Source organism: Eleutherodactylus coqui, chromosome 1, assembly GCF_035609145.1.
Source record: "Eleutherodactylus coqui strain aEleCoq1 chromosome 1, aEleCoq1.hap1, whole genome shotgun sequence".
NCBI classification, from domain to species: Eukaryota; Metazoa; Chordata; class Amphibia; order Anura; family Eleutherodactylidae; genus Eleutherodactylus; species Eleutherodactylus coqui.
The window spans coordinates 87,980,665-88,124,843 of NC_089837.1; the positions used below are offsets into that span (position 1 = coordinate 87,980,665).

Consider the following 144,179-nt stretch of genomic DNA (forward strand, 5'->3'; position numbering starts at 1 on the left):
GGAAACACTTGCCGATTCTCGAGTGACGGAGGATCTCAATTTCACTTAGGTGATGTGAGGCGTTTTTGCATGCCCCGGGTAAATCGCACATTGACAAGTGTGAGAAACCCAGTCCGACATCATGCTTGCCCGTGTGAATGTAGCCAAACAAGTAGATTTTGATGCAGAATTGCAAATGGCTTAATCCTGCTGGTAATTCTGTATTTTGCTAGTCAGGCATGCAGATTTTAATGCAGATTTCCGCAGCGGCAAATTCCACTGCGTGTTCCGTAACAATTCGGTCCCGTCATAAAGGACCTCTATTAAATGTTTTTCTTTCAAGTCCGGCTATCTTTAGAACAGTTGCTCAGCTGCTTGGTCATAGTGAGTTATAGAGCCAGCATTGTAACCCACTCAGATAAAGGCACACTTTAGGTCACACTAGATCACTCAATGCAGCATTTATTTCAGACTTTTGACACTTTTGTGTACTTAAAAGGTTTACAAGATGTTTTATGCTTGCGGATGTACAGCTTAAGGCCGGCGTTACACGACCGGATTCCTATTGCAGAATCCGCGATTGGCGTCTGCTCGGAGGATCCGCAGCAAATCACACCCACAGGAATGCGGCTTCACGGCCGGCTTGACCCAATCGTGTGAAGCCAGCCTAAAGGTCCTACGACTAATGCAAAATATGATCCCTCCCTCTTCAAAGTGTCAGTTGTAGTATAACTATTTTTTGGTCCCCTGCTCAGGAGGAACTGCAATCTTATCTCCCCTATAACTGCGCCACAGTACACAGCACCTTTTAAAGGGATCCTGTCACCTGCCTAAAGCCCCATGAACTAACTTATGCTGTTATTAGGCAAGGTGACAGGGAGTCGGTGATGTATTTTTTATACCTGCCCACTCCCTGGATCCCACATATTCACCGCTGAGGTCTGCGTGCCGGACGAAAATCAGGCTTTTTTACACAGTCTTGTACTCATGCTCTCCTACGGAAGAGCGCGCTCGCAGGACTTTGAATAGAGTCAGATTTTTATGTGCCACGTGGACTTCATCAGCGAACATGTGGGATCTGGGGAATGGGGAGGTATAAAAAAATACATCACCGGCTCCCTGTCACCTCGCCTAATAACACCATAAGTTAGTTCATTGTGCCTTAGGGCTCTTTCACATGGGCATATTTGCCTCAGTGCAAAGTATTTGCGCATTCAATGAGGATTTTTTTGCGCATATATTTTACTGTACTCGTTACGCTCGCAGGGCATGAATTTTTGTGCATGGGACACAACCACGCAACAATTTAAATGGCTATTTAGCCTAATGATTTCCACGTGTTCTTTTTCATGTGCGAATGCGCACAAAAGTAGAGCGTGCAAAAAAAGGAAATGTTGGCAAACCCACTGAAATCAATGGGGTCTGTTCCTGAGGCATAACGTGAAGCTCCTAGGCCCCAATACAAAATCTGTAACAAGACCCCCAAATATAGTGCTTTATTCATAGTACTGGGCTCCCTATATGGAGAAGAGAGGCCTTATGGGCCCCCTAAGGCTCAAAGGCCCGGGTGCAACCGCATCCCCTGCATCCTCTATAGTTACACCAGTGGTCTGTTCTTTGCACATCACACACGCAAATTTTGTGGCCTCAAATACCCCTGTGTGAAGGAGCCCTTAGGCAGGCGACAGGTTCACTTTAACAAGTCTTATGTTGAAAGTATCAGAACAAGAAAATGTCTTTAAAAGGCCTCTATGCATATAGTACAAGCTTACGCACTTAAGAAAAAAAATATATATATCTACATTTTCCATTCATGAGCGCCAATAATTCCTCAAGAAAGTCTTGCTAGAGAACCTGTGTATAGTCTGAGATAGAATGGCACACTGGCAGGATACAATCATCCTGCAGCCAAAAGTCCAAGGCAATTTGTGCCAATTACTGGACTATAGCTCTCCATAGAGTCTCATATAGGGATAATACATAATGCGACATCTGATGCAAGATAGCACAAGATCTTATGTTTGCTACAGGTGTGGTATCATGGTTAGAACTTGGTTACAACTCAATACTTGCACAGACCTGTAACAGGATGACAGATGCAATGCTTTAAGTGTATCTGTGTCCGTTGGACAACATGCACCATCCACAGTGGAATGGCCAAGTGTGGTAGCTGCCTGCACAATAGATGACCAGGAGAGTCGCTGACAGAGAAGGGAGATGCAACGCATACGGTAGCTATTGCAGAAGCCTATTTATTCTAAGAAACCCCTTCATGAAGTAACAATTGCAGATAAACTTTCGGTAGGATAGTGTATAATGCAAATGGCCCCTGGACTGGCATCAGGTTCCATTTCTCTTCTTGTACACATGTCAGATACCAATTCACCATGTAGTATAATACAGTCCAAACAGTCAGGCAGTCCTTAGCCCTTTCTCAGATTCCCATTTTACTTAGGCCTCATGTCCACGGGGACAGATCCGCAGCGGGTGTCCCGCACGCGTGATCCGCGCCCCATAGGATTGCATTGGACACCCGCAGGTAGTTAAATACCTGCGGATGTCATTTTCCCCTGAGGCGCGGATTGCGTGTGCAGGAAAACACCCGCAGCATGCTCCATTTTGGTGCCGGTCCCCCCGCGGGGATGGCTCCCGCAGGCTTCTATCGAAGCCTATGGAAGCCGTCCGGATCCACGGCACACCGGCACCTGAATTTCTGCTCTCTGGTGCGGGAGAGCAGGAGTTCAAAAAAAGAATGGAGTGCGCGCACATGCGTGCGGCACGCTGTCGGCATGCCGAGCACATCCGCCGGGCCGAAGAAAGAAGATCCGGCCGCGGCGAAGGGCAGATCCGCAGCGTCCGGACAGGTAAGTAAATCTTCTTTTTAGGCCTCATGTCCTAGGGAAAGGAGGGACCCGCTGTGGGATTCTGCATGGAGAATCTGCGGCGGGCTTGATTTTCCCCGTGGACCTGAGGCCTTATGCAAAAAATATGATCTTTGCTCTAAAAAGATAATACAGCAAGTCTTTTTAAAATAGGTTTAATTGGAGAACTTGTGTCCACAATCATGTTCCTGAATCTATCTGAAACAGAATGTGCAAGGGTGCAAGGCCAGTGAGAGGGGGTCAGATAGGAAGCACAAATCATCAGTTTGGGAGATGTTTATGGGGAGCAACCAGCACTATTTCTGCAATAAGGGTATGACCCTACATCGCTGAGTAAATCCACACCAAAATCTGTCTGCCGATTTTCACCACAGAATTCACTCATTGCAGCGGAAAATTTATGGAATTTCCGCAATAAGCAAGAGTGTGTGGATCTGAAAATTGACAGCATGATCTACCTATTATTGATTGTCTGCAAAATCCTTTAAGTGCATCGCCAGTATCCTGGCATTGAAGATCCACATTGTTCTGTATTTGAAATGCTTAACACAATAATTCAAATGACCTGTCATTAGCGGCCTGCTGTTCAGATACAGCAGCATGGGGCAGGTGAGCAAATACATTGGAAATCACATGACATGTCTCTGCCCACCTGCTCCATTTACTAGACTGCTGAGTTTGGGTGGTATCTGGGACCCCACATCTGCCAGAAACTGCTTTACTGCCTGATCACGAATAAGGCTTTGTTCTTCCTAGTGTCATATCCTCCAATCTTAACAGAGCCAGGACTCCTTTGGGGGATTACTTTTCAAAGGATCTCAATGGCCTCAACGAGTTATAGTGTTGTCCGTCATGTCTCAATGGGAGTTCCAATACTTTTTACAGACATAGTCTTGCTATCGAAAATGTGGAAAGCTTAAAAAATGGAAGAACAGCAATGTGAACCGAGCCTTATTATAACATGCTGACAAAATATGTGCCAAAAAGGTGGACTTTGTGTCAATGAATATGTGTACATATGACTTTAATTGATGTACTATTAACATTTTTGAAAAAAATTAGACTGGAGTCTTCTCAATGTGGTATAACAACTTAAAAAAAAAATCATACTTACCTCACCCGATCCCTCTTTACTCCCGACCCAATTGCGTTCATTCCCTCTGTACTTCCTGCTGCAGCGTTGATGCCCTAAAATATGCCAATTTGACCATTGCAGCCAACTGCTGGCTCATGCTAAGTTACATGCAACCTGCAACTGGCGGCAGGAACCACAGGTCACTTTGCCGCTACATCGCAGTATGAGAAAGTAAAGAGCAGCAGGGCTCCAGGCACCATTGGAAATGGAGATGCGGAGGATATGGTCCCCATAGAGGAAGTTCCCTGCATAGGTACTGGCTCCGATTCTGCTTGACCGCACCATTACATGCATTTATATGGATGACCATTCTTGAGACATCCCCTTGAAAAGCCATCACCATAAGACCGGACACACACTTGCCATATGTGCGAGGCGCGTCTGAGAGGTTCAGACACCACATGGGTAACTATCCGTGTGCTGTTCAACACATGCACATAAGAAACATGGAACAATACCTCTGCAGTGCCACCTATTGGATATCAGCATTTCTGCAATTCAATGTCCGACCCTTCATACAGGTCTTTGTTACAATGATTGGAATGCCAATCATTGTAACAAAGACCTGTATAAAGGGTCAGACATTGATTTGCAAGAATGCTGATATCCAATAGGTGGCGCTGAAGAGGTATTGTTCCATCTTCCTTATTTGCATATACTTCCCAGAGGAGCATACCTGGCCTTATAAGTCTCCTCACTCACCTTCTAGATGCTCTCCTTAAGGAGTAATGATACCCCTCCCAACTCAATGTCCGATACACGGATGGCACGCACATTCAGCTCATTCTGTAATATTCTGACATACTTCTTTGATAACGATAGCCTACAGCCAGGATCACGTATTTAGAGTTATCTAATCCGACATGAACCAAGTACTGGATACCTATGCCAAAACAAGACTCCCATCAGGTCATTTTGTATCAGAATGTGGGGTGATACAAGGTGAACTTGTTACAGCCGAATCATGTCCATAATTTACATTGCTCTACTGGTAATATAAAACGAATGCGCATTTATGTTTTATTCTATTTAGCTTTAGACTTTGCGGTCTCTTGGTTTTACCCAGCGCTCCCTCCAAGCAATGCACTCTTGAAATGGAAGAGTTAATAATTAACATTCATGGAAAATCCATACTAGTAGTCTGCCCTGGGAATGGGTCCAGCGCTGAGCACAGTGCTGCATTTTTCATGGAGAGTCTTGCTTTGAACATTTTCCATTTGAGTGCACAGCGTTGGGGAAGCTTCCTCATGTCCCTATGCCGTAGTGTTGGTAGTGGGATAACAAGACCTAGCTCAACGAAGACACCCAGCTCACTGCCATGTTAGAGAAGGTACATCCTGCCAACGTATTTTTGTATTGTTCTGGTGAATGAGTGCCATGTTTTTGTCTCTGAGTGTCAATTGCACAATAAAAAGTCAACAACATTTTGTGTACTCGCCGAGTGATGAATTTGTGTGAAATAGTTTATGGCTCTCGATACAGTAACTGTATGTCTACACCCGAAAAATGCAAGTCCAAGATTTAAGCTGGCTATACATATGCAATAACTGTCAGCCAACAGCTATACTATACATGCTTGGCCGAGTGTGCATGAGTATTTTAGAGGCTTACCTTCCTTAGGGGAAGGGGGGGGGGGGGAATTTGCATGTTGACATCCAACAAGCTCAATTCTTCTTTCAACTGGCAGTTGGGAGACCCCAATACACATATGATCATCTTTCGATCTCGCCAAACATTGGGTTTGGCTACCTATACCTAATGTGCATGGCAAGCTTAGGCTATGTTCACATCTTCTTCTTGGAGCACATTTGTGTATGCTGCAAGAATGCTCCATAGGCTTTAAAGCAACCATCCAAATTTGGGACAAAATTTTGTCTTGGGGCTGCAGGAGGTAGTTATATTACTTGCTGTTGGTCTTCTGTGCCAATGCTCCTTTGATCTGCTGGCTCGGGGTCCCGTTTTCACTTGTTCAAAATGGCCGATGCAATCTTCAGACTCATCCCCACAATGTATTGGTAATCTTAGACTACCAAACACTATAATTGCTTTTTTCATTGGCCAGTACTCCTCATGAGGTCAGCATTGGCCAACCAGATAGCAGTGCATAGAGTCAGGTAGCAAGAAAATACAAGTAGCCATCTTGAACGGATCACGAATCGGCAGATTGGAAGGACATTGCCAGAAAAAGAATGACCGTAGGTAATATACTCTCCAGATGTTGTCCTGGGATAGAATTTTGTCCCCGAAACTGGACAATCACTTTGACCACTGACCAGACATATGCCAAAAGAGTGTTGGCATAACTTTTTTTCCAAGTGTAGCCAACTAGGCTTTTCAATACAAATGGATCCCACAAAGACAAAATATATACAAGATAATATACTTTTTGAACAATGGGAGTTTCTAAGCCAATGTACGCCACTATAGGGGATATAGTGACACACGCCCGGGCTTTACTCTCCATGCACACATGTGGAATGTTTCCCAGCATATACGCCAAAAGTAATGAAAAATCAAGATGTGAACAGAGTTGTAGAATGATATATTATGCTTTAATTCCTTTGCTACTTTATAGCCAGAGCTCCAGAAACCTCACAGCATGAAGTACGAATGAATTATCATAGCTCAGAAGCAGAAAAACTAGGCTGGAGGATTGTATCTAAGCATTTTTATTACTACAAGACCTGGAGTTCCCACAGGAAGAAGTAAGATGAACCCTCAACCCTTAGGTAGCCTAACTTTGAGTCAGTGGAACTGCAGGAGGTTCGGGTGAAAGAAATGCTAAAATGTGGCCATAATATGCCTGTAAGAGGGCACATCCACACTCAGTATTCAAGTCAGTATTTGTAGGCCATACCCAGGAGTGTGTCCAATATACAGAAGAGATACAGTTCTTTCCATTATACTTTCTCTCTGTAGGTCCCACATTTAATTTTGGCTTACAAATAGTCGTGTGAAAGTAACCATACTGCGTGAAAGTCCACTATCTGTGTCATCAGTAAAGGTCATACCTAATCGAAACTTGCTCTTTCTCACTAGTGTTGCAAGAGGCACTTGATAGAACTCAATGACATAAGCAGGTAACTGCTTAATTAACCCCTTCTGAGCATCTGTGGTTTGCCTTTTGGTTACCATGGCAGCCTGGGGACTTGTGAAGAACCCTCAGGCATGCTATGGATTTCTGCCTATTAAGCCTTGCCTGCAAAAGTGGAATATACTGCAATATTGAAGTATGACTGCTGAGACAATTCACAGACAAAAACAAGTCAAAATAAAATCATTACATTAAAAAAAATAATAAGAAGGATGCAAAAGTTATTAAAAGTTAAAAAACACTCTTGTGGTTTTTCCAGGGGCAGACGTGCCACACGTGTACGGGCTGCTGGGTCAGGCATAGCAGTTGGGCCCCACTGTCTTTAACTTTTTGAAAGGGTATAATAAAATAAAAAACAATACATACTCACCTCCCCTGTTGCTCCCTGGCTGCTGTAGTTGGCCCCGTGGTCCACGGCTAACATCTGAGTTGTGTGATCATGTGACAAGCAAATGATTCCTGCTGACATTCCCAGCCTCACCAACGTTGAGACCGGGGACTGACAGCAATGGTCATATGTTTGTCCCGTGATTGCACAACTCAGAATTTAGTGGGGAATAGTGGCGCAGGCTCTAGCTTTGATTTTATCACATATTCATAAAGGCAATGTTTATATAAATGGGGGCAAAAATGTGGCATACCTAAGCAAATAGGGCGCAAAATGGTGGCATATAATAAAGGGGGTTAAAAAGTGACCCATTCAAGTAAAAGAGGGCAAAAAGCTCTCTCTCTCAGCTTCTCTCTCTCTCTCAGCTTCTCTCTCTGTCGCCGCTTCTCTCCATCTTTCTCGCCACGTCTGTCTCTCTCTCTCGCTGCCACTCTCTTTCTCTCTTGACGCTTTTCTCTCTCATTCTCCCTTTCATTGCTTCTGTCTCTCTCTTTCTCGCCACTTCTCTCTCTCTCACTGCTTCTCTCTACCCTCACCCCCTCCCATTGAAAGTGGGAGAGCTCCGCAATCCTCTGCCACGTCTGGGGAATCCTTTCATCCCCAGCGGGGGAACTCCTTCAGCCGCGGCTGGGCTAATTATTAATTCTCGCTGGGATGAAGGGATTCCTCTAATGATGCGAGGCTGTTTTCACATAAAAAACACCTCGCATCCACAGGGATTTCACACAATGGAAAGTGCGATATCGGGCCGCGAATCACAGCCTAATATCGCCCTTGCCTGTATGAAACCAGCCTCACTCTCTCCTCCTCGCGCTGCTTACTAACACTTCACTCTCCCTAGCGGCTCGTGCCCATAAACTTAACATTTCAACTTTGAGCTGCCCTTACAGGTCACTCCATGTATCAAACTCAAATTTTAGGATTTTACAGCGGTGGTGAGGATGTCACTAATGTAATGACACCAAAATCATCCACCAAAGGTCTGTGGTGCAAGAAAAAGCCTGCAGGCTTTTCTATATTAAATATATAAATATACAGTATAAGGATATACTGGAAGGAGGGGCAGTCCCGGCACTGTGTCAGCCCCTGCCTTTACACACTCATTGCATCAGAAAAGAAAAACAAAAGAAATTGGTATCACTGTGTCTGTAAAGGTCCAGTTTATTAAAATATTACATTATCTACAAAAAATGTAATACCAAAAAACTGCAATTTTAGTCTCTCTGTCTTCAAGGAAAAAACTGAATGAAACGTGATCAAAAAGTCATATGTACAGTACCCCAAAATGTTTTTAATGTAAGGCCTCCTGCACACGGGCGCATTCGCACTGCGGAGTCCGTGGCAGGAGTCCGCCTCCAGACTCCATAGCAAATACAGCCCATAATATTCAATGGCAAAACACCATTTCATCTCCACGAGCGGAAATCCATTGCGATTTTGTGCTGGTTACGGACGGACGGCTTCCATTGAAGTCAATGGAAGCCGTCCTTTTCCCCGGCACTTCAGCAGTGAGCACTGCGGAAGTATTGCGGGATACACATCATCCCCCAGCGCTGGCGGCTACTGCGCATGCACGACAGGACAGGCTGCTGGACAAGTAAGTTGGGCAACAGATCGAACCCCGCTGTGGGAATCCTGCATGCAGGGGTCCGACCTGCCCGTGTGCAGGAGGCCTAAGTACAGATCACCCCGCAAAAAATGATCCCTCACACAGCTGCATTGACAGAAAGATCAACAAAACAAATAGTGCAATAAAAAAGCATACAAATGTGGTATGGCTGTAATTGTACTGACCCGCAGAATAAGGATAACCCTGTTCTTGATTTTAGAAGTACATTTCATTGAAAGACTCTCTTAGAACTTCATCAGACTATGGGGCATATTTATTATGCCTTCTGCACCAAAATTCTAGTCTCAAAAAGTTGCAATTTACGCACAAGTTCCAAAAAAGGGAACTTTTTGAATGTTAAGCCTGGGGTCACACGGAATGGAATTTCGGCAGTATTCTCGTGGAATGGCCCTACCCAAAAAAACGTGAGAATTTTGCGGGGAAAAGCGCAGCTTCAAAACCCACGGGTTTTGGAGCAGTTTCGCCGTCGGCATTCCGCTGTGGCTTTCTCTCCCCATAGGAAAGAGAGAGGCCGCTGCGTAAATGAGAAAAGAATTGACATGCTGCAGAATTGAATTCATGTCAGTTTTCGTGCGGCTTGGCCGCAGCGTGTGGACGAGATTTTTGCAAAATCTCGTCCACTTTGCTAGCTAATCCCGGGATTAGAAGCTGCCGGCGAAATTCCGCCCCAAGTGAACCCAGCCTTACACTGGGCCTCATGACATTTTTAATAGTGGGCAGCAGGGCAGGGCCTAGTGTTGGGGGCCATGGCTGTGCACGGCCTGCCCCATTTACTATAAACTGGCGTAAATTATAGCACTGAAACCTGCGGCACCTCATAGCTGGCACAGGTTCAAGTATAGTACAAGGAGGCGACAAATGATTAATAAAAGCCTGGAGCCTCTTAATCTATTGGTTGCACTTATGCCACAGTATTCTTTACTAAGACCAGCGTATAAAAAGTCTGAAAAGCCGATCAACATCAATGCATGAAGAGGCGTACGCACCGCGCCGGGGAAAATTGTACTAAGCCTGGTGTCAGAAATGCCAGGCTTAGTCATTTCCCCCACGTCTCTGTCATGTTCATGCAATTGTAGTCTACTCTAGACAGTGACACTTAAAGGGGCAGATTTATGAAACGGTCTAAACGTAAAATTGTCTTTGTTGGCCTTAGCAACCAATCACAGTGCAGTTTTCCTTCTTTTGAAAGGGCGGTGCTGATTGGTTGCTCGGGGCAATAAGAAAGGTTTTTCTTTAAACCCTTTTGCCCAACAAGATGTCATTACGTCCTCCAGGTTCAGGATTTGTATAGACCAGGATTGATGGCTATTCCCATTGCATAAACAGCTGGTTTCAGGTGTCTTGGACAACTGACACCTGCCAGCAACAGCCATGATCAGCGCTTACACTGATCGCGGCTATTAACCCTTTGAATGCCGCTGTCAATTTGGCGTTCGTGATTCCTTCTGAAGGCCCCGAGGATTGCCATGAATGAATGTCTATCAAGGCGTGCTATAAACTGCCTATCAGAACACAGTATAATGCAATACTATGGTATTGCACTGTATAGTATGAGTGATCAAACAATCGCAAGTTCAAGTCCCCTAGGGAAACTGAAATAAAAATAAGTGACAAAAGTTTTTCGTATTATTGTAAAGAGTTTAGTATACTAAAAGTTAGGCTAGTTTCACACGGGTGATCACAATTTTGCCATTAGAAAATCGGGGAAAAACCATGTCTTTTTTACCATGATTTTTGAGCGCCAGTTCTGCTTTTTCTCGCGAGATCATTGCTGCCCGCTCGTGATTTTCTTGCACATTTATATCGTTCAATTTGCCGCTATTTGTTAGTCAAAGTCAATAGGACTTTCTAATGTTAAAATCGCATCACAACACAAGAAACTTGCGTTGTGATAAAAAGGAGGCTCCATAGGGAAACATGGGAGGTAAAAAAAAAAATCGCACATTGCAGAAAAGGAAGTATGCCACGATTTTTTGTTCTCTCAACATCGCATGAGTGAAAACATCGCAGATGGGAAGGAAACCGTTGTAAATCATTGGTTTCGTAAACCTGCTTTTTTACTGACTTTCGCATCACGCGAAAATTGCACGATTTTCTCACCCATGTGAAACCACCCTTAAAATACAAATCCTTGTCCCACATTCAAAACAAAAAAAACGAAAACATATTTGAAATCCCCGTATCCATAAAAGTCTAATCTATTAAAATAACGCAGGATGTACCCAGAATGGATAAATACACAATGACAGAATTGTGCTTTTTTTTGCTTACGCTCTCTCAGGCCGCCTTCACACAGGCGTAACCACACTTACGCAAACCTTAGTGCATCTTCTTTGCGCTATGAACAAGCCTTTTTTATGTGCGTATCGGCGTATTTCACTGTACTTTTTCTGCTCACAGGGCATGCTCATTTGCACACGGCGCTGATTAAAATGGCTAATTAGTTCCAAATGGCTTCTTTTTCTAGCGGCATCACGCAGTGTTTCCCGCATCTCTATGCGCATTGCACCTGCATTTTTGCACCCCCCCCCCATTGACTTCTATGGGGATTAGAGATGAGCGAGTATACTCGCTGAAGGCAATTGCTCGGGCGAGCATTGCCCTTAGCGAGTATCTCTACCGCTCGAGACGAAAGGTTCGGGTGCCGGCGGCGGGCAGGGAGCGGCGGGGGAGAGCGGGGCGGAACCGAGGGGAGATCTCTCTCTCCCTCTCCCCCCCCCCCCCCCCGGCTCTCTCCTGCTGACTGCAGCTACTCAGCGCTCCCCCGCGCCGGCACCCGAACCTTCTGTCTCGAGTGTGCAGGTACTCGCTAAAGGCAATGCTCGCTCGAGCAATCGCCTTTAGTGAGTATACTAGCTCATCTCTAATGGGGATCTTTGGTGCGCAAATGCGCAGAAAGAGCATATGCTGTCTTTTTGCGCGGCCGAAAATGCGCACCCAAAATGTACGCATGTGAACGAACCTATTAAAATCAAAGGGTTTTATTCACTGCATATTGTGTGCGCAAATTTTGCACGTGCAACTACAAATGTGCCCTTGTGAAGCCGCCCTAAGGCAAAGTTGAATAAAAAACAATTAAAAAGTCGTATGTACTTAAAAATGGTATCAATACACATCATACATACGCAAAACACTAGTCCTCACGCAACACCATCAACAGAAAGATTAAAAGGTAAATTATATATATTTATATATTTTCAAGATAATTTATTTTTTAACAATAATACAGCAAAAAAAAACCCCAAAAAAACTAAATTTAGTTTTGTCATAACTGTTCTGACCTACAGAATAACGTTAGGTCATTTTTACCACAATGTGTACGTTGGCGCTATACAAATAAAGCTTATTATTATAAAGTTTTTACCCCTCCCCCCCCCCAAATATGTCAACATTGTATTTTTTTCCCATTTCAATCCACTCCAAAAAATGTTTAAGTTCTATTAGTACATTATATGGTGCATTAAGGGACACTCAAAAATGCAACCTTTCCAGCTTTAAAAAAAAAAGCCATCAGACAGGTAAAATAAGAGTTAAGTTTCTTTGGAAGTTGAGAGGCGAAACCAAAAATCGGATAAACAAAGGGCCAAATCCTTAAGGGGTTAAAATAATGTCAATCAACTACTTTTTGACAATAGATTTGCTGCGCTACAAGAAATGAATGCTGCGCTCTGATTGGTTGCTATGGGATAACCCTTTAACACAGTTCCATGAATCTCCCTAGGTTGGCTGAAGCATGACGTTGTGTGACGTCAGCGGACTTCTGGGCGCAGCTCCCCACACACCAGCGCCAGCGTACGGTGCATTTTTGCGCATGCGCTCATCGCCGGCTGACGTCATCCAATCATTCATCCTTCATGCAGGAGGAAGCGGCTCCAGGGGGCGTGGTCATAGTCTGCTATGTCACCGAGGAGAGATGACTGACGTCTCCTACGTCCGCCCTAGGTGGAGAGCGGCTACTGGCCACGCCCAGTAACTCCTTCCCCAACCGCCGGGGTCTGCTGCGTCGCTCACTTCTGGGAGGCAGAGGGGTTAACAGGCTTTGTACCTTAGAGGAGGGGGTGGAGCGTCGGGTGGGCGTGGTTCCCCGGGAGGCGAGGTGGTACTACGTTGTCTGGGCGGGGTCGGGCTTGTTCCGCTGTCTGTAGTCGGCGGAGGTCGCTCTTGCAGGCGGTGGACTGTGTGTCCGGGTGTCGGGGCGCCCCAGAAGCCGGGGGACTGGTGTGCGGAGCCGCAGTGTGCAGGTGAGTGTGCGGCCGGCGCTGTGTGCTGCGGGGGGGCCATTGTCTGCAGTGTGCGGGGCTGCGGCGCGGAGTGTGCGGCCTGTGGAGCGGCTGACTGCTCGGGGTGTGCAGGGCTGCACTGATATGTGTGTATATGGGGCTCTGCATGAGTACAGCTACATACATGTGCAGTGCTATATATATATATATATATATATATATATATATATATATATATATATATATATATATATATATATATATATATATATATATATATATATGTGTGTGTGTGTATAGTGACATCTACAGTGTGTAGGGCTACATATATGTACAGACCTACACACTGCTATATATGTGTGTGCAGTGTATAGGGCTCCATGTGTATGTAAAGAGCTACATATATGTGTGGTGTGTATAGTTATTTAGGCCTTACACACATGTATGTGCAGCTGTGTTCTGTAGCCCGTGTGAATAAGGCCATGATGTACAGAGCGACACAATATAGAGATCTGTGTGTGTGTGTGCAGTTATACACATGTGCAGTGTACCGGACTACATGTATGTACCGAGCTCCTCATAGACATGTGCAGTGTACCGGACTACATGTATGTACCGAGCTCCTCATAGACATGTGCAGTGTACCGGACTACATGTATGTACCGAGCACCTCATAGACATGTGCAGTGTACCGGATTACATGTATGTACCGAGCTCCTCATAGACATGTGCAGTGTACCGGACTACATGTATGTACCGAGCTCCTCATAGACAGTGTACCGGACTACATATGTATGTACCGAGCTCCTCATAGACAGTGTACCGGACTACATATGTATGTACCGAGCTCCTCATAGACATGTGCAGTGTACCGGACTACATGTGTGTGGACCGAGCTCCTCATAGACATGTGCAGTGTACCGGACTACATGTGTGTGGACCGAGCTCCTCATAGACATGTGCAGTGTACCGGACTACATGTGTGTGGACCGAGCTCCTCATAGACATGTGCAGTGTACCGGACTACATGTGTGTGGACCGAGCTCCTCATAGACATGTGCAGTGTACCGGACTACATATGTGTGGACCGAGCTCCTCATAGACATGTGCCGTGTACCGGACTATATGTGTGTGGACCGAGCTCCTCATAGACATGTGCCGTGTACCGGACTACATGTGTGTGTACCGAGCTCCTCATAGACATGTGCAGTGTACCGGGCTACACGTGTGTACCGAGCTCCTCATAGACATGTGCCGTGTACCAGACTACATGTGTGGACCGAGCTCCTCATAGACATGTGCCGTGTACCAGACTACATGTGTGGACCGAGCTCCTCATAGACATGTGCAGTGTACCGGGCTACACGTGTGTACCGAGCTCCTCATAGACATGTGCAGTGTACCGGACTACACGTGTGGACCGAGCTCCTCATAGACATGTGCCGTGTACCAGACTACATGTGTGGGCCGAGCTCCTCATAGATGTGTGCAGTGTACCGGACTACATGTGTGTACCGAGCTCCTCATAGACGTGTGCAGTGTACCGGACTACATGTGTGGGCCGAGCTCCTCATAGACATGTGCAGTGTACCGGACTACACGTGTGGACCGAGCTCCTCATAGACGTGTGCAGTGTACCGGACTACACGTGTGGACCGCGCTCCTCATAGACGTGTGCAGTGTATGAAGCTGTATGTACTCCATAAGTTGGTGTCAGTACACATAAAGCTACTGGAGCAGCCCTGACTGTATACAGTATTTCTATATACATGCACTAGAGACCTCCCTGTAGTATGTGCTGTACCTGTGATCGGTGGGGGTCTCTCCTCTGCGGACCCCACTTATCTGGAGATCTGGGTAATCCTGATCACGCTTGCTTGGCTTTTTTTTGTAGCTTCTTGTCATTCTGTCTGATGTGAGAGTAACTTGGGCACCTGCCCCGGGGTACAGGGCAGCTCGCTCGCTGTCTTAGCAGGTTCCGTTTAATTATTTTTTTTGCTGTCTTTATACCCCCCTGCCAGTGCTCTGCTCCAATGTAGCCTTTTGTGGGCACCGTGCTGTCATTCCTGCTGCTCCCTGGTAGTCAGTACTTGCCACGTGCTCATCGGTGTGGTGCCATTCTTGGCCGCTGCCTCACCTCTGCGGAATGCTGCTTGGTTTCATCTTTTTTTGCTCCGGTGTCTTTGGTACCTACGGGTCAGTATGGGTACAGTGGGCGATGGGCTGGCCTGCAGGCTGGTTGTCGGGTACAGCGGGCGATGGGCTGGCCTGCAGGCTGGTTGTCGGGTACAGCGGGCGATGGGCTGGCCTGCAGGCTGGTTGTCGGGTACAGCGGGCGATGGGCTGGCCTGCAGGCTGGTTGTCGGGTACAGCGGGCGATGGGCTGGCCTGCAGGCTGGTTGTCGGGTACAGCGGGCGATGGGCTGGCCTGCAGGCTGGTTGTCGGGTACAGCGGGCGATGGGCTGGCCTGCAGGCTGGTTGTCGGGTTCAGCGGGCGATGGGCTGGCCTGCAGGCTGGTTGTCGGGTTCAGCGGGCGATGGGCTGGTATTTGACGGGGATCTACTAGAGCAGTCATACTGATCTCCGTGGCAGGGCGGTTGTACCGGTTTGGCTTGGGGCACTCGTCCAGTAATGACGCACAGTCATCTGATTGGAATTAATCTTCGTGCCCACGATGAGTTGGCGTCGCCCGCGGACATGTTCTTCCTTCTGATTACATCATAGATATGAGATTGTAATTACTGGTGGATCCCTCATTCTAGACTATGAGGACCCGTGGTCACTCCTGTTGGTGGCACACTTGTGGGGTCCAGGAGAGGGTTTCTAGAACTACACACGTGAGCGCCATATCTGGTCGTATAACTTGGCTCGGTATTGGCGCTTGTGAACGTTCAATGTACTCGCGGATTGGAGGCGGTTTTTGGTGAAGTTCCAATCCTCTCCCCACGATAGAGGATCGGAAGTGTTTGCCATTGATTTCAATAGGAAACCTCACATGCCCATCGCACAGCATAAAATGGGCATGTAAAAGAAAGCATGCAAATTAATATTTCTTTTTAAAGCTCCCATTGAAATCAATGGGCACGGCGCCCCAAGGAACGCGGAAAGTTAGAACATGCAGTGATTCTCACCCAAAAGAATGGGCTTCATATGTGCCTGTCTCGCAGCGCACACATCTCATGATGCGATGTGAAGAACTCAGCGGGACGCCCGCGATCCTTCGGTGTTCTCTGCCTGTCTAAACGCTCTGCACATGCGCTAATGACCATATCCGTGACGTCAGCACCTGTGGAGTCCTTTACACAATGGTCGGCCCGTCTAAATGGGACATTAGACAAGGGAAAAATAGGAAACCTCCCAGGTGGTATAACGAAGTGTTGGGCTCAGTGCTATAAAGTTGGTTTGGGGTAGAGCTTTTGTTTTTGGTATCCTGGGGTAGGTGAGGGGGGTTAATTGCAGCAGTCTTCCGTTAAACTGGATTCACACGGTCGGTTGTGTGCGAGTTGCACCCAAGAAGATTGGACGCAATGTGCGTTAGCCAGTACACTGACGCCCGTCTGTGCGCTGTCCAGTCTGCATGGAGAGCGGATATTACATGCCCTATTCTCATATGCGATATGGATGACAATAGGACATGCGGCAGATATTGCCCCATAGAACATCGCCAATTGTGTGGACAGTCCCGTAGGATATGCGTGTTGTCCCTGACGGCACACGGAACAATGATACTGGCATTTGAATGAACCCTTAATGTGTCTTCATGTTTGGCTATTGAAATAACTTGCAGTGATGGATGTAGACACTTAATTACATTTCCGCAATATGCGGAAGATGTGGAAAAATGGCCACGTATATATGTGGGTTATGGAACGGAAACTGGCAGATATAGAAGTGTGGAAATATTCCACGCGTGTGAAAGCATCTTAACACACGCGGCTCATGCTAAATTCACATACACACCGCCCTACTGTGCACACATGCAATTCACATACACGACTCTACTGTGCTCACAAAGTAGAGCTGTCTCCCTTCCCCAGGCATCGGACTGGTCACATGATCCAAAGGTCCTTCACTGCCGCTTCTTCCTTTGTGTTTTATGGCTCCAGGATCTTCTCAGAGGGAGGTCAGCACTTCTATCTCAGATCTGTGACTCGGTGCATGCTTGCTTAGGGTTCATTCATATATCGCTGATTTTCGCTGCAGCGTTATTTTGGCTTGTCAATTCCAGCAAACCCCGGGTTGCTTGCCAGAAAGTGAATGAATGGTCCCCGTTATGGTTAATGAGGGCTGTTTGTCGCAGCTCGGTTCGGTCATAAGACGGAACTGTTTGGCCATGGGGTGCTGAATGGAGCAAGAACGGAATCCCCTAAGGCTGATGTGAATGAGCCCTTAATCCGCTGCCCAGCATGGAGTACACAGATCACCATTAAGCAGGGAGGGAGAGAACAATGCAGACTCGCGTTATTCTTAGGGGCTCCGCAGAGTGCTTCATCAGCACTCTGAATGATTGTTGAGCAAGTGGTCAGGGGGCTCTGCCACTGCCAGAGCCTCCTGACTTCAGACTATTGCTCACACACATTTATTGACAAGGTTTTTTTCTTTCCTTTTTTGCTAAAAGTAGTCCAAAAAATTCAGTATGTCACAACATTAATGAGAACAATGAGCCAATGGAGCAGCATCTGAAAACATATCTACATTTTAAATCCATAACAAGTATTTAGAAAGTTTTGTGTATTTATATATACAGATCCTAAAGTCCTTCACTGCAGTTTGAGCGCTTAGATATCTTTTTTCTTTTTTCCTCAAATGTCATTTTGATAAAAAACAAAACCAGACCATGTAAGATTGTATCACGTATCTGGGATGTGGACGCACTTTAACATTAAAGGGATGTTTTTTTTTTCACGTTTTTCTGAGAATGGGGGTCTCGTTTCATTGGCCACATGGGTAAAATCCCTTAAAAGAACAGTGGTCCTGATCTCTGTGGCAGGACGGCTGTACTGATTTGGCTCGGGGCACGCGTCCAGTAATGATGTACAGTCATCTGATTGGAATTAGTCTTTGAGTCCGCGATGAGTTGGCGTCGCACGCGGACATCTCCTTCCTTCTGATTACATCATAGATATGATTGTGATTATCGGTGGATCCCTCATTCTAGACTATGAGGACCTGTAATCCCTCTTGTCCATGTCACACTTTCTAAAAGGGCTCTTTCATACGGTTGACAAAATCACACTATTTTGCCGCGACAACGCATGTATGTGAAGCCCATGGTGTCTGGTCCTTAAGGGGTTAAACGGTGTATATATTGCTGTTACATCTGATACAACAAATACAGACAATGTATCCAAACTGGGTTTGTCATGAATAATCGCAAAGCACAAGCATTGAAGCTCCAAAGAGTTAATGGACAATTTCAGCACTGCCACATCTGTAGTGACGTGTACATTACCGAGGCCACATGTGATGCCTTTTAGAGTACATGCGGCATTAAATATCCTATGTTACATGTGCTGCACACACTATAGACCTGGTACATATGATGCAGTGCTGCTCTTCCTGACTTCTATACAGTTTCTCAAAAGTACATATACTATAATCTAGAGAAGAGACTCCCCCGGAGGCAGGAAACCGCTCACGGCTTCACACATCTTCAAGGACTTCTTAAACTTTTTTTTTTTTTTTTAACAACTTGGTTGAAGATATTGTCTCACAAAGGGAACCCCTCCCATTCTGTGGGTAGGGCAGAATATCTGATTGGTGGAAGTCCCAATAAACGGAGCGGCGGTTAGGCATGCGCACTACCGCTCCATGCCGGAGAGGACAAGTGCTCAGCTGGCAGAACCATGATAGTGAATAGGATATAATGGTTTCAAATATACAGGTACGAGCCAAAAAAAAGCCTATGGGATCCACTTGATATTTGAGGACCCTTCACACTACATTTTGTGATCCGCCTTAGAATTAGTTGCTTAGCGTTGATATTTTTGGGGGAATGTAATGATTTACTAAAATGAGTAAATGTGGCGATACACCCTTAGTAGTCGTTGGCCAAATGGGGGTTCCGCCAATAGCTACTTCTCTCGGCTTTCCCATATACGTGACTTAGTGTGTTCGTTCATGTATACTCTGTATGGACAGTATGGAAAGGCCCAACGACGGCTTCAGCCGCAGCTTGTTTTTAGGGGGGAACAAAAAGTTCATGCTTTATCCTTCTTTCCCTCAACCTCATCTGTCAGGGGAGAAGGTGGGAGGCCTCAATGCGTATACATCAGTCTGTTGGCCCTGCCGAAATTGGCGGTTTCTGATAACTTTTACCCAATGTTTTGGGGACCTTTAGTTTACAAGGATGGTCGTTGGATTTATAACTTTTTGTTTGCTAAGCTGGAGGCGTCCAGAAGCTGTCTGATGGCCTGTGCATACGTGTGAGGATGGGTGTGATGGGTACTAGTGGAACTCTTTTTTTTTTTTTTGAACTTGGTCTTTGCTTTAGAAGAATGAAATCTGGCTTTAGATCTCAGCAGTTCTTCCGGCTTTACTAATTGTAGTTAAAGAAGCTTTTGGAAATCGGTGGCTATTGATGTAAATGCTGGGGTGGGGGTTGGATTTATATTATGAATTACATTAAAAAGTTGCATGTTTTTGTGCATTTAGCCACAGGATAGGTGATAAGACATTGATCGCTGAGGGTCTGACTGCTGGGGCACTCGGGGATCAGGAGAACGGTGCACCCTGATGAATGGAGCAGTGGTGCACATGTGCGTCCAGCTCTTCGTTCACTTCTAGGGTCCTGAGGGTGGTAGCTGAGCGCACTGCTCTATCGGCCCATACAGTGTGTGCAGCGGTGGCCCCGTATGCGCATCACCGCTCCATTCACCAGGGGGATTCAGGATTTGCCGTTCTCCTGATTAATTGATGTTTTTGGTGGGATAACCCCTTTTAAGAATGATGGCTGTTGCCTTTTCAGGTGAGTGGTGGAGTGGTCATCTATTTGATGGGTGGCTCTATTCCTACGTTGGTTGGGAGTATTCCTTCAGAACGGACCAAGCGGCAGCTATAAACATCCCAGATGGCAGTCGTTAAGGGCCCAGTGCTTTACTGGAGTATTTGGGTTCCCTCGCTGTTTACTGCTCGGGGAGTGTGAGAACTCTGCTCCTCACAGCGCTGGGATTACACAGCTGTAAAGTGCTCCCAGCCGGCTCGCTCTTGGCAAACACAGCGGGCCATGTGAATTTAGGAGGAATGTAATAGCACTGAGCTGACAGGCCCTCCTTGAGCGCATCCTGGGCACGTACTTCCATTGCTAAGTATCCTGGGAACTGTCTTATTATTTAACCCCCTTGACTGCCAAGCACTTAAATGACAGGTTTGGAGATTGCGGCAAGTTACGGTTTGTTACTTCGAGGTTTAATAGTGATACTTGTAACGATTCCCCACGGGAAGACTTGTAAGGTGTATTTAAAGGAAAGCTCCACCTTCAAGCAATGTTAGCAGACCACAGTTCCCTTATAGCATGATGGTATTTCACAGCAGGGAGCAATACTATAATAACCTGTGGGGCAACAGGAAATTGCCTGCATGCATTGGCAAGCAATTTGTAATGTCAGCAGAATAGAAGCTGCAGTCCGGCATGCAGTTGGAGCATCGGTAGTGGCCTATAAACTGACCCCAACGGCTCCCATATTGCAATTTTAGGGTGTTCCTCGCAGCACTCCAAGCTATTATCAATATTACATCATCCCAATTTGATACTATGGGCACAACCCTCAATCTATCAAATCAATGGGAGCTGTGCCTGCAGTACCAAACCAGGCCACTGCAATGTTGACAACGTTGTCTGCTTCCAGTACTGTCCACGCTGACAGCGAGCCTGGCGATCAGCAAGGATCCCGAGTGGCGAACCCTCAATGATCCATTGATGACCTATCGGGGTCATTAATAATGAAAAAAAAAACACCTTTAACGAGCACCAATCAACAATATAGCATTTTGGTGCTTTTGCAGGCAGCAGAGGAACGGGGAACATTAATAGGATCGTTTGCCCCCATATAGACTGCATTAGTCGGCAGAATATCCCCTGGAAATGTGCTGCCGATGAGTGATCATTTTTATGCTCGCCTAAAAGATTCGATCAGCCGCCGAATTGTTACTGGATTGTGGGTTATAGTCGCACCGGTCCAAGATTGGGGAAATGAACATTTGCACCTAATCATTGAACCTTGTTAAAGGGCCTTAAAGTGACCCTCCAGGGCTCACATGGGCAGCACTGGCCAATCAAAGCAGCTCGTAGTGTTATAGCCTAATGTATATTAATGCACAGTGTGCGTCCAGTAGTCGGCGAAAGCGGCCATCTTTGTTTGTCTTGACCGGTTGGGTCCTTTAAGAGATTTTTAGTCGGGGTTATTTTGGGAGATGCATTAGAACGAAGAAACAAAATGGCTTCAAAGCTGCGTGTGCCCGCTAACTTACTAAAGTGTCGGTACCTTCTAGTCATCGCTATTTGTGTGCGGTCTCTAATCCGTAATACGTCCCTTGTGGAAATCTGGTGGGCCGTTCTGTCGCTCCAGATGACTTCCCGTGTATACAGAGGCTTTTCTTAAGGATTTCTTGAGAAAGCAAAAAAATGGTCCCATCACTTGTCATACTACAGACGTTAATTACCTTTAAGGGAAGGCTCGTACAGGCGTAATTTAATAGCGTGTAACATGGTAAATGGAGTCAATGAAGGGGAACTGATTTTCATTGCCCGCTCATACTAGCGTTTTTTTTTAATTGCGTAAAAAAAAAAAAAAAAAAGCAGCATGTTCTAAGTTACCGCACGATAGTCCTATTGTTCTCTGAGTGCATAATAAACACTGTACATATGCAATTACATTGTGTTATGTGCGCCATTTATAGTTGCTAAGCGACAGCTGGAAGCTAAAAAATAAATACAAAAAATAAAATGCAAAATGCGCAATTCTGATTTGTCAAAACCATTGCCAAGCAGTGCAGGTAAAAAAAAAAATTTGGGGCCAGCTATTTTTTTTTTGGTATGGATGTGAATAACGGATGACATTATAGAAGGGGGGGGAGCTGGACCTATAGGAGAATCCGCTTAGGTATGGAGGCACCTTTGTAGTGACATGGGCTCCCTATGGCCATATGATGTGCAGCTGTGATGACTGTGTGCACCAGGGGTAACGTAGAGCTGCTGACAGTGTGCAGACAAGCCTCTACCGCAGCCGACGGGGTGGATGTGCTGCGCCGCCGCGCTCTTCTGCTTTCCTTCCAGCTGACTCTTGTCAGCATTCTTTTTTTATTGTGACCCCCGGGATCTGATTGCTCTTCCAGTGGGGGTTGTACAGCTCAAGCCCATGGAAAAGTCTTAAAGGGGCAGCACATCATCGCCTGTCAGAAGCCATAGATTAGCAGCAGATAACATCTGCTTTTCATTCCCCCCCTGACTGCGCTCTATACTGGTAAATCAGTCACTTCTGGAAACTTACTTCTAGGTATTGTAGCATGTGGGATTTCCCGCTGAAGCGTACATGTGTGATCTGGCGTGTCCTATTAAGGCTCTGTTCACATGTTATGGATTTTCCACAGCAGAAACCAGATGCTGATCGTTGGAAGGAGTGAGATCTGCCGCATAAAGTCACATCAGCAGTACAGGTCAGTTGTAGGGTACGTTCACATGGCCGAATCTGACGCAGCTAATTCCACTGTGGAAAAAAATCTTCAGTATTTCCGCCCAGTGTAAACGATACCCTAAAGGGGTTTTCTGGGGTCGGATAAGACTTCCATAAGGGCTCATTCACACAACTTTATATTTGAGCCATGGGCTGTGGTTGTGTTCCACAGACTGCACACGGCCCATAATAGTCAATATGGAGAAAATTAAATTTTTTTCAGACCAGAATGGGACATGCCATGTGCAAGGTCTGGGGAGATGGGATCACATGGGTGTCCATGTGCTGTCTGACACTCATAGGGCTGTGTGAATGCGACTTTTGGGGCAAATGAGATAAAATTAGAAGACCCAGTACTTGCCTGTTAAATTGCCCTGCCATACCAGCGCTGCAATCTCCTTCTCCCTAGGCTTGATTTCCCTGGTTCAGAGAGGACGACACACTTACAGCGCGTGAGCTTCAGTTTGTCACTCTACTCGGTGGCCCCAGAATGAGAATTTCATAGAAAGATATTTGGCACTAACAGAAAATTTCTAGGCACACTGACTATCTTGGGTTTGTCTATAGCGTTGATTATGTGCTGTTGGTGTTTCTGAGCTTGCCGAGGTATGCATATACTATACATGCAGAAGTTTACATTTCAGTATATTAAGTACCATAGTTAAAAGTGGCATCTTCCTCACTTTCTAGCAGTCTGTAGTTCTCCTTTGGCATGCGAAGAAAAGAAGCCAGCTCCATATCACGAGATAGGTATATGCATGCTGGGATTAATAATGTGCTCTACGTCCGAAATGCGTAAGTATGTTCATCTGCAATGTATTGTCTAGATAAACATTTTAATGGGTTCCAGTAAATCCTGAATGACGTTTACCCAAACTGCTGAAGGAATTCTTTTATCTGTCGTTCCCCATTCTCATCTCGGGCCCTTTTGTAAATGTTCAGGTTAACCAAAATATAAAGGTAAATGGATGATGAAGAGGAGGGGGATGCAGCTGCAGCCAGTGCAGCTTGAGAAAAACTATGAAATTTGTCTTTTCTCCAGAAAAGGAAAAAGTCTTGCTAGTAACCTCCATAAGTAACCAACGCCTAGCCCATTAGAGATGCCCATTTGTAGACCATGGTCTCGGTGTTCTTCTTCCTGGTCTCTACAGAGCAGGGGGACTGGTTGGTGTGAGATGCCTTAGATGCATCACATGGGCGCGGGGTAGTGGTTATCCTTGGGAAGATCCAGCTGGTGTAGCGAGGCTTCAGGTACCGTCAGAACGACTGTGGGGCGTATAAGTCCCCGACAGCTGTCCCACTGACTGTCCCCATTATCGCTCCTCTGCTTTACACAGGAGTGATAGTCATTCTGTGAAGAGAGGTGGAGCGGGTTGGGTATCGCTCTGGCACCCTCCTCCATTCAGCAGTCTTCATTGTTGAGCGACTCCCTTTTACGTGAACCGACGTCCTTTTATTTTTAGTTCTGCTAAAAACCAAGCGACTCTCACAAGGGCTCGATTTCTTGCTCAGTGCCCGGTCAGCGGCTGCGTCTACATTGGTTGAGTATCACCTGAATTTTTTTTTATTACCAGTGATAATCTGGGCAATAATTGCCCCATGTACGGGTACCTTTACACGCTCATAGAGTTGTTGAAAATGGTGAAAAAAATAAACCTTTTACAAAAAAACATTTCTGGACTAAATTATGTTGCATATGAACTGTGTTAAATATGAAACGTCGCTGAGAGGCGAGATACGCTGTCATGCACAGTAGAATATCACTGGGGTAGAGGAATCCAATCGATTCTTCACTGGTAGGATCCCTAAAACTTAACTTTTAATGATAATTAACTAAAACCTGTATGAGCTCAGGACAAACATACAGATGAATATCAAGCAAATACCACCCTAATCCGAATTCGGATTAGGGTGGTATTTGCTCGATATTTATCTGTATGTTTGTCATGAGCTTAATATGTTTAACATTAAAAGTTCAGTTTTCGGGATCCTACCAGTGAAGAAGCCCTGCTCAGTACACAATCTCTGCCCTACACTGCGATAGCTGGCTCATACAGTGTTTTACACAAGGCCGTGTGAATGAGCCCATAAACATGGCATGAGATCACCAGTTTAGATAACAAACTTCCATAAGTAACATAAAAATACAGGCAATTAGGCGCAATGTTTGTATATCATTTATTTATTTTATTTCTGTCCCCCAGTCTTCACCCTAGGAATATTCCAGCATTGCAGGCAGCCACTTTCCTTCATACCGTTTTTCAGTTATACATATATCCTGATGAAATCTTTAATCATGCTCATCTGATTAGTCGCTGCGTCTCTCCGGGAATTACTGTCAGGGCCTATTTACACGCAACGATAACTTGTTCAAATGAGTGCTAATTGTTGTGTAAACGCGGGTGGACGTGCACTAGTCGCTCACTTGTCGTTTATTGCCGAGTTTCAGCTTGCATAAAAATAGTCGTTAGTTGTTTGCTTTTGACTTTGTTTAAATGGCATTTGTTCAGTCTTTGACAGACTGAAAGACTTGCGGGGAGGGGTGATTGTTTGCCCTGCTAAACACAATGACTACTTGTTCGTGCCAGCAGATGACAATGACTTCTTCACAGGTATTAAAAACCTCCCGCCCCCCCTGAGCAAACCACATATACAGAGTTTACTTTAGCTAATGAGGGAAATGGAGAGGTTTTTCAAACTATTGTCTGTATGCAGAAAAGTTTGTCTGTTCCAACAATAACCGTTGGGTGTAAATGTGGCTTTAAACCGTTTAGATTAATGAGGCCGATGTTAACGGTCAATATACCACAACAAAAAGAATATTCAATATTGTACAATCTTATGATGTCTGACTTCATTATCTTCCCCCTTTCTCTGGATCAGTGGGCGTCTCAGTGGTCAGACTTCCACCGATTTTCAAATTGAGGCCCATTTACACCAGCAGATGATCATTCAAAGGACAGTTTGAGTGACAGCTTTGAGTGATCATTTTGCATAAATTAAGTAGCTACTCAGCTACTTAAGTACTAATTAGGTATGCAAATGAAGCCTTAACTAAATGAAGTTAATAGCCCCAGGCTATTATCTGAGCTCAGATCCTTTGTTCTCTATGGGGAAACAATGCTATCAGCATTTACCTGTGGAGAACTGCTGATAAGGCTGAACAAAGATTTTTAGGTTGCAGTGAATTTAACGATCAGCTGGCAGTGCCTGAAAAGCGCACAACGGGCACACATCTACGCGCACCGATTATTGCTAAAACGATCGCCGATTAGTGTTTTTTTTTAAAGCGGTCATCGGCTGGTGTACCTGCTAGCTTGCTAGTTTTGCTATATCTTTTGCTCTTTTCTTTTTTTTTTTTAAGTTTTTGATGTGGTTTTGAAGACTTTTTGAAAAGCGAGAAGTGGTCTACAAGGAAGACGTAGCTTAGTCAAACTTATTAAGAAAGCAACTCAGCGGGGCGTGCTACTACGCACCACTGTTATCCCTTCTGACCTCCCATTACAGATATTCTTAATCAAGACCCATAACAGATTGGAACGTAGCATATGATGTGTTTCCTGTATGTTACAATAGCGTTTCACATTCAACCATTGGAAATCTGGTGAAGCTGTTTGTGTGCCGTGGATTCTGCTAGGCAATGTCTCTAGAAATTGGTATTTTTGAAACGGTTCTTTAACCCCTCAGTGACCAGTGATGCACATGTACCTCATTGGTTTTTGAGGGGAGTATGAAGTGGGCTTAAGAGCTGAACCCACTTGCTACCCGGCTTTTGTACAGCTGACGGTAGCCATTTAACTCCTTAGATGCCATGGCCAGTGCTGACTGCCAAGCAGTTAGCCAGAGGTGCCCCTCCAAAAATGGCATGTGTGGTGTGGTGTGTGTCTTTTTTTTTTTCTCTCTCCATATCACCCCAATTACAAATTAAATGGTAAATTAAATAGTACCAATAAAAATGCATCTTGTACCACATAAAACAATCTCTCCTCTAGGCATGTCAATGAAAAAGTTGACAAAGTTAACGTCTTGGATCAGAGACAAAAAGTAACAGCAAAAAACTGAGAGATTGCTGTTCTTTAAGGGGTTAAAGGGGTTTGGAGTCATTTCCATAATACTGGGTAATAATCCTTTGGAGGTAAAAACGGGATAAATTAGTGGGGGTCCAACCGCTGAGAACACCACTGTTCCTGGGAACAGGGATCCCGTGTCCCCATCCTCCTCACTTCTGGGTTGCGTCTCCCACCCACAGTGACCTCATTGAATGGAGCTCGGGTTGTGCTTGTGAAGCCACCGCTGCTCCATTCATTTTGATGAGAACAAAGCACCTGGCTATTTCTATTTCCAGCAGTCATAAGTGTGACCTGTGCTCCGTTCCATCTTGTCAGTTTGAAGGTGCAACAAGGAGGATGGGGAAGGGGGGACAGGACCCCCGTTCTCAGTACTGGTTGAAGCTCCAGTGGTCAGACTCTTACTGATCTATCCATTTCCATGCATCCAGTGGATGGGTGAAAGCTCGGAATAAAGGTCCCATTCCCGGAATACACCTTTAAATGGTTTCTCTTGCCCGTAGGAACTGTTGGTAAAAGACAAGCGCTGCTTGTGGCAGTCTGTGTGTTGTGACTATTGTGAGGGATTAGCGTTTAGGATCGGTAGCAACCTGGGCATAAGCAGTCAGAGACAGTGACACATAGGATAAAGTCTTTAGTCCAGGCTTTGCCTGGGTTTATTTCCCAGCAAGCAAAAGCAAAATACAGGCCTTAACATCAGGCAAACATAACGTAAATCCTGCTCGTCTGAGCACTTACTATACCTGGAGCGTCCCTGTCTACACACTGGTAACACAAATGGCTCCTGCACACAGCCAGCCAGGACTCTCAGACCTGCAGAGGTCTCAGCTCTCCCTCTAGGCCCTGTAGGCCCAGGCTTTATAAGGCCTGGTACCAGCCCCACCTGGTACGTGGGAGTGGCCATCCCACCCTTCACTTTGGTCACTCCAGGAAAAGCCAGCCCAGATTATGCGGCTTGGAGCCACTTACTTGCTACAACGTGTCAGTAACTTAGTGTTACTGACACCATACTGCCGGCTTCCTCCACCGAGCCCAGGCTGCTCGGTGGCACGTATCTGCCCAAGTGCTCCCTAAAGCCGCATAGGAGAGCATCCTAGGCGAAATGTAACGGCCCTCCAGCACTTTGCCGGTCACTGTCTCACACTATTCACAATTGCTCATAATGCTGCGGCAGTGTATCTAAGCGCAGTGTGACTGCTGCAATCAGAGGTCTATTCACAGAACACAGACTGCCTGATGTGTGTTCTGACGGTTTTAGCGAGTTGACAGAAGTTTTCTATTTCATACAACTCTGTAGGGTTCTTATCACGTCAAACTTTCTTAGAGAGGAAGCCTCTCCGATGGTAGGAACTTGGAGTTGCCTAATCAGAGCTCCATCTTGAGTAATGTGAGTACACTTCGAGGGTTGTTTATATTGTCTTCTGGGATATAGCAAGCACGCTGGGGTTTCCAATAATAAAGCCTAAGGCCTCATGTCCACGGGGAAAATCGGGCCCGCTACGGATTCTACATGTAGAATCTGCAGCGGGTCCCTCCTGCCCCGCGGACATGAGCGCTGAAAATACGAATAAAAAGGAATTTACCTATCCGTAGCGGGCAGCGAAGCTCTGCTCTTCCTCACGGCTGGATCTTCTTTTTCGGCCGGCGGATGAATTCCTTACGCCGGCGGCACGTCGTCGACGTGCCGCGCGCATGCGCCGGGCACATCCGCCGAGCCGAAGCAAGGGAGATGCGGCCGTGAGGAAGAGAAGAGCTTCGCGGCCTGCTGCGGGTGAGTAAATCCTTGAAATTCCTATTTTAGGTCTCCCGCGGATCCGGACGGCTTCCATAGGCTTCAATAGAAGCCCGCGGGAGCCGACCCCGCGGGAGACCCGCACGAAAATGGAGCATGGTCCAGATTTTTTCATGCTCCTTTTTTTTTTTAAATCCCTTTTATTGACGATCCGCGGGTATTTATCTACCCGCGGGTGGTCAATGCATCCCTATGGGGTGCGGATCCGCGCGCGGGAGATCCGCTGCGGATTTTAAATCTCATTTTGCCCGTGGACATGAGCCCTAAAGCTTCTGCCCCCCCCCCCCCTGCATAAACTACCTCCTGTCATCGCATTTGTGTGTATTGTTTTAGCTGTGTAAGGATGCCTACGCTGCTAGGTCAGTCACCTTGTAAAAAGAAGCAGCTGTCACAGACCATTTAAATGTCCAGCTACTGTATGTGGAACCTCATGGCGGCCGAGTCACCAGAAGATGGCAACCCTGCTGTGCTCCTTCATCCAAGGCATCATCTAGTGGTGGAATGTCAATGTCTAGTGGACTTGTTGAACACTTCTAAACGGGTTGTCCAAGAAACAAACAATCCCCTATTTGTGGATGTATGCAAAACAAACAATGCCCTGTTGGTGGGTGTCTGACCACTGGGACGCATCATGGGGATCCCAGGTGTATCGGAATGAATGTAGAGATGGTCATGCCTGTGGACTACCATTCACTTCAGATGGACTTCCGGAGATGGTCAAGTGTAGAACTCCATCTGTGGCAATCCCATTTCTACTGGGGTAGCAGCCCATTCATTCAGAGACACGGACAGCCCCTGGCTCTTGGGATTGGTTGGACCCCCACGATCAGCAAATATTCTGTCATCTGGACAGGGAATAATTTGTGTCCATGTAACAACCCCTATAAAGCAGTTCCACCGCTCATCTGAGCTACTGTGCTTAGATGACCAAAGTGTGGGCTGCAGGTACCCCCGTAGATCTCCATGGCCTCTTCGTTTTGATGGCCATTGGGTTTCCCAGGGTTGGAGCCTTTGCTGGCCAAAGACTGGCTTAGATGAGCATTGGCAAACCTACTAATTTTATGGTGGTTAGATGACCACCTAATATGTTGGTGAGGTGTCTTGACTCTCACTTGCCGACAAATGTTGGATGAAAGAAGGATATTGGATTTCAGCATGCCCGATTTGTTCTCATGGGAGATGAGCAGCCACCAGATGTGTATAATAACTTACTCCTCTCTCCATATGGCTCAGCTTGGCTTGCGTATCAAAGAGGGCAGGAATATTGACAGGTGTCTAAGTAGTATGGTTGCCTTTTTTTTGGATGGGCCGTTTTAGTCCCAGAAAACCCCTTTTGATATTAGGGCTGCTTTCCAGGGATACAGACCTAGCGTGGCACTAAAACTTTTTTTTTTTTTTACTGTCTATTACGAGAACATTCCCAGTAAGACAGTAGGGCTATAATTTTTTTTTTTTTTCATAGAAAAGTTTATTTTTTTGCTAGGACATATCCTGCATTCTGCAAAGACAGATAAGAGAACTCATCCGATGACTCTAGATTAGTATTTGTAGAAGACAAGCGACGCTGATTCTGGTTGTGGTACATTGTATGTTTATGAGATGATGTGTTTCCGGCCCATAATGAACTCCAGATTGGGTGACGTCAGACGTCTTGCTGTGCTAGATCACCACATATCCGTGAGGACGAAGCGTATTTGTTTGCTCACTGCATATATGGCTTTTTTCCTCCGTGGAAGGATGAGCTGCTTGACTTCGTGTGAACACCGACTACTAAAATCATGTCCTATGAATTGACCTGGGCCTTAAAGGGGTTGTCCTATTAGTATGGCCTATTGTCTGTATGCTCTGTTACATTAGCTTTATGGTTGCCTCCTAAGCGCAGATTGTAATTGTATAGTAAAGGTTTGTTCACATGGAGGTATTTGCGCTGCATATTACGCGTCAAGTTTTTTGCGTGCGCAATATGCAGTGAATAGCACCCACTATTCAATGGGCTCATTCAAATGAGTTTTTTTTTATTTTTTATACGCAATGTACAGTTGTGTGAAAAATGTGGCATGACCTATTTTGGCACTTATTGCACACCAAAATAGACTGTTGAACTGAATGGGGGGTGGGGATAGAGAGGGATGGGGTGTTGGGGGGCGCAAATGGACAGTGACTATGCAGGAAACCTTTATATTCCCTGCATGTTTGTGCACCAGTTCAATGATCCTGTCTGCATTCTTTTTTGCATGTGCAAATATGCATGCCAGAGCGTCCAAAAAATGCATGTGTTACACTGTATTTGCATGAACAAAAATTGCTATTTTTACAACCAAAATGTGCTTACACTCGTGTGTGCGAGCCCTTATAGTCACCCCCATAGTAGTCCCAGGGATACTGCCTGCAATTACGATTACTGGCCACTACACAGGGTTCAGAGCAACGGCTTCTGCTATAACCCTGTGGTATCCTGGCGGGCGCTGCCTGAATAACCCCTTTAAGGTTTAATGCACGGAAAATGGGCCACATAAAACAAGGCGGAAAACCAGGTTCGACCCACGTACCTTGTGTTTGACATTTGTGTTCCGTTAGGATAAATGAATATTCCCAGTCATTGTTACAAGGCTTGTATGAAGAGTCTAACATTGACTTGCAGAAATGCTGCCTTCCAATAGGTGGTGCTGCAGAGGTATTGCTCCATCTCCCTTATTTGCATGTTACCCAGAAGAGCATAAATGATCGTTAGAAGTCTCCTCATTCATCTTCTCGGTACTCTCCCTAAGGAGAAAAGATAGACAACCGGTTTAATTGAACTTAGGGATTTGCAATAGATAGACAATTTTTCTTGGCTTGAAATATAAGCCTTACACCAAAAATAAGTCCTAGCTGCAGAAAAAACCCAAACAACATCACCTAAGCGCTATCCGCTCCGCCGCGACTCTTCAGGTCCGTAGCCCTTGTTTTCAGGCATCACTTCTTTGAAAATCTCCACCTCCAGGAAGCGTTGCCTCTGATTGGCCATTGAATGGCTGCAATTGGTTTGAGTGTTAGCATCAGTGATGCTTTTGTGTGTGAAAAAATCTCGCATTGCGTCGCTGTTACCCGCGATTTTATCGCAAGAAAGTTAATAGGACTTTCTAATGTTTAAAATTGCATTGCACGGAAATCGCAAGTGGATACACGGGAGATTCTGCGTGTACATTGTATACAATATCAGAGCAGTTTTATCACTCTGCAGCTAATCATTGTATGCGTTAACCTATTATTGTGCTCCTGGGCCTTTAAATAAGTAGAACCAGGAGGGCAGAGATACCTAAAAGCTGCCAGATTTTTTTTTTTTGTTTTTAGCAATGTTGATGTAATCCTGTAGTTTACGGGCAGTCAGCCGTACCAGATGATTTCCTGACATATATGCCACTTTATAGGCTTACATCACCCCAAGGTTCACGTGGTAAAAAGAACCAATACCATGTGGCATGCATCTTTCATCTTGCATGCTGTATTGCATTTTTTTAAATTTTTGCCTAAAAACTTTCTTTATTAGGAGTGAAAGATGGGTAATACAGATTTGCTGTTGTCACCAGATTGACTGATTCTAGAACATTTTTAGCCAACTGATATAAGGATGCCCCGAAAGCAATTGGTTATCTTAATTGCTACTAATGGTGACACCACAGGTCTTGCGAATAAACAGTAGGTGTACCCCTTTAAGAGAAAGTGAGGTGGCCAGACTTGTTTTGCTCAGGCCGTCTTCGTTAGATCTTTTTTCTCTATTCAGATGGTCTTCTCTCCACATGCTGCATGTTTTGTTCGTTCCAGTTGTTTTTTTATCACTTTGTGGTGTTTGTTTCAGATGTGGGCAATCTTGGGATTTGTTTCATCGCTGTCCTGAGAGCCCTTTGATGGCTGGAGAGGGCCGCCTCACTTGTTGCTGAGATCACTCACCATGAATGCCTGAAGTCAAGGACTTTCGGTTCTTCTAAGATCACACGCTCCTTCTCCACAGACATATGCAGTCTCTTATGACATCCGTTACGATTGCCTGTCAGTAGAAAGCGATCATCTGTGTGTACAGCTTGATCGCATGACTTGTGACGTGCGTAGAACATGTTGGGGACAAACAAGATGTTTCAAGGGTTGTCTTGAGTTGTAATTAAGTTAAACCCCATCCCCCATGCTGTAACATGACTAATTGGCGTATGCTCGCCCACTCCGTTGCCTGCTCCTTTGTTTCACAGGCTGCAGTCCCTTCCAGTTTATGGGACATCACAGGTGCTGCAGCCAATGACAGACCTCTACAATCCAGCACTGAGCTCTGTCATTGGCTGCCGCACCTGTGGCGTTCTGTAAACATGACATCAGAGGGGAGCACCCAACGGTTCCATATTCCCGAGATACAAATCTGCTTATTTAACAGTGGAACGTCGGTTGTGCCCGAACTGTTAAAACGGTTTTAACACGTGCGAGTTTTGTCCATTACGAGACTCTCAAATCTTGCGTGAATATGAACTTCTTTTGAATGGAGTCATATACATGAGCAATGTTTTGTAAACCATGGCAAGCTCTTGCCGATCTTTTGACGTGTCTGAAAGCCGCGCCGGAGGATCGCTACTTCACATAAGGGATGGGAGGCATTTTTGCCAGAAAAATTCCTCATCAGTGTGATAACGCGCGTGGGCGAGCGTGATATCTGGCATATTACTCAACGTCAGCACGCTAATGTGATCCAAACTGTATGAGGCAATGTAATTGCCTACGAGCTACTGCGTATAACACGGGCATACAGGTTGGTAAAACATATATGGTGGTGTGACCCAGCCCCATACAGTATATCGGTTGTGTCACTGGCGCCGGACACAACTGGTACCAGTTTGGTGCCCTTTTTGTACCGGGCTGGTGTCCACAGCCAGACAGACCGCATGCAGTATGTTTCTTTTTGGTACTGAGAGGCGTCAGGCATCAAAACTGACTTTCCGGATGCCGTGGATCATCCCATAGGTAAGTATGGCACCGGATGTATTAGTTTCCCTCCGGCATTTCACTACAATATTGGAGGGAAATATTGAAATCCGGCGAGATTTGTGGCCTGTGTTTTGCAGAAGTTGGTATTCGGTGCAGAGTAATATAATGGACCACCTCAATGAAACTTTTTGAGCATTTTGCAAATTGCCATCTCTGGTCAGATGTAGCGTAATAGTTTATATTCTGAGCGTTCACGCGTTTCTCGATGTTAGTTTGAAGGAAAAAAAGGGTTAACTGTGTAAATTGCTTCAGTGATTGTTTCAATGCTCAGTACTCTGAGAGAAGTAACCGCAGCAGACAGGAAATGAAAGCCGTACAAGCGCTCTGTGGTTGTTGTAATGCCACGTAACCCCACCGACCCCTTAATACTTGATGGGGTGTATTAGCCATTACCCATGTCCAGGATGTGCCCTATCCGGCATTTAAGTGATTTTTGTTTTCCCCCATGATGGAGCCAGAACCAAGGAAATCGGGAGTGGCGATGTGGACAGACCCTTAGGCTACCTGCACACCGGCGAGCGTGATATCAAGCCATGAAACTCGGCAAGATTTCACGCTCATGAAAAGTACAATCTACCTGCGGATGAGGGGCTATTTGTAGGCAAAAACGTTGCATCCGTGAAGTTCCAATCCTCTCGCGCAATATTGGATTGGAAGTGTTTTCCATTGATTTCAATGGAAAAGCTCACATCGCACTCGCGTGCGAAAGCCATGTGATACTTTAAAGGCCCCGTTGAAACCAATGGGCGATGTGTTCAGGGGGACGTGATAAGATCTCTCATGTATATGACTACATCCAGAAGAATGGGCTTCATATTCGTGTGCCTCGGAAGGGTGGAACAAACCTCAGGCTGCCTATTGCCTATGTCTGTGTTAATACATAAGTGTAAACACTAAGGCTAGCCTCACACGGACGTATGCGCAATTGTCTACGCCTTTTACATAACTTTTCTGTGCTATAAACAAAGCTTTTTTTTGTTTACTGTATTTTACCGTACTTTTTCTGCCCTCAGGCATTTTTTTTGGACATGGGCCCCCTCTTTACCCTTGATTAAAATGGCTAATAAGTCTAATGAATCCCAGACGAATTCTTTTTTTCCAGCGGAGTTATGCACTGTTTCAGACATTGCCTTCTGTAATGACCGCCTATTTGTCCACCCCCATTGACTCCTATGGGGATCTCTGGGGTGCAAATACGCAGAAAAATAAAACGTGTTTTTATTTTTTGTGCTATCGAAATGTGTGCGCCAAATTAAGGAAATGTTGACAAATCAATTAAAATCAATGGGTTCTAGTTCTGGTGTTTTGCTCAATTACGTCCGTGTGAAGCCGGCCTACGTATTGATGCCCTTTTTCTTGAGTATAATTTTTTTTCTTTTCTTCCCAGATTCTAAAAATGAAATGAAAGGGGTTTTCTAGGGCACCAAGGAACTAGACGGAAGTTCTTGGCTCGCTGGTTACATTCAGCCCTCACATGCTGCTGGAGTTATCAGCAATGCCATGTTGGGCTATAGACAATGCAGATGGAAGATCGGTACCAGAAGTATTGTTACAAACTTCTTACACTTCAGGATCTTTACCACTAATGTGACTGGTCCATTACTGAGCCTAACGAGGGGAGGGAGGCATTTGTCTTAAGTCTATAAAATAAGAGTTTACTTGGTCCTGTAATAACCGGTCAGACCATTATGAAAGGGCCTATTGAGAAATGCTTCCAAATCGTGATGTCAAATCATTTATACCGGCCCCAGGCAAAGGCCTTACATTTACACATTACAATTTGCCAAAATACATTGTAGTGTTGTAGATCTGCACAATGTGCTGGTATAGAGGCCCCAGTTACCATTTGTGTGCTCTGTGACTTAACCCTTTCCAATACATATTATAGTCTGGTTTTCCTAGGGGGCTTACTTTTTTTTTTTCTGCCATTATTCAATGGCGCTATCTCCTGGCTAAAGCCAGTACTGCATGAGGTGACATGTTAATTAGGCTCCGACAGCAGAGAGGCTGGCAATATACAGTAAGAGAACCCCGGCGGACGTCTTCCAACATCGGAGCTGTACAGCCTTAAATCATAATGTCTTCAGAGGTCAGACGGGATTGGAAAGGGTTAAGGCCGGTCACAGATATAGAGATGTGACCCTTTAATTAGGAAGTGATGTATATAATTTTTAGACAACTTTTTCTCCAAGTTTTGGCTTAACAGAACTTTATTTTATTTTTTCTTTTAGTCAGTAGACACCCAGTATATGAGCTAGTAGTATTTTAGTTTTTTCTTTAGTTTTTTTCTTTCTATCTAAAAACTTCAAATACCCCCCCCCCCCCCCCAACACTCCATTATATCATGTTGATCTTATTGTTACCACTGTGAATTACTTGTCTCTCTGTTCTCTTCAGGAGTCACTTATTTCACTCACCAGAACATCCTGTATGTGGAAATTGCATGGACTGTACCACACAGGCTTTTCACAGGAGGGACAGAAACCTGATCAGTTAGGCCGAATGCACACGGGCAGATTTTTGCTGCAGAATCTGCGTTGGGCGCCTTCCACTGGGTTCTGCAGCAATCTCCATCCATAGGATGCAATGCAAAAGTGATTGTTCCATGCACACGAGCAGGAATGAGCTGCAATTTCCACTGACAGAGGAAAATTGCAGCATGCTCTGTTTCGGAGCATTTTCTGCATGGATGGCTTCCATTGAAGTCAACGGAAGCAGTCCGATCTGCAGCATATCTGGAATAACCATTCCGGAAAATTTGCTGGAACCATGTCATTGCCTAGTGACGGCGCGGGGAAATCTGGACTGCGCATGTGCACCGGCCAGCACATCCACCGTACAAAAGAAAGGCGCAAACGGGTATGCAGGGTTGCCAGTCGTGGGCACGGGCGGATTCTGTGCGGGATGCCTCATGCGGAATCGGTGTGTGCAGTTGGCTTTTTTTGCTGTCACAGTTGTAGTGAAGTTGACAGGTCATCTTTTTGACTGTATCCGTATGGTCTTTAGCTTTTTCAGGTGAATATAGAGCATAATATTGATTACACTGTCCTTCCAGCAGGCAGAGATGGTACTGGGTCTGGCTGTTAATGTGATATCATGCGATTTTTGCTAGCTGACAGCATAGAGGAAGTAGGGGGAAATCTAAAACTGAAGTGTGTGTGTGTGTGTGTGTGTGTGTGTGTGTGTGTGTGTGTGTGTAATATACATTCTGAACGTCTACTATCACCCCCCCTGAGAGGTGTATGGATGGCCATTTATCTGAAAGGTAGCTAGTAGAGATGAGCGAACGTGCTCGGCCCCGCCCCTTTTTCGCCCGAATACCGCGATTTTCGAGTACTTCACTACTCGGGTGAGCCGGGGGGCGGGGGTAGCAGCGGGGAACAGGGGGGAGACCTCTCTCTCTCTCCTTCTCCCCCCCCCCCCCCCCCACTCCCCGCTGCAACCCCCCGCGCCGCCACGGCGACCCCCGAATTTTTCCGCCCGAGTACGGAAGTACTCGAAAATCGCGGTATTCGGGCGAAAAAGGGGCGGGGCCGAGCACATTCGCTCATCTCTAGTAGCTAGCTAAATGTCCATAGTAAAGGGGTTGTCTGGGATTGAAATAGACACTTTTTCCAATTCTTAAACATTTTTGTGTATAATTGAAGTCCGATGCAAAAGCATGCAGCTGTTTAAGAACCTTTTTCATACATTTGCATGTTTTTGACAGTCTCTTTGGTTTTATTCCTCTTGAGAGACGCTGTACTAAAATTAGCGACTTCAGAATGTACCTGTCATGTCGTTTGACAAATGTGATGTTAATTGGGTCAGGTTAAGCACAAGATAACATGTACTGTGCTCTTATTAATATTCATGCTCTAAATGGATTTAAAAGCTTGCCTCTCACTTCACTTCACCCCACAACGCGATTTTGTGTAGATTTTTCCTTGACATTTTTGAAATTGGAGTGATGGCTTAATCCTCGCTCCATGATCATAAATGAGATCTGATTTGGAATCCTACATTGTTGCTTGCATGTTTATGAGCACAATGAGTATAGATCAGACAGACTTGAGCCGTGAAACTCTGGAGCCTCAGAAATGGCGCTACTTGCAGCATAATGATGACGCCTCATGACCTATTCATATTGCCCAAAAATTGTTGTAGTAGCAAGTTGAACTTGCCTCAATATGACGGCTCTCCTTGCCTAAAACCATTGGTTGCACTATGTATGTTGCATCACGTTTTTTGTGCGTTGCTTTTCATGTGCTCCTTTAAAGAAAGGAAAAAACAGAGGAAATCTACTTCATGTTCACATTTTGTCTCTATTTTAACCCTTTTCAATCCACTGTCTGACCTCTGAAGACATTATGATTTAAGGCTGTACAGCTCTGATGTTGGAAGACGTCCGTCGGGGTTCTCTTACTGTATATTGCCAGCGTCTCTGTTGTCGGAGCCTATCCAATGTGTCACCTCATGCAGTACAGGCTTTAGCCAGCAGATAGCGTCATTGTATAACTGCAGAAAAAGAGTAAGCCCCCTAGGAAAACCAGGATACAAATTGGATTGGAAAGGGTTAAGATCCCTTCTACATGGGAGGTTATCTTCCAACAGCCATCCCATGCGCTGCCGCTTGGTGATGACTTGCCCTTTTATACAGGAATGGTGCAGTGCATGCTGGCGCAGCCGGTGGGGATCCTTCTGGCCGCCTGCCTCCATCCACAGTAAATGGGAATCACTCAATTATTGAGCGGCTCCTGTTTACAGAGCCCAACAATCACTTGGGTTTTTTCGTTATGCTAAAAACCAACCAACTGTGGCAGGTGAGCAAATATGTGGTACATACATTATCCTACGAAAGTACTTGGACACCCATATCAGTAGAATAGATTGTGTTATGAACATGTTGCGTGTCCTCAGCTATGCTACATAAGCTGTAGACCCTTGGAGGTGTCAGCCATAGTTTGTGATGGGAACTGCACACTTTTGGATGTACCGGTTATACAGCTGCACGCACACAAGCCAGCCGTCATGATGTACGATGCGTTGGCCCGTCTACAATGGTGCAGAGATCGTAGTCATTGGACAGTTGAGCAATGGAAGAATGCTCATGGAGCAATCGGTTGCACTACTACGTCTTCAAATCAGATGGAGGTACCCGGGTGTGGAGAACACTTTTTGCCTAATTGTGTTGTGTCAACCGTTAAATAAGGCGGAGCCTCTGCTATGGTCTGGGGATGTTGGTTGTATTGGCAAGAACCATGAACACGGAGGTGAACCCTGACATTCTAGACAATAATGTGCTGCTGGCAATGTGGTAATACTCTAGGAATGGTCAGCCATACTTCCAAGATAAAAATGTGTTGTGACAACGCTGTTTTAAGTTGAGGCTATGGATGTTCTACACCTGGACTGGCCTGTACAGAACCCGAACCCTATTAAACATCTTTGGGACAAACTGGTATGTTGGGTCAGGAAGCATGAACAGCGTTATCATCTTTGGGAGAACTCGCCAGACATTTGCAGGTTGATTTGAGGGAAATAATAGTTCAAGTATATTGAATGTTAGTAGAAAGCATGCCGCTGACAATATTGGAAGTATTAACATATGGGTCATTCCGTGTCAGTTCAACCAATGCTCCCGGTTGACCATCTCAGATTTCAATGAAACTTTGCACAAAGATAGACCCTGACCCTAAACTAAGATAGCCAGAATATTAGGCTTCAAAGTGCTTTGGTTCACGAGCTACAGGTCATGTGATTACAGCGCGCAACCTGAAAAAAGTGGCGATTTCAATCCATTGCCAAGCCAGTTCCAATGACTCTAGAGCAATGAAACTTCACACACTAGGAGAACTTTTGGTGCTGAATCCAGCTAAGCTCCTCAGACTGCCACTCTTATCATCATTCTGCCACCATTGCATGTTAAAACAGCTGAAAAATTCTATCGCGCAAAATAAAATTCATATTTTAAGCAGTAATAACTCATAATCAATGCAATCCAACTCAGCTATGAATTTATCAATGTGTACTCCATAGAAATGTTTCTCATTATTCACATTATGGACCCAAAAGGATGCATAGCTCTTAAGATACAATGAGTCAAAAATGGCAAAAACCACTTTTGCTAATTTTTCCCTTTTTCAAAGGTGAAAATCGGAATGTACTCCATTTTTTTTTTCTTTTCATTTTTGTTCTATTTGGAAGAGAATTTTTTGCTCTACAAGATTCGATGTTTTTCATTTTGTTCCCAGACCTTCTAGATGGGAAAATATCAATGCCTGTGAAGGTCCTATGCACTTGCGGACGTCAAATAATAAAATAAGTGTAAGTTTTGCATGGATGTATAATTAGTTTAGAAATCATGAGAAGGTAAATTATTTTTGGAATGAGACGACTTTTTGTGCTCAAGAAACGTATGTGATCAAAAATTGCATGGCGAGTTCAGGTGAGCCACAAGCTTTGGCCTAAGATGGTCAGAATATCATTGAGTGTTGCATAATGATTGTGGTATATTACAGTGATCACTGGGCTTATTTAGCACTCTATCCATATTGGATACTAAGATTAGCTAAGGCTAGCATTTGTGTAATAAATAACTAGTTTTTTTTTTTTTTGTCCTATAAATTTTAGTTTGCTTCAATTCTGTTAGGTTTCCATTCATTTTGACATCAATGCAAGGAAACAAGGAAAAGTCTAATTCAGTTTTTCTGCTCCAAAAACCGATGGAAAGCTCTAACTGAGCCGTAACGCTGATGCCAATGAGCCCTGATGTCAATAAATATATTGCGTCACTTGTACTAATCCTGAGTTACAGCTTGTATTATAGGCCAGAGCTGCGCTCACTATTCTGCTGTTTGCTCAGATTGTTCTTGGGTATGGTTTCCGTTTACAGGAGGTCTTAGGCCAGTGTAGCCATGTTGAGCAGGCTTCTACCCTCACAGACCTTTGGGTTTATAACACTGTTGTACAATGCAAAAAGTAGTAAAAAAAAAGTGCCCTCTTAAAGGGCACCTGCCAGTATGCAATTATGAAGCTGGCTGTAGCGTCTAAAGAGGTCTCAGTGAAAAACATCCATTTTGGGGTTAGTTAGGAAAAAAAGTGGATACTTGTGCAAATGAATGACAGGACAGTACGCTGTACTTCGCTGCACATGTTCCGGATGATACTGGAGATGACTTCCAGACTCTCCATAGCTAATGCTGATCTGGCCCGTTATCACATGATCATAACCCAGCTGCATTGGTCCAAAGCTGCTGATGGCTTCCTTTTTAAAGCGATCCTTAGAGCACATGGGGTGGGGTATTATGACCTGCTGAATTATTTGGATGTTCTCCCGATTCCTAGGCACCTTTTTAGTCTTCTAAGATGGCTGCAGCACTTCTCTGACTACCCATTGCATATACTGTGCATTGCTAGTCTGACACAACACCGACTTTCTGATTGGCCAGCTCTTCTCATACGACTCACTGGCCAAATGGAGAGCAGCATGTCTTAGACTACCTATGCACAGAGTAGTGATATGGGCACTGTAACCATCTTGGAAGAACAAGGAGCTGCCCTGATACTGGTGGATCTGTGGCAGGACGGAACAAATGGAGTACCCAGGATAAACCGGAAAGCCGCTTTCACTTTCCCCCAGCAGGATGAGCTCTGTTAATTCTACAGGAAAAATACATTTATAGTTTTGGACAAACAGAACTCGTTCTACCTGAAATGGCTGTAACTTCTGGTGCCGTCAGCACTACTGACATTAGGCCAATATTCTGCATGTTGGTAGCACTTACACACCCACAACTACAGCCACTTGAAGTGGGTCCGGGAATATTGAATTTACAGCCCACACTTTTCAGTGTGTTGAGAGGGAGGGGGAGGAGGGATGAGCAGATGGCATATAAGATTTGTGATTGTTCTATTTTCCCCTCTGTCCCAGAGGGTAACATGGACTTTTCTTCATGTTATCACTCCCCCCCCCCCCCCCCATTCCATCCCCAGAAAAGGAGTAAAAAGATGAAGACTTGATCATCCAATCACTCCTCTATACCATTTAACTCTGCAGATCCCGCAGTCATTGCTGACCGCAGCATGTAAGTGTTTTTATGCAAAAGTTTTTTTTTTCTTCTTACACAAGGCTTTAAATATTAAGAAAAGAACAAAAAAAAGCACATAATTGCTATTGCCACATCATTACAAAGCATACTATAAAATATTAATTATTTATGAATTCCATAAAGAGTTAAAAAAGAGTTAAAAAAGGCCAAACTAGCAGTTTTGTTAATCTTTTTTTTTTTTTTTCCTTTAAATGGCAATAAAAAATCAAAATATTGTGTAAATACCTCAAAATGGTACAAATAAATACAAGTTGTCCCACAAAAACAAGAACTCGCACAGCTCCATTGACGGTAAAATAAAAATGCTCCGACCTTGGAATGTGTGACGCAAAGTCTTTTTGTATTAATAGTTACACAATAGATTATATATACCCAAGAATGGTGCCATATCAAATATACAACTCGTCCCAAAGAAAACAAGCCCATACGGCTATGACCAGAAGTTATGGCTCTTGCTAAGTGGTGATGAAAATTGCTTAATGGTTAAGACACAAAAAAGGCTGGAGATAAAGGGGCTTATCTTCATCACAACGGAGCGCCTCCCTCTGTGTAGCGGTGGCAAATGGCTCCATGATAATCCCCGACCTCTATGATGTGTGAGGCATATAGAGAGGTGGAGTAGGGCCGATGTACCGCCGCAGTCTGGAGCCCTCCACCAGCTGTGGATGTGGTCTTACATCAGCTCCGTTGTCTCCATTGTTCCTCAGCGTTGTCTGAAGAATGTCCTTGGAGGGGAGATTCGGAATTGGAACTTGACTGACGTTCAAACGTTCGGCATTTCCTATTTACACGTTTCATGTTCTTGGAATTACAGTGAGAATATAAACAATGATTAGAGAACGTGAAATGTGTTTTAGTTTATTACTGGAGATGAGCGGTGACTCTCGCGGCTCCCAAGTGTCGTTATCCGCAGCAGCCTTCTCCGGAAGTGGCCTGTTTTTAATTAACTATTGGATTTTCGTTGAAGACCATGGATCTGCTTTCTGCAGGGTCGTCTAGTTTGTGCTCCTTTTATGGTAAAACTGACGAGCGCGATTGTATTTTCTAAATATTGCTAGTATTGCCTATAAAGAAGTTCAGCACAGTTGACCGTGGAAGAGGTGCCAATGTTGGTTTACGAGGGCGAGGTATTGGGCTTCCGCAATACCCGTCTGGGAATACTTTGTATTGCAGTCCACATTGCAACATCCGTCAGGCAATGCTGAAAGTGAATGTTACATTCTTTCAATTTCACTGAATTTGTCCTTGTTTTAGTTAAGGGTGCGCCTGCAGTTCTGAACTTATTCTAATGCTTTTTGATCACTTGGATTATCCCATTATATGGACGTCAATATAGGATCTGTTTCTGGGGTCCTTTTTGGACTGTATTGTGGTGATTAGTATTTTCTTTCCCGTGGCTGATCATATATGTGTTCTATCTACAGATGGATTTACAGTGCGCCTAGATAACGAAGTCTCATCATACCGTTCGCCTCGTCTTACCATTTAAGGTAATCTTTTATTAGTAGTTTTTAACATCTTGTGTTTTTAAACATGTTTTTGGGACTGCAATATTGACGATATATCAACTTCACCCAGTCAGCCTATACATGGTTTTCACCCTGTCACTGGGGAAGGAGATTAAGAATAGGGTGCAGGCAAAGCAATAAGCAAACAGCCATGATTTATGGGATTAGTACAATAAACTGCAGACTGTATACTTCCCCTCCTCGCTCTGTTGTTTTTCAGCCCTGCACACCACTGCACTGGGACCTGAAGGCGTCCGTTTCTACTTGTATTTGGAGGTGCATACAACATCCTGATGCTGAATGACGCCAGGGCACAATGCACGGTATCCCGAGCAGAGTGTGAGGGAGAAGTATAGAGTCTGGTCTACGGACTCAATATTTGTTTTGCCTTGTCTGGGACTTGAATAAAGGCCCATTTACACATGATTATTGCTCAAAATTCGCTCAAACCATCGTTTGAGCGATAATTGTGTGTAAATGCTTTCATCTTTCACTCTTCGGCTGATCGATGATTTTTAGGTGAGCTTAAAATCCATCATTAAGCTGGAGAGAAGATGACACTGACAGCATGCTGTTTGCCGTCCATGGTGGTGTATTCTCCACGGGAGCACTGATAACAATGTAATTATCTTTACAGGTAAATGGACACACACAAATTTTTGCTTACCTTGCCTGGCCAGAACTGATCGCCAGGCATGTCCCCTCCATCTGGCATCTTCTGTGGTTTCTAGAAGCAGAGCAGGAGCAGTCAAAATGACCGCTTCCTGCTCTGCTCCGCCCGTCAGCCACTTCTGGGGTGAACGGACGGGCCGCCCACAGCAAGCACGTCACAAGCAGTGCTTGCTGTGGGCGGCCCATCCGTCCTGGCTGAACGCCGAGATTCTGCGTGTGCGCAGTGGAGACGCGGCCCGTCCTGACTCATGTCAGAGGGCACCTCTCCACTGCGCATGCGCGGATTCCCCAAAGGGAGGGGGTGGGGGCTTGTCGGAGGAAGAAGAGGAGCCTGCTGGGAGATGACCCTGCTGCAGAACAACATCAGGAGCAAAGGTAAGTAAGATTTTTATGTTTTAGCAGCCATTAATCATGGGTTCCCATTAAACAGACCAAGGAACAATGGCTGCTAAAGCATAAAAATTGGATTCATGTCAGAACCCCTTTAGCTTTAGGGGTCTTGTATGTAAATATAAGGAGGGGGGTCCCAATTTTATAACTTCTGGGATCTAGCTACGTGTATATTTAGGAGGTCTCTTCTGGTATCTGAATACTGTATTTTGAAGGATCTGGATTGGTGATCTCAATTAAAGGGAACCTGTCACCCCCCCCCCCCCCTTAAACACCATAAACTAAACTATGGTGCTGTTAGGGGCTGTGGCAGTGAGTCGGGGCCTATATTTTTTTTTGTTCTCCAGTCAGCGGTAGGATATATAGAACTGCAGTCATAGAAGTAGAAAACCGGGTCCTCCAATTCATGCAGAAGAAAGACCAAGTGACCGGAAGCAATTTATGTTGATGTTTCAATAAAGACTCCATTCTTCTCCATGAATCGCAGCACCGCGGTTCCTATATCGGCAGGTAGCGGATGATGTCAGCGCGTTGGAATGTAGGGGTCTTCTTGGGTCACATTTTCAGAAACTCTTCTGTTCTCTCCGGTTGCTGCATACCTTACCCAAGTGTTGCTGGTAACTTCTGTAGGTGAGGGGCTGCTCACATCACGTATTAATGTATGTTTACCCTATACGTTTAAATGTACATAAAGTACATGTTATATAGAGAACTATATTTTCCATACAGAAGAGTATGAAAGCTTGGCATGCTACACTTTTATAGCCCACAAAAGTACACAAATGTAAGGGAGGTAACCAAAGACAAAAGTATTCTCTGTGGGTCTGCCTTGGGGGTCATTCACATGGCCATATGCGTAAAACAGTGCCTGCATTACAGCGTTTTTCCATAGGGCAGCGATTGTGCATTGCGTATGACAGCGTATGTCGTACACACCGTCATGCGAAGTGTGGCTATTTATTTTTTTTAATTCTCCGCTCTCTTAGCAGCGTTGTGTATTAACCCTTTCCAATCCAATTTGTATCCTGGTTTTCCTAGGGGGCTTACTCTTTTTCTGCCGTTGTACAACAGCGCTATCTGCTGGCTAAAGCCAGTACTGCATGAGATGACACATTGGATAGGCTCTGACAGCAGAGAGGCTGGCAATATACAGTAAGAGAACCCCAACGGATGTCTTCCAACATCAGAGCTGTACAGCCTTAAATCATAATGTCTTCAGACGTCAGACAGTGGATTGGAGAGGGTTAAACACAATGTATTGAGTATGTACAGCGTTTGGGTGCAGCCATAGAGAACAAAAAGGCTGTATGTGCCTTATAAGCAGTTAAATTGAACATGCTGTGCGTGCATATTACCAGTGTACGCAATTGAAGAAACGCTAGACTTGAGAGGAACATGCGGAAATAAATCTATTTGAATTGCCGCCATGTACTGCGTGTTATACGTGCGTACATTATGTACCTAGTACGCAATTCAAATACGTTTGTGTGATTGAGCCCTTAGTCTGTGGGTACATAAAAGCAATTTGTTCTAATGCGTTTCTTTTTTCCTAAACATGATGTGAACAGCCCCTTAGTTCAGTTTTTGGGTGTTTTTAAAAAAAATTTTTTTTTCCATGTTCTATGCATCACAATGTAATTACTACCCATGGTGAACCCACAGATTAATATCTAGACTGGCTTCTGCTGTGTTTTAAATGTAGCCACTATCATTCAAAAAATCGTTAAAACGAACGAAAGATGACATTAATCGTTCAGTTTAAACACGAGCCGACGGCCGAATGAGAATTGTTGATTCTTCAACATAAAAATCGTTGGCTTGTTCACTTATCGTAGCATTTAAATACGAATGTGAGACGCAGAACGGGAAGTGACCGGTTCTTAACGATGATCTTACTGGCTAAACGGGCTGCGCGACTGCGAGCGAGGTAGCCACAGCATCACTCATTTGCTAGTTCAAACAAGAATTGGCTCGTCTAAAAGGGACTTGAGTAAAGACGCTTCACCAGTTCATGTCCCATTTGTAGGTGGAAGTAATGGAATGAATTGTAAGCTTGCATGACAGTGGAGGCATCCGCCATGTGGCTGTCTTGTGATCCGTCAGCAGAGCGCAAGGCTTTGGAGAAGTGGTTTTTGGCTACAGATGCAGTGGATCCGTACAGAGTAGGCCTTCAATGGGGCAAATCTGTTGATTTCCTGACATTCTGCACAGAATCCGTGTCAACAAAGAACTTTCCCCCCTCAAATTGTCCATATAGATTATGGCACAGACTTGTAATCCGCCGTGTGGGCAGGGCCTGAAATCTTCCCCTAATTCATAAATAACTTTTGGCAACTGCTATGATGGCTTGCCGCGGCCTGCATGTGGCCACTTCCACACCGGCATAGTATGGGTGCAGTGTAGCACCTGAATTCTTGCTGCAATACCTGGATCTTCCGCGGTTGAACTCTGTTAAGGCCCCCATAGATTTCCATTAAGCTGAACTGTGCAGTCTCGGTTTGCCAGCCATAAATACATGTGAAGGTGATCTAAGATCGGGGCCCTTCCACATTGTCATATGGCCATACGTGAAACACGCACAAAAACTAATGCAAGCATAGCGTATAACAGACCCATAGGCTAGAATGGGTTACGCACAGTCAGACAATGCGTACGTTTGAGGTTTAGCAGGGCACACATTCCTATGTTTTTTGTTTTTTGTTGTTTACACGCACATAATACACAGTGAATGAAGCCCATGAAAGTACATCGGTTTTCACTGATCTGTTCACACTTGGGTATATTCATTGCGTATGATGCATAAAAAAGAACGCAGCATGTTCTATTGTACTGTGTATTACACGCAATGGAGCTCTATTCTCCATGGGTGCGTAATAAACGCTGTACATGGGCAATTACATTGCGTATGTACGATATTTATACGCAACTACGCTAAATGGCAGAACTGAAAGTTTTAAACAGTGTGTGAGATAAGCTGTTGACACAATCAGAAATCCCTGCGTCTCACACAGCGGTAAAATGCTGGCATGAGCCCTGCTGTACTATGTTTTTTGTGATCAGATAAATGCCTTAGGTCGGGCTCTAATATTTGAGAATTTTCCTTCACAGTTGTGGATACAAATTGCGTATTCTGCGAGCGGAAGAAAAGTGGCAGCATGCTCTATTGTGCCACAAAATCCGCGTGAACGGCCTTCATGTTAATGGAGGTACCTGACCCGTAGCCTCAATAATTAACATTGCAGATAGTCTACGGGTACCCGCGTCATCGCTGAGCGACGGCACGGGAGATACAAACACCCCCCCCTCCCCCACTACTGTGCATAGCTGCCTGTGAGCCTCTGCGATCATATAAACGTATCAAAACCTATACAACCCTAATGATTTTAAATACACACGGTACTCTTAAGAACACGTGTTTTCCCATTTTGTTTCATGTACGTTTCTTGCACGTGTGGACGGGCCCGTATCTAGAAACAAATCTTCCGGTTGGCCGTCCTACCATGGAGACGGGATGGTCCCCTCCTGCACTACTCGTTGGGGTCTTACTACCTGCACTTTAGATTCTGGCATTTCCCTGGTGAACATTGCAGACTAAAGTGCCAATATATGTGTATTTTTTTACTATGTGTCACAAAAGTGTTTAACCTCTTAATGATGCGGCCATTTTTCTCTTTCCATTTTCGTTTTTTCCTCCCCCCTTTAAAAAAAAATCGCAACTCCCTTATTTATCTATCGACGTCGCTGTATGAAGGCTTGTTTTTTGCAGGACGAGTTGTATTTTTCAATGGTGCTATTTAAAGTACCATATAATGTACTGAAAAACTCTAAAAAAATTCTAAGTGGCGTAAAACGAAAAACCCAACATTTCGCCATCTTTTAGTGCCTCTTGCTTTTATGGCGCACAAACGGCAACAAACGACATGATAACTTTATTCTATGGGTCGGTACAATTACTACGATACCAAACTTGTATATATTTTTTTTTTTTTCAAAAACATTAAATTTTTTTCAATTATATTCTGCCGTCATTTTGTGCGCGCGATAACTTTTTTATTGTTCGGTCGACGTAGTTGAGCAAGGTCTCATTTTTTGTGGGATGTCCTGTAGTTTCTGATAGTACCATTTTAGAATACATATGACTTTTTGATCGCTTTTTATTGCGTTTTTTCTGGGAGACAGGGTAACTAAAAAAGTGCATTTCTGGCGTTCTTCATTTTTTTTCCCGGACGACGTTCACCGTGCGGGAAAAATAATGCACTACTTTGATAGTTCGGACTTTTACGGACGCGGCGATACCAAATACATATTTTTTATTATTTAGATTTTTTAATAATGGATATGGCAAAAGGGGGGTGATTTAAACTTTTATTTTTTTAACATTACTTTGAAGTCCCCCTGGGGGACTTTAAGATGCGATGCTTTGATCGCTCCTGCAGTATGACGTAATGCTATAGCATTACATCATACTGCTTTTTGACAGGCAGTCTATCAAGCCACTCTGTGTAGATGGCTTGATAGGCAGTCTGTTAAGGCAGCCCTGGGGCCTTTCGTTAGGCCCCCGGCTGCCATGACAACTGCACGGCTCCCCTGATCTCACTGCGGGGGGGCCGTGCGGGACCCCCGAACATCGTTCGGGGCATTTAAATGGTTAATAGCCGCGATCGGCCGCGCAGCCGCTCGCGGCTATTGCCCGCGGGTGTCAGCTGTTATAAACAGCTGACGCCCGCACTGTATGAAGAGAGGTTGCATCGCAACCTCTTTTCATACATACCCCGCGGCCACAGGACGTAAATGTACGTCCTTGGTCGTGAAGGGGTTAAATATCCATGCCTCTTCGGATCGATTTTATTTAAGTCCCAATAAGAACCCTGTGTTTTTTTCGGAAGCTTGCTATAACATCATGTCTTTTTGTTAGCCATTAAAAGGTATCATACCTACAAGATTACTTGGTTTCTCTAACTGAGAACAATCACATTTTTACTATTCCAATGCATTAAAGAGCATCCGGTCATACAGTTTCCATACAGAGCGGCTGTCTGTCTGAGGGTGGTCCGTCTTCCTTATGACGTATGGACAAGAGGTTTGTGTTGATGAGCTAGATACTATATGAATAATCAGCAGTTCTGTAACTTCTGAGCATGGGACGTGTCATCGGTACTTCCAGGTTGGCATGTTGATTCTTGCCATCTAACATGATGAGCAGCACTTGTCAGGTCAGGCTCTGCTGGGGTGAAGCGTGCTGTGTTGGAAATTCAGGTCATACCAGTTATTGGTGTGTGATATGTAGTATATCAGATGTGCAGGTGCGTGACGCCAGTGCACTGACAAAGCAGACCCTTTCTTTGCAGCTGTCTTTCGGCTGCTGATATAAGGTTGGGGTGTTCCTGTGGTTTAACACTCATCTCGTATCTTACTTCATAAAGTGTGAAGTCGGCTCCGGAGCTGCATTCACACAACTAGCAGTGTAAAAGGGGGTGCGAACGTAAGATATCTTCCCGGTTTAACGCATTGAATGTATTTGCAGTGTAATGAAAATGTTCGTATTATAGTTTTTTGAAATTGATAATTTTTGATCATCTTTGCCGGCAATCGGTAAATTCTTAAATAACTTTCGGAAGCCCTGATTGCGGCTGCTCACGGCGATGACAGGGGGAGAGCGCTGCTAATAAGAACGCAGCAAGTTGTGGTTAATAGATAAAAATATGTATTTTTTTCTTCCTTGAGAACTTCCTCTTTGTTTGCCTTAGCCTCAGTTTTGCCTCGAGTGACTCAGACAGCCAACGTATCCACCGCCCAAGTCAGCATTTCAACTGTAGTGTTTATCACATGAAAGTCATGTTACTTCACCGTTAAACTGCTTGACTTTAATACCCGAAGGCTGAGTTCATGTCTGTGTCAGAAGTTCCTTTCAGAGACTCTGGCACAGATCCGGCGTAACATACCGGCCGAAATAGAGCAGCATCTAGGACTTTATGCCGGACAGCGTATTGTAACCCAGACTCTATTATAGTCAATGGGGTGTGGTCAACACTGTATGGCCCCGTTATAGGACACATCCACCTGGCCAGGTATTGCTTTTACCTGCTCCAGTGGCTCAACAAAAGAACGGAAGTTCAAGCAGCGTCCTTAATACTGGTGTGAAGCCAAGGCCTTATGTCTACGGGTGGATTAGAATTGCGAAATCCGCTTGAAAGAGCCACAATTCAAGCCGCCCGTAGGGAAGAATGGGCGTCCGCCTTGGAATTAAAGCATGCGGATTTGTTTTGCGGAAAACAAATTGCAGCATGCTCCATTTCAGTGCGGATTCCCCGCGGACGGATTCCATTGAAGTCAACGGAAGTCGTCCGATCCGCAGCTGACACTGCAGACGTGCTGCGGATCCCATAAAAGCAGGAGTTTAAAAAAACAAAAACCCTGTACTGCGCATGTCCGACTCCTGTCGCTTCCGCACTACAAGAGGCAGAAGACCTGGATGGGCGGATCTGATTTGTGGAATCTGCATGGGTCACCCGTGCGGAAGATCCGCAAATCAAGCTGCCCTTAGGCAAGCATGGGCGTCCGCACCTGAATCAAAGCATACAGATTTGTTTTGAGGACCTTTTTTGCACGCTCCATTTCACTGCGGTTTGTTTCCGTGAGCATGAATGAATACGTGAAAATACATGTTTTACTGCGGATGTTCTGTGCAGATGGCGATCGTGGGTTCCGCAATTAAAATCTGCTCATGTAAACCCAGCTCAAGGCAATTAACCCCATAGTAACCCCCTCCCCTTTAAAAATTTTAAAAAAAATCCTTTATTCATCGACGTCGCTGTATGAGGGCTTGACTTTTGCGGGAGAAGTTGTATTTTTCAATGGTAATATTGTGCCTTAGAAATCGAGAAAAAAAAATGAAATTTCGCCATCTTTCAGTGTTTCTTGTTTCTACGGTGCACGAATTGCAACAAAATTAACATAACTTTCTTCTATGGGTCAGTATGACTTCTACAATACCGAACTTCTATAGTGTGTTTTTTTTTTTTGTTTTTTTTTTGTTTTTCCTTCTCTCCAAAGATATTTCATTTTTTAAAATGATTTTGTGCCACTATCTTCAGTGTGCAATAGATTTTTTTATTTTTCCCTCTATATAGTTGTGCGAGAGCTCATCTTGTGCGGGACGTCCTGTAGTTTCCGTTGGTACCATTTTGGAATGCATATGATGTTCTCTTCTTCCTTCTGACGTTCATCATGTGGGGTAAATGATGCATTACTTTGATAGATAGAATCTTTACGGATGCACAGACTGCTTCCGTTGTAGTCAATGGAAGCCATGTGATCCAATTGAATTGAGGACGGGCCGCGGATTCCATTGGAAAGCAGGCGGCGCTTCTGCACAAATCTGTAGTGAGGAAAGTTGAAGACCCGGATAGGCAAGCAGTGTCCTCGTCTGCGGGCGGGTCAGATTTTGCTGCGGGCTCCTGCAATCTGTGGGATTATCATGAATCCCTTCTGAAAACCGTGCAGGTTGCTGTAATCAATGCAACATGTGGCTAGATCTGCACTACAATTTCATGTTTGAAAGACTGGATATTGGGGATTAGGGAGCTAATGCAATTGTTTTGCTGATGCAGTGAATTTTCAACCTGTGGTAAGTGGCTTCCTCTTCACAATCTCACTTTTTCGGTCTTGTGGGGTTTGTGATGGATATAAAGTTTTGCACTTGAAATGAGTCAACAAGTAACTTGTGGTAGGATGGAGGCCAGGTGAGTATTACACTTATTATTTAATCACCTTATCACTCACCAATGAGGGATTAGACAATCTCTAAAAATTTATGACCCTTGCAAAAATATCTTGGAACATTAAACTGCGGTTTTCTGTCGTTCTCTTAATGTATCAAGGTAAATACATCTAATTTTGATGTCCTTTTTGAGTTTCCATGGCTTAAAACTGTTTCACAACCACTCTGTTCAACCTTCCCAGTTGCTTCTGACAAGGACATGTGATAGCTGCAGCCAATCACTGGCCACAGCAGTGCCAGTGATTGGCTGCAGCAGTCACATGTCCTGCTCAGCTGCAACCAGGAAGTACAGAGTGGTTGTGAAGCAGTTTTCCAGTTGCAGTTATGTGTCATAGTTTTCATCCATGTGTTATTTTGTGTGGTTTTTCTTATAACTTTTTTTAATTTTTCTTCCCTTAGGTGGTTCTCTGGATTTGAAAACCTGAAAGATTTGATGTGCCGAAGGTATGCAAATAATTACTTCAGAATGTTTGTACTTTTTTACCGTCACATGTTCGATTGAGAAATATATAGCTATTTATTTTTGTACTGTAGATCACTTAGCGAATGTATGCGGTCTTGACCATGACTACTAGAATGGCCAAATCCATTTTTTATTTTAGCCAGCCATGTAAACAGTGCTAATCAGAAGCTCTCATAGTGATTGGGTTTATATTTCCTTGTCTGCCTTTACCTTTGTCACGGCGTCCACAACACTGTGATTTTCAGGTTCGCGGAACTCCGGATCATGTGGTGCGCTGGTCACTGAACCCCAATGGAGTAATATCTCCCTCTAGTGAAAACGCTGCTAGGCTGGCCTGGTTGTCTAGCCACCCAGTCTGACTATCCGTTGTTGCTGTAGTGTACATAAACTGGACCCTAAGTTTGAAGAGTACTGTTTATACTGTTAATGTACTGGCCATGCTGTGTTAGTCTAGTTTAGCCCTCTGCCATTCTATCATTCAGCTACAGGGATTTCAGTCAGTTTTGTACATGTGGTTTTTGTACTTGTCTTCTCGTGGCAGCCGTCAGTAAGTCTTGGATTGGTTCGTGTCTCTCTCTAATAGTGGGGTCGTCCTTCTCAGGGCTGGTGCTCCTCTTGAGGGACTGATCTGGTTTGGGTGGTTATGGCAAACCTATTTTATACACTTCTCTGTACTTAGTCATACATTGGGGCAGCATGGCACACACATGAGCACCACTCTATTCACTATCAGGGGGCTGATGGAAATCTACTGCATTGCTTGGTTATCTCCATAGACTGTGAATGGAGCGTTGGTCATGCATGCGCACAGCTTGGGTTGCACCATTCTCGTTACCCCTATGGGTCCCAGCATTTTAGACTCTCAGTAATCATGGGATAGGTGATAAATGTTTTTAGTGGGATAGACCCTTGACAAAAATGTGGGTGGTGTTCAGCAGGATTCATGTTCTAAAGTGCCTCCCGTTCTCCTTGCTTAGTTGTTGATCTCGCCTTGGCACCCACATTGGTTTATGAAAAGTGTTGGCTTGCTCTGATACGGGCAGTCACGGTCTGAGACTACCACATTGCTGTGAACAAATACATTCAGCATTAGAATGTTCTCTGCATTGCTAAACTAGATGTGGTAAAAGTTTTTTGCATCACACTTTCTACTTCCTTATGTCTTTATCCGTCATCCATGAAACTTTTCTTAGAACACAGAGTTAAGCAATATGAGAAGCTGTAAGATACAATGTAATATTAAAGGAACAGTGGCCATAAATTAAATGGTAGTGTAGTTAATACCCTTACTGATCACTGTATTCGCTCCATTGTGACTCGCCGAGTCCTAAGACGGACCAGAAGTCACTTTCTCTAGTCATTCCTGAGACTCGCATCGTGCTTCTCTTAAAAATGTATAGAGAAATTGTCTTTTGATCCACACGGCCGCCCTACATAAGAAGCTCTCAAAGTGCGCAATGAGCATACCTGTTTGCGGTTCGGGCAGTATGAACCTGGTGACCGATTGCGTTTAATCTCTTGCCATGTTCTGTTCAGATATACGTGCCACGGTCCCTTCCATACATCTATAAGTAAACACGCAGGCTAGTTTCGCACGGGCGAGTGCGATATCACCATGAGAATATTTGCAGAAAAAAGCATTAAAGGGGTTGTCCCGTGAAAGCAAGTGGGGTTATACACTTCTGTATGGCCATATTAATGCACTTTGTAATATACATCGTGCATTAATTATGAGCCATACAGAAGTTATTCACTTACCTGTTCCGTTGCTAGCGTCCTCGTCTCCATGGTGCCATCTAATTTCAGCGTCTAATCGCCCGATTAGACGCGCTTGCGCAGTCCGGTCTTCTCCCTGGTGAATGGGGCCGCTCGTGCCGGAGAGCTGGTCCTCGTAGCTCCGCCCCGTCACGTGTGCCGATTCCAGCCAATCAGGAGGCTGGAATCGGCAATGGACCGCACAGAGCCCACGGTGCACCATGGGAGAAGACCCGTGGTGCATCATGGGTGAAGATCCCGGCGGCCATCTTGCTAAGGTAAGGAAGAAGTCGCCGCAGCGCGGGGATTCGCGTAAGTACTAAACGTTTTTTTTTTAAACACATGCATTGGGTTTGTCTCGCGCTGAACGGGGGCCTATTGAATAATAAAAAAAACCCGTTTCGGCGCGGGACAACCCCTTTAAACATCTCAAGTACAAAAATGCGATATTGCTGCAATAATTTCACATCGCTGCCGCTTGAGATTTTCTCACGTGAAAGACAATAGGAGTTGCCAATGTTAAAAATGCAACGCTCGATCGCTGCAATTTCGTGCATTGCAAAATTTTGGAGGTCCCATGGGGAAACGTGGGCGAGGGGGGAAAAAAAGGCTTATCGCAGCAAGATGGCACATGCTGTGATTTTATTGTATTTTTTTTGTGAAAGAAAAGCCTCACACGTGAAGGAAGACATTGAAAACCATGGCCTTCGTATCAGTGGTTTCACACGCTCTCGCATCACCTTAAAATCGCACGATTTTATCACTCATTTGAACCCGGGGAACTTTGTGAGTAATCTGCACAAAAATCCACCCTGAAATCCAGTATGGTGGCTCAATGGGTAGTAGTATTACATTGCAGCACTGGGGTCCTGGGTTCAAATCCAGCCATGTGCAACATCTGCATGGAGCTTGTATGGATTTTCTCTGGTTACTCTGGTTTCCTCTCGCACTCCATACTAATGGGGCCCACTGTGTGTGCAGCGCTGTGGAATATGTATGCACTGTATAAGTGAGCAAAGTAAGAAGTATGCAACAGCCGGTATATTGACTCGGAGTGCTTGTAGCAGGGCAACACAGAGGGTGTTTTTATTTTGATGGCATGTGGTGCCATGCAGTGCTGCGCCCAGTAGCTTAGGGACCCACTAAATACAGGCCGCTGTAAGGTAATTAGTCTGCCTATACAGTTTGGTCATTATGTCATTAGGACCCTCCTATTATAAATGCCCCTAAGCACTGGATCAGTGTATATTATGTCTTTCTCCAAAGATGGGCTATTAAACACATTCCCCCCCCCCTCCCCTGGCCATACACATTAGATATCTGTTGGCCATATGTATGTGGAGAGAGGAGTAAGCCACTGCCAGACTTCTCTAGTGGTTGCTTATCGCCCTGAGAACAAAACTGTCACAAGTTGACCTGCCCGATCCTTCTCATCCAACTGCTGTCCGGAGGTCAACATAGACGTTGCGCTGACTTCACACCAGCGCTTTCGCGTTTTGTTGCTTGGTAATGTCGTAGTAACCGAACAACCAGAAAAGTCTTAATTCTTGTCCGTAGTTGGTGACTGACATGATCGCACCCAATGGACCCTATAAACCTCATGCTGCGCTATCTTGTCCTGCATTTTGTGATGAATGTGTGCTGGAGGCATCAAATAGACAGATATGAACAGAAACTTAGATCATCAGTTGGTCCCGGCAAAATGAGTATGGCCAGCTTTACACTGAGGTAGGCCACTATATCCTGCACCATCAGTCCTGCTATCCTCCCTGCCGCAGAGATGGTAGTTCTGCAGCAGGGCCCCCAACTACAATGTGTCATTTATAGTCCTGGTCTCCTGATATGGGGATCAGAGACCTTATGGGCCCCTCTAAAGCTCCAGGTGCACCGATTTATAGTGACCCTCTTGTGTGTAGGGCCAGCTTCATATGACAAGGTTGGATTCTGCACGTGGGCATTTTTAAATGCGGCAATTGACAGCGTTTTAGAAAGACGTTTCTGACCGCGGTTGACAGCGTTTTTAACACACCCCATCATTGCAATGTGTGAAGTGGTACGTCAAATCGCCCTGAACGAACGAAAATAGAGCGAACCGGTCGTTTTATCGTGCATTAGAAACACTTCGCTAAAACGCTCATCTGAGAAACCCTATTGAAATCAAACACCCGCTAAACCCTGTAAAAGCAAAACGCCTGTGAGAGCGACCTGAAAGCTCTGCATGGTTCGTTTATTTTAATTTATTTTTTTTAATGGCCCCCATAGTTGCACATTGGATTGCACCTGCATCATGTGGGTGAAGTAAAAAATGGGATATGCGTCCCCCCCCCCCCCCCCCCTTTTTTTTTTCTTTTTTCTCCAATTTGCACTATCTGTCTGAGGGGAAAAAGAGCTCATGTGACTATCCTCATGTAAATCGATGCGCTCCATTTTTGTGTGATTTTTGACTTCTGCCCTCGGAGTTGCATACAATCTAGTCTTTGGTTTGTTTTCTCTTTTCGCAATAGCTACCACGTTGGACTATTTTCTCTTGGTTGCTCAACCACATTGGGTAAAGGGTTTTGCATCACATTTCTTTCCTTCCCTCAAGTTTCATTCTTTGAAGATAGAGACCTTTCTTGGAAAATAACGGAGTTTGGCTGTCTGGAATGTGGAGGAGATGATGGCGGAAGCGTGAGAAGAATGAAGTGTCTCCAAGTTCATAGTTCACAATAATTCTGACTTTCTTTAGGCAGTCACCCGCCAATAGCCTGTACGATATTACGGATTACCTTGCCGACATTTTCCAACTATATTCCCTGCTGAACTTTTTATATTCTTTTGTTTTTTGCTGGGGGCAGGTACGGGGAATTGGTCCCCACTAACAAGAAACTACATTCATCATCTCTGCTCCCAGAATACCCAATGCATGGGGTACCCCAGCATACGGACATATAACTGGTGCGCGTGTGAAAACAATTGCAGAATGTCTTATTCTAATCCGTATCAATGATGAGAATCCGATATGTGATGTCCGCGGGTATCGGACAGCATGTGGTTGTGCGCTGTCCGATGCAATTTACACCTGATAATCTCAAACGCAAACTCTATAGGCTAGTCTGATTGGGCCCTTACTGTGTGTGAGTATGATGCTTGATGCTCCTGACCAAAAGCTAAAGATTATAACCGTGCGTAAGGACATAAAACTCGTCATTAAAAAAAATCTTGTTTGTATAGCGCCAACTTATTCCGCAGCGCTTTCAGGAAATTTTTTTACCTGAAGCTGGTTACTTGGTTTACTGCCCTCGAAAGGATAAAAGGCTAAGTCAACCTTGAGCCAGCTACCTGAACCATTCGGGGATTGAATTTGCAACTAACGCACTATGTCGGCAACAACTATAGAAGTTTGTAGTCTCAGTGAATAGCATCCGTGCCCATTGGCCCTATTCATCTATGCAGCTGGAGATGGATTTTCTATAGCATCAGTCTTCAGCTGCATAGTTGATTAAAGGGATAGGGGCTAGCCATACACATTAGATAGAAGTAGATTACTAACTGGACAACTGTTGAACGAATGAACTGTAGTGAAATAATAGTTTGCAGATGCAGCCATAGACATTTTAGTCCATATTGGCCATCACAGTTGTTCATACTGGCCGCACATGTTGAGTGATGCCAAACAATAGATGAAAGAGATTTCTGGGAACGTTCTTTTATGAAAGATTGTTGGTGCACGAAACACAAACAATTGTTTTGGTTAGTCTAATTGTATGGGCACCTTTAAAAATATTTGGAATTGGGTAAAGTAGTTAACTGGACTGATATTGGTAATGGCTTATGCTCAGGATAGGTCACCAATAGTTGATTGGTGGGCATCTGCTGCTTGGGATCTCCTCTGATCAGCTGATTCTTGGCAATACTGCCAGTACAGGCAGCACTGGAAGTAGGTATTGCTATTCCTATTTCAGCTGCCATTGAATTCAATGGGAGTTCTTCCTGTAGTACCAAGCCAGGTTGCTGCAATATGGACAGTGCTATCGGCTTCCATTGCTTTCTATACTGACCGATGGCCTGGGGATCCTGAGTAACTGAACCCAGTTGATTGACTATTGATGAATTTCTTGGTCATCAATGGTAAAAGCCCGGATAAACCCTTTAAGTAAATATATTGCTAAGAGGCCTAAAATCGCCTCCTTACATTAATGAACGCAGTGATGCACTTTAAAAAATCTTCGTATGTAGCCTGGCTATATATGTTGGATTAATGCCAGCTGAACCCATTGATTTCAGTCAGATTAGCCGATAATCTAATCTATATAGGGCCTCTTGACTATCCCCCATTGGCCGATGTCAGGAGAGAATATGATTGGGCAGTTGGGTTTCAACATGCCTGATGCTCTTGTTCTCAGGAAGGTAAGCGACTGGCAGTGGCTTACTCCTCTCTACCTTGAGAACATATGGAAGCTTGACGGAGGGTGCATGTGTATGGAGCGGGGAGGAGGGGTTGGGCCAAAGGTACTTTTATATGGAACAATTATTCAAAAAACCGTGCAAACTAGCGAAAGTGAATAATTGTTCCATCTAAACACAAGCCAGCGACTGAACAACAATTGTTCACTTTTCATTCATTCATGTTTTGCAGGCATAAAAACAATCGTTGGCTTGTAAATTTATCATTCGGTTTAAAACGTGCTTGTTCAGTGTTACACATTCGCTGCAATAGCAAATTGAATGATTCTTGTTTGAACGAGTGTATGATGTATCTACATGTTTATAGGCCCCTTTACACGCAACAATTATTGCTCAATATTCATTCAGACAAGCTAAAGTGAGCGATAATTGTTACGTGTAAACACGGGCAGTCACATGCTATTCGTTCACTTATTTATTGCTGGTTTTTAGCCGGAATAAAAATGGCAGTCAGACCGTTCCAAATGCGTTCCATTTGAATACCATTTCTTGCGTTTTTTTTTTGTTTTTTTTTGAATGGCTGGAAGACATGAGGACAGGGGGTGAGTGTTTACCTTTCCAAACATAATAACTACTTGTTTACTCATGCCATGAGAAGACAATGGATTTTCCTCACACAACTTAATTAAAATCCTTCCTGCCAGAGTTTGCCTCGCATAAACACCCACCACCTAAGCAAACAACTGCAAAATTTTCAAAAGTCGTTAATTCCTTTAGTCGTTCGGCTGTTCAATCATTGCATGCTAAAGGGTCTTAAACTGGCTGCACGGGAGCAAACGAGCTAACCAAGACTTGTTCGCTTATTCAGTTGACTGTAAAAAGACCTTAACATGCATGTATTGGCTATTCATTGTGTATTGCCACCGTGAGCATGTACCCAACTTAAGGCTTTGGAGGATGGTTAAAGTGCCATAATTGGTAGTTTGCAGTAATGGCAAATTTGGCAAGCCCTAAAAAACTACACTTTAGGCCTCGTTCACATGGGCGACGAAGACGTGCAATTATATTGCGTTGCGACAATGCTACAAATTGCATATATGTGAAGCCCATGCTTTCCTATGGGTTCCTTCACACATGCAATGTTTTGAAGGATGCAACATCCTGACACACAAACCTTGCAGGTCCCGTAATATGCACGTGGCTCGTGAGGTTTTGTAGCCCATATTTCCCTATGGAGCCTTCCCCTTTATCACATCGAACGAAAACGCGATTTTTGGGCGATGCAAATTTTACATTAGGAAATCTTACTGTCAAAGCCATAACCTAAGCCCTAACTGCAGGGAAAAATAAGACAAAACCACATAAATCGCCTTAGAAGCGGTCTCCGGCTCTGCTGCATCTTTTCCCTGGGTTCCCGACACTATACATCTTTTCTGGCCGGGGAATTAAAAATCCCCGCCTCCTGGAAGCGCTGTCTCTGATTGGCTAATGCTTAGCCAATCACAGCCAGCACCTGATGAGCCATTCATCAAGCGCTAGCTCTGATTGGCTAAGCGTCAGACAATCAGGCCAGCTATTCTAGGTTGCAGGGATTTTTTAATCCACGGCCAGAAGAGAACAATGTCGGGAACTGGGTGAAACTGATGCGGAGCCCCAGACACGATTCTAAGGTAATGCATACTTGTTTGTTTTTTTTTTCGTTTTTCTCAGCCAGGGCTTATTTTCAGGGTAGGGCTTATTTCAAGCTTCACCCCCGCAAAAAATAAAAATCTTTGCATGTGGTGCTATAAAGTCGCGTGACTTTGTAGCACCACATGCGACCATGTACCACTACAAAATTGTGTTATCGCCGTAAGAAACCGAAGTGATATTCCACGGACCAGCGATCTGATATCGCTGCAATTCTTCTCGCGACGATTCCATGTCACCCATGTGAACAAGGCCTTAAGGACCATTACACACCTTATCCTGATTTCCGTAAGCTGTGCCTGCTGTTTCTTTACAGGCTTGTTAATAGCTTGTGGATGTTACTGAAAGGACCTTCAGATATTAAAAATAAACGTCCTTGGTTGTGCAGTGAACTTCAGGACCTCCGCTTCCCTTCCTGACAGCCGCTTCGTGTACTGCCTGATTAGACTAAGAAACAGGAAGCTGAAGACTTCTATTTAGTAGGAAACAATACTCCAGAAAGCCGCCGCTGATTCCTTCTCCCTGGAGCGGACGGTTGGCTCGCATCGCTTGGCCAGTCAGGAACTTTCACACCAATTGGCTCTACAGTCCAAGTATGGAGCACACAAACTCCCTCAAATCGCTGTGTACTAGTCGTACCTGTTCCTGGGGCCGCTCCATGGGGATCGGCGCCTGACTGATAAAGATGATGAGCCCCATATGGTACATTCTAGGCCGCACACCTCACCTTACCTATAAGTGAAAGTTGTATGAAGGTTTTTACACAAAGCACTTATTGTTCATTAGCTGGTTGCCAACATATCAGTCATGGCGGGCATCTCCATGCAAATTAGTTTGCAAGTCATTTAAATACGAACGACGATGACATCTGATCAACCAGTGACTTTTATTTCTGCTCGCTAAAAAAAAACTACTAGCAAGTGATTTATTGCTCCTCACCGCCATTAGTGGCTGCGTTTACATGGAGCGACTGTCACTTGCATTTGCTCTTTCAAGCGATTGTTCGGATAATAGTATTCCCGTGTGACATTTTGTCACAATAATTCGCTTCCTTCATATTAACTTCTTAGGCCTCATGTTCACAGGCGGGTCGGATTCCGCATGAGAGCCCGCAGTGGCATCTGAGGCTGCCCGCCACCGCACATGCCTGTCTAGGTCTTCTATTTTCTGTAACGCGGATGTGTGCAGAAATGCCAGCCGCCGCACATGCGCTCTACAGGTCCCCCCCGCCAAACCCCTGCTGTCCCACAGGATTCACGGCCCATCCTTAATGTCAATTGTGGACGAGCCACGGATCACACAGCTCCATTGACTTCAATGGAAACGGTCTGTGCAGAAATGTAGCATGCTGTGGTTTTTCTGGACCAAAAGATCTGCAAAACAAATCCGCATGCATTAATTCAGATGCGCATGCTCATGCTTCTCTATGGTTGGTTTGAATTGCGGATCTTTCACGCGGGTGTCCTGCGCGATTTCCACACAACAAATCCACCCGTGGACATTGGGCCCATGGCACCAGCTGTTTCCCCTGCAGTGCTGTAAATCTATGCTGCTTTATATTGCTGTGTGATAGTTGGGGCTGCCTCACATGGGTGTTTTGTTGTTTTTTTTTTGCCACATATTGCACATGGGTTTTGGGCGCGTAATACGTGGTAATTAACTGTACATTACTTTCAATGGTGCCTCTCCCACACAGCGTGCTTATTACTCGAGCCTACAAGAGAAGATAGTGTATGGGATTGTCGGCACACAGCAGTATGCATGCGGAATCTGACCCTGTGCCTGGCCGGGAGAGCTGCGTACCTGTCCAGATTCTTGTTATCTGTACCGTGCATGAGCTGGCAGGCACACACGCGCAGTACAGATGACGCGGATCCCGCAATGATTGCGGAATGGCCGTCGCTCGGACGGCTTCCATTGACTTCAATGGAAGCTGTCCGCACAGAATTCGCTTTCAAATAAAGCGTTTTTATTTCCCCCACGAACAGAAAATCGTAATTGAAAATCATTTGAACAAGCGAACAATGTCGAGTTCGCCCGGGCAGCCTTGTTTCAATGGTAAAAATAGAAAATTGCATTTGCATGAAACACACGTTTACATGCGAATGCAATTTAAATTATTTTTTCCCTATAGGGAATAATGGGCAATTCCTGAACAGAACAGCCAAAAAATGGGACATACTGCAATTTTTCTATCACCCGTGTAAATGCACCTGTTTTAAAATAAGGGCTTCTTTTCACATGTATTTTCTGTGCATCTCACAAAACACTCAGGAATCTCGGGGGAGAACTTAATGTGGATTAAAAAAATCTGCAACAATTAAGTACCAAAATCTGCTTTAAAGTCCGCGCCATGTGATGGTTTGTCATTGGTTTTGGCGCTGATCCGCAGCTGATTTCATCGCACCAATAGAATTTACATTGGAGGGCTGAAAGCTGCTGCAGATCTGCAACAAAATCTGCAGCAAACGTATTGGTGTGAACACAACCTCGAAAGTTTTTTTTTGATAGGTTGCTGCATTGTCGGCAGTGAGGGCGGGGGGGGGGGGGAACAAGCAGAAGCCTATTGGTTACATTTAGCTTGGGGCAGGGGGGAATCCTCAATAATGTGGAGAAAAAGAACAAGCCCTTTAATGTTTGCCTGTTTGTTCCATTTCAGTGCCAATAGGATTAGAAGATGACGACAGAAGAGGTGGTTGTGGTCGCCAAGTTTGACTACGTGGCCCAGCAAGATCAGGAACTGGACATCAAAAAGAACGAGCGCCTCCTCCTTTTGGATGACTCGAAATCCTGGTGGCGCGTCCGCAACTCCATGAACAAAACCGGCTTTGTACCTTCCAACTATGTAGAGAGAAAAAACAGTGCTCGCAAGGCCTCCATAGTGAAGAATCTAAAGGACACATTGGGTAAGTGTGCGCACGGTTTATAGATCACGCTATTTAATACGCTGTTCAGGATTCTGGAGGGAAATTGCAGTTCTCCAAAATTCACCATCCGGGAAACAATCCGCAGGGTACACACCGATTTCTTACGTCTCCGTATTGTATTTGTGGCTCTGTGTAGAACAGGCCTTTGTGGAATACAGAGCTTTGCAAAAATATCTATTTGTATGTTTTAACCCTTTGCAATCCAATCTTGGACTCAGAGTTTCCTAGGGGGCTTTCTCTTTCTGCCATTATGCAATGGCACCATCTGCTGGCTAGAGCCAGTACTGCAGTATGTGACATGCCAGAGAGGCCCCCGACAACAGAGCGGCCAGTAATCTACAGTAAGAATACCCTGCCGGACGTCTACCGATGTCAGAGATGTACAACCTTCAATCAGAATGTCTTTAGACGTCAGACAGTGGATTGGAAAGGGTTAATATGTGACTTGCGTTTTGGAAATGACCACGGACACCGGTCCTCTCTAGAACTGTAGGGATGCTTTTTGCTTTTATTTTTGTGCATCTGTATAGAAATATGGAAAGCTGCTCAGCGTTCACTATGAAATCCTACAAACATGAAGCGTTCTTCGGTTGGCATTGCTTGTATTTTATAACAGTCCCACATCTCATCAAACAACCGGCCTCTCTTGAAATGGAAAGTGCCTTCCCAGCTGTGCATGAGGAATGCTGAAGGACCCTCTGTGTTCTTTCGCGCGGAGTTTGCAGGGGGCCCCGATGCTGCGCACACACCAAACATGGGGTATCACCATGCCGTTACACTTTTAGTTGGCCAAGAAATTAGCTTTGGAACTTACGAATACCCCAGTGATCAGCTGCTATTCTCATAGGAAAGTTGCAGCTAGCATTGCGAGGCTAATGTGTTAGCATTATCATAGAATGTCATATGAATAGCCTATATGGATATGGGTTGTTTCGATGAGAGATCTTTTGGAACTTGCGTAGTAACATAGTGTGCAAGGCTGAAAAATAAGTGTCCATCTAGTTCAGACTGTTTACACCCTCTTGTTGATCCAGAGGAAGGCAAAAATAATCCTTCCCAACTCCATAATGGCAGTCAGAATAATCCCTGGATCAACATTTGAAAAGTTCCTACCTGACTCCAAGCCCCGGATCAACAACCCACTGGTCACCTAATGTCTATATCCTGTACTATCATAGCGCTCCAAAAAGACATCTAGTCCCCTCCTCTATAGATTTTGTCATCACCACATCCTCAGGCAGAGAGTTCCATAGTCTCACTGCTCTTACAGTAAAGAATCCCCTTCTATGTTGGTGATGAAAACTGCTTTCCTTCTTCCGCAGTCCTGTGTATAAACAGATGATGGGAGAGATCCTTGTATTGCCTCCTCATGTATTTATACATGGTTATTTGGTCGCCCCTTACCAGTCTTTTTTTCTAGGGTGAATTATCCCTATTTTGGTTGCCTCTCTTGTTATAGCAGTTGCTGCTTTTATGAACCAGATTGAGGCCGGGCTCACTCGACCGTATGTGTAAAACCTATATGAAGAACAGTATGTAGCAAAAAACAATGTCAGAATCACTTGGATATGCAAAACCTTAACGGAGATATTCTATGTCAATGTGACACGTCAGATTTCCAAAATTTGGCCTGGTCATTAAGGCACAAACCGGCTTGGTCACTAAGGGGTTAAGTAATGGGAAACCCCTCTTAATGACAGCTCTATTGCATTGCAGGACCCTAGGTAGTGGGGGCACACTATACACAGACCAGACTCTATATGCCGTCAGTCTGGATACACAGACCAGACTCTATATGCTGTCAGTCTGGTCTCCGGGGAAGGGGTTTCTATTCCATCATTTTCTGGACACTAATTATCTGAAGTTTCTCCGTCCGTTGACGGTCATTCGTTGCAGCTGCTGCGGCGCGCACACACCCTGCTGTTCCCCTGCCAATACAGGAAATAAACATGTTCCTCCAATATTGCTGTCCCCGGAGAGGAGAGAGAAAGTACTGCAATATTTTAAAATAGGAACCAACTTTTTTCTGTTCTCCAGGCTTGCATCACAGGCTCCGTTATTAATAAACGGGCGCCAGGAGAGTCTCCTCATGTATTCGTTAATGCAGGATAGAATGGAGCAGCAAATTCAAGGGACCAACATCCTAGTTAATGGGGTCCGCCTAGGACTGATGGGTGTCCCAAGCTTTCATGCACCATCCGCTCGCAGTGTTACAGCATTAGACTTGTGTCCCTTTCAAGTAACTTTCTGGTCTGTGTTTCCCATGGTTGTGCGGTTTTACTCCATTCTACTGAAGCATTTGACCCCTAAGCCGTAATACCGAGTGCGGCAGGAAGTGCTCTGTTCTCTGCTGTCCCCATTCCTACAATGGAAGGCATGCTTCTTAGGAACAGTCTGTTGGGCTCCGTTCTCACTGGCACCAGGGCTTCCTCTTTTTGAAACGAAAATCATGACGCTGTGCCAGATTTGTCCTACAATTTAGTCGGTGACCGACTGATCTATTTGCCTTAGGCTGAATTCACATGGGAGTATTTGCGTGCGCAATACACAGCAAATAGAACCTATTGATTTCAATGTGTTCGTTTACATTCCTGCGCATTTTGGTCACAAAAAAATAAAAGCGAATGCAGCATGCCCCATTTTCCCGCACATCGATGCACCAAAAGTCCCCATAGATGTGCAAATGCGTGCAAAGTACGCCAGCGTAATTGTGCAGAAAAAACAAACTTATTAGACTATTTGGCCATTTTAATCGGCTTCTTTTTTTGTTGCGTGCCCATAAAAAACTGCAGTAAATACGGCGATGCTCACACAAAATAGCATCACGCATTCCAGCAAAAACCGCGAAGCTCATGTGCGTGCCAAAGCGCATTCACCCGTGTGAATCCGGCCTTAGGCTGCCTGTCCACGGGCGATTGTTCATTGCATTACCCACGGCGATAATCTGGCCGTGGGTAATGCAGTGAAGGCTTTCCATAGGGTTGCTATGGAGAGTGCAGCCACAGCGCCCATGAGTGGAGGCACATAGCGATTCTCCGCTTGCGGGATCTAAATCGCGGCATGCCACGATTCTCAGTGGTGAGCCGATCTGTCAGACCTGTCAGCGCTCCCCTGCGGTGGGATATCGCTGGCGATGTACAGCAGCGGCCGTGGACAGGGAGCCTTATAGTGAGGTACGTGATGGTTTTTGATTGTAAGAATTGTGATTTATATATGTAGATATAAGGTAAGTGCCCGATATTTGTCTTTCTGAAGATTGGGGACAGCTGGGCGACTACCTTTGTGGAAGTTATGGTGGACATCATTGGCACTCAGCTGTCCTGAAAACAGAACAGTTTTTAGCTGACGCTTTTAGGACTTCTATTGCTTTGGGCTATTTTTTTTCCTTTCTGGGAAATGCTCTTTAGGGCTCATTATGAGTGTACAGGGTGAATAGAGTCAGTGGACTTTCATTGATCCGTGTACATGTAGACACTGCGTAGCGATGCACACGAGGAATAGATCGCAGCATGCTCTATTTCTCTGCGTACCATGCAGGGCGAGTCACGTTTTTATAGGTAGCGTGTGAAACGGGTGCTGGATTCAGATGCAAACCCACTATAAAATAGCTGGAATTAAAAAAATAAATAAATAATCACACTGCAGATGTGCGTGTTGTGCACTTGCAGCCATACGCAGTCTCAGCTGGTAGACCCGATGTTGACAAAATTGGTAAAACGCTGCGGGTTTTACCGATGCGGCCGTGGACTACCCTTTGTTCAGGAACTGGATTGTTGGTGAAGTTGTTCTCTTTCCAGGAGCCAGAACTATTTAATTTTTCCATTGACACAGACAGATGTGAGCTTGTTTTATCGCAGGGCAAGCTGTATTTTTTTAATGGTATCACTTTTGTAAGGTGAAATAGGCAAATCTAGCTATTGTCACCATTTTGTGTGTTTTTATTTATTTTATTTATCTTGATTTTCGCCATAGTTACTAATTCTTTTAGTACACGGCTATAATGAAGTATAGCAGTGCATTAGAAAGTCTGTGTAGCTGAGCCTCATAGGTCACCGTAACTGTCAGACACAGAGGGTATATCCAAGCCTCCGGGTGCTATAGACTCCCGCAATCACACCAAAAGATGTATGTGCAGTCGTTAAGGGTTTAACCCTTTCCAATCCACTGTCTGACGTCTTAAGAGATTATGATTTAAGGCTGTACAGCTCCGATGTTGGAAGACGTCCGTCTGGGTTCTCTTACTGTATATTGACAGCCTCTCTGCTGTCAAAGCCTATCCAACATGTCACCTCATGCAGTACTGGCTTTAGCCAGCATATAGCGCCATTGTATAACAGCAGAAAAAGTAATCCATATAGGAAAACCAGGATACAAATTGGATTGGAAAGGGTTAAGCTGCATCTGCAATGTCTGCTAACTGGCTGCAAACTGGAATAAATATTCAGCTTAGAAGGGGTAGGTTTCAGTTGTATCTATTTATTAAAGGAGTTATCTAGCACTAAAACTTTTTTTTTCTTTCTTCCTGAAACATGCTCGGCTTAGTGGAAAAACATTCGTCATCCGCCCTTCACCTAATGCCCGGCTGCCGTTTACTGCATGCTCAGCGGGTGAGGACTGGACGGCTTTGTTTTTTTGTTTTTCCACCTGAGCAAGTTTGAGAAAACTGTTTTGGAGCTTGATGACCCCTTTAAGGCAATCCTGTGGCCCTCGACAAGCCAAGATGGCCTCACTTCTTCTCTGACTACCTGGTACACACTGTTTTGTTAGCATGCGACATTATTCTAAACACCACACCTGGTTTGATTAACCAATGTTGCCCATGTGAGGAGTTCTGGCCAATCAGAGCCTCAGGTAGTGTCTTAGACTACCGATGTATACTATGCACAGTGTACATCAGGTAGTTAAAGAAGTAGTATGACCATCTTGGTTTGTCCAAAACCAGAGGGTCGCTCAGTCAAGTCTTATTTTATACGGCTTCTTTCACATTACGTTTCCACTCTCCAGCGCTGCTTCCCCAGGGTTATGTCCTTTATGCAGGAAACCGTATGAGAATAGACCCTGGACGGTGCGTTAGGGGGTAATATGTGAGACAACAACCTCCATCGAACGTTGTTTCCGTCCTGGTCAGCGTGAGACAGAGCGGAAAAGTCCAGTAATATGCCATCCAAGTTCTGTCCAGGGTACTAGGTTTCTGCTCTCCAAGTGCTGGTTCTAATGTGACGAAAGCCTAATTGTTAGGTCGCCTGCACACGGCCAGATTTGTGTTGCGAAATTGGGGCCGGCGTCCGCCCTGGATTCCGCAGCAAATACCAGACATTTACATGCTATGCAAAAGCGTTTTTATCTGCCCACGAGCGGAAATCAGTACTCTGCATGTCCAGAGCATCCACAGTACAGAAGACCGTCTGTACTGACGGGTACACGGAGGGTCACCGGCTGGACACAAGGTTGGGTACCGCTGTGGTATCCTGCAGTCAGAATCCGACCTGTTCGTGTGCAGACGGCCTGCCTTGTGTGAAATGCATTTTATTTCTAGGCAAGCTTTCCAGCAAGGCCCTCTGTTATAGTACAAGTGAGAGTCTTCAACTTGCATTTGTAGCTTCCCAATACTTTTGTCCATTAAATGGTATGTCTATACTATATTGGAGGTGGAGTATTGACATCCCACCATCACAACTTATCATACACAATATCCCCCCAGCGTATCCATATATGACCCTCTGGCGCATACATGGGGGTACGTCATGACTTCTTTGCCAAGTGGTTGCAGTTAAAGCTACTGTAGGTGAAATTGAATAGATTTGTGTAATTGTTGCTTTTTCTTATCCTCTCCAGTTTCCCCTGCAATTGTCAAGAAACTATATTTTGAGAAGCTATAATTATCTAAAAACGATCCTTAATTAACAGGCTGAGGAATTTCCTACGGCTAGACATTGGCCGTACGTAAACCAAAACAGGTTTAAAGCGCTTTTATATTTGACGTATTATCTAATCCGGTGGTCACGGCTTTAGGAAAACAAAAGTGCAGATTTATCAGTAGAATAATGGCGCTGTTTGCTGAAGCCGCCGGTTAGGAAATGTACATCGCTTCTCTAAGGCTTTCTTCACATTATGTAGAGGGCCATTAATGTACGCCATGTGTTGGTAGTGTCGTACCGCAACATGACGCACAGTGACGTCAGTCAGATTGTGGGCACAACAGCAGTGCTTGCATGCTCACCACAGATGACATCTAATGGCCGGGGTTGGAGATAATTATGATCCAGGCCCTTTAATATCCTAGATGCTGCAATCTAATGCGGAAATATTGTCTGAATGCCGCAAGGTTAGGACGGTCAGCATCCCTGAAGGCCTGTTCAGAGGGCCGTGTGTTTGGGTTGTGAACTGTCCACGGATAGCACATGTCCCTATAATAATCTGGGATATTCTCCTGGATGATTTTTTTTTTTTGTCCCCCGCATTGCGGTGTGGGAAAAAATCGCGGCATGTCCTATCTTTGGGCGTTCCCTCGCCCATTGTTTTGATTGAGGAGTCAAAAGCCTTGCACGATGTGTGAGGTGCACACAGGTGTGATGCGGGGTGTCCCAATAAAAGTGGTGTGAGGCCTTGAATCTGCACGTTTGTTCCACACACGATGTTGGGCCAAGATTTACATCCCGATATCGTCTGTGAAATTGGCCTAAGGGTGTGTTCAACAGCTTCAAAAGCTGCATAATAAAGGCCTCATGCCCATGGGCGGGTAGGATTCTGCCCGCTGGAGCCCCCAGCGGGATCCTACCCTACCCTGCCCACGGCCATGGACATTTTCTTACGTGTCCGGATGCGGTGCAGGTCTTCTCCATCCCAGCCGAATCTTTTTTCTCTGCACAGCGGGAAGAGTGTTGGAGCATGTGCAGTACTTACTTTTTTTTTTTTTTTTAAAATCTCCTGCTGATCCACGGCCCGTCCCGGTGGAGGCGGGCCGTGGATCGGATGGCTTCCATTTACTTCAATGGAAGCTATCAGTAGGGAATCCAGAGAAAATGGAGCATGCTACGACTTTGTTTCCTGGACCGAAAGTTCCGCAAATCAAATCTGCATGCTTTAATTAAATTGCAGCTGCCCATACTTCCCTTTAGGAGGCTTGATTTGCGGATCTTCTGCACAGATTCCGCAATTCAAATCCGCCCGTGGACATGAGGCCTTTAGTGTGGATTTTGACATTATATGCAGCAGCTTCCATGCTCTACATTGAAGGGGTGAAGTCTGCTGTGTATCTGTGTCAAAATTATAAATCTGCACCAAATCCGCTATATGTGAACACACCTTTAGAAAATCAGGTGAGATTTGTGCGTTGCTAGACCCACAAATATGAACCCCATTCTCTTCAATAGGGTCATACACATGAGCATGGGCATAAAATAGCTGTGGGTCCTATCTCACATCGCCCATTGCTTTTAATGGCACGTGTTGCGAATGTGAGATTTCCCATGATAAACAGTCCCCGATCCTTCACCTTCTCTTGCATCACTGCGGAAGAAAATTGGCACCTGTAAATGGACCCATTACAAAAATTGTAGTTCCCCCCCCCCCCCCCCCCCCCCCGTGCGCATCCTGCAACACACAGAAATATTGTCAGAGAATCGCTTGTGTAAATGCGCACTTGGTGCATTTATATGGGGGATTTTATCACGCGATTTCTGTGCATTGCGAGTCTATTTACATGTGCGATATTTCTCTTGCGGCGAAATAGAATTATTGCAGCGTGTCCCAATTTTCTGCGCTTTCGAGCATTATTTTTTTTATGGCCGATCCCAAAAAAATTGCATTGCAAAACATCTCCAAACAGATGGGCGTCCATTTCAGCCCTTCAAATATTGACTATAAAGGGCCATTTACAGAGGAAGATTGTCGCTCAGACTTAGTAAATGCAAAAAAAAGCGGTTCACTATTCGTTCACTATGTGTCATCGCTAACTTTCAGCCAGCATAAAAAGCATCGCTGGATCGCGGGCTTCTCGCTGACTGAAAAGGTTTCCGAAAGGTGAAGCGCTGAGCGAGAAGTGCAAAGTCTAGCGGTGTCCTCCACCTGTCTAAACGGTCTGCATGAGCGCTAATGACCTTAACGGTGACGTCAGCGATCGTGCAATCGATTAGACGACTGCTGTCCCTTCTGAATGGGACATAACTGGGGACATGGGAGTATTATATTAGAATGCATATATGTTTACTGTTTATGGGAAACCGCGTACACTTATGTAAGAACTAGAGATGAGCGAACGTACTCGTCCGAGCTTGATACTCGTTCGAGTATTAGCGTGTTCGAGATGCTCGTTACTCGTGACGAGTACCACGCGATGTTCGGGTTACTTTCACTTTCCTCTCTGAGATGTTAGCGCGCTTTTCTGGCCAATAGAAAGACAGGGAAGGCATTACAACTTCCCCCTGCGACATTCAAGCCCTATACCACCCCCCTGCAGTGAGTGGCTGGCGAGATCAGATGTCACCCGAGTATAAAAATCGGCCCCTCCCGCGGCTCGCCTCAGATGCATTCTGACATAGTTCAGGGACAGTGCTGCTGGTGCCGGAGCTGCTATAGGGAGAGCGTTAGGAGTTATTTTAGGCTTCAAGAACCCCAACGGTCCTTCTTAGGGCCACATCTGACCGTGTGCAGTACTGTTGAGGCTGCTTTTAGCAGTGTTGCACACTTTTTTTTTTTTTGTATATCGGCCGTGCAGAGCATTGTGTCCGCAGTCATTGTACAGAGTATAGGGCCAGTACTGGTGAGGCAGGGAAAGAGATATTCAGGCTATATAGGCAGTGGGCTTTTTCCAAAAAATTGGGGAAAAATACTATATTTTGGCTGCCTGTGACCGTCTTCAGTTTACTGCGTGTCTGCTGGGGGTAGTACGCAGCTAAGCGTTACAGCAGGCTTGCGCAAAATTGTTTCCTGGATCTGCTGTCTCTGTTACATGATCGCCATCATCCCGCCAGAGGGAAACAGTATACATAATATATGCTGCCTACAGTATCTATCTGCTAGGGGTAGTAGTCCTAATTAATACGCAGCTAAGCGTTATAGCAGGCTTGCGCAAAATTGTTTCCTGGGTCTGCTGTCTGTTACATCAGCGCTGTCATCCCGCCAGAGGGAAAGAGTATACATAATATTATACACTGCCTACAGTATCTGTCTGCTGTATCAGCTCAGCATTTTAAAAAAATAGAAGCAAAATAATTAAGGCCTACTACTGGCCTTTGGCCACTTGACTGCTTCTGCACTGTGAATTCCACTAGCTCAGTCATACGCACCTACGTCTCACTACAGGCGTGCGCAAAATTGTTTCCTGGCTCTGCTGTGCGTTCCGTAAGGGAAGTCAGCCTCCAACCACAGGCCAATAAGCGGCACATTTAATTACAGCGTTCTGTTTCTGCACTACTGGTAATACACCATGCTGAGGGGTAGGGGTAGGCCTAGAGGACGTGGACGTGGGCGAGGACGCGGAGGCCCAAGTCAGGGTGTGGGCACAGGCCGAGCTCCTGATCCAGGTGTATCGCAGCCGACTGCTGCGGGATTAGGAGAGAGGCATGTTTCTGGCGTCCCCACATTCATCTCACAATTAATGGGTCCACGCGGTAGACCTTTATTAGAAAATGAGCAGTGTGAGCAGGTCCTGTCGTGGATGGCAGAAAGATTGCTGGATGCACTATCGACCACCCAGAATTCTGCGCCGTCCACTGCTGCAACTCTGAATCCTCTGGCTGCTGCTCCTCCTTCCTCCCAGCCTCCTCACTCCATTACAATGACACATTCTGAGGAGCAGGCAGACTCTCAGGAACTGTTCTCGGGCCCCTGCCCAGAATAGGCAGCAATGGTTCCGAATCCTCTCCCACTGGAGGAGTTTGTCGTGACCGATGCCCAACCTTTGGAAAGTTCCCGGGGTCCGGGGGATGAGGCTGGGGACTTCCGGCAACTGTCTCAAGAGCTTTCAGTGGGGGAGGAGGACGATGACGATGAGACACGGTTGTCTATCACTCAGGTAGTAGTAATTGGAGTCAGTCCGAGGGAGGAGCGCACAGAGGATTCGGAGGAAGAGCAGCAGGACGATGAGGTGACTGACCCCACCTGGTTTGCTACGCCTACTGAGGACAGGTCTTCAGAGGGGGAGGCAAGTGCAGCAGCAGGGCAGGTTGGAAGAGGCAGTGTGGTGGCCAGGGGTAGAGGCAGGGCCAGACCGAATAATCCACCAACTGTTTCCCAAAGCGCCCCCTCGCGCCATGCCACCCTGCAGAGGCCGAGGTGCTCAAAGGTCTGGCAGTCTTTCACTGAGAGTGCAGACGACCGACGAACAGTGGTGTGCAACCTTTGTCGCGCCAAGATCAGCTGGGGAGCCACCACCACCACCAGCATGCGCAGACATATGATGGCCAAGCACCCCACAAGGTGGGACGAAGGTCGTTCACCGCCTCCGGTTTGCACCGCTGCCTCTCCCCCTGTGCCCCAACCTGCCACTGAGATCCAACCCCCCCTCTCGGGACACAGGCACTACTGTCTCCTGGCCTGCACGCATGCCCTCACCTCCGCTGTGCTCGGCCCCATCCACCAATGTCTCTCAGCGCACCGTCCAGCCGTCGCTAGCGCAAGTGTTGGAGCGCAAGTACGCCGCCACGCACCCGCACGCTCAAGCGTTAAACGTGCACATAGCCAAATTGATCAGCCTGGAGATGCTGCCGTATAGGGTTGTGGAAACGGAGGCTTTCAAAGGTATGATGGCGGTGGCGGCCCCGCGCTACTCAGTTCCCAGTCGCCACTACTTTTCCCGATGTGCCGTCCCAGCCCTGCACGACCACGTCTCCCGCAACATTGTACGCGCCCTCACCAACGCGGTTACTGGCAAGGTCCACTTAACAACGGACACGTGGACAAGCACAGGCGGGCAGGGCCACTATATCTCCCTGACGGCACATTGGGTGAATTTAGTGGAGGCTGGGACAGTCAGAGCCTGGGACCGCTCACGTCCTACCCACCCTCAGAATTGCGGGCCCCAGCTCGGTGCTGGTATCTGCGGTGGTGTATGCTTCCTCCACTAAACCACCCTCCTCCTACGCAACCTCTGTCTCGCAATCAAGATGTGTCAGCAGCAGCACGTCGCCAGCAGTCGGTGTCGTGCGGCGTGGCAGCACAGCGGTGGGCAAGCGTCAGCAGGCCGTGCTGAAACTACTCAGCTTAGGAGAGAAGAGGCACACAGCCCACGAACTGCTGCAGGGTCTGACAGAGCAGACCGACCGCTGGCTTGCGCCGCTGAGCCTCCAACCGGGCATGGTCGTGTGTGACAACGGCCGTAACCTGGTGGTGGCTCTGCAGCTCGGCAGCCTCATGCACGTGCCATGCCTGGCCCACGTCTTTAATTTGGTGGTTCAGCGGTTTCTGAAAAGCTACCCACGCTTGTCAGACCTACTCGGAAAGGTGCGCCGGGTCAGCGCACATTTCTGCAAGTCCCACACGGACGCTGCCACCCTGCGCACCCTGCAACATCGGTTTCATCTGCCAGTGCACCGACTGCTGTGCGACGTGCCCACACGGTGGAACTCTACGCTCCACATGTTGGCCAGGCTCTATGAGCAGCGTAGAGCTATAGTGGAATACCAACTCCAACATTGGCGGCGTAGTGGGAGTCAGCCTCCTCAATTCTTTACTGAAGAGTGGGCCTGGTTGGCAGACATCTGCCAGGTCCTTGGAAACTTTGAGGAGTCTACCCAGATGGTGAGCGGCAATGCTGCAATCATTAGCGTCACCATTCTTCTGCTATGCCTCTTGAGAAGTTCCCTGCAAAGCATAAAGGCAGACGATTTGCGCTCGGAAACAGAGGCGGGGGAAGACAGTATGTCGCTGGATAGTCAGAGCACCCTCCTGTCTATATCTCTGCGCGTTGAGGAGGAGGAGCATGAGGAGGAGGGGGGAAGAGACAGCTTGGCCCAATGCTGAGGGTACCCATGCTGCTTGCCTGTCATCCTTTCAGCCTGTATGGCTGGAGGAGGAGGATCCTGAAAGTGACCTTCCTAGTGAGGACAGCCATGTGTTGCGTACAGGTACCCTGGCACACATGGCTGACTTCATGTTAGGATGCCTTTCTCGTGACCCTCGTGTTACACGCATTCTGGCCACTACGGATTACTGGGTGTACACACTGCTCGACCCACGGTATAAGGAGAACCTTTCCACTCTCATACCCGAAGAGGAAAGGGGTTTGAGAGTGATGCTATACCACAGGACCCTGGCGGACAAACTGATGGTAAAATTCCCATCCGACAGCGCTAGTTCCGAGGGCCAGGTAGCAGGGGAGGCGCGGAGATCAGGCAGCATGTACAGCACAGGCAGGGGAACACTCTCTAAGGCCTTTGACCGCTTTCTGGCTCCCCAGCAAGACAGTGTCACCGCTCCCCAGTCAAGGCTGAGTTGGCGGGAGCACTGTAAAAGGATGGTGAGGGAGTACGTAGCCAATCGCACGACCGTCCTCGGTGATGCCTCTGCCCCCTATAACTACTGGGTGTCGAAGCTGGACACGTGGCCTGAACTCGCGCTGTATGCCCTGGAGGTGCTTGCTTGTCCTGTGGCTAGCGTCTTGTCAGAGACTGTGTTTAGTGTGGCTGGGGGAATCATCACAGATAAGCGTACCCACCTGTCAACCGACAGTGCCGACAGGCTTACACTCATCAAGATGAACAAAGCCTGGATTTCCCCAGACTTCTCTTCTCCACCAGCGGACAGCAGCGATACCTAAGCAATACGTAGGCTGCACCCGCGGATGGAAGCATCGTTCTCTATCACCATCCAAAACGGGGACATTTCTGCTTCATCAATCTGTGTATAATATTCCTCCTCCTCCTCCTGCTCCTCCTCCTGAAACCTGACGTAATCACGCTGAACGGGCAATTTTTCTTAGGCCCACAAGGCTCACTCATATAATTTTTGTGAACAATTTTTATACGTTTCAATGCTCATTAAAGCGTTGAAACTTTCACCTGAACCAATTTTTATTTTAACTGGGCTGCCTCCAGGCCTAGTTACAAATTAAGCCACATTAACCAAAGCGATTAATGGGTTTCACCTGCCCTCTTGGTTGGGCATGGGTAATTTTTCTGACGTACATTAGTACTGTTGGTACACCAATTTTTTGGGGCCCTCGCCTACAGTGTAATCCAATTAATTTTTTGCCCACCTGCATTAAAGCTGACGTTACATCAGCTGTGTTGGGCACTGCAATGGGATATATTTATGTACAGCCGGTGGGTTCCAGGGAGCCACCCATGCTGTGGGTGCACACGGAATTCCCATTGCGAAGTTGTACCTGTCTGTGACTATTTATAAAAAAAAACGCGGTCTGACTGGGGCATGCAGACACCTTGACAGAATGAATAGTGTGTGGCACATAGGTTCCCCATTGCTATGCCCACGTGTGCAGCTCCAGATGGAGGTGGCACAGGATTGGATTTCTCATTGCTTCTGTACAGCATTGTGGGCTATCGCCCCGCCGCTTTTAAAGATGGTCGCTGCCTAGCCGTGCCAACCCTCTGCAGTGTGTGCCTGCGGTTCCTCCTCATGGCAGACGCACTTATAAATAGACATGAGGGTGGTGTGGCATGAGTGCAGCTGAAGGCTGCGCAGGGACACTTTGGTGTGCGCTGTGGACACTGCGTCGTGTGTGTGTGTGTGTGTGTGTGTGTGTGTGTGTGTGTGTGTGTGTGTGTGTGTGTGGTTGGGCAGCATGTAACCCAGGAGAAGTGGCAGCAGAGTGTCATGCAGGCAGTGATTGTGCTTTGTTGGAGGTAGTGTGGTGCTTAGCTAAGGAATGCATTGCTAATGAGGGCTTTTCAGAAGTAAAAGTTGTTGGGAGGGGGGGGGGGGGGGCACTCTTGCCGCTATTGTGGCTTAATAGTGGGATCTGGGAACTTGAGATGCAGCCCAACATGTTGCCCCTCGCCTGCCGTATCCGTTGCTGTGTCGTTCCCATCACTTTCTTGAATTGCTCCGATTTTCACAAATGGAAACCTTAGCGAGCATCGGCGATATACAAAAATGCTCGGGTCGCCCATTGACTTCAATGGGGTTCGTTACTCGAAACGAACCCTCGAGCATTGCGATAATTTCGTCCCGAGTAACGAGCACCCGAGCATTTTGGTGCTCGCTCATCTCTAGTAAGGACCTTTTATTGAATTTTGTTGGATCTGCTCATCAGCAGTTTGGTATATTTGGTGTGGCTGTATGGTTCCCCACCATCTTGGAAAGTATAAAGGTGAGCAGCAGTGAAAGAGGATTCTGTAGAAGTCCCTGATTGTTTAAATATTTAAAGGGACATGGGATATGACCATATTGACTTTTATGGCCTATCGATAGTATAGGTGTTAAGTCTGGTTGGGGTCTAGCCACAGAGACACCCATTTAACCCAAGAATAGGGGTCCCATGTCCTTCTTCCCTTTACTGCGGACTGACTGCACGCCCTGCAGCGAGGAGGAGCAAGCAGTGTGGCTCCAGTCATTTCAATGGTGCTGATAAAAATTGCCTTTTTTAGAAGTGATCCGCTGTCTTTGGCAGTGCCATTCAAGATGGAGTGGCACCATACTTCCTCGGCCACCAGTTTATTCAGTCTCCTCTCTACCGTAGGTGTGGCTAGCCCTCAGTGAGGAGGAGAGGGGCGCACAGACCCTCATTTTCAGGATTGGTGCGAGTCTGTGAGACCCCCACCGATCATACTTTTGTCACCTTTCTTGTGGACATGTGATAAATCAATCTTGGGTTAATCCCTTTAAGGAAAATAACTGCAGGTTGACGTCTGTTACCCTCTGAAAATTAGAGTGACCAGAAATTTCCTGGAAGTTAAACAGTGATTTTAAAAAACGGCTACCACTAAAACGTAACCTTTTTTTCTCTTTCCCCAGGTTAGTTTTGGATCTTATGTATGTTTCTTTGCGTCAATGTTATGAATTGAAACACCTTCATATCATTAGATTAGGCATAAAATGAATGTAGACTTTTCCATCATTCAATTACTAGGGCTTCTCAGGATGACAATAGGAGGTACCGGCTTGGATCGCCCTCATCACGGCGGCTATCTCAAACGGGTAGGCAGGGCCATGGGGGCAGGGTCAAGATGGCGACCGTGAAGAATTACTCTTGGTTTTTGAGAATACCTTGACGGGAATATTTTAATGAAACAAGGGTTCAGTTTTAATGGAAGTCTTTGTTCTGAATACCCTCTCACTCTAAGCTTTAAGAAAGGTCTGTGTCAGTAGAATCAATTATGTTTTTGGTGTCGTGGTCCAAGCCATTTGAAGGACATTTGGCATTTTGGTGAGCACTGCGGCCTTTTCCATCGGTCCGGGAAGCTGTTCCTACTCAGAGCAATGTTTTTGTAGTAGCCGTTCTGAGTGTCGCAGCGTTCTCTGATGTGAAGTGAATGGGGCAACACTGCTACTTGATTGCCATATAAAATAAAGGTGCACGAACAGCTTCCTAGACTTGATGGAAGAGGGTATAGCATTTACCCGAGCGCCATGGTCCCTACAGACAGCTGACTGAGGATTTGACCCACCACCTATCAGATGGCCTGTGCTGTGGAGGGGCATCATTGTGTAAAACCCGGATAACTTCCATAAAGAATGCACAAAGTGTCTTCAGCTCTGGGGCAACGTATTGTATGGCCACAGCCGGAGAGATGTGCGGCCGCTCACAACTTCCCCTGGCGCTGTGCCATCTTGTCCAGATGGGACAAATTATTATAAAAAGGGCATTGTTTTATGATGGTGTATGGGAGAAAAGGATCAGTTTATTCAGCTACATACATGGCCGCTACGAAATATGCAGGGAAAAGCTGTTCACTTTAAATGCAGTCGCCACAGAACTTAAGAAACTGTAGAGCAAAATGGTTGTCTTGGGGCACCTATAAATTTCTTAAGACTTATTAAACAGCATCAAGCAAGAAGAATTGGCCTCATGTTAGAACTCTTCTTGCCTTTGATTTCAGATTTAATTGTTGAAGTGGACCAATGTATTTTTTTTTTTTTTCTTAAAGGAGGGGGGTTGTCATTGAAGTTAGTTTTTAGTGTACTGTGACATATTTTAGACATGACTAGGTGATATACCCTGCGTTACACAGCGATTTTTCTATCACTAGCGGTCCTGGAATATACAAAGTGGGCCACAAAAATGAGCGGAGCACCTCACCATTATGGAAGTTGTCCAAAAAAAAATCTGCTGCCTATAGCGACCAATCACAGCACAGCTTTTATTTAACTTCAGCAGTATAAGAAATGACAACCAATCACAGCGTGGCTTTCATCGTACCTCAGCATTATAAGAAATGAAAGCTAAGCTGTGATTGGTTGCTATTGGCAACAAAAATTACGGGGGAAGTCCGGTAAGTTTTCGAATTTTAATTACGGCAGTATTTGTCGCCTGGTGCTCATGCAAAATGTCACTCAAATCGGACCAGACCTGTGGATTTTAAAAATGACACAGATCAATCTGCCAGAAGACCCAAGGCACATGAATCCATTGAGCATTTGGGGTTGTTTCACACGGATGGAGTTGGCCCACATTAGGCACAATGCACACGGACGGGGGGATTTGCATTGCGGAATCCAGAGCGGGCGTCCACCTCCAGATTGCACAGCAAATACTGGCCTTAGCATGCAATTTAAAAGCGTGTTTCCATGCCCACGAGTGAAAATCAATTGCGATTTTCCGCCCGCGTGGGTAAAGTAGCAGCATGCTCTATTTTGATCCGGATTCCGTGCAGAATGTTTCCATTGAAGTTAATGGAAGCCGTCGATCCCACGGCCCTTCCGCTATCATCTTTGTGAAAAGGCTGCAGGATCCGCATCATCACCTAGCGACGGCGCGGTCACACCCGCAGCACAGGCGAAAACCATCCGAACAGGTACGCAGGGGTCACAGGCTGCATGGATTCTGCTGCGGAATCAGACTTGGTCATTGCATTCGGCCTTAACCCTTTCCCATCCACTGTCTGACGTTTAAAGACATTCTGATTGAAGGCTGCACAGCTCTGATGTCAGAAGACGTCCGGCAGGGTATTCTTACTGTATATTACTGGCCGCTCTGTTATCGGGGGCCTCTCCAGCATGTCCCATACCGCAGTACTGGCACTAGTCAGCAGATGGCGCTATTGCATAGTGGCAGAAAGAGAGAACCCCCTAGGAAACCCTGAATCTAAAATTGGATTGCAAAGGGTTAAGCAACTGTAAGACGCAGTAAATTCTGCACCAAAATCGACAGCTTCCGTGTACATTTTGATGCTGAATTGAAAATGAATTACATTCTGCCGGCAATTCTGCATCAACATCTGCCTGTAGATATAAGTTGTGTCTTACCGTGCGGATTGCGGAATAGTTCCACTTCTGTGAAAGAGCCTCTAGGGCTCATTCACCGGACCATGATTTTGGCGCGTATTATGTAAATCGATGAATTGAATCCATGAAAGTACATGGACTTTCATTGATCCGTTCACATTTGCATGTAGATGCATGTGTAAAAAAGGTTGCGGCATAAACCCAATTCTTTTCTATGAGCAGCGTATGCAACGATGTCCATGCGCAATACACTGTGCTCGGGTGACAATAAGCAACACTGCTATGAGACAGAGTGGGGAATTTAAGGAAAAAACCACACTGCGCAAAACTGCGTGCATGAGATGTGCGGTCATACGCAGTGCGCTCGCCGCTATATATGGCGATAGACTGTTCTCTGCAAGCTTTCCCAGACTGGTAAAACGCTGGGTGACTCTAAACAGGATGTGCTGTCATTACGTATGAATGCGACCAGCCGCACAGGCGATCGCAAGTACCGAATGATCACGTGGCCGCTCCTTCAGGCAACGGTTGTCCTTTTAAATGTGCATCAATCGACTACTTAGATCAGCGCTTTTGTCCGATTATAAGCCACTTTAGATATCAACGGGGGTCTCAGTATAATGGGCGCAGAGCATGTGGGCCCACATGTCTCCAATACAAGACCAGTACTAGAAGTGTAGCCACATACCCAAGGGCTCCAGTTCCACATCTTGCGTTAGAGCCTAACCGTTTGAAGTTGCGCTGCTTGTGACCGATCCCATCTGCAGTGAAGTGCGTTATCGCCATTGTGGCGACACATGCCAGCTGTGCACTGTGTTGGCCATTACCGAAGGCTGGTAAGACTATATGGAGGCCGGGCTGACTTTGACTGATCTGCTGCTTCCCCCGGGCCTTGTGCATCCAGGCTCTTATCTGCAAGTTCACACAAGTCGCCCTCCAGCCTGCAGTTGCACAGCCTCCTAGAGGTCAGCATCCTGCGACCTTGCCGTCTCCTCTTACCCCCCCCCCCCCCCCCCCTCCTGTTTCAAGTCGCATTTTTCTGAACACTTGTCATGTATAATAGCCGGGGCCATTCAATAGGTTTTGCTTTTAACCCCTTCTCTGCCATACTCTTAGTTACAAATATGCCCTAAAGTCCAACTGCAAATGCATTGCATATAATAACAGATTGACTTCATTATTACACGTATGCACTACACGTCCCATCATGGCTTGAGCGAACATGCTTTTCCTTTTTAAGGTCTTAGATCGCCCCTCCTGATGCAGTCGTTCTTGGAGTGTCATGACTATATTGCAGCAAGGCTACATTTTCCAGCTATTGTTATGCAACTACTTTCAGCCTTTTACGTGACGATGTACATTTCCTGCAATCGGAAAGTCCAGGCGCTAGAGACGAGCCCCAGGAAGAGTGGAGTTTCACGTAGCGCTGACATCCTGCCTGAATTGGTATCCACAGGGTTAAGCAAATGTAGGATAGGCCAGAGAATAGTCTACGTTTCCGTAGGAAGGGCCAGGTCATGTGACCACTATTCTCCCCCACCCCAGGGCCAGGAAGTTTCAGGCTGTGCTCCAGAGAAGAGGGAAGCGAGAACAGGCATCGAGAGCAGAATGGATCTTCCAAACTTCTTCAAACACTGGTTCAGTAAGTTACTCTCGAGGCTCATGTTCCCCACGGTGGTCACCGCACGCTTTACCCTGAGGGGGCAGCGTCTTTTATCCAGTGCTCCTCGCTTCCTTTCTGGTGGAGCGGTGTCCCTCCTCCATTGTTGGGATGTCGCACACGGGTGCAGGTGAAATGTTCTATGCAAACCCACTTGTGCTTTTACCTTTTGATGTAAAGTCAAGGGCGCCGTGTCGGACTATTACCGGATTTCTGTCCTATGAATCGATGACCTGTAACAAGAATTACTCACTCAGGCAGAAACTATTTACGTTTCGTGTTACGTATTATCGCTGTGTATCTGTTTTTTCTATAGAATGAGCTATCACTCATAATGTATGGATGTAGCAGAGCTGGTTTTGTTTTTAAGTTGTAGTAGGGATGGATGGATGGATAATATGAATGATGAAAACTGTCCTTTGGTGTTTGGGATTGTAATATACGCCGAATGGCCGCATTATTATAAATGCACACATAGTAGTACCTTAGAACCTTCTTTTGCATTCAGAACCACAGCCGTCTGTTGTGGCCTTGATTCTACTAGGTGATTAAATCGCTCCGCAGGAATATCAGCCCCTGTGGACAGGAAGTTTCTGGTAGTGGCCACAAATTGGATGGAGGTACTGACCTGTTATGAACATCTGACAGGAAGGGTTCACCGTTTCATGCTGCTTGTGCCGAGTTCTGACCTCCCATCAGCATAGTGCAGCAGAAATCTGCATTCATCTGATGCTGATGTTTTTCTACTGCTCAGTGATCCACTTTTTGTAGTGGAGTCTCGTTTTCTTAGCAATTGCTCTGGAACTGGTTGTCTGCTGTAATTGCTCATTCATATTAAGGAACGGCGAGTTGAGCATTCGGACACATTAGTTGGAACGCCAGGGTTGTAATCAGCTGCAATGTTCTTGACTGTGCAGCAGAACAATTCTTGACATCCCCCTCTGACCCCTTTCCTCTATGAATTGCTTACATCCACAGTGACCCCTTTTGCTGGATGTTTTATTCTCAATCACGCCATTCTCTGTATACTCTTCTCATCATTGTACGAGAAAACTCCTCAAGTTTGGTAGTTTTTGAAATCCTAGCCCCAGCTAGCGTAGATCGTTAACCTTGTTCAAAGTCTCTTCAGTCACTCAATTTTTTCCCCCCATTCTAATGTGAATTCACATTGAAACTGATTAAGCAAACTTAATTGCTTGATTTTATCGGTCACTGGTCTAATTCCCATATACGAAAACTCCAGTTGTGAAAAGACCAGTATCTCTAATAGTGACCATTCAGTGCATCAGTGGAACATTCTACAGTGGTGATCTAGATTACACATCCCCAGTTCTGATGTAACACACAGTGATGTGTCAAACCCTACTCTGCTACATCTGGGGAACACATTTACTTTCTGCCCTTATACCCTGAAGATATAGGGGATGCGCTGTAAAGTTTTAGAAAGTTTTGTAAAGTTTGTCGGATTGTTCTCTAGTATCAAAGTAAAGCTTTTCAGTAGCACAAAGCAATTAATACCGCCTTATACTAAGGTTTCTTTGATTTCAGATTGGAGCCGTTTAGAACAATGCTAGGTCACAAGGCTCCAGTAGACTTTGGCAACTAGTTGTTCACAGGAAATGGATGTGAAGTCAAACCTCCTGGCAGGATTAGGAGGCACAGAGAAGGGGTTAAGCAAGTTTTGTCTGTCTTTTTTTGAGATTAAGAGCTTTCTGCTTCTTACAGGTCTCGGTAATACAAGGCTACCATAAGGAAGTTTTACCCAGATTAGCATTACATCACATATGGCTCTCCCGCAGCGCGCACGTCATGGCAGGCGCTAAAATTTACAACATCATGAAATATTTAGAGTTTTCTGAACGGCTTCTGAGAATTTCATAGTCTCTAAAGAGTCCCCGGCTTCACAAAACAACGGAAAGTGCCAGTTGTGAGATGAGTCAGGGAAGCAGACTGGAATTAATATCTGGAGTTTAATAGCAGCTTTGTTTGGTTTCCTCGTTATGACTGTTCCATCACTTTTTTTTTTTTTCAGGGTGCAAAAGTAATCTTTGGGGTCTTTATATACCCAGATTATACTTGCAGCGATTGATGACAAATTGGCGCTGATTTTTTTTTTTTTTGATGGAGTTCAATTTTTTTTTCTTGTGCGTTTAGAGGGCTTATCTCAAGATGGAAATTGTCTCATTGGTCTGCTGGGACCGCCACTGTTCAGAAGCGCAGGAATCCTATGCCTCCGAATGAATGGAGCATACTGGTGCCCATTCTTCTCTATGGGACTGCTGGAGACAAGCACTGTACTTGGCTTCTCTTTGGCAGCCCTATAAACATGAATTAAGCAGTCACTCCATTCATGAGGTTATGAGACCCCTATTCCTGTCATCATTGGTGGTCCCAGTAGTCATAGCCCACCAATCAAAAACGTATCTCTGATGGATAGGAGGCTTTTTAAATATCAGGACAACCCCTTTTTATGCGCTATGTACAAGTTTGGTTTTTTTTGTTTTTTTTTAAACCCAAGTGTTTTTGGAAATGAAAACTATATAGAATTGGTTTTCATTAAAATATTCAGATTTAATCGATTTCTATGTTTGTGGTGTTTTCCAAGGCACTGCTGACTGGAGGACTGAAACTTGCCAAATTCTGTCACCAATGGCATTTTCTCAGCTCCTTCCCTAGCCTGTTACCCTAATGTAAACATGCACTCACTGCTTTTTCACTGTGCTATTACAGAGGGCTATATAATAATGACAGTGGATGGCAGAGATGAGTAGGACAGGGAGCACAGAAAGTTAGCAGTGAGGGATAACAACCAGTAACTACACAGAGGGGATGGAGAGATAGTTGTGTAGTATTGAGTGGGAGTGGTTATGCTACACAGCCTCTGAAAGATGAGTGGCGAGGGAGAGCTGAGCTTGTATGTCTTCATGTGACACCAGCCAGTCAGTGCTGGGAATGCCCCTGAGCCAAAAACTTGACTGTAGGAGAGCCTGCATACCAAGTATAAGGCTTTCTAAATGCAAGAGAAGGAAAGTTTGATGCAATAAATAAATAATGCATACTTTTTTTTTTTGCATCAACTTAGTAGAATTTGTACGTATAGATTTTTTTTTTTTTGTATTCGCAAAGATTTCCATAGCCTTTAAGCGTACTGTTACTCTATAACGGTTGTTTTTATTATTTATAAATGCTTGAAAAAAAACAAACCTTTAAAACAGCTTTTTTATGTTGCAAGTTTTTTTTGACGTTTGTGACTGTCTGTGTACGTGTGTGTCATATTATACATGCATTATTTCTGTTGAGAAGCAGAGAAGCCACCATAACTAGAGCACTATTGCTTTTGGGGAAAAAAGGCATTGATCTCAAAATGCATTGTATGTAGTGCGTTTTATATCTTGGGGTAGATTTTGAAGTAATATCTTGTCACAAGCAAAATAAGTAAAATGCTATGAAAAGCACAAAAAAGCAGTGTTCTTTTTAAATGGGTTTTTCCTTCTCTGCCTCACTGCACCCCCCACAGACGGGAGGAGCTTGAATGGAGCGGCCGCTGGGCATGCACACCGCAGCACCACTTATTTTACTGGGACTACCAGAGATATCTTAGTACAAACACTTCACAAGTAGGGGGTGCTAGTAGGAGGAGAGGAAGCCTGTTCTCAGGATCAAGGGGGCTGTCCCTGTGGTTAGAGCACCTCCAATCAGACTGATCACCTATCAGTTTTGGGAATACCCCTTTAAGAAATAAAGCTATGATGCTAAAGTGACCATAGCCCCTCTTTCTAATTTATTTTTGTTCTGTCTGCAGAATAACCTTTTCTAGTAGCGGGAAATATTTAATATCTCCCTATTTTACTCCTGGATTTCAGGCTTTTTGCTGCCATGGTTCACCACAACTGTGAAAGGGCAAATGGTAACTAAAATATGCTTGTCGGGAATGTGGTAGTAGTAATATCTTATTGCTCGTCTGTCATGAGCATAAAATCCACTAGTAAAGAATAGAAGTAAGTTGCAAGTAACAGATGAGGTTATCTTGGTAACAGGAAGCATCTGTTGGCTGCAGGAAAGGAGTTACAATGTGGCATCACTCAGCTGGGACAATGAATGGCCCCCTGATTGAGATAGGACTCCTTCATGGCATAGATTTCCTCCCCGATGCTCAAAGCACCAGTATGGAGGCCTCTATGGGTTTTACAATGAAGCCAGCCACTCTACAGTGATGCAAGAAATGCAACTTACAATTGTCATTAGTTGTAACGCGTTTTGCCATCTCCAGCTCGGTGATTGCCAGTGTTGCCTGAGCTCTATGGGCAAGTGTCCGCATGTCCTTCCCTTGCTTGGATGGGGTTCTTTTGAGTATTTTGTTTTTTTTCTTCCTTTTTACAAACTTGTTTGTTGTAAGTTGCCCATGACTTGGAAGTGAGTACATCTCTGAAAATGCCCTCTCTGAAGAGGCGCTAATAGGAGCCGTATATGTAACCCCTCAAATGACTCAAAAGCTAAATGGGAAACCAACTTTGCAAATCATGCAATTTTCCATTCCCCCTCCTTAGGCTTATTAGGTCATATGACTGGAAATCCATGGCAGATTGCCCCATAGTCTAGAAGGTGGCACACCAATGTGATTGTCCAACATGTTTCTTTTAAGTACTTATTTTAATGTGCCATTAAAGTTAGAGAAGGTGCTCCTCCCCCCCCCCCCCCCCCCCCACACACACACACCTTTTTTCCTTCATATTCTAGCTGGAGGCCTGCAATCATATTGCTAGCGAGTTGACCCCCCTTCCCCCCCCCCCCCCCCCAATAACACTTTCATTTTTTTTGGGTAACGTTGCTGTCTTAGGGTGCGTTTTCGGCGGGCCGAGTTGTATTCTTTAAATGCTACTATTTGATGTACTGAACTTTTTACAAGTTTGTAGGTCAAGTGAAATGGGAAGTAAAGCCTGTGATTCTGCCATGTTTGTGAGAGTTCTGTTTTTACGGCGTAGTACACTACACCGCATAAATGACTTGATTCTGTGGGTTAGTACAATTAATAAAGATGGCAAATTTACATAGTGTTTTTTGAAAAGTACACTTTTTGAAAAACTTAGATATAAGTCAATCAAACCGACTAATTTGGAGGGAGTTGGAAGGAATGGCTATTTGCAAAATAATTTTCCATTAATCTCCGAGGTCAGAGTCCCGCATACTTTCTCCGACACTTCGTATCCTTATTCTACATTTGCTATGCAAATTGAAATGTGACTTTGCATATTCAAAGAAAACAAGCGCTCTGATGGAATAAATCTGTTTTTGACCGGCCTGATGAATCCGGGCTCACCTTTTCATCTCTTCATGGAGCCTTGTAACATTTAAACTGCTTTTTGTTTATTTTAGTATTCTTTGTGTCGGGTAAGTGTGCTGGGGATCCTGGTTTTTGTGGAGTATCTGACTGCATGGGAAAGTCAATGGAAAATGTATGAAATTTTGAAGAGTCAGATGGAATGTAATTGTTTTTTTTTTTTTTGTTGTTTTTTTTGCACCCATCCCCAAATTCTGATTAGCGCTATTCATATGGCCATGGGCTACTATGAGTCTGTGCTGTCTGAGTTTACTGCATTGTAGACTTGGATAGAACTGACCAAAGGTCCAGCCGTAGGACTAAGCCCTATAGTCTACTGCCTACCACTACAGCAGGATTTGCTCTAGGATGCATTTGGACGGCAGACAATAAGGCCTGAACCCAAAATCTAGGAAACCGGTCACAATTCTTTTGCTTGGAAATGGTTTCCTTGCTTTGTCCCCGCAGGCGCTGATCCCATTTTTGGCACTTGCTGAGCGGTGCATTGCTGATTCACTGACTACTGATATAAAAAGGGTGGCTGCTTTCGAAAAGCCCATTCTCATATATTTGTTTAGGTAATGCAGAGGAGATCTCCTCTAAGCTCAACCCAAACCCATGTCCACAGGGGCTCAATGGATTGCAATGCTCCCCCTCATCAGAATCTCCTTTTCTCAAGGATCTTATACAACAAACCTCGTCCAACACCAGAACTGCCTTTAAACACAGATTTCTTGTCCTAGGGGGAGACACTTAAGCTTCGTAAAGATTAGACCTGACTTGGCTAAGTAAATGCAGTTAAAATGTCCTGCTTTGTCAGGATTGCTGATTTAGAGGGAGTATCTGACAGGTTTGCAGCTCTGACGTGGCGGGAGCGGAGGGGGGGGGGGGTGGTACATGTCGGAATACCGGGAATATTACATAACCGTTGAGTACGTGATTCACCCATTTTTATCAGAACAGCATCAGGTTTTAGCTGTACAAAACACTTACTGGTATGATGAGAATGTGGTTTATTTCAGTTAGATCCCAAACAACTCCATCTCCTATCATCTCATGCTTTATACTAGGCCTCTTTTATGGTGATCTCTGTAGAACGCTGATTTTTAGTTGGCACGAAATTAGATTCTTATGATAACAAAATGTAACTATTTCAGAGACCCTGTCTCGATGGAACTTTTTGGGGTCGTTGTGCGCAGACAGGTTTTTTTTTTTTTGAGAGGATGCCACTTCAGTTTTTCTACAGTGTTTTTCCTTTTTCTCCGAAGCTTGAAATGGATCCAGTAGGAAGAAGGAATACACTATCCTACCAAAAATAAATGGACACCTGAACAAGATTTAAAATTAGTATTTATATACTAATACTTAGTATGGCTTCTTTGGCCCTAATGACATCTGATACTCTCCGTGGCATACTTTCTACTAATGTCTGATACATTTCGGCTGGTATTTCCCTCCATTCATCCTGCAAATGTCTTGTGAATTATAGAGGAGATGAACTCTTCATGTTTTCTGACCTGATGTTCAGTCAGACCAGTCCAAAGGTAGAACACAAGAGAGAAGACCCCCTCTGGCAGCTTGGCTTCCCCCTTCCAGTGGAGATACATATATTTGCTGAGCATGCACATATATAGCTCATTGTCTAGTTGGGAGACCCCCCCCCCCCACACACACACCTTTTTTTGTGTGTATGGTCTGATTAAGGGAAATCTGTAAACTGTGTTTCATGTAAATCTTTCATCTGGTTAGATGATCTTTAACTAGTTCTACACTTTTGGGCTTAATTTAATGAGTTTGATAATTACAATAGCCTATGCGCTAAATTGGACAGTTTGTCTTTTCTGCGTGTATGCCGATACGCTTACACACTTACAAAATCTTAACCTCCTCGCTAAATGATTCCTTTGGCTTTCTAGAGTCTCTTCACCCCAGTGTCAACATACTGTTAAAAGGACATGAGAAACTTCTGCCCTTTTAATCCCCAAAGCGGGATGGCGGAGGTCACGTCAGATGAGCCTACAGCACAAATGGAACATTGAAGATTCCCATAATCTAATCTTGGTTTAGGAAAACCTCCTAATGTAAAACTCAGATGTAGATATGACATGGTAAGAACTTCTGCGGAATGTCACAGGGCTTTCCAAAATCCAGCGTCTCCCTTACAGCCCGCCACCTTACTGCCGCTGTGATGAAGATGGCAAATAAAGACTTACAACTTTTTGTAATCTGCATTTAATAGTTGTGACTGTTTCTGGTGCACATTATAGTATAGTCGTGCATGTAATATTATGCAGTGGCTTTCTTTTTCTCCTTCCAAAGTCTGTTTTTGGTGGTTTTATGCAGACTCTTCCATTATGTGATATGTTTCAATTTGCTGTTGGCAGACAACTAATGAAATGTTGGCAGCAAGCTTCACCAATGTTGAGCTTGGCTCAAAGTTTCCTGGTACTCACCTGTAGCAGTGCTGGCACATTCATGAATTGCAGCATTTTAAAAGCTTTCAAATTTTTGCACATTTCTACTCCAGGAGTAGGGTGGCGTAAATTAGGGGAGGACCATAAAGTTCCATAGGATCTTCGTGATTCCTGTTTAGATAACTGGATTTGGTTATAAAAGGGACCACCTTTTTGACCTGGAGCCCAAAGGGGGCAGTTATATGGGTTGTCCCGCGGCAGCAAGTGGGTCTATACACTTCTGTATGGCCATATTAATGCACTTTGTAATGTACATTGTGCATTAATTATGAGCCATACAGAAGTTATCAAAAGTTTTTTACTTACCTGCTCCGTTGCTAGCGTCCTCGTTCCCATGGAGCCGACTAATTTTCGCCCTCCGATGGCCAAATTAGCCGCGCTTGCGCAGTCCGGGTCTTCTGCTCTCTTCAATGGAGCCGCTCGTGCAGAATGCCGGCTCCGTGTAGCTCCGCCCCGTCACGTGCCGATTCCAGCCAATCAGGAGGCTGGAATCGGCAATGGACCGCACAGAAGAGCTCCGGTCCACGGAGGGAGCAGACCCCGGCGGCCATCTTCAGCAGGTAAGTATGAAGACGCCGGACCGCCGGGATTCAGGTAAGCGCTGAGCGGTTTGTTTTTTTAACCCCTGCATCGGGTTTGTCTCGCGCCGAACGGGGGGGGGGGGGTTAAAAAAAAAAAAAAACACGTTTCGGCGCGGGACAACCCCTTTAACTGCTGCCGTTCTGAGCTATTGCCCCTATGATCTGCTAGTTCTTGGTTCTGTTTTTAGCCATCCAAGATGGCTGATGCAATCTACCTTATCCCCACAGACATTTGTACTGAAGCCGGAGGCTTTCTTAAAGCCCCTTTAGTCATAAAGAACAAGAGATCTTTCTGAGCAGAGAAAGGGGAAGCAGAGCAATGAGGAGCAAGGCAAACCTTTTCATCAGTGGTGCACCATTTAGGTGAACGGAGGCAGCAGTCAACAATGGAGGTGCCCATCATGGCTAAGAAATTCATCTTGCATGTATTTGGTGCTGTGAAGAGCCTGTGGGCCCCAACGATGAGATGGTACAGACATCTGGTCTCTTTTCTCTCTCCTCGGAAGCTCCAGTGAAAGAACTGTATATGGACCATTTTCATCATTTGAGCTACTTAGGAAGTCCAAAGTTGCATTGCAACATTGACCATCCAATTCAGTCCGGCGATGTTGATGCACTGCTGTCATGTTTCTAGATCTCCATGTAACTTCTTAAAGGGGTTGTCCCGCGAAAGCAAGTGGGGTTATACACTTCTGTATGGCCATATTAATGCACTTTGTAATGTACATTGCGCATTAATTATGAGCCATACAGAAGTTATTCACTTACCTGTTCCGTTGCTAGCGTCCTCGTCTCCATGGTGCCGTCTAATTTCAGCGTCTAATCGCCCGATTAGACGCGCTTGCGCAGTCCGGTCTTCTCCCTTCTGAATGGGGCCGCTCGTGCCGAAGAGCTGCTCCTCGTAGCTCCGCCCCGTCACGTGTGCCGATTCCAGCCAATCAGGAGGCTGGAATCGGCAATGGGAACGCACAGAGCCCACGGTGCACCATGGGAGAAGACCTGCGGTCCACCGTGGGTGAAGATCCCGGCGGCCATCTTCGCAAGGTAAGTAAGAAGTCACCGGAGCGCGGGGATTCGGGTAAGTACTATCCGTTTTTTTTTTTTAAACCCCTGCATCGGGTTTGTCTCACGCCGAACGGGGGGGCTATTGAAAAAAAAAACCCGTTTCGGCGCGGGACGACCCCTTTAATTCATCGTCGCTGTGCAAATATTGCAAAGCGGTATCTCTGCCTACTTTCAGCCAGTCGACAGCACTGCTGTCATTCACCTTCTCCGCGCTGGATGTGGAGCGTTTTTTTTAAATATGGTTTTGCATTGCCAGTTGGTTGTCAGTGGGGAGCTAGGCTGTACTAGTTAAAGCAGGAAATGTTGTGCAGGCTCCATGGATCTCCAGGTACATCAGTGCCCCTGCCTTCTAGCAGCGACCGACCGACAGTATACTGGCCACATGGTGTCCTATGAATTCTGTATCCCAAGACAGTAGGGTGGTATGAAGAAGACATAAGGGAAGGATCACCACTGTGCATGAAAGTGCATGAACTTGTATTATGCCCACCTTGGTGAGTTGTATTAGGCCTCACACATGGGTGAATTTTTGCTGTGGCGTCTGCCTCTGGGTTCTGCAGCAAATACCCTTCCTAGCATGCTATGGGAAAGTGATTTTTTTTTTTTTTCATGCACATGAGCTGAAACAAATTGCAGTTTCCGCTCACGGATGAAAAACTGCAGCATTATGGATGGGCTGCGGATTCTATGGGGGGAAAAAAAATCTGTACTGTGCATGTCCAACGGTGAGCTGTGCAAACAATCCGCAGTACAGATGAAGATTCAAGCTAGCTGGTACGTGCGGATGCCACTGCTGCCAAGGCTAGATTCCGCCGTGGGATTCCGCAAATGGGATCCGGCTCTATCGTGTGCATGCGGCCATATAGAACACAACTCTTTAGCCTTTTTGATCACTGTTGATGACATAGGGTGCTAGCTTTCTGTCTCTTGTGGTCAAGTCCCCCAGATTAGGTCTGCATCTGGGAGTAGTAGTGTTGCTCTGTATTCCTTCTGTAGAGAGACTCCACATTCAGAAGGGAGAAAGACCAGGAAGGTACTTGCTATGGTAGTAAGTTTGAGAAAACGGTGTTCTATAGAGAAGCTTATTTTAAATGCTATGGAAACATTTGTACATGAAAAATCAATACATACATCTGTTTACCAAGTTCCTGCAAAAGAAAAAGATTCAGTTATCCGTTTGTTTTTGTATTTAGTTTTCCTTCTCATGCATTTAGAAAGCTTTTATACTTGGAGTGCAGGCTTTCCTAGATGTTTCTGGCTCTCAGGATGGTCCCAGCACAGATATCCTGGTCTACCTGGAAAGTGCACAAGCTTGGCTCCTCCCCCTTTCAGAGGCTGTGTAGCTTAACCATGCCCATTCAATACTACACAGCTTTTTCATCTTCTCCGGGTAGATGCCTGTGGTTTCCCCTCACTTCTAAGAGCAGGAAATTCTGCATGAGTGATAAGCAATCTCCCTTGTGTAATCCATCCCTTATCTTGGATTAAAGAAAAACAGATGAAAAATACTGAAATATGAATGAGGCTATATTCTTTAGGGGTAACGCCTTTAGTCATTGGAATGGACAGCTCAGTAGTGGTGCTGGCATGTTTGATTAGGCTGACCCATGATGTACAGGTATCATGCATATCAAATCCTATGTCTGTATTTTTAAGGGCTTATACAAAAATTTAAATGCATGCAAAACTGTATGGCAATAGATTTTGGACAAACTAAATTTGTGAGTATACGCTAGTTATAATATAAAAGTGATTTTGATGAAGATCCTCTCGATTTCTTTGCTCTTCTGAGCAAGAAAAGCTAAGTACTTTAATGAAGCTGGTTAATAATTCAGTGTACCTGTAAATCAACTCCATTGTAAATCTTAATCGGCTTCTACATTTAGAGGATCGGAGCAGGATGCCACTGTGCACAACAGGAAGAAGACATTAAAGTCTCAGTATGGAATGTTTGAAATGATTCCAGTAGCCAAATGTTAAACAGCTGAAAAGCATCCGGCTTCAAAAACACGAAGACAGGATCTCTAGTGTGTGATTAGCAACATTAAGAACCCTATCGAAAGTCTTGTCAACACAAACCAAGGAGTGGCTCAGTAGGTTTCCCTCAACCACACTGTTTTGTTGATGTTCACCTGTAACCAGGGCACTGCAAGTCTTGCACAGGTAGACTATACTGTATATCTGCCGACCTGCTGACCCCTTGCAGACAGAGAAGCCGACTGCCATAGGTGAGGTTATCGCCTCGCCTCATCGATGGCGCACAGCTGATTTATAACTTGGAGTTCTTAGTCTCTAGTTTTTAAATTAAGTATCAAGCTAACTTGAAACCTGACTCTTGCAGCGTGTGAGTCACTAACTAGTTTAACTTTCAGCTACACCTTTTCACCCTTTAACATCTTCTAGTAGGATCTGGTCTGCGATGCAGCGGCCAACAGATAGTTTTGACCCGTGCCCATTCACCTAGCTTTCTCTAAGAATTGGGCAGAAGTCAAGAACACCTTTTGCAAGAATACACAACCTATTGCCCACACACTCCAGTGGAGTAGGGAGCACTAAATAACCAGGCGAGTGTACTAATTACAGGAACGGTAAAATTAGGTGCGCTCTAGCTCTTTTAAGAGGCGGGGCTGAGTGCATGCACCCTATGGTAGGGACTGAAAATGGAGAGGTTGGTGTGACATCTACTGCACAGATCGCAGTGGGAATGCTGATGGCTACAACTGGTGGGAGGAGGCTAGTGAGGAAAACAGTCAGGCACAGTTAGTGGCCATTGCACATTTTGTTGCAACTTCCACAAAACGAAAATGGAGTACTTTCTCCTGGCATTCAATCAGGTCACTGGTTTCATTTTTTTCTAAAAAAAAAAAAACAATTAGAGGTGAAATCTGGTTGCCATAGCCATCTACTCAACTTTTCCTTTGCACATAATGGGGGGAAGATACAGCAAAACCTTTTCAAAGAGCATTACATCTGTTTTGTCTGGAGAACCAGGGCAACATGGCCATGCATAGAATTATAGAATAGTAAGTTGGAAGGGACATCCAGGTTCGTCTGGCTGAACCCCATGCTCCGTGCAGGATTCACTAAATCATCCCAGACAGATGTCTGTCCAGCCTCTGTGTGAAGACTTGCAATGAATTAAAATTTACCACTTCCCGTGGCAACCTGTTGCACTCATTGGTCACCCTCACTATCTGCCTAATCTGTGTTTCCTCCCTTTCAGCTTCATCCTATTGCTTCTAGTTTTTCCTTGTGTAATTGAGAATAGGGCTGATCCCTCTGCACTGTGACAACCCTTCAGATATTTGTAGACCGCTACCCCGGTTTCCCCAAAGCTAAGACACTATTTAAATTGTTTATCAACTATAATTAGGGCTTATTTTTGGAATAGGGATTATATTTCAAGCATTCTCTAAAATCCTGAAAAATCATGTTGCATCCTCAAATACAAAATCATGCTAGGGCTTATTTTCAGGGTATGTCTTATTTTCAGGGAGACTAGGTATTAAGTGTCCTCTCAGCCTTCTTTTCTGCAAGCTAAACATTCCCAGATCCTTTAACCATTCCTCATAAGACATGATTTGCAGACCGCTCACCAACCCGGTAGCTCTTCTCTGAACTTGCTCCAGATGAGGTTGGACTAAGCAAAATTAGAGGGGGATAATTATCTAACGTGATCTGGACTCCATGCTACTTTTAGGCTACCTGCACACGGGTGGATTTTTGATGCAGAATCTGCGGTGGGCGTCTGCACCAAAGATCTGCAGCAAATAGTGTCCATAGCATGGGAAATGGATTCTACCTGCACACGAGCGCAAATCGATTTTTCACTTGTGGAGGAAAAAATCGCAGCATGCTCCACTTTTGGGTGGATTCTGCGTGGATGGCTCCCATTGAAGTCAATGGATGCCATCCGATCTGCGGCCCTTCCGCAAAGACATTGCAGACAGGTTGCTGGTAACTGCGTCACCTAGCGACTGCGTGGGATAAAAAAAATATTTTGAAGAAAAATCTGTATTGCACATGTCTGACTGCAAGCCATCTGAACCATCCGCAGTACAGATGAAAACAAAAGAACACAGGTACCCAGGGTCGCTGGTCTCGGTCAGAGCCAGAATCAGCTGTGGGAGCGAGCCCATATACAGAAATCCTGCTCTGCTGTGTGCAGGCAGTCTTAATGCGTCCCAGAATTTTGATTTCCCTTTTTGCTTTATTGTTGACTCATGTTCAGTCTATGATCTATTAGTATACCCAAGTCTTTTTCACATGAGCTGCTGCTTAGCCTGATTTCTCCCATCCTGTATGTGCTTTTTCTCATTTTTCTTGCCCAGATGTATGACTTTACATTTCTCCTTGTTAAATACCATTCTGTTAGATGCTGCCCACTGTTCAAGCTTTTCTAGCTCTTTTTGAATACTCTCTCTCCTCTGTTAGCCATCCCTCCTAGCTTGTGACGTTGGCAAATTTGACCAGTTTCCCCTCAATTCCCTTCTCCATATGATTTTAAAAAATGTTGATCACTGGGCCTAGGACAGAGCCTTGTTGCTCCCTTCCACTTGATACATTCTTCCACTTGGATGTGCAGCCATTTATGACCACTCTTTTAGTAGATCACTCAGCCATTTGTGAATCCACCTAACCATTGCCTTGTCAATCCCATATTTGGTCTTTTTTTTTTTTTTTATAAGCATGGTATGAGATACTTTGTCAAATGCTTTACTGAAGACATGATATACTATATCTACCTCATTTTGTTGATCAACCTAGTCAGTGATTCTGTCCATAGAAGGAAATTAGATTTGTCTGGCCTGTTTGTTAAGAACTTATGCTGGCTTTAGTTAATTACTCTATTCTCATTTTAGTACTTGCATACATGCTATTTAATTTGTTTAAAGATCTTTCCTGGTATAGAAGTCAGGCTCACAGGCATGTAGTTTCCTGGATCCACCTTCTTCCCTTTTTTGAAGATTGGGACAACATTTGCCCTCTTCTGTTCAGACATTTTCAAAGATTATGGCGGGTGGTTCAGCAATTGCCTCTGCTGCTTTATTTAGGTCCAGATTAAATACATCCTAGGATACTAGAGACTTGAATTCATTTGCATTCCCTTACCAGCTCTTTGTATAGATGGCCTGCATTATTCTATTCCCCCAATAGCACAAGGAAGATCAGTTGGTGTTACATCTACTTTCTGAGAGAAAACAGATACAAAATAGGAATGTAAAAGTTCGGCCTTCTCAACATCATTTTTAACCATTTCACCATTTTCATCCTATAAACATTCTATAGCGTCTTTGACTTTTGTTTTGCACATTAGATCCTGTTCACATCTCATTCTTTAACCCGTTCTGGGCTTTGTCTAAATCACTGAAAAAAGAGCCCCTGGATGCAACCAATAACCACCATTTGATGGAACCTGCTAAAATAAAGATCATAAGGTCTGTTTCAGCAGCTTTTCCACTCATATTTTGCATTCTGAGCAGGAAAGAATATTTTAGTAAACCACATTATGGTTTTCAGACTAAAATGCATTGGTCTCAGTTTTCTTTAGTAGGTTTCATTTACTGCTGACCATTTGTTCGTCCAAGTGCTCCTTTTACAGGAATTTAGATATAAAGCCTGACAGAACCCTGGGCAGAACCAAAAATGAAATATCAACAGGCCCTGGATGAAAGTTGCTGAAGATGTTCTCCTCGGAGATGAGCTCCTGCCAGAAACGGCTTACCCATTGAAATAAACATACAAGCTGCTTCCAACGTGGGTCAGGAAAGATCACCATGTGTTTGCCGATAATGACGTAATTTATTTGGCCGGTTACTTTATGTGCAAGAGGAGGGTTTGTGTTCAGAGACTCGCTTATTTTTTGCCTGGTCATTAACCAGAAGACTGGCTTCCAGCCAAAGACGAGGCTCAAGTTAAAGCCCCACACCTTTTCCTACAGCTATTGTTCACATGCTGCAATCTCAGGAGGGGGAGGGAAAAGGAATACCTCCCAGTAAGTATATATAAAAGACCTTTTTTTTGGTCATTGTATATTTCTATGCAGGAGATCTTCGTTTGTATTCCTCATAGTGATGGTAATGTTAATTTGCGAATGTTCTGAGAACTGCTATGAATTCAGTGAGTCACATTTTTGGCAATCGGTGAAGAGTGATTATTTTGGCAGACATAAATATTGATTTGACCTTCATATCCATAAATTTTTTATCGAAGTTTGCATTTTAATGCTATGCCTCTGATATATTGCTGTAGTCTCTAACAAAGAGAATGCAGCCTATAGCATCAGCATTGAGTGCATCACTTTGCCGTTTGTGGTTGAGGATTGGCCACCTACTGCCCATCATGTGACCATTTCTCCTGACCAGAGGAGAGAACAGATGGCCAATCCCCAACTGCAAACCGCAGAGTGATCCATTCAACACGATTGACTGCATTCTCCTTGAGAGCCAGACTTCAGCATTTCTGTACTGAAGCTGTATCTAATTGTTTGCACATTTTATTTTTTTGCTCTTGTGTTCTGTTTTTGGTGAACAAAAATATATAATTGCTCCACCAGTCAGACCAAAAATACAAGTCATGATAGAGCATGTTTCAGTGCATATTGAGAACCTAGGTTTACTTCTATCGCGTAGGCGATATGCAGTGTAGTGACATAGTAAAAACTGTATCTCGACGCTGAGTCATCTATTTGTCACATCCCTGGGTGTGGATTTTCACGGTGTGATGCTTATTGGACCTAAGAGGAACAAAATAATCTTGTAGATATACCTTTTAATGGGTAATAAAATGATCTAACCAGAGCAAGCTTTTGTGACTACTTGGGTCTCTTCATCGGGATGGTATAACAAAATATCTGAGAAAAGAAGTTATCTACTTATACCTAACCTGATGAAGAGCCCTAAGTAGAGTTTTGGAAGCATGTGCTATTAACATCATTTTTTGTTAGGCAGTAAAAAGATCTACAATATTTTATTACTCCTTCTAAGAGCAATAACCTTTAGTTCTACTGGCTAACATGCAACCATACCTTTTTGTTTATTAGGTCATCAAAATTGCATGGAAATCCCCTTTGAACTTTGCAGAGAATCTTAAAGGTTAGGTCACTGATAGTTGATTGGCTGTGGTCTGCCACTCAGATCGCTGTCCGATCAGTCGTTCAGGCACCTGCTATCACCGACAAAGCACACAGGGTACATAGCAGAAGCAGATGGCTCTAACCAGTATAGTAACTGGCGCTCATAATTGCTGGTGCAGCTACCATTAATGACCAATGAGGGTTGGAGCAATTTGCTACAGTTCTATACACTGTGTTTTGCCGATGACAGTGACTGCCTGAATTGCTGACCGGTCGAGATCCCAAGCAGCGGACCCCGATCAATCAACTATTGATGCCCTATCCTGCGGATACATCCTCAATAAAAAAAAAAGCCAAGAAAACCCCTTTTAATATTGTGTACAAATTATGTATGGTAATTGTTATATTGACTCAAACAACTAAATGCCCATTTACACGCAAAGACAATCTTTCAAACGATTGAAAGATTGACAGTTTTAGAGATCACTTTGTATTAAGTGTTAAAGCGCTGATGGAGAGTGTCCTTAATCTTCATTTGCATGTAAAAGGGCCTCCAGGAGCTGTTTGCAGAGCCTTGCATGTGGTCTGAGCACTGCACATAGCTACTTTGTTCTCGCACAGGCTGTCGGCAGAATACAATGTAATCTCCGACTCCTGTGCAGAACACAGCGTGCGGTTTGTTCTCTCTCCAGCTGAACAATGGATTTTAAGCTCATCTTTACACACATGCTTGAAAAAGGTCCCTGTTTCTGGACCGAAACGTAGTTTTTATCTATTGGAATGAAATTAAAAAATTATTTATTAACAATTTATGCTGCCACGACTTACTTATACATTTTAGACTTATTTATGAGGCTTGGGCTTCTGGTCTTTGAACTGTGGCTTTGCATATGATTCCCCCTCGCTAATTACAGCTGGACTGTGTATGCTGTTGGTAACAAAAGATTTTCTACACGCAACGATTATCGCTCATATGCCATAGTTTGACCAAATTTTGAGTTATCGTTGCATGTAAATGGGCCTTAAGAGTTCCTATCGGCTTTTCATTGGCGGTCCTGTCCATGCACACGAACACTAGTTTGGGCCAAGTTTTCATGTGTTTTACATGAGGAAAGAAGAGAAGGCCCAGACCGCTCTGGAGGTGGCTTATCTCCCGGGGGGAACAAGGGTATTGGGTTTTGGAATTCAATGTAGCTGATTCCCCCAACCTCATCTGTTCAGTTCTATACAGACCAATGTCTGTGTATTCGGGGCCTTTAAGAGAGGAAATCCATTCAACATCCATGGATTGGCTACCCGTATCCTGCAGATACCATTTCCATACTGTATTTGGGCTTGTATTGGCTACTTCATAGTAGTAAAAGCATTTGTCCCACTTCAGAATCACTAAGCTGTATATTCTTAGAACATGCATTTTAGAAATATTTTGGTGTAACTTTCTGATGGACAAACCCGCAAGTAGAAATGAAATTGAGAATCTTTTGGGAAGTGAGAATATTCTGACTCTTTGCTTTTATTTATAGGTATTGGGAAGGTAAAACGAAAAACCAACATGCCAGATTCTTCTTCCACTGCGGATGAAAGTTCTTCAGACACAGAACGCTTATATGACCTCAACATGCCGGCTTACGTGAAATTCACCTACACAGCAGAAAGGGATGATGAGTTGTCATTGGTGAAGGGCACTAAGGTGATTGTAATGGAGAAGTGCAGTGATGGATGGTGGCGCGGAAGTTACAATGGACGTATAGGGTGGTTTCCATCCAACTATGTTACTGAAGAGAGTGATAGCCCTTCTGGCGACCAAGTGGGCTCGTTGTCTGAAAAACTAGCAGCAGTTGTCAACAATCTCAATAATGGTCGTTCACTACATGTCGTCCAAGCTCTGTATCCATTTAGCTCATCAAATGAGGAAGAGCTCAATTTTGAGAAGGGTGAAATGATGGATGTTATTGAAAAGCCAGAAAATGACCCAGAATGGTGGAAATGCCGGAAGAGCAATGGTCTTGTAGGACTGGTGCCAAAGAACTATGTTACGATTATGCAGAACTTTCAGACCAGTTCGGGTTATGAGCCTTTACCACCACGATGTGATTACATTGGGCCCTCTGTGACTGGACGGTTTGCTGGTAATCAATGGTATTATGGAAAAGTGACAAGGCACCAAGCAGAATTGGCACTCAACGAAAGGGGGAATGAGGGAGACTTTCTAATTAGAGACAGTGAGTCTTCGGTAAGTGAATGGAGTCCAAATACAATAGAAGGCAGTAAATGTATGTATTCTATGCACTTGCATATAAAGACAGCCTGGTTACAAAGACTTCAGTTCAAGCAAAGGTCTCCTTAGTCATGAGGAGGCACTGAAGTGACATTGAGTAAGGCCGAAAAAAGTCGCAGGTCTATCCAGTTCAGCCTGTTATCCGGCAATGTTGATCCAGAAAAAGGCAAAAAAAGCCCATGAGGTAGAAGCCAATTTTTCTCCTTTTTAGGAAAAGAAACTTGTTTTCCGACTCCAAGTCTGAGTATTGTAATAACTCCCTGGATCAACAATACTTCTGAAGTGTTTGTAATCAGCTGAACCTCACAGTTGCTTTCATAAAATGCGGTTAGGGGTTTAGCCGTTCTTTCACTTCAGCAGTCCAAGTGGCAAAGTTTTATGAGACTGTCAAGCCAAAACTGCCACCTTGTTTACACGTCAATTGTAATCATTGGGTATCATGCGTTACTATAAGGGGTCCCCAACGCTGCCAGTTGAGGCTGCAAACTTCTGACTGCAGGTTGGAGGACAGCCACTTGGTGACATGGCAACCGGTGTGCTGTGGGGTTCAGTTGTCTTACATTATCTGCTTTACTCGTGTTTTCTGTTTTTGTATTTTGTTTTTTTTTTCAGCAGTCCTAATGCTTGGGTATCACTGCCAGTAGGCACAGTATAGAGAAACCTGAAAAATAAGTCCGCAATTGTTCACGACTTGCGTGCACAAAAAGTATAGTAGGAAGCGCAGTTGTGTATAAAAATAGGCAACGCCCGGTGAGCAAAAAAAAAACCTTGCGAATACGCATATGTTATCTAGCCTAAGATAAAAATCAAGTTAATTTATACGCTTAGTTATGGAAATACATTTTCATTAGTGCTGAAATGTCCAGGCCATTACAGGTGTCAGGGATTATGAACAAACACTCATTTCCCTGATTATTGCACCGTGTAAACGGGTCAGCAATCGTCCGACAAACAACCAAATCATGCTTTGTTGGCTGGTCAGAATTTTTTGTGCTGCCATAAAAGTCATCGTTGTCGTCAGTGCATCTCCCTATATAAACAAGGCATGTGCTGCCGACTGTGATGAAAGTATGTGAGGGACGTATTCTATGTACGACTGTTTATTTTTCGTATAGTCTGTGTAAGAGCCATTTAAAAGGCGTTTCACCAGAATTAACTTATCACCTAATCATTGGGGGTCTCACTGCTGAGTCCCCTACCGATCTTGAAGCGGGGATCATATTTTCTCCACCGTTGTCCTCACTGTGGGCTTACTGCACTCACCGCCGTAAGGAGGAGGTTTAATGATGCTTGCGCAGTGCCGAACCATTTATTTTTAATGGGACTCGCAAAGTTAGTTGAGTACAGACTAGTTCAACCGGCCACATTTAAATGAATGGCGAGACGGCCACACATGTACTCTATTCCATTTGACTTCACTGTGGGTGGCAGAAGCATCCCCACAGTGCACTGGCGAGAAGAGGGGGGCTTTTTTTATTGGGATTAGTGGGGTCTTAGCAGTGAGACCCCTACCGATCAGACGTATTGTCTATCCTATGGACAGGTTATAAGTTAATTCTAGTACAACCCCTTTAAGTCTTTCATGCAATTCAACATAAATGTTGAGTGTGCACGGGGTTAATATAAGCAGCTGTCTTTGATAGCTGTTCCTGTGACACAATTGGACAACGCCATTTGTGGCTGCTAATCATTGCTGGTGTCAATTCTGACTGCGGCATTTAAAAGGCAGCAGCCTTGTTACCCCCGGGGGAAGGGGGCAAGTATTTCTGCCTATTAAACCATGCCCATGGAAGGACTTAATAGAATGCTGTTTCAGTAATATACTGCACTGCAATGCTGAAGTAAAAATATGTATTTTTTTTATTTTAGCTTTTTTTAAAATATTACAAAAATAAGATTGTTAAAAATAAAAGGTTTTTAAATAAGAAATGAAAACAATATATTTTCACATCCATATCGCCACATCCATAAAAGGCCAGCTTATTTATTAAAGTAATGCGTTATTAGTCCCACACAGTGAGCGCTGACAGAAAAAAATCACAATTCCAAATTTTAAAAAATCAGAAAGCTCAAACTATTTTCCCTAAAATGCTACCAGTAAAAAACCGCCAGCTAACTCTGTAAAATTAAGCCCTCATACAGCCCCATGGATGAAAAAAGTAAGACACTGGGGTCAAGAGATGATGAAGGAAATTATTTTTTTTTTCATGAGGCGGTTGTTTATTATTTTTAATGCTATAATAAAAAAAATAACTATAAATTTGGCCGTGACTATACTGACTTACAATAAAGCTAATGCGTCATTTTTAACGACCTTACGAATGCCATATAGACAAAATTCTCGCAAAAATGGTGCAGTTGCATTTTTTTTTCCATTTCACTCTGCTTAGAAATGTTAACGTTTTTCAGTATATTATATGACAAATTTAAGTGACGGCATATAAGACCCATCGTGGCTAAATCAATGGACAAACAAATGTATATTTTTATTTTAAAAAGAAAAAATGAAAACTTTCTGGTCCCGAAAGGGTTAAACGAGTGACCAGCAAACCTTATCTTAATAGTTAAAGTCCATAGCTGTACATGCACAGCATATAATTCCGCGTGGGAACGAGCCTTCACACCATGTTCACACAAGAAACATAGGACAGGGATTTCAATGAAAATCCACGTCAGAAACCTACCTGATAACCGTGGATTTTTGATACAACTTTTCATATTTCACTTGTGGTTTTGAATGCAGATTTAGATCAATCAGTTGCCAAAATCCACTAGTGGGTTTTCCATTGTGGATTTGGTGTGAAAACCACATCAAAGGACATATTATTACAGGTTCCCCCCCCCCCCCCCCCCCTTTCACATGTGGATTTTAACCCTTTCATGACATGGCCTATTTTGGGCTTAAGGACGCAACAATTTTTGGCGGATTTTCTTCATTTATCGAAAGCCATAACTTCTTTATTTTTCCGTCGACGCGGCCGTGTAAGGGCTTGTTTTTTGCGTGGCGAACTGTTTTTATCGGCATTATTTTTGGGTACATTGACTATATTGTAAAACTTTTTTTTTTTTTTTAATAGCAGGGAGAGAAAACGCATCAATTCTGCCATAGATTTTTACATTTTTTTTTTTTTTACAGCGTTAATCATGCAGCATAAATGAGATATTCCATTTTTTTCTGCGGACAGGTACGGTTACAACGATACCAAAATTCTTCCTTTTTTTTCAGGTTTTTCCACTTTTCTGCAATAAAAACCCTTTTTGAACATTTTTTTTTGCTAAATGGCTGCATTCAAAGTCCTGTAACTTTTTTATTTTTTGATGTACGGAGCTCTATGAGGGCTTATTTTTGCGAGACAAGCTGTAGTTTTTATTGTTACTATTTTGGGGTACATACGGCTTTTTTGATCACTTTTATTGCGTTTTTAGTGAGGCAAAATGCTAAAAATTAGCATTTTGCCTCAGTTTTTTAGCGTTTTTTAAAACGCTTTTTTCCGTGCACAGTCAAAAGCATGTGCAACTTATTGTATGCATCGTCACGGACGCGACAATACCAAATATGTGGGGGTTTATTTTATTTTTTTTATGCTAATCTGAGAAAGCATAAAAAAATGTTTTTTTTACTTTTTTTTTTTTTTTTTTTACATTTTTTTAATTCTTTTTTTAAGCTTTCTTTTTTTTACACTGTTTGTGTCCCTCTGAGGGACTTTCACCACAGCCCTGATGATCGCTGTCATAACCTTATCACTTATACAGCGATCTCAGGCACTGGCTGGCGTCCTGTTGCCATGGTGACAGGCCGGGCTCTCGCGATAACATCGCGAGAGCCGGCCGAAGACAGAGGGAGCGTGCTCCCTCTGTGAACTCTTTCCCTGCCGCGATCTACTTAGATAGCGGCAGGGAAGGGGTTAACAGTGGGGGGGCATCTCCGATGCCCCCCCCCCCCCCTCCCCGCTGTGATCCCGTGCTATTCCCAGGACGTAAGTTTACGCCCTGTTGCAGGAAGTACCCCGCTGCCAGGACGTAAACTTACGCCCTGCAGCGGGAATGGGTTAAATCCATGCACGGGAGAAAATAAATGGTTAATAGACTGGCATGAATTCCCATTCAAGTGAATAGTAGTTAGTTGGCACAGATTTGCACGATCTAAAAGGTCTCAAAAAGAATCGAGCACATGCTGTTGCTGATTCATTAATTTTGGTGAGCCCTTCACAGATTGCTGAGCGCACTTGGCAATTTTTGATGCTCCCGCTGAAATAAATGGAGTGGCAGTGTAAATGCGCAACCTTGACTCTTCATCTGTGGACATACAGAACTCCCGTTCTCGGGATTAGTGAGGATCCCATTGGTCGTACTCCTATAGATCAGTTATTCAATTTCCTGTGGATAGGGTATAACTTTTTCACAACCCAAGAAAAGGGACTAGTTACTGAAGGGTTAAACCATTAAAATTAACGATTCAGCACGCTTCAGTTGCTAGATAGTCTAAATGGCGTATAAAATAGTATATTGTAATACAACGTAGTATGTTATAAATACAGTATTAAACCTGTTTGGCCCCAACGTATATACCTTTTAAAGCATGGTTGTGGAGTATCCTGGTAACCAGCACAATTTTTTTTTTCACTGTCGTTGACCAGTGGAAATTCTGGATCTGTTGCCAATTTCCAGCTAATCCAGCATTGTGACTATTGTTGGATGCCAGTAGTCGTCATTTTTTTTTTTTCCTGGTATCTGGCCAACTCTTACTCAACGTAGCTTGTAATGCTATGGTCAAAGCTACTCCCTTGTAGGTCACGTTGTATCGGAATGACTGTAGTTTTCATATTAACTTCAAAAGTAATTCTGATGATTTTGTAAAATTGGGTTTACTTTTTATTTAATCTTCTTTTTTTTTTTTTTTCTTCTTTTCCAACAGCCGAATGATTTCTCTGTGTCACTGAAAGCCCAAGGCAAGAACAAGCATTTCAAAGTTCAAATGAAAGACAATGTATACTGCATCGGTCAGCGCAGGTTTAACACCATGGAGGAGTTGGTAGAACATTACAAAAAAGCTCCTATTTTTACCAGCGAGCAAGGTGAGAAACTCTATCTAATCAAGCCTTTGTCCTGAGACTGGAGAAGTGTTGGAAATATGGACTCCAGCTTAGGTGAAGTCACTGAAAGACGGAACCCGTTACAACTGAGAACCCGGAATAGAACCAAAGGCATTTCCTGGCCCCCCCGATGAGAATGACATTTGTTACGTTAACAATTGGATGATACGCTGTAATTTTTCTTTTCTTACCGGTGTCTAAACTCCTTGCCACGAGCATCTCCTGTCTTTTTATATTCCGCCTTACTATTGTAATGTACTTGAGATGTAGAATTCTGTAACTTACTCTGCACTTGGAGGTTCCATGCAATGTGATTGTGGTTTGTCTCTACAACCATCATACCTGATAGAAGTCCACATATCACATCTACATGCTGCTTTTTGTTTCTTCCCCCCCGATTTATGCTTTGGACAGGATCGTCGGCACAGATCGAATGCTGTTTTCACTGTGGATATACTCTCGTCTTTTGTCCTACTCGCTTTGTATCTGATTGGCACCACGTCTGAGCAGTGCGTCTTCATGTGTACTTCTTATCCAAGACATTTCATATTTATTTGTATAAGAAGCATAGGGTGCCTTCCAGGTCAGATACTAGCTTATATATTTAATGTACCCACATACTGTACAAGGTCTTCATATCTTTGTTCTTGTCCCAGCAAGTATTGTACAATTCACAATGCTGTCGGTCATTTACTTTGCTAGCTTTTCATAGCAAAATTCATATATTGTTTCTTCTTTTTTTTTTTTTGTTACCCATCTACATGGCTTTGGGCAGCCATTCACAGTTAAGCTATTTGTGAAATATAAGTTCTCTATATGTCGGTTGTGGTAGAAGAAAGGTCAAGCCAGAACTTGTGCTTCTATACACTCAAAAGGGGGGCCCCCAGGGACCTGGTGACTGCATGCTGGCAATGTTTTACAGGCAGCAGAATTCCTGCCCCCCCCCCCCTTCCCTTCCTTTTCCTCCCTTTTTGTTTTTTTAAACAGTTTTCTAAAAATGGACTACATCAGGAGCCTATGTAATCACTGGGTCCTGCATGGTAAATACACCTATATGATATACAGTAGCCTTATGTTCCCTCTTTGTTTGGCAGAGGAGTGCTATGAATGTGATTATTATATTAGGAGGGGCTTGTAACCATTTTATTTTATTAAAGAAACAACTGAACAAACTAAATATGGTGCCAAATTGCATATGTGTTAGCTTGTTACTTATTTGTTAAAGTCATGTAGCGGTGCTTTTTGTTACTTTTTTTATTTTTCTGCAACTGTGTATTTTTATTGAATTTGCACCAATGTCTCTAGTCAATCAGAATGTTACCTTTTCCAGAATATCTTTCTGTTAATGGAAGACACCAGTAGATCTAGGTACCACAAGTCAATGTGAAGATAAAGAATACTGCTATAATATTAAATCCACATGTCTATATACTGTGTGTATATTTGACTATGTATATCCCTACTTATTTATACACGCTTGTTTGTTCAATGCTGTCATTTTTCATGTTTCTCATTAGCTACCTAAACGATGATTGTGTTACCGGTATAGCAGATACCATGGATGCTATTAGTCATTTTGTTTATCAGTTGCACAGATGTAGCCAGGTAATTAGTATTATGGCACACGGGGTGCAATGACAAGAGCTCCAATTGGTAACTGAAAAGCAAAGACATCTGAAAGAGTTTTGATACAATGACATTGCCCGTTGCCTTTATATGAACATGGTGTGCTTTTTGTGGACTGATCTAGTAGTCACTGAGGCCTATGTAATGTCTTTTGCTTCAATTATGAACTAGTTGGAGCTACTGGCACAGGCTCCAAACAGCTGGCTGCATTATGCCATTCCACAATTATCGCTAAATTTGGGTATTTGGTATCTTAAGACTGACCACTTTACATTTTTCTACCCTGTAACTGTTTTTCTTATGCATCTGTCAAATACTTACATTATGCAATTGCAGGAACATCCATCCTTTTCTTCCAAGACTCAACAAGAGGTCTTCCAAATATTGCTCACTTTTCAGTAGGCAACCAATACTCGAAACATGTGACGGATGTGACTGCTCAGAATCGTGTCTGACTGTAATGAACACTCAGCCAAGATGGTCACCATAAGCGGCCTCTGTCTAAAGACCTATAGGCTATAGTTGTTTGAACCCAATCATTTTGGCTGGACTGGATGACTCATATGCATGTGGCCTAACTTTCCACCAATAGATGGGAAGGGGGGGGGGGGGGCAATAAGGATTGGGTGCCTTGAATTTCATCACCCACTGATTTTGTGCCCTATGGGATTCATAGGTTTTTGGTGTCGGGGAAAATTAGGTTTTTGGCCAACAACTGTTGAATACATATGGACACCTTTTTTTAGGAAGAAGAACATCCAATCGTCATCAGATACACCAGATTGTCTACCAGCATTTGCCCCTGCCTGCTTCAGGATGAGCAATATGCTTTAGAACAAGAAGACTGGGATTTATTTATACCTGTTCTGTTCTCCTCCCATTATTTTGTATAATGTAATATATGTAAAGCAAATAAAATATAGTAAAGAATGTGATGGCGGATCTGACAGTGAATACATTGCACCATCCTGATCTGTTTTATTTTGGAAGCACACTCTGGGGTAAGTAGACGTTGTAGATCTTATGCACATGAATCCAGAAGAAATGGCCGCCCATATTGTGTGTCCAATTTTTATAGTCGTATACATTTTTTTTTTTTTTTTAACTTCTCACGAATTCACTATAAAACGATGAAGAAAAAATTGGTACAATGTACAGTTGCATGTAGTATTACTGGGTTATTCTTCCATAGAAAGATTGCTTTGTGTGCGCACTCCTTCGTGTTCAGAATTTCTCCATAAACTGGTAGGGTGGGTAGGAATAGGATTTAACCTACAGTATATATTCAGCTGACCCAAGTATAAGCCGAGGCAATAAGTTTTATCACAATAAATTGGTAAAACTTATTGACTCGAGTATAAGCCTAGCTATACTTGAGTATATAGTAGGCAAAAAAAGGCAATACTTGCCTATCAGCCGGTGTCTGTGTCCCCTGCGTGATGCTTTTGAAATTCCCGCCGTCAGCGCTGTGATTGGATCGAACGCCAGCCAATCACAGCCATTCAGAGTGACATCACTGAATGGCTGGGATTGGCCAGCGCTTGATCCAATCACAGTGCTGACAGCAGGGTTTTCAAAAGCAAGCCAGGGAGAAGACTGCAGCAGCTGGCCGCACCGCCGAGGACCGCATCGCGCTGGGGACCCAGACGCCGGCTGATAGATGAGTATTGAGGTTTTTTTTTTTTTTAGCTCACTCGTATAAGCCGAGGGGACTTTTTCAGCACATTTTTTTTTTTGCTGAAAAACTCGTCTTGTACTCGAGTATATGCAGTAATAAACTGCTTGTTCAGTGTGATTTTCATAAGTGCTATATTTTATAAATGTAAAAATTAGTGTTTGCCACCTCAGATATTGATTATTGTCTTCTAGAGCTTCATGGAAACTTGCTGCAAACAAAGTGAAGTTCTTGTCTAAGCATCGATTTGTTAAGGGAAGTGTAAAAATCTGTTTATCGGCCCCAGTATTCCTAAAAAGAATTTAATAATCATGTTAGGGTGCTTATCAAATATCAACCTATAACTAGACTCCTGTGTATTTTATTTTTGAATTACAGCAGTACATTTGAGTGCCAAAAATGAGGGAAGTAATCGAACAATGCACATCAACTATACAGCATGGTATTCTACCCAGGGCGTTGTCTGAGTAATAAATAGAGATGAGCGAGAACACTTGATGCTTGATGCTCTTTCAAGTATTGGGGTAAGCGAGATGCTTGTTACTCGAGACGAGCACCACACGGTATTCAAGTTAATTGCATTTCCTTCCCTGCATGTTTAGTGCCATTTTTTAGCCAATAGGCGTGCGGGGCAGGTATTACCAATTCCTCCTGTGACCTGCCAGCCCTCTTACACGCGTGCACACACCCACCCACACGCACGCGCGCACACGTACACGTACACGTACACGGCTGGGCCGATCAGCTGATGGCCACGTACTTAAACTGGTCCCACCCGCCGGTCGCTTTAGACGCATGCTGGCAGAGGTTAGGGATCTTGCTGCTGCTGATGATATAGGGACAGTGTTATAGTAGGATCCAGTCTTCAAGAACCCCAACGGTCCTTCTTAGGGCTACTCTTCATAGTGTGCATTACTGTTGTGGCTGGCTGGGAGCAGTAGTGCACCATTTTTTTTTTTTTAAAAGCATCATGAGATGTGCAGGCTATTTCAGCTATAGCGGTCTCAGTCTACAGTGCATAACGCAGAGTTTAGGGACAAAGCTGCTTCTATAGGGAAAGTTATACAGTCCTGATCCTCCGTACAAGAACCCCAACGCTCCTTCTTAGGGCTGCATCTGACCGTGTGCTTTACAGTTGTGGCTGGCTGGGAACAGTAGTGCATCAATTTTTGTATTATGCATCTATGCCTGTTCCCAGCCTGTCAGTAATAGCGTTCTCAGCCTGCAGTGCCGTACAACCAGCTCTCACCGTGAAATTGCTCTCTAACATTTCCTAGCCTACTACAAACTGCATCAGTTATACTGTTCTGTGTGCGCTGTGCATAACGCAAAGTTTAGGGACACAGCGACTTCTATAGGGAAAGTTATACAGTCCTGATTCTCTATGCAAGAACCCCAACGCTCCTTCTTAGGGCTATATCTGACTGTGTGCTTTACAGTTGTGGCTGGCTGGGAGCAGTAGTGCACCAACTTTTGTATTACGCATATTGCCCTTTCCCCCGCATTTCTGTCATAGCGTGCTCGGCCTTCAGTGCTGTACAACCAGCTCTCACCGTGAAACTGCACTCTAACATTTCCTAGCCTACTGCAAAATACTTCAGTTATACCGTTCTGTGTCTGCAGTGCATTAGACAGAGGTCTCACCACTAAACAGTACTGTAATATTTCCTGGGCCACTGCAAAGTATTTCAGCTCTGCCACTGTGCAGAGCGTCTCACAATACCCTTTCCTTGGTGCGGTTGAGATAGCCGCAGTTACCAGCACTATCCACTGGCTTTAGAGTCTTCTCCCACTCCACACAGCCTTTATAATCTACAAGTCTCTGCGAGCGGTAAATTACCCCTAGGCATCAGTGCAAGACAGCGGGTTACTTTTTTTTTCAAGTCACAACATAGAGCCGCCGTTATCTACAAGTCTCTGTGCATGGTGAATTAAGCCACAGTTGTCGGTGCTGTACAGTGGGGTAATTTATTTGGGCCCTGCTCTATTCTTAATCCGCCATGATGAGGAGTAGGGGTAAGGGTCGAGGACATGGACAGCCAAGTGAGGGTGTGGGCACAGGCTGAGTTCCTGAGCATGGTCAATTACAGCTGGCTGTTGCGGGATTAGGAGAGAGGCAAGTTTCTGGGGTCCCCAGCTTCATATCACAGCTTACAGGTCTGCGTGGTAGACCTTTATTACAAACAGAGCAGTGCGAGCAGGTTCTGTCGTCGATGTCAGAAATCGCGTTCAGCAATGTATCGACTACTCAGTCTTCTACGCAGTCCACTACTCGCGGCCTAGGGACTGCAACTCTGAATTTTCTGGCTGTTCCTCTTTCCTCCCAGCCTCCTCACTCCATGAAAATGACACATTCTGATGAGCAGGCAAACTCCCAGGAACTGTTCTCGGGTCCCTGCCATGAGTGGGAAAAAACGGTTCCTCTCTCCCCTGAGGAGTTTGTCATGACTAATGCCTAACCTTTGGAAAGTTCCCGGAGTCCGGCTGATGAGGCTGGGGACTTCCGGCAACTGTCTCAAGAGCTTTCAGTGGGTGAGGAGGAGGAGGATGATGATGAGACACAGTTGTCAGTGAGGTAGTAGTAAGGGCAGTAAGTCCAGGGGAGGAGCGCACAGAGGATTCGGAGGAAGAGCTGCTGGACGATGAGGTGACTGACCCTACCTGGTTCGCTAAGCCTACTGAAGACAGGGCTTCAGAGGGGGAGGCAAGTGCAGCAGAAGGACAGGTTGGAAGAGGCAGTGGAGTGGCCAGCGGTAGAGGCAGGGCCAGAGCGAAGAATCCCCCAGCTGTTTCCCAAAGCACCCGCTCGTGGCAAGCCTCCGTGCAGAGGGCTAGGTGTTCAAAGGTGTGGCTGTTTTTTAGTGAGAGCGTGGATGACCGACGAACAGTGGTGTGCAACCTGTGTCACACCAAGATCAGCCGGGGAGCCACCACTACTAGCCTCACCACCACCAGCATGCGCAGACATATGATGGCCAAGCACCCCACAAGGTGGGACGAAGGCCATTCACCGCCTCCGGGTCACACCACTGCCTCTTCCCCTGTGCCCCAACCTGCCACACAGATCCAATCCCCGTCCCAGGACACAGGCACGAGCGCCTCCCGGCCTGCACCCACACTCTCACCTCCACTGTCCTCCATCCAGCAATGTCTCTCAGCGCAGCGTTCAGCTGTCACTAACACAAGCGTTGCAGCGAAAGCGCAAATACGCCGCCAGCCACCCGCATGCACAAGCTTTAAACGTGCAGATTGCCAAATTAATCAGCCTGGAGATGCTGCTGTACAGGCTTGTGGAAACGGAGGCAGTCCTGCGCTACTAGGTCCTCAGTCGCCACTATTTTTTTCCGGTGTGCCGTCCCAGCCCTACACCAGCACGTCTCCCAAAACCTGAATCGTACCCTCACCAACGCGGTTACTGGGAAGGTCCACTTAACCACGGACACATGGACATGTACTGGCGGGCAGGGCCACTATATCTCCTTGACGGCACATTGGGTGAACTCGGTGGAGGCTGGGACAGAGTCAAAAGCTGGGACCGCTCATGTCCTACCCACACCCAGAATAGCGGGTCCTACCTCGGTGCTGGTATCTGCGGCATTTTATGCCACCTCCTCCAAACCCTCCCCCTCCTCTTCCTCTGTCACCTCTACCTCTCAATTAAGAAGTGTGAGCACGTCGCCAGCAGTCGGTAGCACGCAGCAGCACGGCGGTGGGCAAGCGTCAGCAAGCCGTGCTGAAACTAATCAGCTTAGGTGACAAGAGGCACATGTCCCCGGAGCTGCTGCAGGGTCTGACAGAGCAGACCGACCTCTAGCTTTCGCCACTGAGCCTCCAACTAGGCATGGTCTTGTGTGACAACGGCTGTAACCTGGTGGTGGCTCGGCAGCCTCACACACGTGCCATGCCTGGCACATGTTTTCAATCTGGTGGTTCAGCGGCTTCTGAAAAACTACCCCCACTTGTCTGACCTGCTCGGCAAGGTGCGCCGCGTCTGCGCACATTTCTGCAAGTCCACCACAGACGCTGCCACTCTGAGGACCCTGCAACGTTGGTTTCAGCTGCCAGAGCACCGACTGCTGTGCGACGTGCCCACATGCTGGAATTCTATGCTGCACATGTTAGCTAGGCTGTACGAGCAGCGTAGAGCAATAGTGGAATACCAGCTGCAACATGGGCGGCGGAAATTCTTTACTGAGGAGTGGACCTGGATGGCAGATATCTGCCAGGTCCTCGGAAACTTTGAGGAGCCTACCCAGATGGTGAGCGGCAATGCGGGCATCATTAGCGTTACCATCCTGCTGCTTTGCCTGCTGAGAAGTTCGCTGCTAAGCATAAAGGCCGACACTTTGCGGTTGGAACAGGAGATGGGGGATGACAGTATGTCGCTTGATAGCCAGACCACCTCAGCGGGTTTCGGAGGAGGAGGGGGAAAAGACAGCTGGCACACTGCAGAGGGTACCCATGCTTCTTGCCTCCCATCTGTTCAGCGTGTATGGGCTGAGGAGGAGGAGGATCCTGAAAGTCATCTTTCTAGTGAGGACAGCGATGTGTTGCGTTCTGGGATCCTGGCACACATGGCTGACTTCATGTTAGGCTGCCTTTCCCGTGACCCTCACATTAGACGGATTCTGGCCAACACGGATTACTGGGTGTACACCCTTCTCGACCCACGGTATAAGGAGAACCTTTCCACTCTCATTCCCGAAGAGGAAAGGGGTACGAGAGTGATGCAATACCACAGGGCCCTGGTGGAAAAAGTGATGCTAAAGTTCCCATCTGACAGCGCTAGTGCTAGGGCCAAGTAGCAGGGGAGGAGCGGGGATCAGGCAGCATGGCTCCTCAGCAAGACTGTGTCACCACTCCCCAGTCAAGGCTGAGTCGGAGGGAGCACGTAGCCGATCGTACCACCGTCCTCCGTGATACCTCTGCTCCATGCAACTATTGGGTGTCAAAGCTGGACACGTGCACTGTACGCCCTGGAGGTGCTGGCCTACCCTGCCGCTAGTGTTTTGTCGGAGAGGGTGTTTAGTGCAGCTGGAAGAATCATCATGGATAAGCGTACCCGCCTGTCAACTGCCAATGCCGACATGCTTACACTCATAACGATGAACAAAGGCTGGATTTCCCCAGACTTCTCTTCACCAGCGGAAAGCAGCGGAACCTAATGATTCTTTTCGCTGCAACAGGAGAAAAATGCATCCTCTATCACCACAAAAAAGGGTGAATTAGCTTTGTCAATCACTCTCGGATATTATTACTCCTCCTAAAACAGCATGTCATCATGCTGAATTGTCAATCTTTCTGCAACCCAAAAGGCTCTGTTTAAAAGGGTTTTTTTTACAATTTTTCAAAGTTTCAAAAGTCTTACTTTAACAGAAACCAATTTTTTTCACAGGGGTGCCTTCAGGCTCTGTTACAAATTAAGCAACAGTGAGCTGTATCTTTAAAAAAATGTTTATGGGTTTCACCTGCCCTCGCGGTTAAGCAATTTTTCAGGGGTGCACTTGTACTCTTCGTACACCAATTTTTCTGGCCCTCGCCTATACTGTTTTCTAACTAATTTTTCCGGCCTTCGCCTACACACTTGGTAACCAAATTTTTTCAGGTGTTCGCTTATACACTTGGTACACCAATATTTTAGTGGTTCTTCTACACTCTTGCTACAGAAATGTTACAGGGGTGTGCTTATACTTTTGCTACAGAAATGTTACTGGGGTCCGCCTATAATTTTGCTACAGAAATGTTACTGGAGTCCACCTATGCAGTTTCTACTGAATGGTTTGAGGGGTTCGCCTATACTTTTGCTACAGGAATGTTACTAGGGTCCACCTATACTCTTGCTACAGAAATGTTACTGGGGTCTCCCTATACTTTTGCTACAGAAATGTTACTGGGGTCTGCCTATACTTTTACTACAGAAATGTTACTGGGGTCTGCCTATACTCTTGCTATAGAAATGTTACTGGAGTCCGCTTATACTCTTGCTGTAGAAATGTTACTGGGGTCCGCTTATACTCTTGCTACAGAAATGTTACAGGGGTTTACCTATACTTTTGCTACAGAAATGTTACTGGGGTCCACCTATACTTTGGCTACAGAAATATTACTGGGGTCCGCCTATACTCCTGCTATAGAAATGTTACTGGGGTCTGCCATACTTTTTCACTCTTCATATTCCAAGGCGCACGTCTCCACTCATATCTGCCATATAAAAGGTATTCTCTAGGGATATAAATATTTTTCAGAGTGGTTAAATAGCATAAAAAAGGCATACTCCCTTCTGTTGTTCACGCCTGGGAATTAGATCACTGCTGCAGTGGTAACACGTCCCGCCAGGAGAGCACATTGGCTGAAGTGAAGACCAGCGGGGACCATGGGAGCACATTGGGTGAAGGGAAGACCAGCGGGGGCCAGGGGAGCACATTGGGTGAAGTGAAGACCAGCAGGGGGCCCGGGGAGCACATTGGGTGAAGGGAAGACTAGCGGGGGCCAGGGGAGCACATTGGGTGAAGTGAAGACCAGCAGGGGGCCCGGGGAGCACATCGGGTGAAGGAAGTATAACTTTTTTATGCTATTAGCAGTCTGATTTGGTTTGAAATGTTTTTTTTCCCCTCCCTGGATAACCCCTTATACAAGATGACAGGAATTTTCCACAAAGGTGTTGTGCAGTTAAATACAATAAGGCCTTATACACTCAACAGTTTTTGCAGTTGGCTTAGACTTTTTTCTTCCACTAATATGTAGCCAGTGTTTGTCAGCGGGGCTGTGCACACATCAAATTTTCTATGTCTGTATTTCCAGCCAGATTTTGCATAACTCAATACACACCATAAAATATTTGATGCAATTTTATAGATGTTTATAGAGTATGAAAATACAGGATCAGCCTTTTCTGTGGATCCTCATCTACATTACGGGAGAAAATAAAGCTAAAAGTAGATATGAGAAACGTAGAAATATGTAACTGAAAAATTACCTTGATACTGACCTACATGCAGACAGTAGTTTGTATTTCATGAACTGTTTGGATTTTTTTTTTTCCGTTTTAAACTTTTTGGGGGTTTCCATAGTTTAAACCAGTGGTATTCAAAAGTCTCTAGTGTGAGGAAAAAAAAAAAAAAGGAAACTCAAAACAATAAAGTTGTTATGTATACTCAGTGAGGTAGGAGGGTTAGATCTTTTGTAGCAAAAAAATTTGTACCAAGTGTTGCCACCTGGGGAATATGTGGTGCTCTTGGTTTGTAAGGGTCCTTCGACACAGGGCGACTGTTGGGGGCCTGACAGTTGGCCTAACGATGATTGCTTCTATGCTTTCATACAGGAAACAGGATCACTCAGTAAATGGAGGCGGAGCAGAGATCACTTCCGGCCTACCACTTCCATTCACAGTAAACAGGCAGTTGTCCATAGATAAACGGGCGGATCATTTGTTTTATTTTTTTTGTCTGCAGAAACTGAATGACCTGTCTGTCGGTCAGTTACTTCCAGAATTTATACTGAATGATTATAATTAGAGATGAGCGAGTATACTCGCTAAGGACAATTGCTCGATCGAGCATTGTCCTTAGCGAGTATCTCCCCCCTCGGCAGAGAAAGTTCTGCTGTTGGCGCGGGTGACAGGTGAGTTGCGGCAGTCAGCAGGGGGGAGCGGGGAGGAGAGAGGGAGAGAGAGATCTCCCCTCCGTTCCTCCCCGCTCTCCCCCGGTGCTCCCCACCCGCCGCCGGCAGCCGAATCTTTGCTCCCGAGTGGGCAGGTACTCTCTAAGGGCAATACTCGCTCATCTCTAATTATAATCAACATTCAAATTCCTGTGGTCCAGCACGAATCTGTACAATTAACATTCGGTGTGAAAGAACCCTAAGCTATAGGAGAGCGTCGTAATCATTGCGTAAGAACCATCTATTTTCGTTTGGGACAGGGTTAGGTTTAGTGTAGGATGGCTCAGTGACTTGTCATGTTGGATACCCCTATAGATATGGTACAATGTGCTCTCCTTGTTCATGATCCTACAGACCTGGGACAGTGTGTCCTCCTTGTACGTGGTCCTACAGACATGGTACAATGTAACCTCCTTGTACGTGGTCCTACAGACATGGTACAATGTAACCTCCTTGTACATGGTCCTGCGGACAAGGGACAGTGTGCCCTCCTTGTACGTGGTCCTACAGACATGGGGCAGTGTGCCCTCCTTGTACGTGGTCCTACAGACATGGGGCAGTGTGCCCTCCTTGTACGTGGTCCCACAGACATGGGACAATGTGTCCTCCTTGCACGTGGTCCTACAGACATGGGACAACGTGCCCTCCTTGTATGTGGTCCTACAGACATGGGACAACGTGCCCTCCTTGTATGTGGTCCTACAGACATGGGACAACGTGCTCTCCTTGTATGTGGTCCTACAGACATAGGACAGTGTGCCCTCCTTGCATGCTCAGGCATTCTGCAATTGTACTGTACCGATCTGAATAAGTGACAGAATATTTCACCCGCTTTTTTGTATACGGTATATCATCCGTGTACAGTGTCATGTATTTCTTTAGGAAATGTAAACTGCATGCTTCTCTAAAAATACACCAACTAGATTTTCACTAGAGACCACTGAACACCCTTAGGCCCCCTGTCCACGGGTGTTGTGATGTCCCGTGGCGAATCTCCGCCACAGGAGCCGCCAGACGAATCTTCGCGGTCAGCCTATCTGACAGATATACTTGACAAGATTGGTCCATTTAGTCTAGATCTTTTGAGGTATTGTGGAATTGTTTTTTGCGTACATATCCCAGCATAGGCTATTAGAGTGTAATGTAGAGGCGGTTGTGGTTACCTGTTTTGGTTTATGTACCAGTAAGTGGCATAGCTATAGGGGTTGAAATTGCAACAAAACCACTATGCCTGAGAGTCCCGGAGGTCCCCTTTCCACACTGGTGCTGCCTGATCTTGGTACCTTCAGTTCTTTATTTTCTGCCCCTTCAGTGTGCCATTGGCAGACCGGCGTGTGTGTGCATCCTCTTCCCCTGATTCCTTTTCTCTGGTTCATCTAGGCATAGGAGTGAAGATGCACATACTGCAGTACCATACACCACCACAATGCTGTGCAAAGAGGCACAGAATAAAGAGGGTGCAACAAGGGCATAGAGGGGTCACTTGTACTCAGAGAGGGTTTAATTTGCAGCTGGCGCACAGAGGAACCACTATTACTTTGTGCCTCCAGCAAGGTAATAATGGCCCACAAGGTGGGTATGAGGGCAGAAATATAGCATTATTACTTTGTGGGGGCACAAAGGTGGAATTTTAATTGTACATGAGCTTAAAGGGGGGCTGCTATCACACACCTCAGGGTGACCAGCAGATGCTCCTCAGGGCAGATACAATGCCTCGTGTTGGTGCAGATCTATCTGGGCCGCAACTCCTCCAGCAACTTAACAAAAGTTATGAAGTTTTCAGGATAACTAAGCAAGTTGGCATAAAGCCTGGCAAAGTGACCCTTATCAGATCATAGCTACACCAGAGGGTGAACCCAGAACCTTCTCTTCTTTCTTCTGGGCTCTTCCTCCAGTCCGGTTGCAACTCAGCAAAAATCGTGGTATAACCCAGCCATGCCAACAGAGCTATATCTCGTTCATGGCGTGTTTACATAGCAATTGCAGCAGCTCTCAACACAACACGAACACAAGGGAATGGTGTCTGGGCGTTTGCCTTCACATATAAAGGGATTTTCCAAAGGATTGCGCAACCTTTGGATTGTGTTTGCGATTTTTTTCTGCACTGATGATCTCCTGTGCATGCATGCGGAAGAACTCTCGAATCATCGATCGTCCACAAGCATTTTAAATTCATTTTCGTCATGAATTGCAGGTCTTCCATGGCGTAAATCCACATTTGGAATCTGTGCAAGCAGCCCTAGGCTGATCTCACATGGACAGATTTGAATTGTGGATTCCATGGTTGCTGTCTGCGCGTAAGTTACACGGTCAATCGAATGCATTGACTTTCACTGTTTCGCTCACACTTGCAGGTAGTGATTGTGAATTTCGCGAGCATAAGAAAAAAAAAATCGCAGCATTCTCTATTTTACCACGGATTTCATGTGTATGAACTCCATTGATCTCAATGAATGCATTTGATCCACTTTACATATGGATGCAGATTCGTACGCACGTTGCTAGGAGACCAGATACAAATGGAATAAAGAAAGCAGGAATTTGTGGGCAGACTATACAGGACAGAGTCTGGGGAGCAACACCCCATCCAGACTGCTGGGCTCTTTTTCCACAATTTTTTTTTCTTTGAAGTGGTTTATACTACTTCCAAAATAAGTAGTACGAAGCAGCCAAGCCTAGAGAGCAGTATCCCGTCCTGAAGGCTCTCAGAACAGCTCTATCCATGACAGCACAACGGAATGTCCGCTGGGCGATAGAAGGGAGTTTCCACGGGGTTGAGCAACTTTCTGATGTCATTCCCTGCTTACATTTGTTCTTCCTTGCGGATGATATGCTGCACATCTGCGCGGAAAACTGCACGCATACACGGCCATACGCAAGTCTACTACTGTAGAAATACGCTTGTGGAATCCAACCTGTTCGTGTAAGCCCAGCCTTATATTGTAATTCATAATTCTGTATTTTTCATGCTTCTTGAATCTCATTGTATTTTTTTTAACTGCATTTAAACCTGTTCATAGACAGTCTCTCTGTGCCACCTAGTGGGTTGCCATATTTAAAAAAAAATCACAATGTTTTTCATTAGTTAACCACTTTAGTTTATTTGCAGAAACTTCTTAGTAACCTAATATATTAGAAACAAGATTGCCGTTTTTTTTTTTAAACAAAATTTTACCAATTTGCATTATTTTCTGCACTATGCATGTGGGGAAATTAACCTGAAACCTAGTATTTTTTTAAGTCTAGTGAAGTCTTTTCCCCCCCTCTTTTTAAGCTTAATATGAAAATCAAGTTCCTGCAAAAATGTCACCCGCAGTAGCTTTTCTTATATTTTTTTTAACTTTCTGACTTGTCTTTGTTACTCTATCTATGACGTGGAGATGCAACAAGCGCTGCACTGGTGTGATACTCTCTTCTAGCATAATTTTTTTAAAACACATTTTTTAAATTAACTTTTAGCACAAAAGTATTCTTTCTATATTGCTTTAAGGTAAAGGAGTGGAGAAAAAAAAATTTGACGCCCAACGTGGGGCTCGAACCCACGACCCTGAGATTAAGAGTCTCATGCTCTACCGACTGAGCTAGCCGGGCTTCTGAGTTCCAGGCTTTTCATAACATCCTGTGTGCATGTGTCAGTGAGAACGTGATCAGTGCAGAGAGGACGACAGCTGTTACTGCTTCTGGAGAAATTGAGAAGAGACAAGCATTGGTGGTTCAGTGGTAGAATTCTCGCCTGCCACGCGGGAGGCCCGGGTTCGATTCCCGGCCAATGCAGTCACTCATTTTTTTTTTCTTTTATGTCTATTCTTAAATATCATTTAAAAGATATAAACTAGGAATTGCAAAGATGATTACTGCAGTCGGAGAGTGGATCTGCTTTACAGATAGAACAGTGCTTTGATTTCAAGGGCTTCATTCAAATTTCCGTATTTTGTGCACGTTAAAAACAAGTAGAATATGTTCTGTTTCTCTGCATATTTGTGCACCAAAGGTCCCCATAGAAGTCAATGGGTAGGGGGGGGGGGGGGGGAGAGATTGTGCAAATGCCCATACGATACGTAAAGAGATATGTGAAACACATAGGTGTGCTGGAATAAGCACACATCTGCAGTCAATTAGCCATTTCAAGCGTTGCGTTTCCTGTACACAAATGAACATGCCCTGTACAGTAGTTTACACCGATACGGGTGCAAAATAGCCTCATTCAGTGCGCTAATAAGTTGCACTGCGACACGTGCAATTGTGCTTCCGCTCATATGAAGCCGGCCTTAGAATAAAATTGCAATAAACAGCAGCTGACAGGTTTATGTCCTCACTCATTTTTCCATTTTGCTCATTACTTTCAAGTTGTTCTATGGGTCTGGATGTGAACGGCAGCTAAGAGATCACAGCGTGGAGCAAATTTTACGCGTTGAGCACCTGTTTTCTTTCTCAAATGTGAACCTAGTGCCACATCCTCTGATTTAGTGCTTTGGCTCCTGTGACCCTATAATTTTAATTTATTGGCTCATAGGAGCTGACAGATTCTCTTTATCAGATACATGTATGTGTAGTTAGAAGGGTGGAAAGAAGAGCGAGGCTGAAACCATGATGTACACCCATTGTCAAAAATCAAGGAGTTGTCAGAATGGAATGAGACTTTCTATGTGTGATTGTAACATTGGTAAAAGTAAGTGATAATAGTATCAGAGCAAAAGGATAACACTGGCCAACAACATAGAAATTTTTTGGTGCCGGGAATGTTACAACTGATTTAGTGTATAGTTGGCCTATTATTTATGAATATGCAAACAGTTTCTCTCCATCAGCTATAGTTTTGGCGCCAAGCTGCATCACATCACCAATCTTATTCAGACATTTAGTTTGTTCCGACCGGTAGTGAAGAATGGTTGTGTACATTTGTCACCCGAGGTGTTGTAGCTATACAATCGTTGTGTTCAGGGGCGTACCTAAAGGCTCAGGGCCTGGGGGCAAGAGTTCAGCTTGGCCCCACCCCTTCTTCCTAAATCGGCTGCATACAGCTGCAAAACAAATTTCCATACATAGTACAATGTGATCGCTGACTCTTCCCACACTGGTGACGTCATCACAGCTGCTCTGCCAGTGGGGTCTGTGTGAGACGGCTGTGATGTGAGTGATAGCAGCGGCTGTCCTCTCCTCTCCAGGACGACTGGGTGATCTGCCGACATCCCTTACTCCTCTCCCACAACAGCTACACACTGCTGGTGACCAGCCAGCCAAGCACTCAGCATGCAATCTATATCGTGGGGGCCGCTGGGCCCCCTGACCGCAAGGGCCAGGTAAAAATCACCGCCCCTGCTCCCCCTAGCGGTACACCTGTGGTTGTGTTGTTTGAACGTTTATACACGTTCAAAGGAGGATGGCCTCCTACAGTCGGAGAAGTTGTTTAAATCACCCAAATGTATTTTGCTCCATCTGATATACCATACAAGAAAATAGAAAACCTATATCAGACTTCGTGAAATAGATCTACCATGCATACTTTGGCGTAAAGCTTGGTGATCAAAACAAAAGTTGGGTTCAATATGTTGTATGCAAACTGTGTGGTGAACACTTAAAGGAGATGTCCCGCGCCGAAACGGGTTTTTTTTTTTTTAAACCCCCCCCCCGTTCGGCGCGAGACAACCCCGATGCAGGGGTTAAAAAAACCACCCGCACAGCGCTTACCTGAATCCCGGCGGTCCGGCGTCTTCATACTCACCTGCTGAAGATGGCCGCCGGGATCCTCTGTCTTCATGGACCGCAGGGCTTCTGTGCGGTCCATTGCCGATTCCAGCCTCCTGATTGGCTGGAATCGGCACGTGACGGGGCGGAGCTACACGGAGCTACACGGAGCCCCATAGAGAAGAGGAGAAGACCCGGACTGCGCAAGCGCGGCTAATTTGGCCATCGGAGGGCGAAAATTAGTCGGCACCATGGAGACGAGGACGCCAGCAACGGAGCAGGTAAGTATAAAACTTTTTATAACTTCTGTATGGCTCATAATTAATGCACAATGTACATTACAAAGTGCATTATTATGGCCATACAGAAGTGTATAGACCCACTTGCTGCCTCGGGACATCTCCTTTAAGAGGGGAGTAATGGGAAAAGAAGAAGCTTAAAATTCGGTGTGCCGATGGTGTGGAGGGAACAAGCAAACCACATTGATGGCTGTTATTTTTGTAAAATGAGTATTACTGGGCTGAAACGAAGGAATCGTAGCAAGTGGACATATCCTGATTTACCCTCTGCAAGATGCACTCTCCCACACTCAGATGAAGTACCAATTCCTACTTTTCATGAGTTACCAGATCTTTCAGAGGATGAACTGACTACTTCAGATGTTCATTACGATACAGAACATGGCAGGGACAGTGACTATGTCGAACTTTGGGCATGTCCCCAACATTTTAATCAAAGTGAGTTGAGTGACTTAATCAGAGACCTTAGCCTTTCAAAAGAAGCTGCTGAATTACTTCTCGATTGAACGACAACAATATACTTGAACGTGGAACAAAAATAACATTCTACCGTACGAGGGAAAGAGATTTGCTGCCATTTTTCTGCAAAGAAAACAATCTTGTATTTTGTAAAGATATTAAAAGACTCGTGATAAACATGTGACATCCTCAATATGTTCCTGACGATTAGCGTCTAGTTATTGACAGTTCAAAGTGCAGTTTTGAAATGTGTTCTTTTGAACAATAGAAACATATATGGGTCAATACCAATTGCCCACACCACCGAGAATACGAAACCATAGCTGTTGTCTTGGAGAAGATACACTACCATGAACATCAATGGGATATATGTGTTGACATAAAAATGGTCAATATCCTATTAGGCCAACAAAGTGGGTACACAAAATATCCGTGTGCCTCTGGAACTCCAGGGCCAAACAAGGCCACTGGGTAAAGCAACGGTGGCCTATGTGGGAGAACATGGTTGTCGGTGAAAAGAATTTGATTCGAGAACCATTGGTTGGAAGAGACAAAATAATCCTGCCCCCACTTCACATAAAGCTAGGCCTGATGACACAGTTTGTGAAGGCTCTTGATTATGATGGACGATGCTTACAATATATATGTAGGAAAATGTCTGGCCTAAGTATAGAAAAATAAAAAGCTGGCATTTTTAATGGTCCACAAATCAGACAATTTATAAATGATAGTGGCTTCGTCAACTCCATGAGTAATGTTGAGCGCAGTGCATGGAAGTCATTCATTCAGGTTGTTAAACCTTCTTGGGCAACCACAAAGCACCAAATTATGCTGAGCTGTACTTAATAATTACAAAGATGTTAAGTGTAATATGAGCATTAAGGTTCACCACCTTCACAGCCACTTGGACTGTTTTCCAGATAATTTGGGTGACTTCAGCCAAGAACAAGGTGAAAGATTTCATCAAGACATTAGGACCATGGAAGATCGTTATCAGGGATGAAGGGATAAACATATCATGTCTGATTACTGCTGGAATTTGCAAAGAGACTCTCCCACTAAAGTTCATTCACGAATGTCCCATAAAAGAAGTTTCCTAAATAGAGATGAGCGAACGTACTGGGTAAGGGCGATTTCGCAATTGAGCACCGCGATTTTCGAGTACTACACTACTCGGGTGCGCCGGGGGGCAGGGGGGGCGCGGCGGAGCGGGGGGTAACAGGGGGGAACCCTCTCTCTCTCCCTCTCCCCCTCACTCCCCTCTGCAACCTCCCGCTCACTCCCGGTGCCCCCGAGTACTTTTCACCCGAGTAGTGAAGTACACGAAAATCGCGGTGCTCGATTGCGAAATCGCCCTTACCCAGTACGTTCGCTCATCTCTATTCCTAAACTAATGTCCATTTCATTTATGGTTTAATTTTCATTATTTGGATTAATAAATTGGTACATAGTCCACTTTGTTTTGTTCCTTGCATCACAATATTGTAGGAAATAACACTAATTTGTACAATATTTGTTTAATTATATCGATGTGTAATATGTGTAATATGTAGGGATGAGCGAGCATACTCGTCCGAGCTTGATACTCGTTCGAGTATTAGGGTGTTCGAGATGCTCGTTACTAGAGGCGAGCACCACGCCATGTTCGAGTTACTTTCACTTTCATCTCTGAGAAATTTGCACGCTTTTCTGGCCAATAGAAAGACATGGAAGGCATTACAACTTCCCCCTGCGACGTTCAAGCCCTATATCACCCCTCTGCAGTGAGTGGCTGGGTAGATCAGGTGACACCTGAGTATTTAAATCTGCCCCGCCCGCGGCTCGCCACAGATGCATGCTGACATAGTTCAGGGAAAGTGCTGCTGATGCTGCTGCTGCTATAGGGAGAGTGTTAGGTGTTATTTTAGTCTTCAAGAACCCCAACGGTCCTTCTTAGGGCCACATCTGACCATGTGCAGTACTGCTGAGGCTGCTTTTAGCAGTGTTGCACAATTTTTTATTTTTTTTTTGTATATCCCGCGTGCAGACCATAGCGTCCTCAGTCTGCAGTCATTTTACTCAGTATAGGGGCAGTACTGGTGAGGCAGGGAAAGAGGTATACTGGCTATATAGGCAGTGGGCTTTTTCCCCAAAATTTCCAAAAAATACAATATTAGGCCTGCCTGTCACTGCCTTCAGTTTACTGCATCTCTGCTGGGTGTAGTAGTTGTTGAATTAATACCCAGCCTTGCGCATAATTGTTTCCTGCCTCTGCAGTGCATTACATACGCGAAGTCAGCCTCCAGCAGGGAAATCGAAATACAGTGTATATCACAGGAAGTGGGCTTTTTCCCAAAAAGTTCAAAAAAATACAATATTAGGCCTGCCTGTCAGTGCCTTCAGTTTACTGCGTCTCTGCTGGGGGTAGTAGTTGTTGAATTAATACCCAGCCTTGCGCATAATTGTTGCCTGCCTCTGCAGTGCGTTACGTACGCGAAGTCAGCCTCCAACAGGGCAATCGAAATACAGTGCATATCACAGGCAGTGTGGTTGTTCCCACCAAGTTAAAAAATATACAAGATTTGGCCTGCCTGTCAGTGCCTTCCGTTTACAGCGTCTCTGCTGGGGGTAGTAGTTGGTGAATTAATACCCAGCCTTGCGCATAATTGTTTCCTGCCTCTGCAGTGCGTTACATACGCGAAGTCAGCCTCCAACAGGGAAAACGAAATACAGTGTATATCACAGGAAGTGAGCTTTTTCCCAAAACGTTCAAAAAAATACAAGATTTGGCCTGCCTGTCAGTGCCTTCAGTTTACTGCGTCTCTGCTGGGGGTAGTAGCTGTTGAATTAATACCCAGCCTTGCGCATAATTGTTGCCTGCCTCTGCAGTGCGTTATGTACGCGAAGTCAGCCTCCAACCACAGGCCAATAAGCGGCACATTTAATTACAGCGTGCTGTTTCTGCTAATCTCGTAATACACCATGCTGAGGGGTAGGGGTAGGGGTAGGCCTAGAGGACGTGGACGGTGGCGAGGACGCGGAGGCCCAAGTCAGGGTGTAGGCACAGGCCGAGCTCCTGGTCCAGGTGTATCGCAGCCGAGTGCTGCGGAATTAGGAGAGGCAAGTTTCAGGGGTCCCCAGATTCATTTCACAATTAATGGGTCCACACGGTAGACCTTTATTAGAAAATGAGCAGTGTGAGCAGGTCCTGTCGTGGATGGCAGAAAGTGCATCCAGCAATCTATCGACCACCCAGTCTTCTACGCCGTCCACAGCTGCAACTCTGAATCCTCTGGCTGCTGCTCCTTCCTCTCAGCCTCCTCAATCCATGAAAATGACACATTCTGAGGAGCAGGCAGACTCCCAGGAACTGTTCTCGGGCCCCTGCCCAGATTGGGCAGCAATGGTTCCTCTCCCACCAGAGGAGTTTATCGTGACAGATGCCCAACCTTTGGAAAGTTCCCGGGGTCCGGGGGATGAGGCTGGGGACTTCCGGCAACTGTCTCAAGAGCTTTCAGTGGGTGAGGAGGACGATGACGATGAGAGACAGTTGTCTATCAGTGAGGTAGTAGTAAGGGCAGTAAGTCCGAGGGAGGAGCGCATAGAGGATTCGGAGGAAGAGCTGCTGGACGATGAGGTGAATGACCCCACCTGGTTTGCTAAGCCTACTGAGGACAGGTCTTCAAAGGGGGAGGCAAGTGCAGCAGCAGGGCAGGTTGGAAGAGGCAGTGCGGTGGCCAGGGGTAGAGGCAGGACCAGACCGAATAATCCACCAAATGTTTCCCAAAGCGCCCCCTCGCGCCATGCCAACCTGCAGAGGCCGAGGTGCTCAAAGGTGTGGCAGTTTTTCACTGAGAGTGCAGACGACCGACGAACTGTGGTGTGCAAGGTTTGTCGCGCCAAGATCAGCCGGGGAGCCACCACCACCAGCCTCATCACCACCAGCATGCACAGGCATATGATGGCCAAGCACCCCACAAGGTGGGACGAAGGCCGTTCACCGCCTCCGGTTTGCACCACTGACTCTCCCCCTGTGCCCCAACCTGCCACTGAGATCCAACCCCCCTCTCAGGACACAGGCATGACCATCTCCCGGCCTGCACCCACACGCTCAGCTCTGCTGTCCTCGGCCCCATCCAGCAATGTCTCTCAGCGCAGCGTCCAGCTGTCGCTAGCGCAACTGTTTGAGCGCAAGCGCAAGTACGCTGCCATGCACCCGCACGCTCAAGCGTTAAACGTGCACATAGCCAAATTGATCAGTCTGGAGATGCTGCCGTATAGGCTTGTGGAAACGGAGGCTTTCAAAAACATGATGGCGGAGGCGGCCCCGCGCTACTCGGTTCCCAGTTGCCACTACTTCCCGATGTGCTGTCCCAGCCCTGCACGACCACGTCTCCCGCAACATTGTACGCGCCCTCACCAACGCGGTTACTGCCAAGGTCCACTTAACAACGGACACATGGACAAGCACAGGCGGGCAGAGCCACTATATCTCCCTGACGGCATATTGGGTGAATTTAGTGGAGGCTGGGACCGAGTCAGAGCCTGGGACCGCTCACGTCCTACCCACCCCCAGAATTGCGGGCCCCAGCTCGGTGGTGGTATCTGCGGCGGTGTATGCTTCCTCCACTAAACCACCCTCCTCCTCCTCCTCCTTCTCCTACGCAACCTCTGTCTCGCAATCAAGATGTGTCAGCAGCAGCACGTCGCCACCAGTCGGTGTCGTGCGGGGTGGCAGCACAGCGGTGGGCAAGCGCCAGCAGGTCGTGCTGAAACTACTCAGCTTAGGAGAGAAGAGGCACACGACCCACGAACTGCTGCAGGGTCTGTCTTTCGCCGCTGAGCCTCCAACCGGGCATTGTCGTGTGTGACAACGGCCGTAACCTGGTGGCGGCTCTGCAGCTCGGCAGCCTCACGCACATGCCATGCCTGGCCCATGCCTTTAATTTGGTGGTTCAGCGGTTTCTGAAAAGCTACCCACGCTTGTCAGACCTGCTCAGAAAGGTGCGCCGGCTCAGCGCACATTTCCGCAAGTCCAACACGGACGCTGCCACCCTGCGGACCCTGCAACATCGGTTTAATCTGCCAGTGCACCGACTGCTGTGCGACGTGCCCACACGGTGGAACTCTACGCTCCACATTTTGGCCAGGCTCTATGAGCAGCGTAGAGCTATAGTGGAATACCAACTCCAACATGGGCAGCGTAGTGGGAGTTAGCCTCCTCAATTCTTTACAGAAGAGTGGGCCTGGTTGGCAGACATCTGCCAGGTCCTTGGAAACTTTGAGGAGTCTACCCAGATGGTGAGCGGCGATGCTGCAATCATTAGCGTCACCATTCCTCTGCTATGCCTCTTGAGAAGTTCCCTGCAAAGCATAAAGGCAGACGCTTTGCGCTCGGAAACGGAGGCGGGGGAAGGCAGTATGTCGCTGGATAGTCAGAGCACCCTCATGTCTATATCTCAGCGCGTTGAGGAGGAGGAGGAGGAGGAGGGGGAAGAGACAGCTTGGCCCACTGCTGAGGGTACCCATGCTGCTTGCCTGTCATCCCTTCAGCGTATATGGCCTGTGGAGGAGGATCCTGAAAGTGATCTTCCTAGTGAGGACAGCCATGTGTTGCGTACAGGTACCCTGGCACACATGGCTGACTTCATGTTAGGATGCCTTTCTCGTGACCCTCGCGTTACACGCATTCCGGCCACTACGGATTACTGGGTGTACACACTGCTCGACCCACGGTATAAGGAGAACCTTTCCACTCTCATACCCGAAGAGGAAAGGGGTTCGAGAGTGATGCTATACTACAGGACCCTGGCGGACAAACCGATGGTAAAATTCCCATCCGACAGCGCTAGTGGCAGAAGGCGCAGTTCCGAGGGCCAGGTAGCAGGGGAGGCGCGGAGATCAGGCAGCATGTACAGTGCAGGCAGGGGAACACTCTCCAAGGCCTTTGCCAGCTTTATAGCTCCCCAGCAAGACTGTGTCACCGCTCCCCAGTCAAGGCTGAGTCGGCGGGAGCACTGTAAAAGGATGGTGAGGGAGTACGTAGCCGATCGCACGACCGTCCTCCGTGACGCCTCTGCTCCCTACAACTACTGGGTGTCGAAGCTGGACACGTGGCCTGAATACGCGCTGTATGCCCTGGAGGTGCTTGTTTGTCCTGCGGCTAGCGTCTTGTCAGAGAGGGTGTTTAGTGCGGCTGGGGGAATCATCACGGATAAGCGTACCCGCCTGTCAACTGACAGTGCTGACAGGCTTACACTCATAAAGATGAACAAAGCCTGGATTTCCCCAGACTTCTCTTCTCCACCAGCGGACAGCAGCGGTACCTTAACAATACGTAGGCTGCTTCCACCCATCTTGTCAGAGAGGGTGTTTAGTGCGGCTGGGGGAATCATCACAGATAAGCGTACCCGCCTGTCGACTGACAGTGCCGACAGGCTTACACTCATAAAGATAAACAAAGCCTGGATTTCCCCAGACTTCTCTTCTTCACCAGCGGACAGCAGGGATACCTAAACAATACGTAGGCTGCACCCGCGGATGGAAGCATCGTTCTCTATCACCATAAAAAACGGGGACCTTTTAGCTTCATCAATCTGTGTATTATATTCATCCTCCTCCTCCTGCTCCTCCTCCTAAAACCTCACGTAATCACGCCGAACGGGCAATTTTTCTTAGGCCCACAAGGCTCAGTCATATGACTTTTGTAAACAATGTTTATACGTTTCAATTCTCATTAAAGCGTTGAAACTTGCACCTGAACCAATTTTTGTTTTAACTGGGCTGCCTCCAGGCCTAGTTACAAATTAAGCCACATTAACCAAAGCGATTAATGGGTTTCACCTGCCCTCTTGGTTGGGCATGGGCAATTTTTCTGAGGTACATTAGTACTGTTGGTACACCAATTTTTTTGGGCCATCTCCTACAGTGTAATCCTAGTAATTTTTATGGGCTTCGCCTGCACTCATGCTACAGCAAGGTGTGTGTGGTTGGCCTACACTTTTGCTACATAAATGTAACTGGGGCCTTGTCTATACTGCAACTACTGAAATGTAAAAGAGACTGTTATCTCCCTAAACTGCTGCAACGGGAATGTTACTGTGGCCTGTATTGACTGCTACTACTACTGAAATGGAACTAATACTGTGCTCCCCCTATAATGCTGCTAGTGATATGTTACTGGGGCCTGTCCCTAATGCTACCGCTGAAATGTTACTAATTCTGGGCTCTGCCTATACCGCTGCTAATGCTATGTCACTGGGGTGTGGAAATGGAGGCTTCCCAAAGACATGATAGCGGCGAGGCCATTTCCCACCAATGCGGTTACTGTTAAGGTGCATATAACCACGGACATGTGGAGAGGACACCTAGTGCCTCAAAAACATCCCCCTCCTCCTCCAACAATGAAAACATTCTTGGCAAATAACTTTGCATTGGTCCGTCTGGTGGCGGTCCAAGAATTTCACCTTTACCGACACAACAAGAGAGCCCTCCCACCATCCCCCCACCACGGCCCACTTAATCCTGGCCACATTCCAAAAACGGACTAAATAAAACTGCGCTACTAGGTCCGCAGTCGCCACCACATTCCCACCAACGCGGTTACTGTTAAGGTACATATTACCAGTCTGACTGGGGCATGCACTGTGGGCCGAAGCCCACCTGTATTGTATCTGACGTTAGCTCTGCTGAGCAGGGCACTGCAATGGGATATATTTATGTACCGCCGGTGGGTTCCAGGGAGCCACCCATGGTGTGGGTCCACAGGTACTTCACATTAGGGATTTGTACCTGCCAGTGTCTATGTATTAAAAACACCGGTCAGACTGGGGCATGCAGTGTGGGCCGAAGCCCACCTGTATTTAATCTGACATTAGCTCTACTATCCGGGGCACTGCATTGGGACAAACTACAGGAGCAATACACCGCTAATGAGACGTGCACAGCTACGCTAGCATTGGAGTCCGCTGTAGGCCCGCGATTGCTGATGGTTTGTGCAGAGGCCTATGTCCTTGGTGCAGTGAAAGTCCGCTTCCTGCCTAGGATTGCTGAATCTGTGGGCCGAGGCCTATGTCGTGGGCGCGGTGCAAGTCTGCCATGTTTGGCCGCTCAGATCAATTTTTGGTTCATGTCTTGGGCTTCCTAGGACCCACCTATGCTGTTGGTGCAAACTTAGTTCCCATCGCGGTGTTTGACCTGTCTGGCACAAAGGCACTGACTGACTTGGGTAGAGGGAAGAGCGCTGACGGCTTTCCCCTTGCAGTGTGGATTGAGCTATGCGACACCTTGACAGAATGAATACTGTGTGGCACATGGATTCCCCATTGCTATGCCCACGTTTGCAGCTCCTGACGGAGGTGGCACAGGATTGGAGTTCTCATTGCTTCTGTACAGCATTGTGGGCTATCGCCCCGCCCCTTTTAAAGAGGGTCGCTGCCTGGCCCTGCCAACCCTCTGCAGTGTGTGCCTGCGGTTCCTCCTCATGGCAGACGCACTTATAAATAGACATGAGGGTGGTGTGGCTATGAGGCCAGCGTGTGGCATGAGGGCAGCTGAAGGCTGCGCAGGGAAACTTTGGTGTGTGCTGTGGACACTGGGTCGTGCTGGGGGGGGGGGGGCAGGGCAGCATGTAAGCCAAGAGAAGAGGGGTGTGTCCCCCAGGCAGTGCTTGTGCTTTGTTGGAGGTAGTGTGGTGCTTAGCTAAGGTGTGCCTTGCTAATGAGCGTTTGTCCGAAGTAAAAATTGGTAGGGGGGGGGGCCCACTCTTGCCGCTATTGTGGCTAAATAGTGAGACCTAGGAACCTGAAATGCAGCCCAGCATGTTGCCCCTCGCCTGCCCTATCCTTTTCTGTGTTGTTTCCAGCACTTTCTTGGGTTTTGCAGATTTTCACAAATGAAAACCTTAGCGAGCGTCGGCGATATACAGAAATGCTCGGGTCGCCCATTGACTTCATTGGGGTTCGTTACTCGAAACGAACCCTCAAGCATCGCGAAAAGTTCGACTCGAGTAACGAGCACCCGAGCATTTTGGTGCTCGCTCATCTCTAGTAATATGGAATAGGGTAATAAAATTCAGTCGTTGCCTGTATCACAGAAACTAGAGCTGATAGAGGAAAATGGATGGCATATTTGAAATCAGCACACAAAATATACCTTACATCAGCTATCAAACGCTCTGCACCAAAATACTTGTTGGCCAGTGTAATTTATTGTGGAGAACAAAACACTTGAAGGACCGCTCTAGTACCCCTTTGTACCGCCTCTAGCTTGGATACAATATGTGATACAGGCGAGCATGGAGGCTCTAGTACCCTGTTGTACCGCCTCTAGCTTGGATACAAGATGTGATACGGGGGCATGGAGGCTCTAGTACCCTGTTGTACTACCTCCAGCTTGGATAGAAAATGTAATACAAATGGGCATGGAGGCTCTAATCCCCTGTTGTACCACCTTTAGCTTTGATGCAAGATGTGAAACGGGTGGGAATGGAGGCTCTAGTACCCTGTTGTATTGCCTCTAGATTGGATACAAGATGTAATACGGGCAAGCATGGAGGCCCTAGTACCCTGTTGTACCGCCTCTAGCTTGGATACAAGATGTGATATGGGTGAGCATGGAGGCTCTACTACCCTGTTATACCACCTCTAGCTTGGATAGAAGACGTGATACAAGTATTCATGGAGGCTCTAGTACCTTATTGTACCGCCTCTCTCTTGGAAACAAGATGTAACACGAGCAGGCATGGAGTATTTAGTACTCTGTTGTACTGCCTTTAGCTTGGATACAAGATGTGATATGAACGGGCATGAAGGCTCTAGTACCCTGCTGTACCACCTTCAGTTTGGATACAATATATAATACGGAGGCTCTTATACCCTATTGTACTGCCTATAGATTGGATACAAGATATGATAAAGATGGGCAGAGAGGCTCCAGTAACCTGTTGGGCCACTTCTAGTTTGGATGAAAGACGTGATAAGGACCCACATAGAGGCTCTAGTACCCTACACTTTGTCTTCTCTCTACCTAAAACTGAACCTCTCAAAAACTGACCTACTGGTGTTTCCACTCTCTACTAACCGACCTTATCCTGACATCTCCACCTCAGTGCGTGGCGACACCATAACTCCCAGACAGCTTGCTAGCTGCCTTGGGTTCATATTCGACTACAATCTCTCCTTCACCCCCTACATCCAATCTCTCACCATGTCAGCTGCCCCTCGGGAACATCACTAGAACGCTCACTGTTGCCATCATCGACTCTCAATTCGATTATTGCAACTCACTGCTGATTGGCCTCCCCTGCACCAGACTCTACCCTCTCCAATCCATCTTAAGTGTGACAGCCAGGCTCATCTTCCTGTCCCGCTGCTACTCGGAAGCCTCTGTCCTATTCCGGTCACTGCACTGGCTGCCCATTAAATACAGAATACAATTTAGGCTCACTACCCTCATCCACAAAGCCCTCTACAGCACTGCCCTGCCCTAAATTGCTTCCCTTATGTCAATTCACCACCCAGCCCGTGCCCTCCACTCTGCTGATGAAATCAGACTAAGGGCCCCTCTAATTTGAATCTCTCATTCCCACCTCCCTAACTTCTCCAGAGCAGCACCGGTTCTCTGGAACACACTATCAAAAAATCTCCTATACCAAACCCCTCTGGATGCCGACTGATAACATGCTCCCTGTCCTACTGACTGCGATCCTTGCTAGCCGTAATCAACCAGCACCTGCAGTCATACCGATTCCGCCACTATACGGCCTGACCATTGTCTGTGTGTATAGCATCTCTCACTCTCCACCTCTCCATACCTCGCACATCTCCAGCCCTTTACCTTCTGTATCACCCCATTACTTGTAGTATGTAAGCTCGTTGGAGCAGGACCCTCACCCCTACTGTTTCCATCAATTGATTACTTCATGTAACAGTGGTCTTGCTTTTAGTAGTAGTAGTACCCTGCTGTACCACCTTTAGCTTGAATACAAGATGGGATATGAGCAGGAATGGAGGCTCTAGTACCCTGTTGTACCACCTCTAGCTTGGATACAAAATGTGATACAATCGGGCATGGAGGCTCTAGTACCCTGTTGTACCACCTCTAGATTGGAAACAAGATATAATACAGGGGGAATGTGGGCTCTAGTATCTTGTAGCGCCTCTAGCTTGGATACAAGATGTGATACAGGTGAGCATGGAGGCTCTAGCACCATGTTGTACCATCTCTAGCTTGAATACAAGATGTGATTAGGACCTGCATGGAGACTCTAGTACCCTGTGGAGCCACCTTTAGCTTAGATACTAGATGTGATATGGGTGGGCATGGAGGCATACAGGTTCTGTATTGTAACCTGCGGCATATTGGTCCACATTTGCTGTAACTGAGCCACTAGATTGTGCAAACTGGTAGGCTGTTGAAGTTGGCATCCTAGATGGTTCCATACATGTTCTATTGGCGATAAATATGGTGACTGGGCAGCTACGGTATTATGACAATGTTGTGGAGGCATTTCTGTGACCCCCTTGTGTGTGCGGCTGAGCATTATCCTGCTGGAAAATGCCTCTTGGAAGCCGCCATGACAGGACCACATGTGGCTGCAGGATGTCCTGAACATATCACTGAGCTGCCATTGTCCCTCATACCACTACTAGAGGTGACTGACTGTTGTATGTGATGGCCCCCAGATTATCACACCAGCAGGGGGCAGTGTACTGTTCCACAGCAAAGGCAGATTGAGGAGCTCACCCTGAGGCCTTCAGGCACAAACACGGCCGTCATCAGAGTCCAAACTAAACCTGGAATCATTGCTGAAGAAAACACTGTTCCACTCTATAGCAGTCTGAGTTCATAATTCACGACATCATTGCATAAGGAAGCAATAGTAGGTGGGTATCCAAGGCAGTACATGTAATGGGCGCCATGAAACCAAATGTCCTTCAGCCAAGCATGTGACAATGGTTCTGACAGACACAGGGGCTGGTAACGATGGTGCCGCCTGTCTCTATGGTGGACAATGAGCTGCTCGTGCTTTTAGGATGATTAGAGGATCCTCTCTACTGGTGGTCTGTCGATGGGTCCTGAGCCCGTTCGCTTTGTGTGCCCTCACGCATTCACTGGTCCCAACACCTCCTAACAGTCTGGTCAGAACGTCCCAGGTGGTGGACAATCGGTTGGGGTCCGTCGTTCGAAACCCCAATCGATCAGCTGAGTGGTCGCATGCTGTCAGCTCACCAAATACACAGAGGTCGGAGCTGAAGCAGCGGAAGTCTCCGCACTGACCTCTGTGTAGTGGCCGGCACTTGTAACTGTAGGCACGGCTTGTGTTGATTTCAATGAGAATATTCCATCTTTATGGATCACTGAAACCTTGTAAACATAAAGAACCAACAGACCATTTGTAGAGGATCGTACAACTTGTGCTGCAAAACTTTAGAATTACGGTGTGTTCACATCTGTATTTGTACATTCTACTTTCCTGTGTCATCATGGGAACAGAAGAACAGGATCCCAGCTGGGAACGGATCGGCCCTATGTCGGAACTGAACAGCACCCACTGGACTTCATTAGCTATAATGCTCCCCGTAGGTTTTCTGGATGAAATAGCACAGCATGCTGGATCTGTGCTGGAGGCTCTGATGCTGATGGGAACAGTCGCTTTACAGTAAAATGACCACTAGGCTCTATTAAGTGGTTTAACACCCCCACCCCCTCCGCAAGTATAAAAAAAGTAATTTCTTAAATTCCCTATTCCCTAGATGCTTGAGGGCTTAAATAGATCAAATATACATTAAAACTAAATCCCAGAAGAGTTCATTGTCTACATTCGCACTGTACAATGGAAGCTGCAAGATTTGTGTCAAACCGTGTCAGAAATAAGCAACAATGTGCAACAAAGAAAAGATGCCTGTGGGTATGCTGAGTGACCACTAGGTGGAGACATTGGCTTAACAATGAAAACATTGACTAGAAATTAAAAGGGTGTGAATGTGATCACTAAGGACTAGAGATGAGCGAACGTACTAGTTTCGAGTAATTACTCGATCGAGCACCGCGATTTTCGAGTACTTCAGTACTCAGGTGAAAAGATTCGGGGGGCGCCGGGAGGTGGGGGGAGGCGTGGTGGAGCGGGGGGTAGTAGCGGGGAACAGGGGGGAGCCCTCTCTCTCTCCCTCTACCCCCCCACTCCCCGCTGCAACCCCCCACTCACCCACGGCACCCCCCGAATCTTTTTGCCCGAGTACGGAAGTACTCGAAAATTGCGGTACTCGGGCGAAAAAGGGGCGTGGCCGAGTACGCTCGCTCATCTCTACTAAGGACTGAATTAAGGGACATTTACACGGCGGGGCGATTATCAAAGAAAAATACGCGATAATCGTTATGTCTAAATACAAAGCCATCGCTTACTATTCGTTTACTTTTCGTTTTTTGCTCACTTTCAACCAGCATAAAAATCATCACTGGTTTGCTCACTTGAGCAAGAAGTCAGCAAGAAGTAAGTGATACTCAGCGGTGATCTGTCTAAACACTCTGCACGAGCGCGAACAACTAGCGGTGACGTCAGCGGTTGTGCAGTGGTTTAGCCGACAGTCGTCCCATGTAATGAAGCATTGAGGGTCTACAAGTAACAGCCCTGTTTTTTGGAGTTTGTCTACCGGCTTTTACACAGACCAATCCACACTCTATGGGGGACGAGCAATCATATGATCTTTCAGTAGTTTGATGGCTAAACGAAAACTGAACAATTAACCCTTTGGTGAGCGATCAATTCGCTGACTCCATATTTGCTGTTATGCTGCATTTAGACGGAACGATTAATTATCATTCAGAAAATCGTCGAAACGAGCAAAACTGAACAATTAGCGTTCAGTTTAAACGCAGCCAGCGACTAAACGACGAATGAAAGTCAGGCGCTTTTTGTTCGCCGTTCAGTTTCAGCCGGCATAAAACCCACCGCCGCTTGTGCTTTTATCTTGCAGTTTAAATACTGATCGCTTAGTGTTTCATATAGCAATGTGAATGAGAACTCTATGGCTCGCTGCAAGAATCGTGCAGCCTCAACACACCGCCAAACGCAGATGAGCTGGTGATGATGTCACCAGCTTCTTTGCTCAGGCAAATGAGAATCGTCAGGTTCTCGCCCCGTGTAAAGGCGGCATTAGTCATTAAAATAGGTAACGACACCACAAAAAGGACTAATGATCTTTCTGTAAATGTTCTTTCAAAGAAAGGTCCTTCTTGGACCATATTTGCACGGCTGATATTCTTGTGAGAGTTTTGTGCGTTGCAAGAAAAGTAGTACAAAAACAGATCCCATTGTTTGGTCTATTTACAGGGGCGACTTTCCTCTTGTATTTAGGCTTTATTCCCACGAGCGCATATCCGACGCCGTTTTCACGGCCGTCCGATATACGCTACGTTGGGAGAGAAAAATCTGCTGAACGGGCGCACAAAATAAAAAGTTTGTGTGCCCGTTCAGACGGCCTGGGGTCCGGCGCATATGTGCCGAGTCCACCATGCTGTCGCTTATTTCCACTCCCTCCCCATTGCAGGCTCACCTCTCATCTCCTTCCCGCTCGTTCTTTGCAATGGGAGGGGGCGGGATGGGGGTGGAGCTAAGCACCGGTCCGCCCCCTTCTTCTCCCATTGATGGCTATGGACAAGGGGTGGGGGGAGGGCAGGAGCTTAGCTCCACCCATGTCCCACCCCTTGCCCATAGCCATCAATGGGAGGAGGTGGGGCGGACCTGCGCTTAGCGCTGCCACCTCTCATTGTACAGAATGAGCAGGGAGGAGACGAGGTGAGTCTGCACAGGTGGGGACAAAAAAATCTTGCGCAATATTTTTTTAAATCTTTCATGTGACTGCGAAACACTTTTAGGGTCCATTCACAGGTATCGGATATTCTTGGCTGTGTGGAACTGGCCTAACAGGCTCTGCAGACTTCTTGTCTTGAGTACATTGGGAGGATCTCTTGGTGTATACCTCTGATGAAAGGTGTGACGTATCCTGCTGCATAAGTCACGTATGTCACCCATAGTCTGTGACCACAAGACATATACAGCATGGTATATTTTTATTACTGGGTCATTCCAGGACAAATCACCCAACGGGTAACAACCTACCAGTTGCAATATTTAGGAAACATAAACATACCGTATTTTTCGCTCTATAAGACGCACCTGATGATTAGACGCACCTAGGTTTTAGAGAAGGAAAATGGGGAAAAAATTTTGAACTCCCTCAGACCAGGCAGTGAGGGAGGTATTACATTAGGAATAAAGAGCTGTAGTACCGCCTCAGAATGAAGTGTATACCACCAGATCAACCTGCCATTAAGGATCCAGGAAAGCTGAGTGTAAATGTAATGGTTATCTTTCTACTTGTCACCCAGCTTTTCAGGAGCCCTGAATGCCATGTTTGACTAGTTATGTATGTGCTATAAATGCTTGCATAAGGGCGCCCACCCACTGGCGATTTTTTTTCCTTTGCGTTTTGCGTTTTTTCTCAAGAGCAATTAGTTTTGAATGTACTCCTGTCCACTGGCGTTTTTTGTTTCAGTCCGTTGCAATTTTTAACATAGGAACTGCCAGTTGCATATGTGTCCTTATTTTTCTCTTAATGCACCCATGAATGTCAATGTAAATTAACGCAAAAAGCCACGAAAATGCCGCGAAAAACGCGCCAAAAATGCGACGAAAACGCTGCGTTTTTCACGCACGAAAATCGCAAACGCCAGTGGGTGGGCGCCCTAACTCTGCAGTTGGCATTCAGGATCCTGGAAGAGTTGAGTGACAATGTAATGAGGATTCCATTAGTTGTCACCCAGCTTTCCAGGAGCTCTGCATGGCATGTCTCATTAGGGTTATGTATGGAGTATACATCAGAGCAAACTAGGCAGAAATGTATACAACATACCGGAAGCTCTTTCTCCCCTTCCCCCTGCAGATGTGAGAGCTGTCTTTAACTACAGCTGATTGATAAGTCAGAGGGGGGGCAGCAGTTCCTTTTAATAATCAGCTGTTTTATGGGCCCTGGGCTCTGCTATGGAGCGATCGTTAGCATGCTGTCTGTGGGATTCATAGCAGGAGCCACTGGCTGCCTGACCAAGTGTTGAGCTCCCTGCTGCTCCCTCGCTCCCACCAATCAGCTGTGTTATGGGCGCTGGGCTCTGCTATGGAGCGATCATTATCACACTATCATAGCAGGAGCCGCTGGCCGCCCCTAAAACAGCTGAGCTACCCCGCCCCCACCAATCAGCTGTTGGGCGGGCCGCTCTGCTCTCCTGCTGTGTTGGCTTTGTATGCAGGCTGCATATTCGCTCTATAGGACGCACTGACCTTTTCCCCCCACTTTGGAGAGAAAAAAAGCGCGTCTTATAGAGCAAAAAATACGGTATTTGTTCTTTTACTAGAATGTATATAAAAATCTCAATTAACCCATCAGGATAATTTTCCATAGGTCACCGAGAGCCATAATTTTTGATTTAATTTCTTGGGCATAACCTGTGCAAAAAAAAAATATTTATAATATGCCCCAAACACAGAGGATTCTGACCCCTAAAATTCAGGAACGTGTTCTTTGGACTTTTTGAGTCAAACACAGATGTCAAACACAAGGCCCGCAGGCCAAATCTGGCCCGTCGGCTCATTTTATGTGGCCCGCCTGCCATGCCTAATAAAGGGGTAATCTAGGCAGCCCCTGCCAGAATATATTGGGGCTGGAGCGGAAGCCACAGCTCCGTACCCTGTGTAGTGACCTGCGCCTGTAATTGCAGCTCTCACTGAAATCAATGGGACCCCAGCCTGCAATTACAAGCGCAGTTACCATTTATTTCAGTGATAGCTGCACTTGCAATTACAAGCGCTGGCTGCTACACAGAGGTTGGAGCAGCAGTTTCTGCTCCGATGCCAGTGTATCCTGATGTTCGCTGCCTCTACTCACACCCCCCTGCAACTCCGGTCTGGCGGTGCAATGCAGAACCTATGGTCACAGACTCAGCAGCGGCTGCCAAATCGGTGCTGCAGGTGGGGTGAGTGTAAAGCTTGTAGAGATGCTGCTTAGCCAGAAGCCAATAGGAGGGTTGCTATTGGCTTCTGGGTGGGCTGCATCCCTGTGACCATTATAGGGGTCACTATTACTACTGAGACTATTATGGGAGTTATTATCACTAGTGGAGTCACTATGGAGGCACCGTTACTACTGTGGCTACTATGGGGGTCACTGATACTACTGGGGCCACTGTGGGGGCTACTATTACTACTGGGACCACTATGGGGGTCACTATTACTACTGCTGCCATAGTGGGGGTCACAATTAGTGCTTGTTTACACAGGTGTAAGCACATTTTGGTCACATAAATAAGCCGCCCAGAGGATTGCATCTTTATCTGAAATGATAGTGGGCATTTTAAAAGAAAAACCCCTTTGCATCCACGGGTAAACTGCATGTTAGCGAGCGTAATATTGGGCCAAGTTTCACGTCCTAATATCGCATTTTCCTGTATTTGGAAGCCTCAGGCTGATGTGGCCCCCAGTGAAAAATGAGTTTGACACACCTCAGCTAAACAATCATTAATTAATGTAATTTAGAAATTAGTGTCTCAGTTCCCAAAAATGTTAGAAACTTTTGCCTAAATCTTTCTTTAACTTGTGTCAGGAAAATATGTTATAAATCTACATATTATTGCGCAGAGAATGACGCCTCGCACATCTTCCTACGTCCAATAGTTTCCAATATATAATCTCTGTGACCTTCAGAAAATTGACCCCCTGTATTTGTTGACCTCATGACCCGATGGGTCTGAAAATTGAGAGTTTTATTTGCATTCTAGTAATGGACAAATGTGCAAAGTTTTGTAAAAATTGATGATGGTTGGGTGTAACCCTTTAGGTGATTTGTCCAGGAATTACCCTACTGTGCCCCAAGCAGCAGACTACACTATCCTACACAGTGAAAAGAGTCTATAGACAGGTCCGACTTGTACATTCAGGAATATTCCCAACCTCTGACGTGCACAAAACAAGGATGTTAAAATAGCCCGAGGAAGTGAAGGAATGTTGTAATAATGCCTAACCCTCTAATAACATAATTATACTAGGCGGAGCTATGTTCCTATATTACCTTACTGTGTAACACATATCTATTCATTCAACATGCCAGCATGTGAAGTCATTAGATAGAGGGTTAGGTATAGCACCATAGACAAGGATATGGAGTAGCTAATAAACACTAATGGATGGAATACCCCTTCAAGTAGTTTCACCAGTACATACAGTATGCAATGGATATAAAAAGTCTACACAACCGTTATGTTTTATGTTAAAAAATCTAACAAAGATGAACCATTTGAGATTTATTTCCATCTTTAGGGCTCTTTCACACTGCCGTATGAGTACAACGCTGCGATTTTCGCAGCGTTGTACTCATCAAAGCCCCTATGCTCTGCTGGCAGAAGACCCGGTAGAGATCGCGTACAGGCTACAATAGGCACTGCAGATGCCCAGGACTATGGCGTCACGGACATGCACAGTGTGAGGGGTTTTTTTTCTTTGACTCGCCTACTCTATATTAAACGCTGCACTGTCACGGGCATTGCGAAGGGACAGTATTTCAATATGCAGCCCTTCAAGGGCTCCGTATAAAATGGGGAGAAATAGAGCATGCTGCGATTTATTTCTCCTGCATTTCATATGGATGTTCCCTTGCAGCTCAAACGCAGATGTGAATGGAAGAATGAAAGTTCAAAGACTTTCCTTGCCGCCATTCACGGCATGTTACTGGGAAATACATGTGTGTAATACATGGTGACAATACACCTGTGTGAATGAGCCCTTAATGTGACCCGTTATCTGCTCTTCTCTTTCCGCAATGCACTTTTCAGCTTTTCAGGCCATTCCCCTGGTACCCTCATTCACTGTCCCATTGTTCGAGGTACATACCCCTATGATTTTTCCATCTGCTGTCCATGCGAGTAGCAGTCATCTACCGCCCCCCAAGTCCTCCCCACCTGTTGACCCTAGTCTCTTCAGTACTGCATCTAGCCCCTGCTCACTTTCTGTACTCAGACCAACGACAAAGAAAGAAGTCTCCAGATTGCTTTCTTCTGCTCGCCCTACCACCTGCGCTAGCGACCCCCTTTCCTCACATTCTCTTACACCTCCTCCAGTCCCTCTCCCCGGTGGTCGTCTTCCATCTCACCACTATATTCAAGCTCTCTCTGACCCCTGGCATTCAAACATGCCATCATATCCCCACAGCTAAAGAAACTGACTCTTGACTTGACTGATGCTACCAACTACCAACCCATCTCAAATCTCCCCTTCATCTCCAAACTATTAGAATGCCTGGTTTACTCCCGCCTTATAAGCTATCTTTCAGAAAACGTTCTTATTGACCCCCTACAGTCTGGCTTCTGGCCTCTACATTCAACAGAAACTATCCTTACAAAAGTGTCAAACAACCTCCTGACAGCTAAATAGAGAGGCAACAACTCCTTACTGATCCTCCTCGATCTCTCCGCAGCGTTTGACACTGTTGACCACAAACTCCTCCTTAGTATGCTTCACTCCATCGGCCTAAAGGACACTGCTCTCTCCTACCTATCTGACCGCTCATTTAGCATATCTTTTGCTGACTCTACCTCCTCTTCCCCTTGCTGTTGGGGGCCCCAGAGCTTGGTCCTGGGCCCCCCCTCTCCTCCATCTACACAGCCCTTACTGGACAGACCATTAGGAGTTTTGGCTTTCAGTACCATCTCTATGCTGATGACACCAAGTTATACACCTCCTCCTGTGACATCACAGTACTATTCCTTCAGAACACCACCGGATGTCTGTTCGCTCTCTCTAATACTATGTCCCCTCTCTTCCTAAAACTGAACCTAGTACCTCGGGTCCCTAGGAACTGGTAGGGCCCAGTATAAACTTTACTTGATTAAACTGGTAGCAAACAATTATTACAAGGCCATTTAGGTACAATCTTCACAGTGCAGGCAACAAGAAATCAGAGGTCAGGGAGGAAGGACAGCATGACACCGCTTTTGCAGTCGACGTTATTTGTCCGTTACTGCTCCTGGAAAGGGAACACTCTGGAGGAGGAAGGGGGTAGGGTCACTCCACAGACACTCTGCAAGCAATTATTTAATTTAAGTATTTGCACTGGAGACGCGTGGGTGTAACGCTTAAAGGGGTTCTGACATAAAAAAAAAAAATTGTACTCACCTTGCCTGGCCTGGCCCGATCGCCAGGCATGTCCCCTCCAGCCGGCATCTTCTTCTGTGCCTTTAAAGCAGAGCAGGAGCGGTCAAAAAGACCGCTTCCTGCTCTGGTCCGTCCGTCAGGCACTTCCGAGGTCAACGGACGGACCGCCACAGCAAGCACGTCACAA

The 144,179-nt window shown here is 45.5% G+C and overlaps 1 protein-coding gene and 2 non-coding genes across 4 annotated transcripts; 2 read left to right on the forward strand and 1 right to left on the reverse strand.

The window, feature by feature from the left end:
• Positions 1–13,206: 13,206 nt before the first annotated feature.
• Positions 13,207–108,974, forward strand: NCK1 (NCK adaptor protein 1). Of its 2 annotated transcripts, XM_066598068.1 has the most exons (6): positions 13,207–13,349; positions 43,382–43,447; positions 52,707–52,751; positions 63,260–63,506; positions 100,566–101,275; positions 106,236–108,974. In XM_066598068.1, exons 4-6 carry the CDS (start codon positions 63,278–63,280, stop codon positions 106,428–106,430), a joined length of 1,134 nt encoding a protein of 377 aa, XP_066454165.1. In that variant the 5' UTR covers positions 13,207–13,349; positions 43,382–43,447; positions 52,707–52,751; positions 63,260–63,277; the 3' UTR covers positions 106,431–108,974. The 2 variants fall into 2 exon arrangements, with proteins under 2 accessions (XP_066454165.1, XP_066454166.1); XM_066598069.1 differs by lacking the exons at positions 13,207–13,349; positions 43,382–43,447; positions 52,707–52,751; positions 63,260–63,506 and adding an exon at positions 82,408–82,512.
• An 11,917-nt stretch (positions 108,975–120,891) lies between these two features.
• On the reverse strand, positions 120,892–120,964 carry TRNAK-CUU (transfer RNA lysine (anticodon CUU)). Its single transcript has one exon. It is a non-coding gene; the product is annotated as a tRNA-Lys (tRNA).
• A 112-nt stretch (positions 120,965–121,076) lies between these two features.
• Positions 121,077–121,147, forward strand: TRNAG-GCC (transfer RNA glycine (anticodon GCC)). The gene has a single exon. It is a non-coding gene; the product is annotated as a tRNA-Gly (tRNA).
• Positions 121,148–144,179: the final 23,032 nt, after the last annotated feature.

Excerpts from the sequence above, each read along its gene's own strand:
- NCK1 (XM_066598068.1), top strand. The coding sequence starts at position 63,278 with ATGACGACAGAAGAGGTGGTTGTGGTCGCCAAGTTTGACTACGTGGCC. Across the intron at positions 63,507-100,565 it reads GAATCTAAAGGACACATTGG|GTATTGGGAAGGTAAAACGA; the intron begins GTAAGTGTGCGC and ends TTTTATTTATAG. Across the intron at positions 101,276-106,235 it reads TTAGAGACAGTGAGTCTTCG|CCGAATGATTTCTCTGTGTC; the intron begins GTAAGTGAATGG and ends CTTTTCCAACAG.